The sequence below is a fragment of the Maylandia zebra genome, linkage group LG22 (assembly GCF_041146795.1).
Source record: "Maylandia zebra isolate NMK-2024a linkage group LG22, Mzebra_GT3a, whole genome shotgun sequence".
In the NCBI taxonomy this organism is placed as follows: domain Eukaryota; kingdom Metazoa; phylum Chordata; class Actinopteri; order Cichliformes; family Cichlidae; genus Maylandia; species Maylandia zebra.
Genome location: NC_135187.1, coordinates 27,715,339 through 27,859,517, shown reverse-complemented (window position 1 = coordinate 27,859,517; position 144,179 = coordinate 27,715,339). Strand labels below are relative to the sequence as shown.

The window sequence follows — 144,179 nt, the reverse complement described above, 5'->3', positions numbered from 1 at the left end:
TGATTAACGTGGAAAAATTGTACTTTCTATAAAAAGAAGAAAAATTTAGAGAAACGAATGAAACTTGCTAAAATGAAAGAGGAAATTCTGAGACTTTAGCTGTATTACGATCAAAGTCCTCCCGAAAACACTGTTAATTTTTTGAAGATTAGCTGCTTAGCTGTTTTTATTATAGTTTGAATAAACAGAACAAATGGGTGTCATTGCCATGTAAACTGACCCCATTCTGTGAGTGTGCCACAGTGTGTTAGCTTCAAGATGAACACAGAGTGTGAGGCTGTGGGACAGACTGAGATGGGCCCTCTGGTGGCTGCTGGCATAAGATCACAATTTGTCCTTCAAATTGCTTTAACTTCAATCTTGATCCAAAACAATGAATAGCAGCTGGAGCCTATCCTAACTTACATAAGATGAAATGTGAGGTTAGCCTTGGACAGGCAGCCAGGCCATTACAGTGCTATCACAGAGAAAGAGAGAACCACACATTCTTGCGGAAATCTACGCAGGTACAGGAAGAACGTGCAAACTGCAAACACAAAATATCATGAGGTTTTAAACCCAGGAACATTTTGCTGTGAGGCAATGGTACTGATTCAGGCTAGCTTATTAAAAGTTACTGGCCAAAGTTTGGCTTGGTTTTAACAACAATCTGAAGGTGTAACAATGACTTTATGAATTGAAAAACTGACATATTAATTTATGTTGCAAACCACAGGAAAAACTGATATTTCAAACACTCATGAATGATCAACTTGACTAGCAACAACTTAAGAAGCAGGAAAAAATGAAGGAGGAAAGCACATGACTGATGAGATACATGATGCTGCGATTGATGCGGTATGCACGCTATGCAACATTCAGTGTGTCTTCAAAAAAGTCACCTCTGTCCAAAAATACTATTTAAATCCTAAACGACAAAACATTTGCCAAAAAGAGACAAAAATCTTAACAAATACAATACATTATGGATTTGATTGTTAGCATTATTGTTCTTTTATTTCCACATTTTTGCACAATGCATAAACTTAAAAACATCCACCAGGTGACTGGTTATGCCTCAGCAACACAGGGGCAGAGTCTGAGTGCCCAACAACAACACGAGAGCCTTCAGCTTTCAGGTCCCTCTCCTGTGGAACCAGCTCCCACTTTGGATTCAAATCACAGACACTCTGCTTTTAAGATTAGACTGAAAACTTTCCTTTTTGGTAAAACTTATTGTTAGGACTGGATCATGTGATCCTAAACCCTCCAGTTATTCTGCAATAGGCCAAGGTTGTTGGGGCTTCCCATGATGGACTGGGCGTTTCTTCTTCACTCACCTCTTTTCACTCTCTATATGTTTAAACACCACTCTGTTCATCATTTAATTCAATCATTAGTTATTATTAATCTCTGGCTCTGTTCTACAGTGTGTCTTTTGAACATCCATCCATCCATTTTCTTCCGTTTATCCGGGGCCAGGTCGCGGGGGCAGCAGCCCAAGCAGACCTCCTCCATCCACCTCCTCCAGCTTATCCAGGGGAACACCAAGGTGTTCCCAGGCCAGCTGAGAGATATAATCTCTCCAGCGTGTCCTGGATCTGCCCCAGGGCCTCCTCCCAGTGGGACATGCCTGGAAAACATAGCCCAGGAGGCGCCCAGGGGGCATCTTTGTCAGATGCCCGAACCACCCAACTGGCTCCTTTCGATGTGGAGGAGCAGCAGCTCTACTCTGAGCCCCTCCCGAATCGCCGAACTTCTCACCCTATCTCTAAGGGAGAGGCCAGCCACCCTTCAGAGGAAGCCCATTTCCGCCGCTTGTATTCGCAATCTCGTTCTTTTGGTCACTACCCACAGCTCGTGACCATAGGTGAGGGTAGGGGCGTCGATCGACCGGTAAATTGAGAGCTTCGCTTTTACACTCAGCTCTCTCTTCACCACAACAGACCGGTACAGCGTCCGTAATCCGTCTGTCGATCTCCTGCTCCCTTCACTCCTGAACAAGACCCCGAGATACTTAAATTCCTAAACTTCTTTTGAACACTTTTTTTAAATGATATTTTTTGTTATTATCTTTTATTATTGCGAATGGAAGGCATATCTGAGAGGCATGATATTGGAAAATCAGTATGTCCTTCAACAAAAGGATCTTGAAAACAGCTGACTCAGAGCGCTGCAGACATCCAGTCTCAATAAACATGCTCATCAATGCCTCATCAGGCAAGATTTTCAGCAAACTTATCAATACCAAAAGTAATATTTCCTCTATATTTGTATTATATTTTAGTTAAATTCCTAAGTTAAAAAATAATTTTAGTTTATTTTAAGTCTATAGTTTTTAATGTAATTATTTTGTTTTTTCAAATTCAGTTTAGTTTTAGTTTACTATAATAACCTTGTTAGATTTTGATTAATATCCAATAGCATGAATAAGGAACAGCGCCACTTGTCAAACATGGTGGCAGGGGCACTTATGGCTGCCAGTGGAACTGGGTCACTGGTCCTTATTGATGATGGGAATGAAAGCCACCAAAGACCGCTGACCTCAGAACCTCAAAGACTGCCCTCAACCCTAATGAGTAAAAATTTAACAGATTTCCTGTTCAGATCCTTCCTTCATTCATCTGCTCTTGCAGTTTCGTAGAAATACCAATTCAACACAACAGGTTTACTGCCTTTTTTCCATTTTATCCTTAAAAACAAGCTTAGAAAAAGACTTGCACTGACTAGTTTGAAGTGAAAGCAAAAAAAATAAAATAAAAATGAAGTGAAGTGAAAGCAAAACTTGTGGAATGTACCTTATGTCACACCCTCTTCTCGTCATGTTATCTTTTTGGTTAAGTGCATTGATATGAAACTGTTCCCAGAAGTACCATCAAAAACACTGACCGTTTTACCTGGGGTAACATTCTCATACAAAAATGCAGCTGTTTAAAGTGTAGTAAAGTGTCACAACAGCTTCTCCTTGTGATCATGAACCACATATGCAAAAAGGAAATTGGTTTTACTTTGTAATTTTCTTCAGTTTTCTGTGATATCATAGTGGGCAGATGTGATAGCAAAGCTGCGGTGGACCTACTACACTAATGATGGCTGCATTCCATTCAGGTGAACCAGTAGACAGAAGTGCTGCTGTACATGCTGGCTTGGTATTGGTTTACTGGGACACTGGGGAAGGGAAATGAGTCTAAATTCTCATTCACAGCAAAATATGCGGTCAATAATACAATTCAATGGAACCAGGCAGGTGCAGAAAGGCCTTGAGCCCTTGTCCCTTTCCTTGTCCCTCAACAATAAAATTTTTGCTAAATTAAAGGATCTGGCTTGCATCAGTCACATGATGAGCATTAACCAATGCTCGCCAACTATATATAATCTATCTATCTATCTATCTATCTATCTATCTATCTATCTATCTATCTATCTATCTATCTATCTATCTATCTATCTATTAGGGGTGCAACGATACTCGTATCGATATTGAACCGTTCGATACAGTGCTTTCGGTTCGGTACGCATATGTATCGAACAATACAACATTTTTAATTTATTTTATCAACTTTCCTTCTGATGATGCTGTCCGTGTTGAGCGCTCAGTGGATCTGTGCTTGACAGTGCAGCCTAGGCGGAGTAGTCGAACCCAGATTCACTGAGCGCAGGGCAAGCTAGCGAGACAGAAGTTAAGCTCTCCTTGCAACATGGCAAATTGAACCTCCCCCACCCTCATTCAGATCTGGCCTTTGGAACTATTTTGGTTTTCATGTGACGCATGACTCTGAAGGTAAGCGCGTCATGGACTAAAGTAAAACAGTATGTTGGATGTACCATGCAATGCTCAATTACATGGGTGGGAACTAGTGTGTTAGCGCAGTTAGCTCGTTAACGTGTTGGCTGTCCAGCCCCATGCACGGGGCGATCGGCGGTAGCTCGTTAACGGAGATTTGCCGTGTTGTGGCGTTAAGGTCATTTCAACGAGATTAACCTGAAAGCACTAGTGGGAACACAACGAATATGACTGCACATTTACGCCGACATCATCCTAGTGCAAAGACAAAAACAGCAAACATGCTACTAACTTTAGCCGAGTCATTTAGACAGCTGTTAGCACATGATTCTCCTTATGCTGCTGAGAATATAGCCCAGAAGAAGCGGATAGTATAGCTTTTATTCTGGAAAGAGCCATTTCTCTGTAATAAACTCTCTTTTCCAAAGATGAGTGATTCCTCAGTCAGATACAGGTCTCGCAATATTGCTAGCCCGACGTCCCGGGGCTAGCGATTTTTCCAGTCGGGCTACCAAAATCTATCTCTGCCCTGCCTGTCGGCCTATCGTAGGAAGGAAAAATATATGTCAATGCTTTTGCATTCTTTCAGAAATGTAGCTGGGTAATTATGTCATTGGCATCGGTGAGCCACTGTCAATATGTGACATATTGAAATCGCATTTGAATTTGCACTTGTTTTTTTGCTTTCACTTTGCAATCGCACGAACTGTGTATAGAGAGCGACAGCACTGATTGGTGAGTGATGATAATTTGTGCACCAATTCCTCTGACATCGTCTTATCAATCGTTAGCTTACTATGCAAACATGACAAGTGAAATCTCCTGCAGCTTAAACATGTGAGAGGTTGATCGCGCAGCAGGATTTATATCTTAGTTCTGCTGAGCCAAATAAGACAGGTCAGGGTGAAGAAGTGACAGCCAAAGAAAAGCTTACCACAAAACGGAAAAGTTATGACAAATCAGACTATAAGGCAAAAAGAAAGTGCAGCTTTATGGTTTCATGGACAAAATAATTTCTGTGGCTGCAATAAGACAAGCTAAATAACCAGGGCTGCACATAAGTGGTCCGCAGGTGCGCATTCGCTGTCAAAATAAAAAACGCAAGATAAGAAGTTGCAACGCGTGTTTGCGTACATAAGATTTTCAGGAGGAGGACAGACATTTGTTTAGAACTCTTAAAGATGTCGAAGAAGCTCCTTTAAGCAATTACTGTGATGTTCCTCCACCTCCAAAGAAATGTCAGAAGGAGTCCGAACCACAAAAGAAGCGCGTATTCTCGGAAAAGTGGTTGCAGGAGGTGAGCTGGCTTCAAACAAATGATGAACGCACAGAGATGTGGTGCAGAATGTGCCGTGAAAATTTAATAAATGACAAATTAAAAAGGCATGAACATTTTTTTGTATCGAAAAAATATCAAACCGTGACACCAAAGTATCGAACCGAACCGAACTGTGAATTTTCCGTATCGTTGCACCCCTACTATCTATCTATCTATCTATCTATCTATCTATCTATCTATCTATCTATCTATCTATCTATCTATCTATCTATCTATCTATCTATCTATCTATCTATCTCATTTTATTGTTTTTACAAAAACCATTAGCCATTTTATTAATTTCCTGTAGCACTTCATTTGGTGCCTATTATTTCTTACTTAGCTAACCAATTAAAAGTATAAGAATAAGAAATGCTTTTTTAAATTCCTTTTATCCCCTTTTTTAAATCTATCTTCGATCCATCAGTAAAGCTGAATCACTCTGTTAAAGAACACTTATATCCTGTCCAGTAAGTGTTGGAGAAGGTGATGATTACCAATAATGGAGAACAGTTTGTTCAGTCACCTCCTCTCCATCACATGACCTTGGTGTCAGTGCTGCTTCCCAGCAGATGCTCACTACAACAGACTGATAGAAAACAATGTGCAACACATCTGAAAGCCTGCTTAACATTTTCCTGTCCACAGTCTCTGTGTTGATCTTCTAGTTCAGCCTACTGTCCCAGGATAGACACGGGTCACATAGCTATAATCAAATCACTTTTTTTTTTATTGTCACATCACATGTGCAGGCACACTGGCACAGCACATGCGAGTGAAATTCTTGTGTGCGAGCCCCACAAGCAACAGAGATGTGCAAACACAACAACACAAACGAGCAAAATACAAGAATGGCCAACCTGAAACTAATAAATATATGTACAATATATAATAGTGTATGCATTTCTGGATGTGTATACTAAATATTTTCCTACGTGTGTGTGTGTGTGTGTGTGTGTGTGTGTGTGTGTGTGTGTGTGTGTGTGTGTGTGTATACACATTTTTACAAATTAAATAGTAAAAAAATAAAATAAAAAAAATAAAAAAAATAAAAAAATAAAAATAATAATAATAATAAAATATATAAAATATATAATCTTCCTCCTGACAGTGCTACAAAATGATTCTCCTCCTCCCATCCATTCACTGAGTATTTTTGTAGGTGCAATGATCAAGAGTTGTACTGAAAGTCTGAAGTGTACCAGGTGAACAGGAATGAAGACAGCACAGTTCCCGTATGGCACATCATCAAAACAGACCCAGCACTGCCCAGTCTCACATTCTGCGGCCTGTCTGTCTGTGAAACATGAGACAGCGGACATATTTTTCAAAGTGCAGCTTTGAATGGGGAAGTGTTGATTCCAACCACCACCTATTTCCAAACTTAACCAGTTAGTTTTCCTGGGTAACTCACATCAAACATCAGTTGAAAAATAAAATAAAGATGATATTAATCCCTTAACGGCAGTGCCCTGATTGACAGCTCTGCAATTTACACAACTATCACACGTCTTGCCTCTTTTATTGTTACTCTTTTTTTTTAATTATTATTTTTTATTACTTTGTTTTTTTAAAGGAGGGTTTGTTGTTGGTTGGAAACGACAGCACTACCACCAAATATTTAAATCCACCAAATATGAACACATGAAAATAGTTCCCCTGTTAAAGTAACTTTTTCAAATGCTATAAACACCCTCTGCATTACAAAAAAAAATTTTTTTAAATTAATGACACTGCCATTTTCAAAGCTACTTATATCTTCACCAGGCAGCAGTGAGCAGCTGCTACCTGGAGTAACTCATCACCTTTCACGTGATTTCTCACAGATAGTTCTGTTGCCGTCAGTTAAAAACAGCTACGGCAAACACAGAAAAAGCATGACAGATAGTGCCAGTGAAGTGGCATGAATCAATATGCAAAACAATCTATCTTGGTCTAAAAGAATTCTTGTGAAACCATCAAAGACCAGCACCTTTTTTTTTGCCTGCCTGTCTGCTTTTTGACCTTCAAACAAAAAATGAGTTAGTGTACTTAAGACAAGCAGCACATTTATAGAAAACTACAAGGAAATAAAATGACGGGGCAGACACACACAAACACACACACAGACACACACAAACACACACAAACACACACACAGACACACACAAACACACACAAACACACACATATACACACAGACACACACACACACACACACACAAACACACACACACAGGGCGTTCTTAGAGGAGGTCTGAATCAACATCAAAGTCCTGCAGGTGTAGGCTTGGCTGCTGCTTATTTCATCTGGATTAATGGACAGACACACTACATTATATTGATTAAAGGTTTGCTCTGTCTCCTTCTAACAGAAGATTTATGACCAGCACAATGGCTGGAATAACTGAGGAAGGACTTTAACACAATTGCTCAAAATTCTTAACGTGTGACATTCACATCCACATCGGCAGGTCCTCCTTTCCTTTTTTGGAGATTATACGCGTGGATGATAGTAACAGTGACCAGCACATGAATCATGCAGTGTCCCATTGTTTTGAATGCCTGAAACAAATGCAAAATGTCACTTGTGGAATATTAAACATTAACTGAGCCTCTACACATTAATTCAGCCTAGCAGGCTTGCAGCTAGTCTTGTGTTGGCAGTAAAGTTTCATCACTGTTAGGAAGAAGAGAGTGTAAAAAATAAAGCCCTTAGAAATTGTGACCATTGTGATCTTGAAATGAATTTCTTTTTTTTTTTTTTTTTTTTTTTTTTTTTCTTTGAACAGTGATAGAGTGGAAAACCAATCATCTCTATTCAGTTTTGGGGACACAAACTGTTTTTACTGCCAGAAAACATCAATTTCATGAAATCAAATACATTGATCTATGTGCTTTGGATAACAGACCTTCGTCATGAGTAAAAGGGAAACATCCACGTTGTGAGCACTGCATAGAAAACAAGTTTTTGGTGGCGATCAGCTGCCAAAAAGAACCTCTGTGAATTTCGCAAAAGAAGGCCTTTTCAGAAACAGTAGACAGAAGATAGTGAATTTAATTTACACTAGATCAATACTCTCTTTGTTCGGTTTCAGCACATTAAGACTACAGCAGATTAAGAGAGCATCACTGCTTTCCAGTGTATTCACCGAGGAAGCTGAACCAGCAATATTCCAGCAGCTTCATATTTCAGCACAGTGTGCAGCATTTAGAAAGACCACAGTACCTCTATATAACCGCTTTTCAAATTAAAAACACTGAGAGCAGCTTGAGCTGGTAGCTCAGGGCTCAAATAAATTAAGCTGTCAGTGGTCACTTTGAGTGACTCCCAGGTTTACAGGCAGTTTTTCTGCAGTAACAGATGCTGCTTCTCTGTCAGAGCTCTCTGGAAGCACATGACAAGTGAAGAAAACCTTGGGGTAAACACAGCGTTCTCACAGCTAGCGCAGAGTATGATGAAAGGACATGATGGAGTCATGAATGCTCCCCGAGGTGGCTGCAGTTTTCCACTTAATGATGATATTATAGCAGTTGGCTGTAATGCCTTGGTACAGACTTCAGAATCCACAGCAGATCAAACCAAACTCACATTGTTTTTAGCTGCAACATAAGCAGCTATAATGAATATCTTAAAGAAAAACAAACAAATATATGATCCAATGACGGTGTAAAAATGCTTGCTTGGAGTTAAAAAGCTAGAGGGAAATATTCAAATCTGCTACTTTCACAATGATTTTCTTCCCATAACTTTCTTGCTCATATTCCATCATTTTTAGAAGTGGCAGATCATCACTAAGTACACGGATTTTAACATTTAAAAAGAATCTGTTATCCATCCATCTTTGAACATTTTTTTCAGTGTTGCCATGGGTCTGAAGCATGTCCTAGCTGTCACAGGGCCAGGCAGGGTACACCCTGGATAGGTCGCCAGCCTATCGCAGATAGACAAAGACAACTATTCATGTTTACAATCACACTTGTGGCCAATTTGAAATTACCAGTTAACCTTATATTCATGTGTTTAAACTACCCAGAGAGAACAGAACAAACACTGTAGCACGGAAATGTGCTAGTTGTCCAAATCGACAAATGTAAAATACAGTTAATCTCACTTTAACCAAATATACTCCAATCTCACGTATCCAGCGCCTTTGAGACCTTCAATTTACTTCAAAGAATGAATGCAGTGAAAATACCGGAAGCTCACACAGACAGAGGGTTTAAGAACAGAACTGTCAGCTTGTAGTGGCGAACATACATTGTTGATCCTAATGAGCACACCTCACTAATGAAGGCATCAGCCCTGTTGTGTCTCCAGTGGCACACTGGGCAATGTTGCTCCTACTGCTGCAGATGCTTTTGTTTTCATCGTTTCATTTGACTTCTTTTTTTTTCTTTTTTTTTTTTTTAATAAATAGGACAGGGGGAATGAATGAGAGAAAGAGGGGGAGAGAAAGAAAGAAAACCAAAGGGGAGGAGAGACGGTGAGAAGGGGGGGGAAGAGAGAGGAAAAAAAAAAAAGAACTCCTGGGTCACCTGTATGGAGAAAAAAAAAACAAACAAACAAAAAAAACAAACAGAGGAGACAGCAAACAACAAAGAGCAACATAATAATAGAGAAAACAAAGCACCATCACAATAAACTAGCTAGTCATAGATATCAATATTTACTAAGTAATAAACGATATTGTGCAGCACGCAAGATAGACAGCGCACAGTGTGCTTTGAGGCACCAGCCAATAAAGCTTTAGTCCGCGTCTGTGAATACCCATGTGTGCATACCTGTGTGGATCAGCATGCTTGCATTCCAAAGGTTTCTCCATGTAATGATCTGCTAGGGAGTGTGGGGGGGCCACAGCCCCGTCCTCCAGGGTGTGAAGCGGGTATGGAGGAGATCAAAACTCCAGACATCCAGAGGCCCCCAGAACACAAGAGACCATGGAAGACCAACAGAGGGGCAGCCGCGCCACTGTTCCAGTAAGAGCTGAGGAGAGTCCCAGATGAGGGCTCGCCCAGCAGCCGCGGAGCAGAAGTCAGGGGGAGTTGCAGTGACGCGCCCGTGAGCTCCGCCGGCCCCCAGCTGTGCCTGAGTGACCGAGCCCCAGGCCGAGAGGCCGGGGGCACCCCACCTCCAAAGGGGCCCGAAAGAAATGAATTTCAATAGTCCTTCAAAGAAAGTAATAGCGTTTGGACTTTTTTTTTTTATACCCTCACTGACTTTATCACAAAAGCTGGGGAAGCTTCAAATTAGTGGGAGCTGTGATGGCTTTCTAAAACTCGCACACATTCAGTCTTGCATGGAGTGGGTGTTCAGCTTAGGTCATTGATATTCATTTCATTCAGCCAGCCCTGTTCTTGGCCCACATGACAGAAAATCTTAACATTTTCAACACTGCTGCAAAACACAAAGAAGGAGAAGAAAAAGAAGAAAACCAGACAGAATTTTATTCATAAATTTTTAACATTCACCTTCAAAAACAAATTGTGGCTGAGAAGCATGCCCGACCCCAGGCATGTGTGGCATGCTTGGTTTAAATTCATATCTCATGTGCACATGTCATCCCCCTCCGTCTCTCCAGGCTTCCCAACACTGTCTTCTCTCAACTCTCCAACACAGCTCTGCTTCCATTTCTTTTTTCCCAGCTGTCACTGAAACCTACCTCTGCCTTTTATTGTGACACAACAATGTCCATCAACACCACACAATTCATTTACACAAATTTTATACATAGATCCTTCACGGGTATTTACTGTTTCATAGGATTTCAGTCTGTTTCAAGTGGTTTCAATAAAGTTAAGTCAGTTGAGGCTGATGATGACATCATTGAAAACAGACGGTAGAGAGGCTGCTGGGATACTCAGGGTATAGTTCAAATTCATATGATAAAAAATAAATAAAAGGAAACGTTTAAAGGAAACAAATAGGACCCAGCAAAGCTCGCTCTGAGCTTGATTGTCGACTTTGAATACTTTCATGTCATGTTATGAACATATTTTAACATATTTATTCAAATTATTCAAGAAACATATTTTTTTTAACAATTTCAAAACTTTTATTTGTTATTGGACTTACAAATGAAACCAGTACATCGCAGGTCTTTTTAAAAACCAATGACTTCCTTATATATGTAACAGTGAATTTTTATCTCAGAGCCATTGCTCTCTGTTTCATACAGCTTTGTTACACAATTAGTATTCTCAAAGGAGTGAGTGAGACTGAGGACCTTCACAGACATACTCGCAATAGTGGTTATCTAAATTAAGTACTCCTTTACTTAGTGAAAAGAAGTTGATTGTAAATCTGAATTTCTCATAATTAACAAAGTCATTATTACCTTTCCATTTTCATTTAAATGTGGCCAGGCTTTAGTTGATGTAAATCATTATGACACTTCATTTCTAACGTTTTTTTTTTTTGAGAAAATATCACTTGTTTCATTTTTTACTCAGAGAGAGACACAACGCACAATCTGTTGCTGACAGATCAACAATGTGATCCAAAGAACTTTCTTCTTCTGCAACTGAAAACCTTTTTTTACCAACTAAAAGAAAAAAAATGTCTGTGTTACATTAATAAGTTATCATTATGCATGTACTGCATAGTAAATACACATTTCCATATTATGACAGTGAATATGCTAAGCACTGCATATTCTACTTTTATGTCTTGATGCATGCTCAGTAATCCAGGTTCAATTCAATTCAATTTTATTTATATCACAACGACAGTCACCTCGAGCCGCTTTATATTGTAAGGTAGACCCTACAATAATACATACAGAGAAAACCCAACTGTCATATGACCCTATATGATAGGGTGACCATATTTTGATTAAAAAAAAAAGAGGACACTTGGCCCAGTCGTGAAGAACTTTAATAATACTGCTTGCTTAAAGAAAACTTTAACATATTTGTGTCATGGTCCTGGGTCGTTCGACCCAGCGTTTTGTGTTTCATTTTTTGGTATCACCTTGTGTTTTGTGTTAATTCTGATTTTGCATTAGTTCTTAGGGTTGGTTCTGGTGTTTAGTGTTTTATCATCCCTACCTGTGTCTTTCCTCTGTGTTCTGTTCGTGTTCCCGAGTTTGTGTTGTAAAACAGTCTGTGTGTTTCCTGTTTTACTTTGAAGGTTTGTGTCTCATTGTGTCTAATTAGGTTCAGCTGTGTTCCCCTCTGGTGTGTCATTCCCTCGTTACCTTGTGTGTATTTATAGTATAAATGTGTTCCTGTGTTCCTCGTCGGTTTGTCTGTGTTACTCAGTTTTAATCTGTGTTATCCTGCGTCTTTTGGTCATCTCTATGTCTCTCTGCTCCACACTCTGAACTCCATTCCCAGCTCTTCATCCCCTGCGTACCTCCGTATGTTTTCCCCGCGTGTGACTTTGTGAGTTATGGTTTCATGTTTTGTTATTATTAGTTTCCCCAGTTTAGGTTTATGTTTAGTTCTGCCCTCACCTTTTGTTATTGAGCACTGTAAATAAACCTCACTCGCCTCTCCACTGCTGTCTGCAACTTGGGTCCTCATTCACTCCACCACACGACTGCTGCCCCAGCCGTGACAATTTAAGCTATGCCTTCTCTGTGCAGTTAATGAATGGTGAAATAAAAAATGTCATATAGGCTTTTACAAGTCAACAAGTGCAAAAAAAGAGGACAGTTGGTCACCCTACATAGGGTGCTGATATCCAAATGTACATGAATAACAATCTACATTTAGCTGTGTGTAATATTTACAGAGAATTGGAATAGTGGTGTAAGTGGAAAGCCGAGGGACTCATTTAAATAAAAAGAAAATGATGATTTAAGAACTGAGGAGGGGGCTTGTACTGATCATGATGCACTGTGTTATTGTAAGGTTGGGGAACCTCAAGCCAACTTAGACTGAAAAAGACAATTTTGATGAAATGATGAAACACTGAGTTACAAAAATTTTTATAGCAGCTTTCTGGGATTTAGTAAACCAATGTAGTTTATGTTTTGACTGTTTTCTGTATGGCTACAGTTAAGCATCACAAAGCTTCTCGCCTAATTAAGCATGACACAGAGACCCATTCAGTAGAACACGCCTGTCTACATGCTGGTACACAGTCTTCCAAAACACAGCTGTGACTCTAGATAGCATACACACCTCCTCCTATCATCTTTCTATACTTTTTAAGCTTGCCCGCCCTTCCTATTGCACGTGCACGTTACCATATCTCATGTGCACTCGGTGGCACCGCTCTGCTCCTCTCCATCACGTATTCACCTGTAAATATGCCTGCTGAGATAGTATATGGACATTGTCAGGTGTCTCAATACCAAATTAAGATTTCATTCAGATGGCGTCTCACAGGGGACAGTGGCTGTTTACAGAACTGCACAGATTGTTTATACTGTTGCAATGTGACACACAGATCCCCCGTACACGTACACCAGATACGGCGTACGTGTATTCAGACACAGAAGAAGATACGATGACAATCTAGATCATTCTAAGAATGGCACCCGGTACAGACATGCCATGATGGTTGTAATAAGAAATAAAGATGCCTCCCGTCTGTGATGCAGCAGATGGAGGAATGTCTGGAGGTCTGGAGCCATTACTGGAAGAAAAATTACTGACAGCTCATTTCCCAAAGGAAACATTGGCCACTATACTGTATACGATTAAACACTTTTTGTCTTTGAGTAATTATACTGTTTCTGCTCAGTGAGGCTAACCTTAGAACCTCGCGAGGAAGTATCCAGGAATGCCTGCTATTCAAAACAGCCGTGTAACTGTTTATCCTCTTTACTGTGAGCTAATGGAAAGTTGCCTATGTATGCTGCGAAACTTCTTCTCCCCTCCTTGAGCAAACCTGCTTCCTTTCTGCTGGTCCCGGCTGTTTTCATGTTTTGGTACCAGCAGGCCGGTTTGGACCAGTGGTGCAGATAGGCCAGACTGTCCCCAGTCTGTCCCTCAGGCTGCTCGGGTCCCTGCAAACAAACCCAGGAAGAGGAGGAATGTACCAGCGCAGGCTTTTACTGTAATCAAAGGCCGTTTGGACTGAAACTGTGCAACATGTGAGAACACAAAAAAGAAGTCAATGTTGCAAAGAGTTTTAGTGTACAGGTAATGACATGATGCATTTTTAGAATGTATTATTATTATCATTTGCTTCACTGTTTGCTGCAACATTATTTCTAGTCAATGTGTTATTATCACATTTTTACAATTTCGCTAAAGAATTGCACAGTTTTTTGTTTGGCACATATTTTAGGGAACATTAATTATTAGCAAAGATCTTCAAGTTCATCCTTTTTGCACTTTTGCTACATTTGAACTTGGTTATATTGAACGACAATTAAAACAGTTATGCTGAGGTTTAAATAATATTTAACATTTTATTCATCATTGCCTTTGTTATCTAGTTACATAACAGCAGGGCTCCATAGATAATGAATGTCAGTTGGTCGATCTACCACTTATCTTTCATATAATATCTCAGCACCTTGTGGATAAACTGGTGTACAGATATTTATGATCCACAGAGGATGAAACTCTTGGGGTTCCACAGAACCATAAGGTTGTTTTCCAGTAAGTTTTTATCCAGAACCATTATCAGTTCAGATTCTTATCACTTACGTTGCAAAGCTGGCAAAGTTGGACTCCATCCATCTATCCTCCCTCCTTACCTCTCTCTTAACCAGTTATCCAGGAGACAAAAAGTTAAACACAGTAGACATGTTGACTGAACATCAGCATGTTAGCATTATCTGAAAGCTAAATTACAGTGCATCTTTATTCAGCCATTATTATCACTTTTGCCATCGGCGTAACTTTGTGCTGAACATTGTCAAGATCTGTGTCTAAATAAATAAATAAATCTGGGTAAATTCCCAGATGATTAAACACGCATTTTGCTGGTAATACCTGAAATGAGTAAAGAAAATCAACAGCCTACTTATGCAAGATAATTCATCATTTTATTGGGGGGGGGGGGGGGGGGGGGGGGGGGGTATATTGGCTGGGTCTGATTATTGGGGGGGGGGGGGGGGGGGGGTCATAGCCCCCTAACCTACCTGGAAATTACGCCCCTGACTTTTGCAATGCTAAAGTGCTGGAATGAGTTAATGTATAGATATGTTAGAATGAAGCATCATCTAGTGATTTCTGAAACTTGTTTACACTCCCCAAACGACTGTATTTAACTGCTAAGTGCTAATTTGATAAGTGTGTATGCAATAACAAGACCTGGGACCTGAGTCACACAATCATAATTTACCATCAGCCAGCATGTTGGATCAAGCAACAAAAAAACAATAACAAAAAAAAAAAACAGGCTGCATTGAATAAAACAAAGCAAAGCATTTAGTGTTATGGCAACAGAGTGATTAAGGTTACAATCTCAATCCCCACATCCAGCCCATATCAGTTCCCTAGACAAACAACAAGCGTGCTGCTGTTTTCCTTTGTTTCTTTTCCTCTCCTGGTTCGCTCTTGTGTTAAAGGAATTTGTGAAGAATGCAGAAAAAGCTTCCTGTTTTCATTCCGCACTCTTAGTCAGCTATTAACACTTTGTAGCACACCGGGGGGGTCTATGAGTTCTCGGTGACGTCAGAAAATAAGTAGAAATTGAGGCACAGGTTCATATTAATACTTAATGGCCTTGTTTGTTTTCCAGTCTTGAGATTCTTCCGCTCCTACACAACCACGGACGTGATGCCGTTTTGTTGCACGGTACGGAAACAAGAAAAACCACATCACGTTATTGTGTGATTGATTCTGAACAGAGCCAGTTCCTCACCTATTGTTACCGTGTCATTGCTTAAACACTTGACCTGTATCTCAGGACGTCCTGCAGATAATACAGAACATAAAGTCACGAGCATCCTCTTTAATAAACAATTTCTGAGCTCACGTCTCTCTCGGGGAGTAGTTTATCTTAACAAAACATCAGTTTATGGCGCAACGGGAGCACAGATTCCCTACCACAGCGAGATAACCACCACACATTGCGCTGTGGACAAAAGAAATCCTGTGTGCTGTAACCACATGCTTCTATTTATTTTGCTCTGGCCCTCATCAGGCTGACTGCGGGCCTGCTTTGTGGTTAATTGTTAAGCACAGTCGCAGCTAGACACATCAAGTGAAGTGAAGGCTGGGATAGGTTTAGGGTCTGCTGTCAGCTACTGAAGCTTTAAACATATGGGTGGGTTCTACAAAGAGCTTCACTCCCTACTTTCAGAAAGGCGCTTTTCTCAAATTCAAAATACTAAAGTCAGGTTTCTCTCCCAGTCATTTTTATGTTTTATACCGACCTTTTCAACACTCAGTCTTTTCCATCGTTAAGGAAACATTTAATTTATGAAAACTATAAGAACAAAATAAGGTTACCTGGACAAATAATAAAAATTTAGATCACTGGAAATGTGACTATATGACTTTCTGTGTCATCCACAAAATATTTGCACCTGCACATCATAGTGGTTGCTGCCAAACTAGAAGGAAGATGAAAATGTGGCTACACCCTTGAGTATTGTTGACACACTAGGTGAAATGTGGGTTTCACTTGTGTGGGCTAGTTGATCTGGTCTGTGGTTCTGCTTTGGTTAATGTTCACACTGACTTTTTATAGACCAATCAAGAGTTGCAACATGACTTTATACAGACCAGTGAGTAAGTAACTTGGTGCCAAAGCATAAAAAATAGGATGAAGGCCCCAGAATCTAACCATGGTTCCTAACTGATTAGTACATATGTCACTTCACTGAAATCTGTTGCTTCCTAAATAGCTATCAGGGGGATGTATTAGTTTATCTACTGAATTCACACAGACGCCGCATACCGTGAAGCTGTTGGTCCATGTCACAAATGACAAACATCAAACGTTTTCGTGTGAAAAAGCTATTCCCCATAAATAGCATTTTGGCCACCTGTCAGACAAAGCAGCCATACCCTGATAAAGAAAAAACAACCTATCAGTCACTGTACAGTTGCTATGATGGGGCAAACTGTGTATATCATTGTTGTAGCCCTCTGGAAGTTGTCCACTCCTGATTGTGGATTTGGGCTGAAATACCTTTGCTAAGTCGTCAGGGCGATATGTCCCCTCTGAGGGGTCTTCAGAACAGAAGTGGGACAAGCATGAAACAGTGGCCTACCTTAAAAGTTATGCTGACAGTATCAAAAACTGGATTTCTAACTATGTACACCTACAAATGCACTGACTTTTTAAAAAAACAATTTCATCAATGAAACCAGATTAGAACTAAACAAGCACACACAGTTTGGGAGGCTGTGGCTCCCGAAGTAAACAGGAGGAAGTCAGGGTTCAATGCTAAACTCCAACAGTCAGTATGTCCTTGAACTAAATAACTGAACCCCAATGCAACCATGCTGAGAAAAGAAAAAGAGCTGTACGAATGTGTGTGGCTGGGTGAATGAGGCTTGCAGTAAAAAGCACTTTGAGTGCTCAGTCAGAATAAAAAAGTTCTATCTAAGCAGTACAAGTCCATTTATAGTTTGTTATCTAATGGCTGGAAGTGGATCTGGTAAAATATAACCAGTATATAACCAGTATACAGGAAACACCATAACTAGAATGTCAAGTTGCAAACTGTGTGGTAAAAATATTCAGATTGACACCTGAAGTCAGGAGACTGAAAGCAGCTTGTCAAGCTTTTTTCAAGGGTGCTGCAACATAATCCACCTGCGAGCACCTCTGCACCTCACCAATTATCTTCTGCATCTTCTGTTTTTCAACCAAACCAGTTTTGCTATAATTTTCTCCTCTCCAGAGTTTTCTCTGTCCTTGGGAGTAGATGAAGTTGTGCTGGAAACTTCTCTTCTGTTCCTCGGGTGAAGCTGTGGGCATTTTCAAACGTTTTATTTGACAGAACAGTGAAAGGAGTGGACAGTAAAACAGGGAGAGAGTTGGGGGAAGGACATGCGTTTGGCATGTGGGTCACCCACTCGTCCAGGTGAGAAGGGGGAAGCTGTTAACCAGCTGAAAATCTATGAAATTTGTTTATATTTTCCATTAACACCGAAGATTATAGGACTCAATCATCAGCCTTATATTGTTATATCTGAATTTACTAGAATAGGTAGACAAATGTATTGGGGGAAAAACTCTTGTGGAAGTTCTACACCAGTGGCAATGGCTGTTTTCAGTCCCACTGCCACAGGTACAAAATCAGTCTGCTTTTAAAAACATTTATGAAAGAATTAGTCGTTGAAAATAACTTTCTGAATTCAGTTGTATCTGTTGTATCTGAATTTTGGTGATGTGTGTGTCTTTCTGCACAATGCTTTGTTAGTCTGTGTTCCACTCATTATATGTATAGGCAGGGTGTGGGTGTGTACATGTGTGGCTGGAGGATGGAGAACAGCCACATGCAGGCCTGATGGGTGTGGCCACACCTGAAGTTCCTGCCACACACCTGTTGGTGATCAGGGCTTGTCGGGGGAGCTACTTAGGAGAGTGTTGAAGCTCCCACCGGTGTGGGATCATTGAGTTGTCTACCCAAGTTAGTGTGTGTCAGCGTACGATGGTGCAGTTTGTGTATGCCCGCCGGGGTTGGTATTGATGGTTGTTTTTGTGGTTTTCCCCCCAGGTGGAAGAGTGGACCAGAACGGCAGCACGCACAGGGTGTGCGAGAACACAACAGCGGGGAGCACAAGCACACAGGATTCAGGGGGGCAACGGGGAGTTATTGTGTTTACAGCCTTCACTGTAAATAAAGTGCACTGTTTGCATCGCAGAACCATGCGTTTTGGGTCCTCATTCCCCCATATCCCCACGGTCTGCCAGCCTGACCGTGACAACAACACGACAGTTTAGGATATGTCTTCCCTCCTACATTTTCCACCATCAACTTTACATGGTACAGTCCAAATCTCTTCTTTCATTCACATCAGCACAAAAACTGTGCACTGGGAGCTTCATCAAATGGGTTTAAAGCAGCTCCTTTAGGTGCAATATGTAGGTGACTCAGTACTTTTGTCTATATGGTGTAACTGGTTAAGTTTGCAGGTCTTTAATCAGCACATTTACTCACTGCACTCTGTCTGCAGGAGCCCATGACAACATTAGGCCTTAAAAAAACATCCAATCTCTGAAAAGCTTAAACAACTATCTCATCCTTTTAAGTCTTCAGTCATCTGATTTAGAACAACCAAACCCTGCACATCACCTTTATGTGACTAAACTGACATAAACAACGGGATTATTTTAAGTAAACAGAACAGTGAGTACCTACTTAATGTTCATGGAACTGGTTCATGACCATTTTTCTTCCCAGAGCTGCTAAAAGCAAAACTGATCATGAACCAAACATGAACTTGTGAGGATATTTTCAACATCGCAATGTTTTCATGCTTGTGTAAGAGAGAGAGAGGCCAAACTCCACAGACAACTGGGTTTTAGTTTGAAACGGGTTATTTACAGTTGAAAGTTGATCAGGAAAGACATAAAAATGAAGCAAGATTCTTCATAAAAATACTTTGATGCAGTTTTATTTTCTCATACAAAATTCAGCACATCATAGAAATATAAATACATCCTTGAATAAATTAGAAAATAAATAAAGTTTTCTATTCAGAATTATTGCTATCATTTTCATATCAGCATGAAACCTAAAGCTGGTCAACTTTTCACCATAAACAGCAGTGAGATATTTGAGGATAAATGCTTTCTGAGGCTCCACGCGTCCGCCACTTCCTGTGGATTCAGACCGAGCAGATAGAGTGAATGGCTTTATTGCACAGAAAAGAATAGAGACCAGAGGTGTTAGCGCAATGTTTGCAAGTGCATTGACTTAAGAGTTGTAGTTTCTTGCTTGCTAATTGCAGATAAGTTGGGGGAACATTTGTCACAGGAGAAAAACAATGGCTGCATTTTTTTTTTTTTTTTTTTTTGGCAAGCTGCACATCATTGAAATCTCCTGGCTTATCTTCAATCAAAAGATTAAATAGGACCTATGCAGTAAATACTTGAGCCAAGACAATAGATCTGCTGTGCTGCTGCTGTTATGCAAACACAATGTGTACTGCATATGTGTGTGCGGAGGAGCTGACAATGGACCTCGTATAAAGCTAATTGTTTCTTAGATAAATCCCAAAGATATGACCTTCATTTCACAGCGGCAATGTGCGCTGAAAGTGAAGAAGCTGCCATTTTCAAGTACTCCCTAATCATTTAAAAAAAAGCTATGCCCTAAGCAGGACAGCAGATTCCAGCTCTGATACAGAGGAATATTGAACCAAATCAAAGAACTACACAAAAAAAAAATAATTTCAGTGCCATCTGAAAAACTAAACATGGAGCTGATATGACTGTGGAATAACTATCCCATGTTCTTCTGTAGGCGAGTTGTAGATTTCAAATTGTTCATACAGACATTCACAATCAAATTCCTGGTCGAAAGTTGGTAATCGTAAGCTTTCTTCACGTCACTGTCTTCTAGTCTATGAGCAATGACTTTCCTCCTCCACCCAGCAGCTCCGGTTCTTGCTGCAGGACTGTCTTGGGGAGCTGCCAGTCTTTGCTGCACTGTTGATCAAATGCTTGGTCCACTGTTCGTTCTGTCTTCCGTTCTTCCACCTTTCCATGACACATTTTGAAAGCTGTGTGCTTGAATTGAAGGCAGGAGTTTGTCGTCCTTGCAGGCTGACCAGCTCCTGCTTTTCCTTCAGCGCTCTACCTCCCTGTTCTACTCTTTAATTTGCTGACTCCAGAACAGATGAAACTTCTTTAGCCTTTGCTGTGTTAGTCTTGATAATATCTCTGTGGGAAAAACCAAAGAAACCAGGTTAGACATGTTTCATGTATCTCAGAAATGGAGAAACCCAACTTTACAACTTGATCCTTGAATTAAGTCTTCATTTACCTTAAAGACACCAGTAATTTGTTGCTTTTCATGCTTCCAGATTCAACAAGGGGCTCTGCGACATGAGTCCTGAGATCCTCTGAGCTGTGGAAAGATGGACAATCGACATTAAAACAAGGAAGGAAATTGGAACTTTACAAACTGGGAAGTTATATAGTATTTGAAGCACAGTTAGTTCAGGATTATCCTTGCTCTTCCCTGGGATTTAAAACCAATATATTTCAGATGCCTTAAGAATGCAGGGTGCGGCTTACAAAATACCTCTGCGGATAACATCTAGCAGAGGTGACAAATTCATACTGGCGCTTACATGGCCAAAACAACTCAAAGGACGTCAATCATTCCCTTGCACAAAAGCAGAAATGTAAACTTTCCAAAAATAGCAGCCCTGCTAATAAACCTTTGTGATTTCTTTCAAGGCCTTCAGCAGGTATGCGGGCCTTTCTTATTGCTACGACTGCTACCCTCATATTGCACTGCCACTATCATTTCTCTGTGACTCACCCTCCCCATCGACATATTTTCAGGCTCATCACAAAGATCTGATACAGACTGAAAGGAGACACATAAGCTACTTTGATACAATCTAGGAGGCAAATGAGGGTACGTGAGGGGAAATGCCAGCTTTGCTTCAGGTGTAGGTAGAAGGAGGAAGAAAAGCTAGAAAGGAAGGAGTTTTCACCTTTTATGGCAGAAACCGTGGCAGGTTTTATCGGCTGCACTGAGGCATTCACAACGGTCTGTTGACCGGCGACGGCGAGACAGGGAACTACCCAGGCCGTAAGGAAGGAGTTTACTGTAAATGAAAAATGATATCATTTAATGAAGGCATCTTGGATTAGGTTAAAAAGCACACCTGAGTTCTTCCCCTTGGGTTGGGGTAAGGGTTTGTGATGCTAACAAATGTAGCTCACTGAAGTATTCTGCAGCCTCACCTTGGTGTGTTTACCCAGATGATATCAAGGTGGCAGAAGTAGATGCATTCTTTATCGTCCCAGTTGTTACAGGAGCAGCGCTTGGTCCTGATATGGTGCAGATGTGGAGCCTGAGCAGGCTGCTCTGATAAGGGGAGTCCACAACCTAGCAAAACACAAATATGTTTTTTTTTTTAAATCCTCCAACCAAATCTTGCATTGTGGTTAGTGATTATCACATGTAAATATAGACAAAACACACTCCAACAAGGTAAAAAAAAATGCAGTGGTGATTGTTATTAGGGCATGTTTATCATTATTATACATCATGTCAAAGTCAAACAATCCCACATGTTCTCTAGAAGTGCAGTGGTTAGGAAGCGATTACACTTGAGTCAAAGGAGTGGTTGCTTATTAAAGGAAAGTCTGCTTTGATTAACAGCAAACACAGCACTGTATTTACACTTTCTCTGGTGACTAACTCAAAGAGGGTCAAAGACTCTTTTTCTTATTTTAGTCAACTTCAAAACTTAACTCCTAACATGTCATTTACATATCCCTCAATTCTAGAATAAACTGATAATATAGTGAGTGAAGAGCTGTTGTAATTCATTTATTGTACTTTGCCATCAGATCTACAAAAGTTGCCATAATATTTTAAAAGAAAATTGAAGAAACAGTTTCTCACCTTCTTGCAGAGCCACACAGATGATGAACAAAGTCAGTATCTTGCATGTGAAAGAAGCCATCATTCTCATTGAGTGTGAGTAAAGTTGCAGACCCAGATGTGTGCGCACAGGTCCTGTGTTTAGAGGCTGAAGAGCAGCAGCAGGTGCTTTATGCTCCAAACCCCAGCCAACATCTACTTATACCCCGTGGCCACTCCTCCACTCGTCTTTCTCACTTAGGCTCCACCTGCACTCCCGCCAACTCTGATCCTAGAAAACATGTTCACATTCCTGCATGGTCCTTCACAGTCGCAACAACAGCAGGAAAAACATGTAAGGAAGTTCTGAGTAATCCACGTTTCCCTTTGTCATTCCTGCTCGGCTGGAGACACAGAGACTGTTTTCCACAGTGTCTGCAGATGCACTGGAATTCAACCAAAAGTGAACATTTGAGTGTTTTACGCGTCAGACTCAGAATAATAAATAGCACCCAAACGACAGCAGGACAAAGCAGGAGTGAGCTGTACCCTGTACCGTGCACAGGGTGGATTTTTAGTAGCCTACGTGAGAATTCGGCTGAGATTAAGATAAACAGTTGTTCTGTCTTAATCTCAATTGAGAGTGAGATTAAGACGCGACGAGCAGGTGTGTGTTTCATTCAGACTTTTTGTGTCAACATATATAAGAACAAAGAGTATGAGGATGTGGGTTGTTGGGTGTAGATACAGATGTAGGCAGCGGTTGGTTTGCGTGTGCCGCGGCTGATGTGCGCCTGAAAGGATCACGGAGAGCTGTCAGGAAAGCGAGCACATGGCACACCGTACCGCCGCACAGCATCGATACCTCTGTGCGCAGCAAACGCTGACCCTCGATACACAGACGCCTGCCACATTAGCTGTCTGCAACCCACGCACACGCCACCGTGCGTACACTGCAGGTCCACTGTTACACACATCTCAAGCTTGACCGCATCCTGGCCGCCCACGCGGTGAACTGTAAAAGCACGTCATGCAGAGACCCTCGGGTATTTTTCCCTCTTATTACCTATAGAATGGATTCTGTCCTTCATGTTTAGAAAGATGTACCGGCAGTATGTGATCAGACTGGACTGCTCGGTGGGAGAGAGGGAATGCGATTAACTTGGAAGGAGACCCTTCAGATAGAGTCGTTCAGTCGAGTGCATGATGCTTTTGCCAGTCAGTACATTAAAAAACAAACAAACAAAACATGATTGTAACCGCACAGCATTTTGTTAGCTTCATTACCACAAAATCTTATCTTTGCCGTGCAGGAGCCATGTTTGGGAAGAAAGGAGGTTATCATTCAATCCATGTAATTTAATATTGCACCAGTTTGCTAAAACACTCACCTCTCTGAAGCTTTGCATTCCAAATTAAACTTCCATAATTCTAAATGTTCAGCCATTTCCAGCTGGTCTGGTTTGCTCTATAGTTCAAAAGTTTCCTGAATCTTTTTTTCAAGCTACAAATGCCCCTAAATAAGGAGTTAAAAATGATGAGACAAACTTTTTATGTTGTACAATAATAATAATATAATACCTGAGACAGACTGCCAGGTCTTCATCTATTGCAGAAACCCTGCAAACTCCTGTTTGTACCAGGATCTGGACTCAGACACAGGATGCTGAGATCAAAGTTGAGCAGTCTTATAACAAAGTTCAGATTGAAAATGTACCGATAGTGTTTGTGGGGCTTTTTCCCCAGAGAGCTAGTCCAAGTCCAGTTTCCTCCACAGATATCTCCACAGGTAGTTAGCACAACAGAAAAATCCACACAACGTGCTAACACAAAGAATAAACAACGCACTGGAACTGGAGCAACACTTCCACTGAATGGGTGGAAAAAATCTTTCAGCCCCTGCCATAAGTAACTGTGACACAGGTTTGCAGGCGAGTGACTACATGATATTTTCCAGGTTTGCTGACAGGAAGATGAAATCTGGAGGAAGCTCCACCTCTGTAAAGCAGAGACAGGTGTGTATGTGTCAGCACAGAGGTGTGGGGACCAGTGTTGGTCAAGTTACTTGAAAAAAGTAATCAGTAACTAATTACTGATTACTTCCCCAAAAAGTGATCCCGTTACTTTACTGATTACTTATTTTCAAAAGTAATTAGTTACTTAGTTACTTAGTTACTTTTTAAAAACACGATTTACAACCTGAAGAGGTGATAAAGTGATAGATCTTTCAGCCCAGTTCTACTTTTTCTGCATAATCCATCATACAAAATGTAATCAAATGGAAAAGTCTCTTTTTTTTAAACTTGTTTTATTAGTTTTAATCTTTTAACTTTATGCATCAAGCAAAATTTTAATTATATGCAACATTCTCTGACTGGAAGAAATTAGTTTAACATTTAAAGCTATTTTCTGCACATTCCAGCACATAAAATATTTTTTGTGTTTACACTCACTCTTTCAAATAGATGCAAGTAAAACACAGCAGAAAATAAATAAAATCAAAGACTAGCGGTCCTGTCGCTCTATTTTCACCTGTAAAGCAGGAGTAGGGCAGGCGGAGGTTTACCCTGGTGCAGGTGTGCCGCGGTCAGTTGAAGAATCCGCGACTTTCTCTGTGAGTTTCCCATTACGTCGTAGCGCACTCGGTGCTTGCTTGGAAGTTTAGGGGTTTTTTCGCTGTAAAAAGAAGTTTTCTTCCCATGCACGATGGACGCTAATGTTTTTGTCACTTTTTATGGAATCAAATTCAAAGTAAGGTCAGTACTTCCACGCTTTAAACGCTGCACGCTCATACTCTCTCCCACAATCGATATGTGATCCACTGTTGATCTGCACACAGCTGTTGTCACTAACGGCGCACTCGCTTACGTCACTGTTGTGAGACATTCTCACAAAAAATCACGGTTTTAGTAACGCAGTAACGCAGCGTTCCTACGGGAAAGTAACGGTAATCTAATTACCGTTTTTGCAATAGTAATCCCTTACTTTACTCGTTACTTGAAAAAAGTAATCAGATTACAGTAACGCGTTACAAGTAACGCGTTACTGCCCATCTCTGGTGGGGACAGATGGAGCAGATAGGGGAGGAAAATAAAGAAGGTAAGTCAGCAGTGGAGGAAAAGTGTGTCGAGGACAAATAAATGTTATGTTTCAGGATTATTTCATTTGGTGTGAGCTTATCATTTTTATCATTTTCTCAAAAGCCTAACACAATGGTTATAAAATCAAATAATATATTCACTGCAGTGAAGTCAGTACCATAATAAACCCGTGTCCTCACACGTGGAAAATGAGCACACTGAGCACAGGTGACCGTGAGGACAGACAGGATGATATCAGCACGGTTCATGTCAGAGAGGATCGTTTCTAAAAGGGACGAAACAAAAGCCGGCAGCATCAAGGCTGTGACACACGACATGTAGCTCTCCGTCTCTGTACTTAACTTTTCCCTGTTGTTTTTCCATCCTGAGCAAATAGACCAAATCAAATTATGTCATAAAAAACACACAAAAAATCCAACCACAAAAAAGAGCAAACAACACTGAAACCGCAGTGAAGTGATCTGTGCTGCTCCACTGAATGGGACAACAGAATCAAATCACAAGCTTCATGTTTTTAGGGGGAAAGTGTTTCATTACAGTATCTCACTTATATGTTGGGTGGTGATTGTGTTTCTTTTGGTACAGAAAACTACAGGGTGGGCCATTTATATGGATACACCGTAGAGCTGGGCGATAGAACGATAACGATATGTATCGCGATATAACTTTTACTCGATAGAGAAATTAAGCTATCGCGATAGACCTCGCCGCTCTTGTCCTCTTAAAAAAAAAAAAAAAAAAAGGTCAGCCAATCCAAATTAAGTAGCGCAGAGCCGAACCAATCACAGCCGCAGCGTCACGTCGCGTGACTTGTTACGTACCGCACAAGTGCCAAGCCGCACGTGTGTTTGTTTGGGAAGCAGCCAGCGGGTAATGGAGGAAATGAGTGTGCCGACTAGAAAAATCAACCGAGCGTGACCAAAGAGAAAACAGATGATGGTTCCAATGCCGGAGAGATTGTCGAACGGAAGAGCCATAGAAGTTCCGTAGTGTGAAGGTATTTCGGCTATTTCAAGTCTGACAAAAAACAGAGTAGCGTGCACTGTAAATTGTGCCGAAAGAAAGTCTGGAAATACAATAAACTGGTGCATGCGTCACACTGTGCGCCACGTTATTGTTTCGGTGAAATGAATTTCTGCAATACTGTTACTGTTAATTCTACTCTCTGCAGTGTTTAAATGCTTACATATACACACAGTTACTGTCCCTCCACACATACGACTCGGTTCTGCTTCTATACCCCAGCTTTGTTTACTTTTTCCTACCGAGGCTTCTAGACTTCTGATTGGCCAACATTTCTGCACGGTTAGGAATCTAGCGCCACCTGCTGCTTTGGCATGTTCATAGCAGCGTTTTCCTTCATTTCTGCCTTTATGTGTGGACGGGATTATTTTTTAAAACGAAAACGGAAAATCTCAGTTTTCAAAAATACCCGTGTACGTGTGGACGTAGCCTCAGTCTCTGACTGGAAGCGCTAATTCGTCATTCGGCTTTTGTCAGACTAAAGTAACTGTTAAAACTGTTTGAAAAGCTCAGCTATACAACAAGGAGAGATTGAGAATTTCCTTTTAGTTCTCAGTTTATTTGATATTGACAAAAGTTAGTCAGTTTTGTCTGTTCTTCTGTAAAACAAACTAAGATTTATTTTTAGAATTAATATTTTGTTTCTAAGTGGAATTGACAATTTAGTCTGTTTTGTTTGTTCGTTCTATTTTGAAACTTAAACGCTTTAGTGGCTGCCTTTTGTGTAGTTTGCAATATTTGCCTTTATTTATCTGAAAAAGTCTCATGTTCCTTAAGTACATCTACCCTGTTGAACTTATTATGGGAAATAAATATTTAAATAAAAACAAGCTGCTGATTATTTCACATTTTACTTGTGAGCAACGGCACATTTAAATCTTACAAATATAGTTATTTGGCTTATATCGTGATAGATATCGTTATCGCCTGAAATGAAAAAAACATATCGTGATATGAAAAAATCTCATATCGCCCAGCTCTAATACACCGTAATAACATGGAAATGTTTGGTAACTTGTAAATAACTCATGAAAGAATAAAGTTACGTTGAAACCAAGCACACCATTGTTTTTCTTGTGACATTACCAATAAGTTTGATGTGTCACATGGCCCTCTTCCTATTGAAAAAACAAAAGTTGTATCCAAGATGGCCGACTTCTAAATGGCCACCATGGTCACCACCCATCTTGAGGAGTTTGCCCCCTCACATATACTAATGTGCCACAAACAGGACTTTAATATCACCAACCATTCCCATTTTATTACGGTGTATCCATATTAATGGCCCACCCTGTATTTTGCGAAGGTTAATTATGACGCACCTCCATCCTCCACTGCAACTTACAGTTTGCGCCTCCTTTCCTATATGATGCAAACCAAGGATGCAGCGCCGGAGATGAAATTAGGTCAGCGTTTCACGGGTGTGGCTGTTCCACCGTCATTTGTACTTGGCTTCATTACAAAACTCGGACAACAGGAGAGATTTTGTAAAGGTTAGATATCATGTCTCGTGTTTTTAAAATACACATATGCTGGTTGGTATGTTGTCAGCTGGCATGTAGGCACAAATCCCATTTTTGGTTTGTCCTGAGGGGCATTCAGCGGAAAACCCAAATCAAACACGCAGAGCTACCAGCGAAGGAACAGTCAAAAGAGACATGATGATGGAAATCTGCATGCTTATCCTTGTTTCAATTTGTTTTCAAATGTATTCCTTTAAAAAAAAATTATACTCATATTTAACATTTGTTACATAAGATCTCCTTTTTTCATATGAAAAGCATCAAAAATGCTAATTTCTTCTTTAATGACAGTAAAAAACAGTCAAATTAAATTCTTGTTTTGAAAAAAAAATGCTCATTATTATGCCGAATGTTACATCTCTTGATTAAATTTTCTTTAGAAACCCTTGAATTATGTTATAAAACATACGTAAAAACTGTGAAAGGAGATGTTTTCCATTCTTCCACTTTAACTTGTTCTAATCAGCTGTGTTACAAAACATTGTTTTCTGAGAAGTATGCGGGCTATGATTGAATCATTTTGGTTATATTTGACACAAGCTAGTTTTCAAATTTATTTATAAGATTTTATTATTTGCTTTTAAGGTGTTGCACGGGTACGTGCCCTCATACCTTTTTGATCTTTTAATAAGCCGGTGCACTCCTGCAAGATGAGGTCTGCGGACCAAATGCTCCTGGCTGTACCGAGGTCCAGATTAAAGCACAGAAGAAATCGGGCCTTTGCTGTGACTGCCCCAAAATTGTGGAACAAACTGGTCCTTCACATCAGGACCTCTCCAACATTGGACACTTTTAAAACACGTCTGAAAACCTACTTTTACTCCTTGGCCTTTAATTCAGAATGAGTTTGTACTACTTTTATTTATCTAATTTCTTACTCAAATCTTCTAATTTTATGATTCCTTTTCTTGATTTTATCATGTTTTATTTCATTTGATTATCTTAATAGTATCAACACTTGTTGTTTTAAATGTGCTATATAAATAAATTTGACTTTGACTTTTGACTTTGAATATCAACAAAACTTTACAGAAAGGGCATTCTGAAACACATTTTAGTACACGAGCGAAGACATACCAACAAGAATTTGGGTTGTTGACCAGTATAACCCAGTATAATCTGTTTACATCTTCAACACCTCTGTAAGGATGTCAGGGACGTGATTGCTGATCTTCACAATGGTTACAAACACATGAGCAACCAGTTGAGCGAGAAAATGAGAAATGCTGGTGCAATTATTTGCCAATGGAAGAACAGTCTGAAGCCCCACGCAAGATCTGATCAATTTAGATGAAACTTAGGAGAATGCAATTGATAAGTTGAGTAAGTTGAGCACTGAGGGAGACAAGAATTCAGACTATGAACAATCCTGGCAGTGGGATCATTACACTTTGAGGATGTTTTCTTGATTAGGATCTCATTGACATAAAGATGTAAACATCTTGGATGAAAACCTCTTTTCCTCAACTATGGCATTGAAAATGTGTGATGTGTCTGTTTTCCAGAAAGGTAGTTACCTGAAGTATTGGCATTACCAATACTGAGGCGTATAAATATGCCTCAAAATATAAGAACCTCATGCAAAGATCTGAAGTTCTGTATATTCAGGCGACAGTTGAGAAACCTTAAGGACTTGGAGAAAATCCCTGCAGAGATGTTTGCTAACCTGAAGATCATGAAGTATTTGACCAGAGGATTAAATACTTCATTTTGTCACTAAAATCTTATATGGATATTGTATCCTTCATTAGTAAATCAAATAATAATAATTCAGCAGCAGTGTGTTCCATGTAGGAACAGTCGTTAATCAATCTCTACACTCTAAAAAGTAATTCATCAGGCCTTTTACCACCACTTGATTAAATCCATGGCTGCAACATAAAAATTCTAATTTATTGATTAAGATAGACCTTCTAAGTTGCAAACTTTATTTTTTTGGGTTGTGTTGAAATAATAATGTTGGTAATTACATTAAATTAATTTTATATGTAATTTGAAATTAAATCCCAATGTTAGTGGGTTCAAAATAAAATTCAAGTTGTAATTACTTAAAGAAATTTAATACATAACTTATTTTTTTCCACTGTAACTTCTGATTTCAAATTCCCTCCCCTACCGACTTAACTAGCTGGGCAAATTCACACATGTTGAGTTGCATGGTGCAAGCTTTTGTAAAAGACATTTCAAGGTAAGTAACATTTCATTTACAAATAACAGTTCTACCAAAGCAAAGCATTTGTGCTAGTCACCTGTAGTGGATTTGTGTATGATGTGATGCTCATACAGATAAGGAAATACTTTGCACTACCACATGTAGCTAATGCTAGCCATTCTAAACTTTAGCACAGCAGAGGATAAGACTTATAAAGTTTCATTTGACAAAAGTCTTCAGCTAGAGAGTGCAACTGTGGCTAGGAAAAGCGTGGTTAAAGTTTTGCTACACAGTGCAATCTAATTTCGATCTTAGGCTGATTTTGTTTTTCTTTTTACCAAAATTGGAAGCCTTAAACTGTGAATAGTTTTGTCAGAGGGATAACCTAGAGGCTTCTTTTTTCCATCTGGCTCACCTATTTTATGTCTTTATAAAACTTGCATGACCTATACGTAATATTACATTGTAAATGATTTTGGTTAGTATTGTGATACAGCTTAAAGTAAGTATTGTTCTTGATCTTAAGAGCTGTAGCTATCTTTGTTTTGTTTTTTTGGGGTTTTTTTTTTTTTTAAATCAGATTGTGTGAAATATTGTTAATGTCATTCAAATAGCATTATTCTGGCATTAACAATGTGAATCTACTTAATATTAAGACTTTATGTAAGCAGTTAGTATAGTGTGATAATGTAGGGTCATTAGTGCTTTGTTAAGTTGGGACACATTTTTTACAAAATGGGCTGGGAGTGAACAATGTGTAAATTCGAAACCTCTGCAAAAACAGGGTTGCTTAAACATTAGAGATTACACCACGGTTATGGTGGGGAAGTCTCCCTTGTCTTCACCAAGATTGTTTTTGTTCCCTCAAAACTTGGGGTAGCCTTAGATCACTTCTATCCTCTTTAAATAATGTATTACAGCATTCATTAATGCAGTATAGCTAATAGTCTGCAAGGTTTAATTCTTCTGTTTGTGTGGTCTACAGATAAAGGAGGAGTTCAAGAGAATAACCACTGTAAGCCTTGAATGGCTACACTTGACCATTGCACCCCAAAACTGATGGATGTCATTTTATCAAGGGGAGGAGCTAAGGGAGTGAGAATCAGGCAGATCAAGGACATGCTTCTTGAGGTAGGACAACTATTTAGACTTTGGGTAGCTTTGAAATGCACTTTGTTGTCAGTCACCCATGTATTTTATACTCACACTTTATTTTTTCTTAAATAGCACAATACAATTGAAACACGCAGAGAAGTAGCCATCTGCTGCCTTATCACTTTCCTTGGAGAGAAGGACGAGGACCTTTTCATGGAGTTTGGTGTAAGTAATTCAGCATTGTGTGTGTGTGTGTGTGTGTGTGTGTGTGTGTGTGTGTGTGTGTGTGTGTGTGTGTGTTCCATTGATCATCTGAATTCATTAAGATTCAGTAAGTATAAAAGTCTAATCTATAATTCACTAACCTATTTTTTAAAATTTGCTTTACAAGGACACCAAAGAACTTAAGGCAGGTGATGAAAACTGCCATCATCAGTGACCGGTACACCCCTGGATCTAACCATAAGACTGCAACCATTGTGGTGGAGGAAACAAAAATAATGGAGGGCCAGAATTTCCCAAGGTGCTGTGTTTTGCTCATGGGCATAATATATGCTCTCAATCTGAGCTAATGCAAATATACTTTTGAAGTTGTTCAGAAGCTGTTCCTTGACCTTGATGGAACCATCATTATGTTAAAGATGTTGACTCTGTTTCAAAAATTGTTAACTGTTTTGAATCCTGTATGTGTAAAATTGATCTTAAAGGTGTTTGCTACATTGTGTAATAGAAAGATGCAAGATCTTGTAAAGTTTGGTAGGCATTGAAAGTTAACATTTACTGAACACTTGCATGGAAGTATTACTGCAACAAAATGTTTTCTAAGTAGATTTTTTACCAATTGAACACATTTGTTTCTGTGGTGTTAAATACATAAAGGCATATTCTATAACTTGGCTGTGATGGTATAAATCTAAATTTCTGGTTTATTTTCACTTTTTAAATACAAAGTGTTGAAATGCCTACTGTTAAAAAAATAAAAAAGTTATTTGATAAAAAAAAATGTTGAATGAATTCCTTTCTTAAAAGCTATTACAATAAAAAAAAAATAAGAGAAAGCTAAAATGATGATAATAATGATGAAAATCAGCAACTTAATATTTTAAATAATGAACTTTAAAAAATTGTTTTTGTAATTGCTGTAATTAATTACATAACACTTAAAAATCATTTCAAATAATGTGGAAAAAGTAATTGGAGGAACATAATTTTTATGAGTAAACAACTTAAAAATATGTTTTTAAGCTACCAAATATTACGTAAATGGTAATTCAAATCACCTTTGATTATGGAGGATAATTTAATTCCCGTAACTCAATATAGTTTGTTGGTTCAATCTAATTTCAACATAAGTTATCATAACTCAAAAAGACTAATGGAAACTGTTGCGTTAATTTTTTTTGTTGAGCTTAAACAATAGTTTTTAGAGTGTAGAAGTTAAATAGTGTTAGTGGGCGCATCATTTTCATAGGCTGTTTACCATAAATGGAATTGAATGTGGCTGACGTAGAGCAAGCCGTATTGAAAAACAGGAAGAAGTACAGTTGTTTAGGTGATGAAGGCTGGAAAAATATTGCAGATGTTGTGGAATTTAACATCACAGCTCCAACGGAAATCTAGACGAAAGAAGAAGACGCTTACAGAAGCAAGAGGGGGGAAAAAACATAGCTGAAGGTTGCAGATTTGCGTGTTGTCACAGTTTAAAAGAAGGGGAAATGCCAAAAGGATGTCACAATGCAAAAATGCCTGGCATGTGACCAACTCTTTGTTACAGCGGAGAAAGAAAAAAAACTCCTTTAGAGCAAAATTGTCCCGTAATTCAGTGGAATGGGCTCAATGTGAAAGTGTCCACTTTCCCTAATTTCCCCTTCGCCACTGTGTCCTTCCTCTGTTGCTTTTCCCAGACGTGCCAGTCTCGGGTAAAAAAAAATGTGCCCTTATCTGTTCAGCACTTCCAACTGCTGCTGAGGAATGTATGTTGTTGTAATGGCAAACAAACAGCGGCGCCATAATTGCAGAATTTTCCTGGGGTTGAGGTCGATCATACGGATTGTGACACAATAGCATGCAAGTCATCACCTTCAGGACGCATTTGTAAAAATGCGTACACCGGGGCCATTACACAATTGGAAAATAAGACATCACGACATGAAATATCTGCCACAGCGTGCCGATTTATCTTCTGCATCGGAGAAAAACATCAGGATTTCCTGTAGAAAGCTACAGAACATCATGGTTCATTCATTTTGCCATACTGTATGACAAAATAAATAATGGCCAATTAATTTTCCCAAGAAACCTGGACTACTTTGGAAGCCTCAGTTGTGCCTAATATTGATTTTATTTGTTTACAGGCTTAGTGGGGCAGCTTTCTACAGCAGTCCCAGTTTGTCATGTGGCCCCTTTGGAAAATTCATTGTCCACTCCTGCTGTTTAGTGTAGCTGCATTTCCTTTCATGCTCACCCTAAAACAGAAGGTTTGGTTTGATGTGCTAGCTGCTGAGAACTTTTAGAGTCGAGACTTAGAAGAAGCAACTCTACTGAGAAAATGAAACTGGCAGACTGCGAGGCAGCAGCTCAGTCTTCGTAGACAAGCGACTGAAGAAAAGACTGGAGTCAGAACAGTGTCTCTGCTGTTTATTTTAGCTAAAAAGCTAAAAGCTTCCTTTGGGCTTTGAAGCTTTTCCTTGTACACACATTATGATATTAGACACTAAACAAAATGGAATAACCCAGAAGATAGTAATTCTCCTTCATCCACTTTGCTCCACTTATACAAATCACAGGGTCACAGTGGACACGTCACAAGTCCAAGAAAAGATTACAGTGAGACAGACACACTCAGTTCCACACCTGTGCATAGTTTAGGATCACCAACATGTCTTTGGACTGTGGAAGAAAGCTGGAGGACCAAAAGGACACAAAGACAGACATATGCTTTGACTATTGTTTCATGGATTTTACATTTGATTTATATTTTGTGAACATAGTTGACAAAAACAACCAGCTCATGGGATTTTCTAAACTTACTAAAAAAGGGTGCTCAGCCAAGGCACGTTGTACTGCGAAAGTCAGTTTGTTTTCCTTTGCCCAGAAGTTTCTATTTGTGTTGTTGGCGTTGCTGCAAACATCAGGGCAACACCTTAGTGAAAATATTCTGATAGGTCAAACACAGGTAAATATATCCATCCACTTCAGGGGCTGAATGACCTAACCCCACTGACTGCATGTCTTTGAACTGTGGAGAGGACCCACGCAGGCATGGAGAGATTGTTCAAACTACACAAAAAGGCTCAGCATTGTTGCCTTTTTGCTTTTCAGAAGTATTTTTCTGAGATCTTTATGTATTGGAACATTTTTCCTTTAAGTCACTTTTGAACAGCGGATTCAGTAAACTTATACTTTCATCCAGAATTTTCTATATTTAGTTTGACTTCTTCACAACATTATATAAAAAATAGCTAGTTTATCTAAATGTTTATCCTGAAAGGTATTGTCCTGCTAGCTAAGCTTTCATTCCATTACCAAGTTAAGTTTGTATAGTACTACATCTCTGATGTACATCAGGAATGCAATGCCTCATCAGAGAAAAATGCAGACACCTTATCCTTGTTCCTTATTGCTTAAAAAAACAGAAAAGAAGACAGGAAATGGACTTGGCACCTAACTGATTTTAAGTACAGAAATGCGCTGACTCACTCAGACAGGACCCTGATGCGAGTGAGGTGAAGAATGATAGCAGTATCATTACCAGTATGCCAAATACAGACCGAAAGTACACTAACTGTCGGCAGCCTACTTGTTATTAGGCCTCTCCTGTCGCCTCTATTCATCACATGTCGTGAGAGTGCCTGGCACACCTGTCTGCGTCATTAAGGTCAATCATTGAAAAAGAATGAGTCGCACATGGAACCAGGAAGGGAAAAAACGTTTAGACAATGAGCTACAGTAAATGTAACGGCAAATTAGTGAAATAGCAGATAAATGGGTGAAAATGATAAAAACAAAACAAAACAGAAGAGATAAAGACAGAGACAAATAAAAAGAAGTAAAACTTTGTTAAATAAACAGCTTAAATAACTGTAACATTTAAAATAATAATTTATGCTCCGTTATTACAAATAGTTGACATGTATATGTATGATGTATATATAGAAACACAATTTAATACAACATCAAATGGTTAAAATGATAGCGAAATTAAAACTTTAAGTCAGTTAGCTTAATGTAATGGCTACATCACAGTTTCTTCTTTATAGCATAACTGGCTAACTTTAACTTTGTTATTTAAAATGTTGTAACGTTTAGTTTTATATAATTAATAATATTGACTTACAGTTTACACAAAATAAAATAAGCTTTTTTTCATTTACTTATTCTGCAATAACATTTTCATTATTTTTTCTGTTTTTGGCTAGATGAACATGCAAAGTTGCTCTGAATGCAGCATGGTTATAGGTACCAGCTGGTCTGGTCTGGCTATTTCAGTAACTGCTGAGATTTCGAGACAACCTTTTCCAGGGTTTACATAGAACAGTTTGGAAATGATAAAACATCTACCAAGCGGCATTTCTTTGGGAAGAGTGACTCATGGGGTTTGCAATACATTGGGACAATAAACACAATTTTTTTTCTTAAAGTTACTTAATTAATTAATTAATTAACAATCATTCCAAAACATTATAGTGTAGCCTTCTGGAATTAAATCAAATTAAATTAAAAGGAACCTCCAGCAGAACCAGGGTCAGGGCAGTCATCTGTCACAACTGGTTGAGGAGGTGGGGGTAGCACAAGACATATTATGGGAGGGCGTTTATTAATTAATAAAGATTAAATCTAAGAGTGATGCATGAAAACAAGAAAAGAGAAAACAGGTGAATAGAAAAGAAACAGTGCATCATGGGAAGCCCCAGCACGCGGAGACGATAGCAGCATGGCTAATGGATGCTTCAGCGTCAGCCAATCTAACCTCAACGATAAGCTTTGTCAAAAAAGGTTTTACGTCCAGAACAGAACCACAAAACAGAATTGTGATACATAAATGAATTAAATGCGAGAAAGCCTTTCTCAGAATAAAAGGTTGAACTCTATTTACTCTGCCATAAACCTTTAACATGTGTATGAACTTCATCTGACTCATTACATTCATATTATTTGTAAACTCTGAGCTTTATATCATTAACACGAATGGATCACATGGGAGATATGAAAAAATTAAAAAATGATGCCATTAGAAATAACAACTTCCAGGATGTTCTCTGAAGTGAAACTATCTACACATGTTTTTATTGTTGACCTTTTCCTGTCTTTTGTGTGTTTGCTTTCATAAAATTGTCATATTCCATAATTCCATAATTATTACTACAGTAACAAGATGATATGCAAACAAACCCACCCTGCATTAACACCCGACCCGACCCGGCTTCCAGTTTTCAGGAATCTCCATTCAGTTCTGTTTGTTTTACTTTGCCCTCAGACAGGTTTCCTCGTTTTGGGTTATTGTTTGCAGCTCATTTTCTAACGAAACATATCACAACGTTCCTATTAGGAACTATCGTCATAAAATTGGGTAATTACGTTAACGTTTGTTTTATACTGTAAGTAAATAAATGCACGCCTCTTCACAGGTAGATGATTTAAAGCTTTGGGGATGTGTCTGGCTGCCCTTTCCCTGAAACTTCTTCCTTTACTGAGAAACTTATCTGTAGATTGCTGATAAAACACAAACGCAGACAATTATAGTGCTACATTAAAACTTTCCTTTTTTCCCAAATTTGTCATGTGGGGATTTTTTTTCACTTCATTATTTTTTTGTCACTGTCTCCATATTACCTGTGAAAATATACAATAAAATCCCCCCAACTGGTCTGACTTTGGTTTCTGTATGTGCTCCATTACCTTTAGTGGATGATGTCATTTCTTCTAGCGGAGAATAACAGTAGGCCTTAATTTGAGTTCTTCTGCCACCCAGTGGTGACAAGAGTAACATTCAGTACCTAAGAACAAAGAGCTGCCCGAGCCGAGCAGACAGCAAAGAGGGGGTGAAATGAATATTTTGATTCCATGAGATGGAATTTGCTATGCTATGAAATATCCACAGGATGGTGCCATAATCATCAGCATGGAGTGCGCTCAGTCCAGGAAAAATGCACTTGATTCTTACAGACTATTGTATCTCCTTTATCTTTTAGCTTACTATAGGAAATAAACGTATTTGAAACATTTAAACATGCTGACGTGTTTAAATGTGTTCCACTACAGCACAGTGGAAATCAAATGTAACTTTACATTCACAGCAACTCAAAAATGACATTTGGAAAATATCAACAGCAACATTATTAAAATCAATCCACAGACTATTTTGGCAAGATTATAGTTTAAAAAACAAACAAACAAAAACCTTCTAATTAGTTTTTATTTCTACTTTGATTTTTTTTTTTTTTAAACTAAGTTTAGTTTCTGTTAGTTACCAGAGTTTTGCTCATTTCAGTTTTTAATGTTTGGAAATGTTTTTCTTTGTTTTGGTTTTACTTTTAGCTTTTTTAATTTTTATACTAGGGGTGGTATTTGTCAGGGGAAATTTTTGTTTCAGTGTTACAGCGCAAAACAAAATACTTTGTGAAAGCAGTTCCATTTTACTATTTAGTTACTGTTTTTAGTACATAATATTGTTCAGTCTTTCATTTCTATGATCAAAAGCACTTTTTAACACCTACTTGTAGCTGGGTTTTTTTTAAACTTTAGTTTTATTGACCCCAAGATGTGGTTTTGTTTAAAGCACACAATTTTCTTAAAAATGAGTCTTTTAAGATCCATTTGTTGGATTGCAAGAATTACTTAGAACAATCATAGCAACTTCCATTGGTGAAAACAAGCTCTTCAGATGAGTTGCCTGCTACATTTTTTTTTTTTTTTAATTTTGACTGTATTTTCTTTTTACTAAGCTACAGTAGAAACCCATTGTCCTTATACAGAGCCCGCACTGACATCCACGGAGAAGTCATCATTTCGTCAGGCTCCCAGCAAGCAAACAGCGCTGTGGTAGTAAAATGATTAATCAGCCACTTTGTTAACAGATAGAAAATAGAAGGTGTTTGGTAAAGGTTTGGTGAAGGTTTATGGTAACTGCATGAATGTACTGGCGGTGGCCAGTGCTGCCCTTTAGCGCCTAATAGATGTGCCTATGGTATAAATTTGAAAATCCTAGGTAACATCACTCCATTTATTGCATTCACAAGATTTTCAGGGGGCTTGACCTCTGACCTTGATTTCCTGGTCATGGGATTCACACTCATCTGAGAATTTTAGTCGATGCACCGATGTATTGAGTTATCACATTCACAGTCTTGAATGCCTGCTTGCCCAGCTGTGGGGTAAAAACCCACAGCACACAGCATACCTACTTTTTTTATTTTCATTTTTTTATATACGATGAAACACCTCACAAACAAGTAAACTCGGTATAAACGAAAAAAAATTTAATGTTTTTAAAGAGATCAAGATGGGCAAGATGTCAGAGTTGATAATGTCCCATGAAATATTTGGGAAACAGAAGCTTGACTTACCTCATAGCAGCTAATTAATGTTACTGACATTATTTCAAGAAAGAACCAGTCTTGCTGAGCCTCTTACATGTCATAAACAAAAATGTATTCCCTATAAATTAAACTTAACTCCATTGTATTTTGTTTGGATCACTATTTTTTTTGTAATTTTGGCATCTTGCACCTCTTTCAGGATCCCATTGATTTTAATTAATTTCCATACATCAACAGGATTTATTAAACTTAAATAACTGAAATGAAAATAAATAGAAAACGAGACACACTTTCAAAAGTTTTAATAGAAATCTGTAAAAATGAGAAGTTTAATGGTAAACATGAAAATGACAGTGATTGTATTATGTAGAAAAAGCAACAACACAACAATACATGTATCTATTTATGAAAGAAAACTGCACCGTAGCTACCGTGTACGTGAAACAGGTCTCCACTGGATATCAAATCATTTGTCAGTGCACTCGAAAAGGATCTGAAACTTCTTTTCCTGGAGATTTCAGAAAAGGAGCTAATCGTGAGCTTGCTTCTTTAAAAACAAAATTAACAACAATAACAACAAAAATCAGACTAATAATAATAATTATTATAATAATGATAATAATAATAATAATAATCACAGCTTTTAAGAATGACATATTAAACCACAATCTTGACATAAAATTGCACTTCAAAATACTGGTTGGGTGAATAAATATTTGCGATACCTTTTTATATCCATTTTGGTAATACAGTACATAAACACAGCAATAGTATATTAGCTGTCAACAGGGTTAATAGGGAAACTGATTTAAACTTTGTCTATTTTCATTCCAGCTGCTTTTGCATATAGTACAGAATTTGCATATTAGCACAGAAATAAATAAACACCAATGACATCAAAGAAGGGTAAAAAAGATTTACAAAACATACTGCATATCTAACATAGTGTCCATATATATTAATAATATAATTACATAACAGCGTCATTCAGAAGCGGTGCTCAAGTGCTTTTGCGTTTTGTCGTCAGACTCAAAACAAGCGTGTGGTGATTTCTGGCCACAGGCTGGTCTTAGTCTTTTTGCACTGTCCCTTCGGACTCTGCCTCCGATCAGAGTTGTGTCTGGGAGGAAGGAGTCTTTTTTTGGCCTTGAGAGTTCTCAGGGTAAACACATCTTTCTCTAACAGGTGCATCTGCGCTCACCTCCAGGTGTCTCGTCTCTGTTCTGGGACTCGACGGCTGCTGGATGGTGAAGGATCCTTGATTATTTTTGTTGGGTAGGACACCTGCAGGCATTTGTCCTGTCGCCTCAGGATTCGGTAGGCTGGCTTGGCTGCTCAGCGGCATCTCTTTAAGAACGTCCTTGCGATGTGGCAGAGCGAGCCTTCCATTTGGAGCCTCGCTCAGTTTCATGGATGCCCCTGAGGTGTTAGCAGTCGTGCTGCTCAGGAAGCTGTACATTTGCAGGGGGGACCTGGGCGGAATCATGTGAATCCCCCCAATTGGAATCAGCATGCTTGGGGCTCTGCTTGGCTGCTGCGAGTGCAGAGGAAGGTGACTCAGAAGGTTGTGGGCTCCACGAGGACGCATGGAATGCGAGGGGATGTGGGTCAGTCCAACCTCATCTACACACTACAACAAAAACAAACTGAAATTTCAGTGGCTCTGCTGGTGGTAAATTCACCTACAATTTTTAGAAACTGTTTCTGTCTCAGTTCATTTTCTGTATTTTGACAAGATATCTTTTTTAAAAAGCTATAAAAATATCTGTTTCATTTTGATATGGCCATCTATAGGATATAGGGTTGAAATTACGATTAAATGATTTGCAAATCACTGCATAGAGGTCCCCCCCACCTTTTATTTTCCTCAAACTGATTTTTACAGTGTCCCAGCTTTTGGACACAAATAGTAGTTCTGCTCTAAAGTGGAATAATAAATAATGAAAAGAATCATGGCAGACTGAATATCGCCGCTGTCAAAGAGTGAAAGGGTTTGTGCATCCCGTGGCCTATGTTGTGGGGGGGCTTTTGCCCCCTGTTAGGGTCTCCCATGGCAAATTTGTCCTGAGGGACCAGACAGAGTGATTAAAAAAACCCTATGAGCTGAAGATCCAGGGAACAGTTGACCCTGCATGGGATAGGGTTAGCAGGTCCCTGTACTGAAGCAAGGCCTGGGAAGGTGCCCAAAGGCGAGCGCCTGGTGGTCAGGCCTTAGTCCATGGGACTCGGCCAGGCACGGCCTGAAAAAGGGACCTTGGCCCACCCTCTTGTAGGCCCAGAATGCAGGAGGCGCCGTAGGGGTTGGGTACAGTGCGTGCTGGGCAGCAGCCATGGGTGGTGACCCTGGTGGACCGATCCATGGCTGCCGAGACTAGAGATTGAGACATAGAACATAATTTCTCTGGTGGGGAAGGAGCCTGAACGTGAGACTCAACGTGAGGTTGAGTCTGTGCATTGAGTCGGACTCAGCTTAATGTACAGCTTGGGATCTTGAACCAGTCTCCTGGAGAGGGGTTGTACTATGTCTCAGTCTGGAGTTGCCCTTGGTGAGAGGCTGGGATGGGTATCTTAGTATCCTCTCGGCTTGTTGCCAGTATGTTGGAGTTCTTCCCTGGTGGATGAAAGGGTTTGTTCCCTGGGTCGGGGAACGGGTCCTCACTGTCGTCTATGTCTATTCACTGAACGACAGTTCAGAGTACCTGGCCTTCCTGGAGTCCCTGACTTCTTGAGGGTGCTCCACCTGGGGACTTTCTCGTCTTACTGGGAATGGTCATGTGGGCAACAACAGTGAGACCCGGAAGCGCGAGATTGGGAGGAACAGCCTGCCAGATCTGAACCCGAATGGTGCTCTGTTACTGGACTTCTGCGCAAACCATAGTTCATCCATAACAAACTCCATGTTCCAACATAAGGGTGTCCATGAGTGCAAGTGGCACCAGGACATCGCAGGCTGCAGGTCGATGATGATTGTGATCGTATCATCAGATCTGCGGCCATATGTTCTGGATACTCTGGACTGGAAAATCTATGCCAGGGTCCGTCCATTAGCTGATTCAGGAGGAACCTGCCGCTTTCATGCCAGTTGTGGAACACTAGACCAGCTCTTTAGCCTCCTGAGGATATTCAAGGGTTGGTCCAGTAAGGTTGACCGTTGGACTCCACCAGGGCTGCCCTTTGTCACTGATTCTGTTCATAATTTTTACGGACAGAATTTCTAGGCATAGTGATGGAAGGCTTCCACTTGCGTGGCCTCAGTATCTCGTCTCTGCTTTTTGCAGATAATGTGGTTCTCTTGGCTTCATCAGGTGGTGGCCTCCAACTCGCCCTGGAGTGGATCACAGCCAAATGTGAAGCGGCAGGAATGAGAATCAGCACCTCCAACTTTCAGGTTAAGGTCCTCAAGTGAAAAAGGATGGAGTTCCCACTCCGGGTCAGGGAATGCCTGAAGTGGAGGAATTTAAGTATCTTGGGGTCTTGTTTATGAGTTAGGGGAGAGGGGAGTGCGAGATCAACAGAAAGGTTGGTGCTGTGGCTGGAGTACGGGGAGAGGGAGGTCTGGACTTCTCTGCTTATGCTGCTGCCCCCGCAACCTGGCCACATATAAGTGGAAGAAAATAGACGAATGGATGGATGGATATTTTTTTCCTCCTTGTTTGAAATGTCCCATTTTCCAACATGGAAAGCTTAGGAAACATTACTGTTAGACTTTTTCGAGTCCAGTTGAAGTCTACTTGAAGCGTGCTTGCTCAAGTGCTGTACTGCTGTGTAGTGTCTCCTAGTCAGTGTGGTTATTAAAAAAAACATTTACAGGTACAGTAGGTACAATCGAACAGACGAGCTACTGTAGCTCAAACTGCTGAAAAAGTTGACGCTGGTTCTGATAGAAAAGTGTCAGAACCGAGCATCACAGTTTGTTGTGTATGGGGCTGCATAGACACAGACCAGTCAGGGGGACCATGCTGACCCCTGTCCACCAACAAAAGTGCCAACAATGGGCACATGAGCATCAGAATTGGACCATGGAACAATGGAATAAAGTGTCCTGGTCTGGTGAATCACAATTTCTTTTACATTGCTTTTACCCTGGGAAACACCTGGTAATCAGGATGTACAATGGGAAGAAGGCAAGCCAGTGGGAGTGTGATGCTTTGGGCAATGCTTTGCTGGGAAACCATGGGTCCCTGCCATCCATGAGGATGTTACTTTGTACATACCATCTGTTGAAAATCACGTACACGCTTTCATGGAAGCTGTGTTCCCTGATGGCTGTGACCTCTTTCAGCAGGATATTGTGCCCTGCCACAAAGCAACAGTGGTTCAGGAATGGTTTGAGGAGCACAACAATGACTTTAAGGTGTTGATTTGGCCTCCAAATTCCCCAGTTCTCAATCCAATTGAGCATCTCTGGGATGTGCTGGACAAATAAGACCGAATCATGAAGACCACACCTCACAACTTACAAGACTTAAAGGATCCATGCCTCAACAGGTCAGGGCTCTTTGGGCAGCCAAATGGGGACCAACACAATATTAGGCAGGTTTGTCATGAAGTTATATCTGATCCGTGTATATGCAAACACAAGAGGTCACTCTGTCGTGAATGTGAATCAGTACCTGCTCCTCTGGGACCCACATTAGTGTGAGGGGTATGTGGTGAAGTTTCACCATAACATGTTTGGTGTATACTTTTTGCTTATCAGTTTTTAATTAGGGTGAGCCGAGATACTCACCCACGCTATTTTTGTTGTTGACATGTGGTTCCAATCTTCAGAATTTAGTGATTGGCCTGCTTTTCCTTTTTCCCCTGGTTACCCAGGGAAAACATGTGTCTATTTGGGAGCTCTCCTGCATTATTTTAGGGCTAGGAGCTGCATGGTTGCTTTGTCTGATATAAAACAGAGCTGCCTTTCCTTACCTTTCCAATAAATGTGACTTTAAAATAACCTCATATGTACCAGCCTATCTATATTTATTCTAAATGTTGACTTGCTGGAATTTAGCTGAACCACACAAGATTGGCTTTGTGAGCTGGAACCTGATTTATTTAAAAACTTTAGGCTAAACTAATAGAGTTGGATCAAGTCACAGGTGAGTGACACGGTTTGAAGAAAAGCCACCTTTTGGCCAGTGGTAATTATACACGCAGCAAAATTCTGACTTAAGTATACAAAAACAAAAAAATTAAATCGTTATGAAGAACACTCAAAAAATGTTTTGAAGTCACTCACCAGCCTTGCCGTAGATGCTTGTTCCCTTGGATGAATATGGGCTTGACAGTGAGCAGAGGTGTCAGCCAGGGAGCCCAGAAACCCATAGGAATGCGACCCCTGAGACTGCACTATTATAGGAGAGAGGCCTCTAACAGGGGAGATTGGTCTCTGTGAGGCGGTGGAGACATGACAACTGGATGGGGAGAGGGATGAAGGAGGAGCAGGGGACTGGCAAGGCCTGGGTGATGGGTTACGAGATGGAGAAAGCTCAATTTGTGGAGTCAGGATTTGACTACTTGGAGAATGAGGACCTCCAGAGGATGCTAACGTTGAAGCGTCGAGGCGTCTGCGGGCAAACAACGCCCTTCTGGCACTGGCTGAGCTTTTCTGGGTGGAATCCCTGGAGGTAATCGGAAAGGATGAGCTGCCTTCAGACTCCCCCAGCTGATGTGCTGGATGAACCTTCTCTCTGTTAGTGTCAGAGCCTTCAGCCGCTGTGGACCGGCTGTCTTTGTTATGCCCGTCATACTTGTCCTTGGTGTTTGGATCTCCTTGATCTCCACTTTTCCCAGCACCAGAGCACTGATGACCTTTTTGCTGATTTGGCTGACATGATGAGATTTTGCAGACTTTAAGGACAGAAAAAAAGGTTTATTTTAAATTAATTTTATATTTAAATTTTTTTCAAATTTTTCTTACATTAGTAAGGCAAAACATCAAGAACTTTATTTAGATTATTTCAAATTTGACATGTAGATGTCAACATGTAGAGAGTTTATGAAAGCTTATATTTCAATTTCCTACAAAACTTTACATTCATTCAAGACTTCAAAGGCTGCAATGCATTTTCTGAGTAACATGTAAAACAGTTACTATTACTTAACTCTTACTATTAACAGTAACTTATTACTCACTCATCACACACACACGCTTAACTCTAAGTGAAAAATAGTCGATTGAACTTATTCTGATCAGCTTTTCTAGAACTGAAAACTCAGTCTTGCAGATCTTAATAAACTCAGTTTCATTTATCTAAATAACTCAATGCCACCTTTCCCTCATCTGCTACGATACCACGAAAAACCCATAGCCTGAGAAATTCTGAGAGAAACTAGCATGAACATAAATGACTCAAACGCAGTAGAAACTTTCATCTTAGGATTTTTCTATTCATTTTTATCGAATTCTGCATCTTGAAGGAATTTGTAGAGCGGGTCACTATGTTAAATTAAAGGCGAAATGCTGGCCTGGCCTCTTGTTCCATATTCCATTTATCTAAAGAGGTTTGACATTTGATAAAATGTGTACATAATAAGGAGTTAGAAGCAGACATTTAACACAGTAAGAATAGTGCTAATAATGCTAATGTGGTAAGCATAGGACAAAAAAGAAGAGAAAAAGGAGCACAGGGCATGTAATTTACAAAGCAATTACTGCATTTATTTTTAGCCAAAAACAAGTTGTACCTTCATGTGTGTTCCCTGGATAACAGCAGGTTTCCTTTCCATGTCCCTTAGATATCAGGTGTTCAGTAAGACTCCCTGGAAATAAAAAAGAGCCGCTCACTGTTGATGCACAGAGAACACATACAAGAAACTTAAAATGAAAAAACATTTTATTGCCTGTCATTACCTGTAGCTTTGAATGCGGTTTCACAGAAACTGTAGTTAAATGATGGTGATTCCTTGGTGATTACTGTAGTATCGTCACACTGGCACTTTTCTCCAACTCCACCATGTGCGTCATCATACCTCTTATTTGATCTGCAAATGTAAAGAGAGAGAAAGAGGTTTCAGTCTGGTACTCAGGGTGTTTCCTTGTCAGTCAGCTCAGGATGATAGCAGCAATCAATATGAATGTAACAGGAGCTGACAGCCAGGCTGGGGGCCCTTCAGCACCTGTTAGTGACTGCATTTATCCAATGTAAGTGTAATGTCTGGTGCTGGCCTTTACAACATGGGAATTTCAAACTGTGGCGGCTGGGCTTGGGGTCCACACCACTTCACTTAGACTTCCTTCAGTGAGGCACCTACTTCAGCTTCAACAGAGAAGCTTTCATAAGCCAAAAACCAGCCCCCTCCGCCTCCCACCCTTCACAGCTAACACAACCACCAAGCCCAAACAAGAGGGAGCTTTCGATGCGGCTTCAGGTCCAGAGGTTTGCTGAAAGCGCAGCCAATAAAAACAGGCACAAGAGGGAGGGAAACCCTCGCCCAAACCAGCAGCTGCTCCAAATAAACGTGAAAAAACACTGAAAATAAAAACACATTCCTATGACAAACAATGGTTCTGGTTATAATTGGCTGTTTTTCTCTTCTATTTTCACCACAGGCTGTGTGGCTGGATAAACTCAGCAGGTATCATAAATGGTTGCTTTTACAGTGTCGGAAAACTTCCAAGTTAATGAAAGAGAAACACTTTGCCTTCGTACCTCTATACTGTACTCGGCAGGTATAAATTTCATGTAACACCCGTTCCCACTCAAGATTTGAACCTAGAGCCCTTGGCTTTCCCCACTTCAAAAAAAAGAAAGGAAAAAATGGCAACATCCCACTAGCTTGCTGCCTCCGTTGTGTCTTTATGTTCCTCAGACAGACAGAGCAGACGGAGAAAGCAGAAAGCGGGCGGGCGTGAGGATGACTCACTCTTTTTAGGAAGGCTGCGATGAGCGTCAACATGAGTCACAACAGGGATTTGTTCGCAGACACACTCCTGAACCAAAAAAGAGACACACAGATGGCACCTCTCTGCACTCCCCTTATCACATCACAGCAGTGTTTATTTCTGATAGGTATCAAAATTACTGAGCATGTCTGGCTTAACCTCCCTGCAAATGAATCTGAGGAGATGAGTGTGTGCTACATAAGAATAGTAGAACGGACTGTGCCTACTTACATCTGTTCAAATGATATGTTAGTTTCAGAATGAGTGTTAGCCATTGCTCATCTTGTTTTCTTTTCTTTTTAACATGAACAGTGACTCTTGCCAAATTTGGGTAAATCGGAGGTAGTTCCTCCACTGATTTGCTGGGATTGGGGCACTTTGAGGTGTTTTACTGTCTTTGTGCCAATCCTGCCAAAGGATAACACTGTGTTCACATCACAGCTTATTATTCAGTTTTAAGTAATTCCTGTGTGTACTTCATATCTGTTACACATCATTAAGCACAGCTATTTTTACTATGGTTACTTGCATTTAAATGATCCTTTAATATACTGTGTTTCACGCTGATTTAGAACAGTATTTAAAATGAAGGTTGGAAGATTGATTAAATGCCCTGACAGCTAATCAAATGTGTCTTCCTGCCATGAGTAAGATGCAAGTCAGTCAAGTGGCAAACATTAGGTTACAGGTTAAGAAATAATAAGCTCATTCAACCAAATAGCCTGGCCAACCTCTGCTAGGTCTGACAGGCCAAGTCTGGGCTAGAAGGTTCTTCTGGGGTCTAAGTCAGCGGTCCCCAATCCCTGGGCCACGGACCGGCACCGGTCCGTGAGAGTTGAGGCTCAGGTGTGAAATTTATGGTTTTCAGGGTTTTTATTGTTATTTTTTTAATCGTTAACTCTGTTTCCCTGGGTCTTTCCCAGTGTGTTATGAATACATCTTCTTTTGGTACCGGTACTGGTTTTATTTTGTTGTATTTATCCACGACACCTTAAAGGTCAGTCCATGAAAATATTGTCGGACATAAACTGGTGCAAAAAAAGGTTGGGGGCTGTTGGTCTAAGTAATAATTGTCGATAAGCCTACCCCCTCATTTTGATAAGTCTCTTTTAGAGTAATCTTAAGAATTATTTCTTTGTTCCATTATTGCAAAGACTTGAAAGAACAATATAAATACAGGAGAAAAAAAAAATCATATTCCGATTTTCTAGAGTTAGGGTAAAGGTTAACTTTAAGGGTGAGGTCATCACCAATGAGTTAGACCTCACAGGGTTAATCTGCAAGCTGTTTTGAGAAATTATTTTTCAGAATGGCTAAAGGGTTGCTAAAGGGTTTTAACCAAAATACCCATTTTGCTCTCCTCCAAAATAGGGTTAGGATTATCACCAATGAGGACTTGAACCTCAGCGGGTTAATAAAACAAAATATAGTCAATATTTGACTCATCTTAATATTATTATGTTTTTGGGAATGCTTTTACAAAAAAGCATTATACCCATAAACCTACAGGAAACAGTTTCCAAACTATCAGCAAATGAAAACATTTTCAGAGCCTTTGTTTCATGTTTCCTCAGCATATTCCCAGGCCCAAGCTCTTTTTTTTTGTATAGCATTTGTCCATTTTCCATTCTGTCTGTACAGCAGATTTTCTTTAATGACTAATGCCATGTCTGTACACAATGTCCGTGTTACACCAATACACACAGCCAACAATGTACTGCTGCTCTATGTGAATGGCTCTGATGGCTGGTGTAAATGAATCTCTGCAGGAGCAGAGGAAGCTAGGTAGTTTCCTGGCTTCAGGCCTTCAACAGATGGACTCTGCTGGTGCAGACAGCCAACCCTTAGCCTGTCCAACGTAACGGACGACAACAGTTTCCAGAACACAGAACAGAATGTGACACATGCTTTCTGTGCTGTAAGTAATGCAGAGCATTACAATATAAATAAAAACAATGTATCATTATTACCTAACAATGCTGGATAATCTTACTTGTGTTACAAAAATCTTATGGTTATGTATATAACCCCGGTTCTCTGAGTAGCATGAGTGAGTGTCTCACTATGGGGGAACGCCTCCTGCGTGACCTCATCAGAAGCTCAAATACCATTATGCCAGCCCTTACAGACTGGCTAGGTGACGCCTATGTCAGGAGGGGCTAGTTCCTCCCTATATAATAGGCTGACATAGCATCAGATGTCATTCAAAACGAGCCCACCTCTTCCTTGCTTCCATAGCAAGGCAAACACATGAAAAAAATCAAATGTGATGATGCAGATGAGCCCGTCACCTCACTCGCCTGTGACAGAGGTGATGGTGAGACACTCACTCATGCTACTCAGAGAACCGGGGTTATATACATAACCTTAAGTTCTCTTTCATAGCATTCGTTTCGTGTCTCACTATGGGAGAAATACTGACTCCCGGATTGCCAGACATGCCTGTTAAGAAGACAACTGTCCCCAACAGCACTTCACAGGGGAGAAGCCCCCACCCGGGAAGAACCTGCACTGAGGACTGAATGCGCTAGGCTAGGTGCCGTCACATCTAACCTGTAAAACCTAGCAAATGTATGAGGTGAGGTCCAGCATGCAGCTGCACACACCTCTTGAATAGAAACTCCCCTAAAGAGAGCCCATGAGGTTGCCAGACCTCTAGTGCAATGCGCACGCAAGCCAGCAGGAGGCTGAAGGCCCCTGCTAGTATAGGCCAGGGCAATTGCTCCTACTATCCAATGGGAGAGGCGCTGTTTAGACACAGGCTTTCCCATATGTGGTTTAGCCCAGGACACGAACAGCTGGTCACTTTGTCTGACACTCTGGGTTCGGTCCATGTAAATGTGCAGAGCACGGACTGGACACAAGTTATGCAGCCGCTGTCGCTCCTCTGAGGAGAAAGGCGGTGGGCAAAAGGCCGGCAGTTCTACAGGGGAAAATGTGCCGATAACCTTCGGAACAAAGGCAGGGTTGAGCCGCATACTGACCCTCGTATTATCCGAAGAGAACTGAATGCATGACTGATGCACTGAGAGAGCGTGGATCTCTCCTACGCGTTTAGCAGAAGCTAAAGCAATTAATAGAGCCGTCTTCAAGGACAGAAATTTTAACTCAACCTGTTCCAGGGGTTAAAATGGGCAACAGGAGAGCGCAGCTAATACTGTGGGAAGGTCCCACGATGGAGCCAACGGCCTAGATGTAGGCAATTTACGCCGTGCACCCTTCATGAAACGGCATATTAAGGGATGCTGGCCAACAGTCTTCCCCTCAAAACCAATATGGCAGGCCGAAATTGCTGCCAAATACACCTTGATGGCGGAGATCGCAGCCAGATCTGCTTCACCACCTCTGGGTGAAGCTTCCAGTCCCCATACAGTGGGTTGCCCCTGGAGAGAAGATCTGCTCCAAAGTTCAAGATTCCCGGCACGTGAGTTGCTCTCAGCGACAGCAGGTGGACACTGCTCCAGACTATCAGTCTGTGTGCCAGTGTATGTAACTTGGGGGACCCCAGACCCCCCTGTCTGTTGATGTAGGCCACAACGGTGGAATTGTCCGACCTCACTAAAACATGATGACCTCTCAGCCAAGGGAGAAAGTGTTTTAGCAACAGGTGAACCGCCAGCAGTTCCAGACAGTTTATGTGGGTGGAGCGCATGTGAGGGCCCCATTCCCCATTCACTGTTCTGCCTTCATGGGTGGCCCCCCAGCCTGAAAGAGAGGCATCTGTGGAAATCACCTTCCTGGCTGAAACTGCCCCCATGGCAACACCCTGAGACAAGAAACCTGGCTTCTTCCACTCGCGGAGAGCGAGCGAACAGTCTGCAGAGACTCTCACGCGACGGTGGCAGTCTCGGTGAGGGTCCAGTCCCCGCGAGCCCACCCAGCACTGAAAGCCTCTCATGTGCAGGCCTCCCAGTGTTATCGCCACTAGAGAAGAAGCCATCAGACCGAGCAGCCTCTGGCACTGTTTGAGGGTCACTGTGTTGCCTCTGCGAAACAGTGCTAGGGATGACCGTATGGCCGCTGTTCTCTCTGGGGACAGAAAAGCCCTCACCCGGAGGGAGTCTAGGCTGAGCCCTATGAAAGTAATGCATTGAGTTGGCGTCAATGTGCTCTTTTCCACGTTTATCTGGAAACCCAAACTCTCCAGATGGTGTATGAGAGCATTTGTGTGACAAGTCGCTCCCTGGCGGGTTGGGGCTGCCACCAGCCAGTCATCGATGTATGTGGCCACCCGAATGCCCTTTTCCCTGAGCGGGGCCACTGCTGCCTCGGTGCATTTCACAAACACCCTTGGGCTCAGTGAGAGACCAAAAGGCAGGACTACAAACTCGTATGCTATCCCCTGGAAAGCAAATCTCAGATACTTTCGGTGTGGGGGATATATGGGGATGTGGAAATAAGCATCCCTCAGGTCAATTGATGTGAACCAGTCGCCCGCTCGTACAAACCGTAGCAGCGAGGCGTGCGTCAACATCCTGAACTTGTATGTCCTTAAATGCCGGTTCAGGGCATGGAGATCCAGAATGGCTCTCATCCTCCTCCCCCCTTTCTTTGGCACAAGGAAATACCTTGAATAAAATCCGCTGTGCATTTCCTCGGGAGGGACAACTCTTATAGCTCCTTTGTCTCTCAAGGTGGAAATTTCCTCCAGGAGAAAACTGGCAGACTCACCCAGAGCACGAGAGTAAACAATTTCTTTGAAATGTGGTGGAGCGACATTGAATTGCAGCCTGTAGCCCTTTTCCAATGTCCTCAGCACCCATGCTGACTGAATGCAGGTGCTCTTCATGTGGAGAGACACAGGGTTCACTGGCCACTCCACCGAAGATGGCGTTTTGGCGCCCCCTTGTGGTCGCAGCGCGAAACATACGCCATTTCGGTGTCCCATCACCTCTGTCACAGGCTCATCTGCATCATCACATTTGATTTTTTTCATGTGTTTGCCAACACTCGACAGCGCCCTCGGCAAACTGCCTGGATGCGCGTGTCGGGGCTTTTTTAATACAGAATGCTCTTTCCCTCTGGCGGGTCCGGTGACAGGAACACCGGCCCGAGTTAAGCACTCTGTTTGGAACATGTCCTGTTGAACTTGCTCTGGAACGGAGCTGAGAGGCAGCCCATGAAGGTGAGAAATTGGGTTTGCTCCCACCTAGAGGAGAGGCTGTCAGGCTGGCCACTTCTTCCTCCTCACGATCGCGGCAGCGGGGAGAGGAGGAGGGGCCGCTTGAGGTCTGGCCTGGGGAGACTGTTTCCGAGTCCATGGATTCTTATGGGCCCCGGCAGCCTGGGGGGCTGCCTGCGTCTTAGGCACTTTGGGAATCCTGAAAGCAGGGACCGGGCGAGACGCTGCCTGCGCGAATGACTGGCGCGGTGCCGCTGGGGTAGCGTGCTGGGCCCTCCTCAGCAGGCAGAGTTTCAGAGCCTCATCATCTCTCTTTTTCTCCTCACATCTCTTCTGCATGGATGTAACAGCCGCACCGAAGAGACCTTGAGGCACGACAGGGGTGTCGAGGAGTTCCTCTTTCTCCTTGGTCGTCAGGTTGGTGAGCCCGAGCCAGCGTGCTCGCTCCTGAAGAACCATGAGGCCCATGGCTCTCCCAGTAGCCTGTATGGCTACCTTGTGGAGGCGGAGGACGTGGTCAGTTATAACACAGATTTCTTTCCACACTGTGGTATCTGGTTTAGTTGTCATGTCGTCTTCTAGCTCGGCTTGGTAAGCCATTAGCATAGAGGAGGCGTTGTGGGCTCTTACTAACAGAGCCGCTGCCTTGTAGCACTTATCTGTAAGGCTAGACTGGAAGCGGTCTGCTTTGGAGGGGGGAGATTGGGCCGATGAGGACAGAGACGGGGTGAAGATGGCTCGCTACCAACGGCTCCACTTGCGGCATCTGGCGGAGGCCGATAGACTCCATCCCCTCACAATCCAGCAGGGAGCTCCCCACGATGGGGTGTTTCTCGCTGTAAGGTTTTGCTTTCCACGTCACCGCTATCTCATCGAGTAGCTCCGGGAAAACAGGCAACACATGCTTGCCCGTCTTTTTCGCCTTCGGCAATTTCTTTCCGTCAAAACGAGACTTTACAACCTCTGTTTGTACGGTGGGCCACGGGATGTTGAGCCTTGCAGCGGCGCGCTTGCACATGTCCTGCATGTCGAGATCCAGGGGAGACGGCGGTGTCAGTTTTTCAACCTCGCCGGTAGCCGAGGGCTTTGCAGCCCAGCTGATGCTAGCCAAGGAGGTGGAATCTTCCTCCTCGTTGTCAGACAGCAGGAGCTCCGAGTCAGCCGACTCATCTCCGTCCTCGTTGGCATCTCCTCCCCAGGTGACTCCAACATCGGGGAAAAACTCACGATCTCCGTGTGCCTCCAGCGACGGGAAAGCAGTCGCGATGGGCTGAAGGTCTGCCTCTACCCAGCTCGCCCCTGGCGTTGCGGCCAAATCATTGGGCACCTCAATTTCTCCTTGCGCCGCAGCAGCCTCACACAGCAAAGGGTCGCCACCCGACAGGTTAGCCTGGCGAGCTAGCCTGCGGCGGAGTAGTTTGCGGTGGATACAGTCTTGTGCGGGTGTCAAGGCAGCCTGAGCGTGAGATAAACCCAGGCATGCTGCACACACGGGGTGTGTATCCCAGGCAGAAATCTTCTTGCCGCAAGGACAGAGCTTTGCAACTTCGTTGGCCGTCGTAGCCATGGTTAGCTAGAGGGTTGTGCACGTTAGCGAGACTGACACTGAGTGCGGAGAATATTGCTATTCCTCGCTAACGTGGGGTGAAAAGTGTTGCTACTTTTCTACAAGTATTGCTACCTAATGTGTAAAACTGCTAGTGTCGAAGGGTATTGCTACCTGATGGTGAAGCTAGAGGTACCTTTGTTAGCAAAGTGTTGCTACTTTCGGAAAATATTGCTACTTCCCTGGGTGAAAGTATTGCTACTTGGCACCAGCACTAGCTACAGAACAGTATTGCTACTGCTTGTATGCTAGTGGACAACTGAAAAGCTGGGAACAAAGCGCCCGGCGACCGAGTTGTTCACTCGAATCTGTGGACAGTTTAGCTTTAGCACCCAATAGCACAGTTGTCTACAGGCTTCTGTGAGAAACAAGAAGAGGTTTTTAAATGACATCTGACGCTATGCCAGCCTATTATATAGGGAGGCACTAGCCCCTCCTGACATGGGCGTCACCTAGCCAGCCTGTAAGGGCTGGCGTAATGGTATTTGAGCTTCTGATGAGGTCACGCAGGAGGCGTTCCCCCATAGTGAGACACGAAACATGCCAACCTTAGACCAGCAGCCAGACCCTGAACTTTAACAGGTAACAAAGGCAGTAATGAGCAGTCAGGCTTGCAGCGTAGCAGCCTCCATTTCTATCTGTGCATGTTTGTAAAGTAGAATCACTGTGATAATTCAGCTTTGCGTTTTTAGCTTTGTGTTCATATTGTTAAAAAAATTAAAATAAAATAAATAAAATTGCAGGCGTGTGTTCTCACTAGGACAAGCCTTTGTGTCAGTATGTAAGACTGTAGCCTGAGGTTTATAGTATTAACTGGTAAATATGAGACAATACATTGGAGGTCATGATACAGAGTAATACAACGTGCACATTATGAGTTACAAGTTACTTTCTTTGATAATGCACTACATTACATATTTACTTACTTTTAAGAAAAGTACTGAGTAATGTATAACATCACATTCCAGAACCCAACACGGTTAGCTAACATACTGCTGCGATTATCAGGAGATCATACTCACCCTCTCTCCGAGACCCAAACTTCATTTCTGGAGCATGACTGGACCTTTTCCTCCTCTGCCTCGTCCTCCTTCTCTTCCTCCTTCTCCTCCTTTCTGTTTGACTTGTTGTCATCCACTGATGTATGTCCTTTCTTTGTTCCCTCGTAGTCTCTGTAGCATGACTGCTTTTTGCAGACCTACACTCGAAAGAGACACGGGCAAATTCACCAACTCTGCTCCAGCATGCCCAGGGAGACAAAAATTGGGAATTCTCATTGAACGATGTATTTTATTACATGTGTTAAGACACACGCTTCATTTCAACAGTTTAAATTTTGACCCCTTTAAATGACATTTCCCGTTTTGGATTCTATAACAAAAATGGTAAGGAAAGCTAACCCACTCTTTTCTATGCCTCCTATATGGAGTGTCTCAGTGTCTGCTCTACTTCTTATCACCTACCAGTCCTTACATTTTGATCAGTTTTATTTGATTCTTTTTGTTCAGTTCTGTTACAATAGTAACGATTAGGTCTACCGACAGGTGTAATCAGTGGTCAGTGTTGTAATTACCTCTGTGGAGGAGGGTCTTTTGTCGTCCTCTTGCTCCACTGACTCTGCTGCCTGCACTGACATGGGGGATAGTGTATATATGGATGGACTGAGCCTCTGCTTGCAGTGAAGCAGAGAGAGAACTGTCTTGCTGGAGAGGCCAGGTGGATTGGGGTCATAGCCACTAGTAGACCACGACGAATACACTGAGGGCTTCTGTTCATCCAGAGCAGAAGGGTTTGGTTTAATGTAGTTTAAATAGCACCAGCTGTTACAGGTGCTGGACAGCAGACTGGGGAATGAAGGCCCAACATGCGAGACGGGAGAGCAAATAGCAGGTAAACATGACTCCTGTTTGAGCTTGTGCTTGCAAGTCTCAACTGTTGCTTTGTCAGAACAACCCATCTCCCTCTCCTCTTCTTCTTTTACTCTTTTCTGCTGCTGCTGTGACTCTGGAGGCAGCTCCATGCTGTTTGAGGGGGAAAGCATCCGTTTATTGCCCCCTGAGCCTGATAACCTGAGGCTATCATCAGACCACAGTTGAAGATCTGGACTCATGTCCCTGTGGGGTCTTTGTTCAGCTGTTGAAACACCTGCACTTTGTGGGACAGCACTAACTGCCTCCTGGGGCCTAGGGGAGGTGGACTGAGACAATGTGGTGTATATGGCGCATGCAGGGGTGTGTGTGTCTGTTTGGAGGCGCACTGCAACTGCTGGATCCGTGACTGGCCTCAATATTTCTAGATTGGAACTGATGTTAGGGGCAGACTGGCGAACATGGGAGCGACTTACTGAGTAGTCATCGTCTTGTGGAGGAATCTCTAGTTTCAGCCCTGTAGACATGGGGAGATAGCGGGCTCTGGCAGCCCCTGATGGTCCATGCGTATGATATTGCTGTGGTGCAGGAGCAAGGGCCTGCTCTGTATAGGTCTCCTTTTTTACAGTTGTAGATGGGTCATGAGGAAGGGACAGTTCTGTGCTCCCAATCAACTGAATATTTTGAGTAAGTTTCCACTGAGAAAAGATATCTTTGCACTGCAATTCCACTGGATTATGTAAAACAGTGTCCCCTGATAGAGAAGAAGAAGAGGGCCTGCTGCAGTGTACAGAAGTTGGGCTTTTTGCTTGAGAAGATCTGCTTGGGTTGAGATATTCAGGACCACGGCTCAGGATCGTACACTCCTCCTCCTCCTCATCTGGATCACTGATAGCAGTGTGTCTCATTAATAGACATTTTCTTCTTTCTCTCCACCCAACTGCAGAGCGCTCAGGGGATAGAGAGCTGTAGTCAAAAGACTTACTGCGGGTTTCAGCCATGAGGACACTCTGTTGTGGGTCGTGAGGGGCCTGTTCAGATGCTGAGCGCCTCATCTCTCTGTGCTGATGCACCCCCGGCACCGTCAGCATATGAAGAGCTCTTGATCTCCTTAGTGGCGTTGATGTTGCAACGTCCATGTCCTGTCTGTTTGACTCTTCAAAGGACGTGGAGCGACTGGATGCATATGATGCACTACTGTCCTGACTAGGGCTGCGGGGCAGGGACAGAGAGTCAAAACTAGATTCTCCTGATGACTGGGCAGCTTCAGCTAATCGTAACCGCTTCTTCTTTGGAGGAAGCTTTTCAATAGGGAGCTGTGCCAGAGAGGGGCTTCTCTGCGGCCACTGAAATTCATCTAGTTTCTCTTGAGGTTTTGCTGTGGTGGTAGGTTCGGCTGAAGTGTCTGTACTCATGTTGGGATCCTTTGTCACCAGGATCTCTGGAACCTGCACATTGTGTTGGCGGACCAGCTTTCGGGCTGCTAGTTTTGGTACATGTTGTTGAGGTTGTTTTTGAGGCAACAGCTGATGATCTTCATGAGGTGGAGAGTGCTTTGTTGCCTCTGCACCTGGATTCTCATTACTCAAGGATTCTTGTTTTTCAAAGGAACTAGTATGCTGAATTACTGAACAAGTTTGCAATGCAGGCTTCCTCTGGCCCTCATAAGCTGCACTGCTTTCATCTTTGCACTGGCCTGAAGACAGGGAAGAACAAGGTAAAGAAGGAGAAGAGGGGTCATCAAATTCAAAACTCTCCTCTTTCCTTCTCTTGCGCATTACTGAAACGCCTGCCCTGACTGCACTGTTCTTTACTTGTGAACACTCCATTTGACTAATTACCACTTCATTGATGGGTTGATGTGATAGGCACAGGCTCTGCTTGTGTTTTTTATAACCTACCCAATCTTTGCATCCTGTGCCACAGGCCTCACACTCATATGGCTGTGGTTGACTTTGCTTACAGTCAGGCACAGTGGTTAAGCTGTCAGAGTAAAATGAAAGAGAATCCTCGTGTTCCTCTTTTGTAAGTTCTGTACCAAGTGGAATTTCAATTGCTGGCTGTCGTCTTAGCATCCCATAACGACGTGAAGGCTGTCGTTCATCAAAGGACTGACTTAGGCGACATTTGCTTTGGCCGCCACTGGTGGTCTCAAATAAACTGGCTTCAGGTGGCATTGAATGACTTCGCACCAGCGGGGTGGTGGACGTTTGGCTAGCTGGCTGCTCCATATTTGAAGGTGGGTGATGAAATTTTTCACATGGAACTCCCATAGTGATAGAGCCACTGCTTTTATAGCCCACATCGCCAACCTTGGGGCTATGAATGAGCGGTTCTTTCACAGTTGAACTCTTCTGAGACTCAGAACTGTTCTTTCTGGAGAGTGAGAATCTCCTTGGTTTTACACTGTCAATTTTACTGGTATCCACCACTGCCTCGTTGATGGTGATAAGTTTGGTTATATGGTCGATGACCTGTTTCTTGGGCACCGTGAATGAGATGCTTTTGTCCTCCTCACCAGAGGGATGCTGGTTTTGATGACGAGACATCCTCTGTAGGTGTCCAAAGCGTCCATATTTACCAAGTATGATCTCAGCATAGCTTTTGGCACTTGTGTTGGGGGGACTGTCCTGTGACTGCTCTGTACTTTCAGAGCGAGAAAAATAGCCAGATTCTGTACTACCTCTACTACCTAAAGCTAAAGATGACGCCTTTTCATCAGATGAGTCTTGAGGAGTGTGTTTTCCTCTGCTTAGGCGCAGGGCCAATCTTTTTTTCACCGCATAGGAGTAATTGTTTCCTCCAGGGCAATCTTTGGCCATGTCCGTTTCAACACTCTTGATTGAGGCTCCACTGTCTTGTCTTTCTGAAACAGAAGAAGCTGATGATAGCTGTCTCGTTTCCTCGTCCGACTCTGTGGCTTGCTCCGCTGTCGATTTCGACTCCCCAAGTGCCAGGCCTGCCTTCACCCGGTGGGTATGAGATTTACGGTGTTTGTATAGGTTACTCTTGGTCTTAAAAGAGAACCCGCATGGGGCACAGGGATAGGGCCTTTCACCCGTGTGGGAGCGAATGTGTTTCTGTAAAACACTAGGCTTGGCACATGCACGGCCACAGTAAGTGCAAACATATTTCCCTGGTCTCTGAGGCTTACGCTCACGTTTCTGCTTTGGGGTCCCTTCCTGGGTTTCTGGTTTAGACTGGGCAGGGTCGCCTGCTGAGGAAGGTGGGATTTCTGGAGTCAAACTCAAACCTGTGGTTGGTTTCGTTGCTGTCGATGCCTCCTGTTTATTCGCCGGCGCTGTATCTGAGTCAATGCTCTGCCGCTGGTGTCTGAGACGTTTGCGTTCTGGATTCTGCCTTCTGGATTGTTTGGGCTGCTGTAATGTGCCATGGGGCTTTGGGGAGCCGGTTTGCTGTTGTTGACAGGGCTGGGGGGGAGACTTGGACTGAGGGCCTCGCTGTGGAGACTCCTTCTGAGAATGTTCTTGACCTCCGGACTGCTCCCCAGTGGTCAGGCGACTATGCAAGGCCTCCATAAAATGGAAGGACAGCCTCAGGTAGACACGTAGGATGCGTCTGCCTGAGCCAGGCTACAGAGTTAAAGCCAAAGCATTAACTGGGTAAGAGGTTTAATGTGAGCAAATCTGATCAAAATATCCACCTTGACTTCACTTCATAATTTTTTGCTTGTTTTACTCAAATTGTTATTGCTTGACAAAGGAACGATGCCATCAAATGTAAAACAGTAGCATCAACGAATGCAGTTGTGATATGCCATGTGCTGTGGAGGAAGTCCTCTGCCATCCAAGCATTAAGCATTCCATCATGAATCACACAGACTCTGTTGCTCAGCTGGTTCAGTTCAATGCACAATTCCTTTGTCTTCTCAACATGTAGATCTGCAAAAACAAACAAGTCGTTATATAGGATAGTGCATACAGTTCAACACTGAGAAACAGATAACCCTCTGGCCTCTCTGTTTGCCAGATAGGAATATTTATGTTTTGTGTTGCATAATCACTCTATGTGTCATAACATTCATCTTTCGCTTTCCCGCGGCTGCTGCCTGTTTTAAATTAGAATGGTTTATGTAATGTTTTGTTGTAAAATATATCAGCATGCAGTAAAAGTGATGATTCTGTTAATATTCCCTGAGAGAAGCAGTATGCGCACCCAACTGTGACTTGAACATTCAAATAACATCATTTGATTTGGTCTTTAGTGATTGCCTATTTCTTAACGATTGCAGAATATCATTATGTCAGACAACACATTACACATACTGCCCACTCCCATAAAACTGGTCTGATCTTTCTGCTGCAAGACAGAAAATGACCAACAACAAAAAAACCAGAGAATCTGCCACTTGATCCATTTGATTGTGGAACTATAATATCCTAATGGTTTGATTATGAAATTGACTTAGTGATCACTTGTACTCTTTCACACTCTACTGCTGTCTTACAAGCACCTTTTTCATCTTTGGTGTTAATGAAATTGCAGCTTTTGAAGGTTATGTTGTGTCATCTACTATCAAATGCAAAATGATGATCATCAGACTGTGCTAACATACAGTGCTGCCACATTGCAGGACATGTGAAGGACTCTACCTGTTTCATCGGATTAACTGATGATTTTAGATATTTTAAAAAGGGCCAAGCCAAACGGAGGCGACGGATGGCTGCGAGCTGTGAGTGCATACAAAAGGTGACTCAGTGGAGATACTGAAGAAAATTCCCAGTGTTACTTTATGCCAGCATGCTGAAACAGTAAACAAGGCATCCCACGCACTGACCAGCTGGTTTCTACACCCACATTCTGGTGGAAGACGGCAAAGCTGCTGGATACTATCCAAATTACTGATAACAGGTTGACAACCATCTTTGATTTAACTTGTGAGAAGAGTATACGTGCCAATACTGGATGAATAAAAAACAATCACTTTATACTACCAGCAAAACAAGCATAGTATAGGAGAGTTATAGAATTTGTGCAGTTTGCAGAGGACCATTGAGATCATAGCTCTCTTGCCATAAGCCTAGTAAGTGTTAAATGTAGGCCAATCAGGTAGTCTCTACCAGGGCTTATAGCTTGTAGTGGGAAGGCAGACTCTTGTTTGTAAAACTCGAATTAACACGTCTGTCTGAGAGTTGTTTGGGGCATGTGCATTCTCTGCATGAAGGTGACAATGACTGCTACTAACAACTAGTCAAATAATAAAAAAGTAAAATAAAAAAAATTGGCTCATTTTCACTTGCTCCAAAGTTAACTATGAACTGTTCATTTACACCTCACATAACATGGATGCAGCCAATGCACAAACGAGCCAAACATTTCTCCTTGCACCCCTCACCTCACATATCTATTCTCTGCATGAACTTTCACAAGGCTCAGTGCAAGCAAAGCTGGATTTTTACTTGAAGGGCTGTTAGACCTAGAATTGCTTGGGGTTAAAGGAGCATTATCCTTTATTATCCTCCATTAGTGAAAATACAGAACAATGTTAAGCCCAAACATTTATCTGGTTGTTGTTAGTTTTTATTATTTTCAAATGTTCTTGAAATTTAGTAACTGTTTCAGGTCTTTTTAATGTCTGAAAAATTAATTACATGGGCTAGGTAACAGCCCAGTCACACTAAACTAAAAATAGAAGGCAACCTCCTTCCATTTCACAACAAATGGTGCTTGTCTGATGAATGCACTGAGATTTTTTTAGTTTTTGTATTTTTTTTTTTTTTATTTGGCAACTAATTGCAAGTAGTTACAGTTACTAACTGGTTCCTGAACTTGGGTGTGCAACACCCTCAGCTTCTGGGAGACCACTTTGAAACACAAGGCAATTGCTTGCAGCACCTGATGGGAGGCAATCTCTCTTTAAAGAACCATGGCCCCTTTCCGATTGGAAAGGTTTGCAAATAATTGTCATCTAATTTCTAAATGCAGATAGATTGTCAACAAGTTGCAATCAGTCATCTGTGACGTGTCTCTTTGTAACAGGAATCTTCACTTAACTGGTTGACAACTGGTCATATTCTGATTACATTCCTATATAGAAGTAGGACTGCTGAGCGCCTGTATGATTTTGCAGGTAAATCGCAGTCCTATTTGTAAAAGAATTTCCGAATTTCTGGCTGCACTCTGAATGCCAACTTGCCCCCACTCAGACTGAGAGCAGACAGGCTCCATCTTACTGCCATTTTATGGCACCAAACTTCCTTTGGAAAACAACAACTGACTGTAGGTGGGCGTGTATCTGGTCCTGGTCTTTCAAGTGCAACAAGACTGGAAATTAATTGCACACGGTCGTAATAATTTTAGTCATGCTGCTGTCTCCAACCACTGCATATATCATAATTGGCATTAAGGACTGTAGCTTGTGTCTAAATAATATTAAAAACAGAAAACTCCTCAATGCTTAGGCCTTTAAAGGGGGGTGGTAGGAGTTATGTGGTAACGGAATGAAATTTTTAAAACTTATAATCAAATATGATTTAACCACTGTTCTCTCAAATCAGGCTAACTAGCATGCAAGTCCATGAGCACATGGATAATTAGCATCTAGTTTAGATAATCATAAAACAGAAATACAGAACCAACACACAAGAATGTCAACATTTCTATCAAAAATTGGGTGTCAGTTAACCAAAGTGCATTCTTGAGTAAACTCTTCTTGGGGAAGTAAACTTACCAAACCTCTGATACTCAAAGTTCCAGTAGCTTCTGCTAACAGGAAACATGGGTAATGTGCAGGAGGTAATGTAGCTGCCAGGTTTTTGCCAAGCAAGAACATTTATGCTATATTTATTTTAATACTTTCTGTTATACTCTCCCTGTGAGGTCCAACGGTGTTATAAGAATGGGTAGTGTACCATTTAAAGTTACCCCTGATATGCTTTCTAAGAAGATGGTAGGCCTTTTCAAATCTTACACAATCCATGGCTTTGTTCCACTGTTATGCGTTCAAGCTGTTGAGTCCACGCTTAGTGACAAAAAAAAGAAAAACAAGAAAAAAGCTTTTCTCAGAAGGCAGTGATATCAGCGATATATAATACAAGCTATTTCATTGCACACCTGACAAACCTACACTGGCACAATATGAAATTTTCCTCAAGTTTATCAAATGGTTGCAGTGCTGAGTGTGCATACAGTAACAGTTACAGTCTGCAGAAACTGCTCGAAAATCACGAGATACTGAAACGTAACAAGCCAAATGAGAGAAAATAAAGGGGAAAAAACTAAACTATTTAAATGACATGTCCATTCACCCACACAAAGAAAGAGAATATTGTATAAATGGCTTTAAAAAAAAATATTGTCAATTTCCCGTTCTCGCACTAATGGGCACCCAGCGGTGGTTCCTATGGTAACGGCCCTAAACCATGTGGTAGCAGATGGAAGGAGAGCTGGAGGGCTAAATTTATCTTCCAGTATCCTCACTGACTACAGAGAGAGAGTGTGTGTGTGAGAGAGCGCGAGAAGGCGGCAGGCGAGGTGCCTCCCTCCCAGAAGCTACTGTTTTTTTGAGAGGAGCACACCAAGAGAGGAAAGAAAAAAATCAATAGTTTGGGAGTTTTCAATTGGTACTACACCGATATTCCATTCTTTCAGGAAGAATCAAAGCCAAATCCAGACACCGGGATGTGAAAGAACCACAGACCAGTTGACAATTTCACCACAAAAAATAAATAAATAAATAAATAAAAAAATATTGGTGCTTTTTCTCTAAACTAAAAAACCTACATTCTGACTACCAGTGCTGCATTACTGCAGACAATTCGTCTTTAAATATTATTGTCTTCAAAAATGCAAACAGGGACATTCAAAGCATCCTACTATAGAGAGGAGAACAATTTTTAAACACTTTCTTAATGAAAGTTAATAGAAATGTGAACCCCTTCGGACTTGTGTGACCCTAAAAGCATTCTTCTGTTGTTCTGTTATCCACTATGTTGTCAGCTGAGCACTAGCAACGCTGTCGTGCCCAACAGTGCAGCTTCATCAGCAGCCTGATAACGATGCTCTCTGGAGGGACAGGGGAGAGCCCTTAGTGGATACACAGTATTCCCTTTCTCTCTGTGCGTGTGTGTGTGTGTGTGTGTGTGTGTGTGTGTGTGTGTGTGTGTGTGTGTGTGTGTGTGCACTTCGGAAATGTTCCCACAGGTCCACATGGAGGACATGCCAAGCATAAGCGGCTGGATGCACAACACAGGCAGCTCATTCACTCCTAGCTTTAATACCTACACAGCCCACGGACCACTCGCTACATGCACTCTCTCCTTCATTCACACACACACACACACTCACTCTCTCTACAGAAGCTGTCTGCATGTGTTAAAATGGGCAAAAAATAATCCAAAAAACATTAGGCTGACTTCAAATGTATTCAAGCACACTGACGCAAATGATTCTCGTGCTTTTCCACCTCTCGCTGCCTCACTCATGTAGCAGCCTTTTGCAATAACAAAGACATGAATGAAGAATCCCCCCCCCCCCCCCCCCCCCTTCCTCCCTCCCTCCACAGTTCCCACATCACGTCACACGCCTCATACATCAAGATCACTGCAGATGACAAAAAGGATATCAATGGACCCCCCCTTTTTTCTTTCTTTCTTTTTTTTTTACCTGGTCGCAGGTGGTGTTGTCCTCCGATTCTGAATGACTGGAAACAGGGAGAGCAGAGAGACACGAAGACAAGGAGAGAGAGAGAAAGGATGAATGAGAGTTACGCTGAAGGCAGAGAGAAAGGTAATCGAGTCTCCGCTCTACGTGCACTGGGCTGACAAACAGGTAGCTGAGTATATTATGTCTATGAATGAGAAGGAGGGGACACGCTCTCTCTCTGTCCCTCTCCACCTCTTTGATACACCCCCCTCCCACGTCCTGGTGTCTCTGTTTTGGGTTCGTGTGAAGCAGTGGCTCCTTATATTGATGTTGACGTAAGCTTGTGTTTCTTTTGGCAGCGGTTTCTGCTGCACAGCTGGCAAAGCGGTGAGAGGTAAAAAAGACAGGGGGAGTGCTCTCTCCTGCCTAATTGAACTAAGAGGGGAGGTGAAGGGGGCTTACTTCAGAATTTTTAAAATACAAGTTCACCATTCAGATCTCATTTTTCCAACGCAGGTACAGAGATATACTGATGCTGCATTTTGAGAAAACATGGGAAAGATACAAGGGGAAAAGCGCACACAGATCCAGGTTTTAAGAGCGGCTCTGGAGAATGTCCACAGTGCTCCTGCCAGGGGTCAGGCTGAAATAGGTCCAGGCAACTGTGACATCACTCTTTTATGCCATGGGTCCCCCCGCCATTTCCCCTCTGCCCATGAACTGATTTTTTCCCCTCCCTCTTTTCTCTTTTTTTCCAGCAGCCTGAAAGCTCACAGATAGGAGGAGCATTGAGGGAGTACCAGCCGGTAGGATGCAGACAGGCAGTGAGCTGCTCATCTGGTCAGGCGTAAAAAGGAGAAGCCGAGAGGATTGGAAGAGAGCCCAGGGTGTCCATCCTGCTCCAGGCCACAGAGAAACCTTGTGACAACAGGGCTCCAGATTCGAAAATGATGTGATGATGTGTCTGCTCGCATACAGACATTTCTGGCAAAAATGCTACCAGCAGACAATCTTATTCTTACTAATCAACTATCTGAAACCTAATTATCTCACCCTAACATACAAGAGCACAGCAACTCAGAGCACAGAACCACAAACTACTTTTCTTTTCTTTTTACTGTTTTCAATTTGGATGGACCAAAAAATGTAAGAAAAAATTAATTAAAAGTAACCAATGGAAGGTTTTTTCTGAAAATAAATAAACAAAAATAAATAAATAATAATAATCTTAATTACACACGTTGTTTTGTCAGTGACTAAATCACTGCAAAGTTAAAAAATAAAATAAAGCTCACACACTGCTAAAATAACCCCAAAACAATCCCCCATGCAACGAACGATCAGTGGATCTGACAAACCGCATGCTCATTGGAAACTCAGCAGCCAGTGAACATAACCTGAATAATCATCTTTTATGAATGATCAAAATTTAAATTTATGAAATGAACTTCATGCTTTATTCAGTGGACTATTTTTCAAGAGTCTACTGTTCACCGTAAGGATTAAAAGGATAAAAGGACTTTAGCTGACCTTTTCCAAGCGCTGTCATCTGAGTAAGTGCTTATAAATTCTGGAAAAAGGTACAGGGTCCCCTTCTGTGAGCATAACTGTTATTTGTTTCTTTGTCAATGAAACTTATGAAAGAAATCATGTATGCCTGAGAGCAGCAAGTAGGCCTGCGTGCAGCGTGTGTGTTTCATTTATTTCATGTCTTTTAAAAAAAACTAATATATATATATATATATATATATATATATATATATATATATATATATATATATATATATATATATATATATATACATACATATACATATACATATACATATACATATATACATATATATATATACATACATATATATATACATATATATACACATATATATATATATATATATATATATATATATATATATATATATATATATATATATATATATATATATATATATATATATATATATATATATATATATATACACATATATATATATATATATATATACACATATATATATATATATATATATATATATATACACATATATATATATATATATATATATATATATATACATACACACACACACACACACACATTTTGTTTAGCGATTAATAGAATTACATTTATAAAAACCTATGTTAGCAGTAATGCAACAAATCTACATCTGTTACAGAGATATATATATGGTACAATCTTTCCTCGACTAAACATCCCAGCAAATTTACAGAGGACACATTGTGCAATGCTCAGAGAAACTGCACAAACAAAATCCAAGAGCTGCAACTGAAACTCTAAAGGCCTCAGTTAGTAAGCTAAATGTTAAAGTCCATGAGAGTACTATTAGATACAGACTGTAGGAGTAATGCTCATTTGGAAGGGTTGCCAGGAGAAAGGCTTTCTCTTTCTGAAGAAAGAAAAGAAAAGAAAAAAGAACAGCACAACTTAGATTTGGAAAGCTACAACTGAACAAACCACAAGACACCCTGTCCTTTGGGCAGAAGAGACCAAGGAGAGGCTTGCAGAGTGAAAACAAAACACAGCAAATCAGCACAAATTCATCACACCAACTGCCAAGCAAGTTGATGGAGGGGTAATGAATTTGGCTTTATTTTCCAGCAACAGAACATGAGTGCCTTGCATTGATTGAACTGACCATGAACTCCATGAAGAGTCCATGACCACGAAGAGTCAAATATGAGGCCGCCTGTCTGACAGCTAAAGCTTGGCCCAAATTGGGTCACGCAATATAACAATGACCCCAAGCACTCCAGCAAATCTACAACAGAATAGCTGTGACTGGACCTTAAGAGGGCTGTGCAACCAATGTCTGCAAACCTAAAAAAAATAAAATAAAAATTGAGAAACGTGATGAAAAGTGGGATCAAATTCATACACAATGATGTGAGAGACTCATAAAGCCATAAGAAAAACTAATTCAAGATACTGCTGCGAAAGGTCACAAGCTATTAGATCATTAAAATTTACTCTAGATTTGGATGGAAACTTGGTACCAGTCCAAGAAAAAATGTATTTTCAAAAAGCATTTTCTATGAGTTTAACAATTCCTAATATCTTCAGTGGTTAATAGTAGTGATCAGGAAGAAAGCCCCATTACATCAGAGGTAAAGTTGAGGATTACGTGCTGGTTCTAGATTTGAAGTTGGGTTACATAAAGCACATTTTTTTATATTGCATACCTAATATGGGATTTAATACATGTTTATGCATATTGTCAAAGTAACCCAGAGCAAAGATTCTGTATTGAGAATAACTTACTGCAAGCTGCAGAGTGAACACTTTGGATGTTCCCAGTTGTTCAGAGCAAATGGCAGCGTATGCAAAATGCTGAACATTAATCTTTCACACAGTACGACTGAGGACATTTTGGCTACTTCAGCTTTGCTGTTTACGAAAAATGTTTGCAGAGGCCCAAATCTGGTGAAAATCCAAGTGATTATTGCTTTCAGCGTTTGTTATCATATTATCAGAGGACGAATATTGACCCTTGCTCTACTGTCTGGAGGTGACAGAGCTGCCTGTGTCAAGCTCTTTCACAGGGTTGTCTCCGTCTGTGCAGCTGGGGCTCATCTGCATGGCCTTGTCACAGTTTGAACATCATGCTTCCAAACACGTTTCCTCAACAGGATTTTTTTTGTCTGTTAGGAATGTAGGATGAGAAAAGGATGGAAACAAAAAGATAAGGTTTCACAATGCTGCCCTCCTTTCCATAAACTGAACACTGGATTCATTTTAGTTCCTCGAGCTAAACAATACATTAACATTTAGCAGTGGTTGAATAGGAAAAAAAGGGCTATTTTTGAAGATGCAAATGTTTTGAATACGTCTGGCTAATTCCAGTTTTGACACCATTTTGTCTGCAAAATGGTCATATGTAATTTTAGGAAGAATAAAAAGTTTTGTTTGTACTGTTATTTTTTTGATTTTCTGTATTATAACCACAAACTCGAGCCATTTTTCCCCATTTACAGCTAAACGGGTGTATTGTAAAAGTCCCAGGTTATGGAAGATTACATTTAAAACAGGTCAAGCATTTCCCCTATCAAAGCTTTACAGAAAAGGCTTATGTATTCATTTTATCTTCAAAGGATGGAGCCAGTGCTGTGCTCTTTAAATGTGGCGGCCCCAGGTGGGTGTCTAGGGAAATTATTCAAGAATCTTGGGTCAGACACCACAAGTTCATCATATTTACTACATGATCAGAATCAACACAACACACTTCTTTTTCCATTAAAGGAGTAAATACATAGTTCACTACTTTATTGTTATTGTCATTATATTGTCAAGCTATGAGTACAAAATATTTAGAAAAGATGCATTTTTTTCCTTAGAGCCCTCTTATGTGACAACCAGAGATGGGCAGTATCGCGTTACTTGTAACGCGTTACTGTAATCTGATTACTTTTTCGGGTAACGAGTAAAGTAAGGGATTACTATTGCAAAAACGGTAATTAGATTACCATTACTTTCCCGTAGGAACGCTGCATTACTGCGTTACTAAAACCGTGATTTTTTTGCGAGAATGTCTCATGACAGTGACGTAAGCGAGTGCGCCGTTAGTGACAACAGCTGTGTGCAGATCAACAGTGGATCATATATCGAGTGCGGGAGAGAGTATGAGCGTGCAGCGTTTAAAGCGTGGAAGTACTGACCTTACTTTGAGTTTGATTCCATAAAAAGTGACAAACACATTAGTGTCCGTTGTGCGTGGGAAGAAAACGTCTTTTTACAGCGAAAAAAACCCCTAAACTTCCAAGCAAGCACCGAGTGCGCAACGACGTAATGGGAAACTCACAGAGAAACTCGCGGATTCTTCAACTGACCGCGGCACACCTGCACCAGGGTAAACCTCCGCCTACCCTACTCCTGCTTTATAGGTGAAAATAGAGCAACAGGACCGCTGAGTCTTTGACTTTATTTATTTTCTGCTGTGTTTTACTTGCATCTATTTGAAAGAGTGAGTGTAAACACACACAAAAAATATTTTATGTGCTGGAATGTGCAGAAAATAAGTTTTAATGTTAAACTAATTTATTCAAGTCAGAGAATGTTGCATATAATTAAATTTTTGCATGATGCATAAAGTTAAAAGATTAAAACTAATAAAACAAGTTTTAAAAAGAGACTTTTCCATTTGATTACATTTTGTATGATGGATTATGCAGAAAAAGTAGAATTGGGCTGAAAGATCTATCACTTTATCACCTATTCAGGTTGTAAATCGTGTTTTTAAAAAGTAACTAAGTAACTAAGTAATTAATTACTATTGAAAATAAGTAATCAGTAAAGTAACGGGATTACTTTTTTGGGGAAGTAATCGGTAATTAGTTACTGATTACTTTTTTCAAGTAACTTGACCAACACTGGTGACAAGCCTTTAAAAGATTTCAGTTTTGTTTTGTTTTTTGGGGAGGGCTTATTTGCATATTGTGCTGGAGTTTTAGCTTTTCCCCAAAATAAGACATAAGGGAGTATATCAATTATGGCTGGTTTTGGACTTGTCAAGTAAATCTTCAAATTGGATGAGTGTGATGACCATTGATCAATATTCGATTTTACCTAAAAGGCCAGTATTGACAAAAACATATATTGGTCTAACTTTCGTTGCGTTGCGGTAGACTGTCAGTAGCAGCATCCAAGCTTGGGTCAGTTCTGGCTCCATCCTGCCGAGCCATAGAGGAATTTTGAGGCACTGTGCCACCTGTCACCAGAGAGAAAACACAGGCAGGGTGCTCCTTAGAATCCCAGCAGTCGAAGGTTTCCCATATGGCCTTAAAACACCACAGGAAGCAGAATCTGTCACTGCTACGCCTGCCACACTATGGAGTAGTCTTTACAGAGTCAGTTTGTGGTACATAATGATCGCTTAAAAGCATCATCACAGCCAATTTAAAATTGTGCTTCATATTTGATGTAAAGCACAGCTGTATGATCTTAGAGTACAGACAGTACAGTCTACCAGCCATTACAAGACAGTGAGCCACAGACAGACCAGAGATCCCCCACCCAACCCCCACCATACACCCGCCAAGCAGGAGGACACAGATGCCCCTCTCAACCTCAACCTGCCCTAATGGCCAATGAAAATAGCCATGTGACCAACATGGGTTAAGTTGGACTGCCACAGTGTAAAGAGTCCATGGAGATAAATGGTCACCTGAGCTCCAAAAAGAGCTCCAGTTACTGTATGACCTGACTCGTCAACAGCAGTCCATGTTGACAGATGTTGTGCAGAGCTCAGCTGTGGTGGGTGGTGCTGATTTTGACTCTAGTTCCAAATGTTCCAATAACATACTAATTCCATGTGTGTACAAATGTGGCTTTATGTAGCAAGGAGGAACATTTCTGTATTTAACCTCCTAGGACCTGGCGTCCACATATATGGACATCATATTTTGGGTTGTCTAGACCAAAATACTAAATTTTGCTTTACAAGAGCCTGATATCCACTTACGCGGACATTATACTGCCACTGTTTTATCGAAATTTAAAACAAATTTCCTCTTATACAAAAATCAAGTTAAACAAAACAACACACACAAAAAAAAAATCATCAGGTCCCAATCAGGGCAAATAGCAAAGAGAAATTGAAAATGCATGCCATGAAAGCGTTCGGGTCTTAGGAGGTTAAGGAGCAATAATTTAGATTTTCACTTTTCACCAAAGCAACGTGACTGTAATACACAATCCAAATTTCACACGTATGATACATTTTGATATGCCAAGCATTTTATTTTTATTTGAGCATTCAGCATGACACGTTTTATTAAATTTAACGCCTTTCATAGATTTATACTTCTTGCTAATGTTCAAGTTCAAGTTCAACTTTATTGTCACTTCAACCATATACAGTTTAAAAATACACAGTGAGGCGAAACAACGTTCCTCCAGGAACCAAGGTGCTACAAGACAAGTTAGTGCAAAAAAAATAATAATATATAATATATCTAGTAATAATATTGTGCAAAAGAGCATTTACAGGTTGGTGTGTGCGATGGTTTGGTGGTGTAGGTCAGTGTGTTTGCGCTTGTGTTGGTTAGTCAGTCCAGTCTCAATGTTTTGAGGTATTTGAGTTAAGCTGAGTGATAATGTTAGTGTATGTGTGTGTGTGCGTGTTTATCAGTCAGTCCCTTTTTGCTGAGGAGACGGATTGCTTGTGGAAAAAAGCTGTTGCACAGTCTGGATGTGCGTGCCCGAATGCTTCGGTACCTTTTTCCAGATGGCAGGAGTGTAAAGAGTGTGTGAGAGGGGTGTGTCCGATCAGCCACAATGCTGGTGGCTTTGCGAATGCAGAGTGTGGTGTAGATGTCCTCAATAGAGGGTAGAGAGACCCCGATGATCTTCTCTGCTGTTCCCACTATCCGCTGTAGGGTCTTGCGGTCTAGTATAACTCTAACATTAAAAGAAAACCCAGCCATATGAAAGGCTATAAAACAGTGTATGTCTTGTGCAAGCCCCAAGTCTAAATAAACAGGGAAGGCTCTGTCGAGAAGGGCACACACCGTAAAGTTTTTGCCAAATCAATGTGTGGATCAGAATAACTCCATGTCAGATTGGTGAAGGCCCAGATGGAGGCAGAAGATCTACTGTACTAACCCTTCACAGGAACAGCCAAAAGAAGAAGACCACAACAACTAAGATAGAGGGTTTTTGTGACATGTCCTATGGCAGTGTTTCCTAACTTTTTGGAGCCACGGCACATATTTCACATTAGAAAAATCACACGGCACACCGCCAAACAAAAGTGTCCCAAAAAGCATATTGATCATTTCCCCCGCGCACCAGGTTTAGCGGAATTGGCTCAGTTTGTCCCCAGTATAGCTTTTTTGCTTTCTTCTGACCACTACTCAAGCTAGGGCTTTCATCTGAGTCAGATTTTCTCCAGGACCCAGGTCCGATTGACTACTTTTTCTTTTTAGATATTTATCCATTGCTATCACGCCCTGCATCGTTTCACTCACAGCATGACCATTATGTAATTTCTTCTTCGTCTTCTTCCGTTTTATTGGCAGTTGGCAACCCATTTCATTAGAGCAAGTAGTTGTACTGCCCTCTAGTGGAAGAATGAAATTGTTCTGCCCGTTACTCATGCGGTCGCTCAGGCTATGTTCACACTGCAGGCAAAAGTGCATCAAATCCGACTTTTTTGACCCTATGCGACCCATATCCGATCATGGTATGACAGTGTGAACGGCACAAATCTGATATTTTCAAATCTGATCTGGGTCACTTTCGTATGTGGTACTGAATCAGATACGTATCTGATGTTTTAGTAAACGACTGCTGTTTGAATAGTCATGTCGCATTATATCTGTCTTTTACGTCACTGACACAAGACAGATGCCAATTATCAGCGCCGGAGAAGACATTGTGAACGCTTCCTGGTCATCCAGTGAAACTGTTGGGAAGACAATGCAAAACGTGAACATTTTATTTGTACTGTATAATCTGCAGATTCTGATAGAAATCTGCAACTATCCTTTGAAGCACCGCTCCTCTCAAAACAGCAATAAGGATAATTATTAGGCCATATGTAAATAACAAAATAACTTTATAACTTAAAGCAAAATTGTGAAACGTAAAGTCCAAAACAAGTCTTTATATTAACAGCCATCAGTCAAGCAATATTGTTTGGTCTGGATCTAAACAGAGCGCGTTGTGTGTGACATCTTCTTTTGCGCATGCGGGCCGCTTTGAGGGTTCACACTAGAGCGCGTTTGCTGTCACATTTTATTTGTAGTGTCAACAAGCAGACAAAAAAAATCGGATTTGATCAAAAGAATCTGAATTGAGCATTAAGACCTGCAGTGTGAACGTAGCCTTAGACTACTAATCAGGAACCAGATAATATTCCACGGCACACCTGATCATTTCTCACAGCACACCTATGTGCCGCAGCACAGTGGTTGGGAAACACTGTACTATGGTAACCATGACATTCCAATTTCCTATTTTCAGATCCACAATATACTTTATTAATCCCAGAGACAATTATGTGGTCACAGTTGCTCAAGACAGTTACGAACAAGTTAAAGTACCAATATAAAATATTACAATATACTACAAAATATTACAAAATAGCTCTAATAATACAAAGAGCTCTAATATACAAATATCTCAATATATTACACAAAATTGGAAGTTGAAATTCAGATGCGCACCTTATCATACCGACTTTGTTATTAGTGTGAATGCTGATTAAGCATTCACAGTATTGTTATCCAATTATTTATTGTCATTTTCTCCAATTTCCCATGGAAAATTCAGAGGAAACAAGGGGAGTTAGACAGAAGCATGGCAAGCAACAGAGGTCATGAGCTGGAATCGAAATGGGGGCTTTACAGTTATGCAACTCTCAGCTAGAAAGCAAAGCCAAATTTCCCCCAAATGTCAAACTAGTGGAAAGCCTGGATTGGTTTCTGCTGTTCCAAAGTACCAACACAGACAACAGAAAGCACGCACATACAGTAAGACAATTATAATTGGAAACACTCTTTAGTGACCTTCTGAACTTGCCAGCCTGTGAATCAAAAACTATATATTCCAATGTAATTGTCTGACAGAGACCTGCAGTGTGTCACAATTCTTGGGATATTTTCATGAAGTAATTGTTGTAGTATCTTTTAATCATTTTTTACTGACGCTTATATGGACAATATTGTTAAGTTATATTTGTTTTACTTTTTACTTTTACTTGATTATCCATGTCAAAGTCTATAGGAAGCTGATTTGCATTGACAGATGTGCGGCACAGACAACCACAGTGTGAACAATTCTCTTAACAGTTCTGTTCAATCCTGCTATGTTTGTTGATCTATATGGGTGGGCCACCACCAAAGCCCTATTTAGAGCAAGGGGAAAAAAAACTGCTTACAGGCTGCTGGAAGTTGTGTCAGACTCTGATGCTGCAGCACCTTCCTGGCCATCAGTGCTGGTTGATAAAAGTCAGTACTTTGTGGCCTTAGATTTTAAAAACAGCAGAGGAAAGGACTCAAATAACTTTTTTTTTGCTCTGTTAACTTCATTAACCTCAATGTATATCATATAGCTAAAAGGTACACTCTCTATTAAAAATGTGTTAATATTTGCAGAAGCCCAGGAACAAAAGGCTCATTTACAGAAAAGTTAGTAAATCATATTTAGAGCAGCAGCAAGCCAAATCAGGAACAAGGAGTTTGACACAAAAAAATGGGAGGCATTGTGCAAGTGATGAGAAAACAAGCTGAAAATGGAGAGAGGAAATGCTAATTATAGGCAGAATGACCAGCTGCCTGCTATATTTGTCCCCACATCTAAGTTAGGTTGTTTCTGCGAGAGTTTTTGGCTTCAGGGTGTGAATGTGGCTTTTGGTTTGGTCGCTGACTGAAACTGTGACACTATTTGCATACCCTCATTGATTCTGATAACACAGGCATACTCCTAATGGCTACACCTGCAGTCAAATAAGGTAGCTTACATCTCATGAGACTGTGTGAATCATTTTTATGTGGACATAAATAGGTGGGATTCATTCTATCTGCTGAGCCACTTATGAGCATTTTCCGAATGAAAGGAATTGTTTCGTTTTTGCTCCTACGTGTGAGAAATTCCTCTAGCAGGAAATCCACACAGACCCCCAGCAGGGCACACTTTATATATAAATGATGACATCAGGAAAAGATTTGAATTTGTGGTTTCCAGCTCTGCTCTTTTAAAAACTCCCTACCAATATAATGGCAAACACTGTAGGTGACTATACAGCATGACCACATGAAGAAAGGGAGGTGCAAAAAGGCATGGAAAGTCATGACACCAGCTAAAAAAGATCAGTAATTAGAAAGTAATCCTGCCACTTAGTGCAAATTAATATCGGCTGGTTCAGTTCCAACTGGTCACTATAAAAAGGTGTCTCATTACCAAGGTGTCACACAAGACAGATTTCATGATGGTTAAAACCAATGCGCTCTCTCAAGACCTTATTGGTGCAAAACATATTAATGGCATTGGTTACAGAAGAACTTCTAAACTACCGAAGGTTCCAGTGACTACTGCTGGGGCCATAATCCAGAAGTAAAGAACATTATTTCAGCATAAACGAGCCACAACCAGGTTCTCCAAGATTTCAGAATGAGAAGTGAAAAGAATTATCACAAGAGTTGTCCAAGAGCCAAGGATCACTTGTGTGGAGCTACAGAAAGACCTGGAATCAGCAGGTAAAATTTTTCAGAGAAAACGATAATGAATTTAACTGCCATGTCCTATATGCACACTCACCACGTAGGACTTCACTGTTGAAGAAAAAAAAAAAAAAGCATGAAAAAGATTGCTGGAAAACATTTAGACAAGAAAAGCCTGTGAAATACTGCGAGAACATAGTCTGATGAGATAAGGCTAAAACTGAACTTTTTGGAGTTCAATAAAAGGCACTGTATATCACCCCAAAAACACCATACCAACAATGAAGTTTGGAGGTGGGAACACATCATCGTGTGGCAAGGGCGTAGATTTGGCATGGACGGAAGGGATATGTCCCCACCAATATCCAGCGATTACTGAATTGTCCCCACCAATAATTTGATCTCTTCGAGTAAAGAAAAACAAAACCGATAGAAAGAAAAAAACGATCTGTCAACGTCTCATTCACCCAGCGGTGCAGAAAGAGTTAAATTACTTCTCTACTGGAGTCCTCGTGTGACAAATATGACCAATGTGATTGGCTGTGCCTTTCAGGGAGCTCTGTTTAGTTTTAGCAGCGGCAATCCTGCGCTGCGAGGACCTGCAGGCAGTGTTGCCAACTTAGCGACTTTGTCGCTATATTTAGCGAGTTTTCAGACCCCCTTAGCGACTTTTTTTTTTTCCTAAAAAGCGACTAAAGACAAATCTGGCGACTTTTTCTGGTATTATTGGAGACTTATTTATGACGACTTTTTGACGTGAAACCGCGTATCGCTCTTACTCTCAACAAGCAGCGGTGCTGCCGTGGGCACCTCACCCGTGCCAAAGCACTCACAAGCGGAGGCTTTCTGGCATCGTTGTATTTTTACTCAGTTGTATATAGCATTTGTATTCTATTTTTATCTTATTGTATATTTTATTCTATTTTATTCTACTGTATATAGTATTTTATTTTATTCTATTCTGTACAGTTGTGTACTGTATTTATTCTTATTGTATTCTAATTTTTGCTTAACTTTTGCACTGTCCACTTCCTGCTGTGACAAAACAAATTTCCCACGTGTGGGACTAATAAAGGTTATCTTATCTTATAGTCCTCCCCCAGCTGCTATCGGGGCAGGAGACGTTCACACCTGTGCGTCCAAACGCTGCTCCCGCACTGACTGTAACGCAGTCAGTTCTTCCTTTACTGTTATGCTGTTTTGTGGATCACAAGGTTTAAAACTACTTATAAACACACACACAAAGTAACTCAACCAGAGTGCCTATTTCGGGTCACTTTTGCCGGTCCAGGCCCGGATAAAGGAGCAGGGTTGGAATTGTGACATTAAAAAACAATAATTGCTAAAAGAAATTTAATTTGTAGTTCTAAATAAACTCTAACTGCATTTAGGAAGTTTTTTACTCCGTCTCTTCCACAATGTTATTTCTCTCTCCAACAACGTAGGTTACAATTACATTAGCATGACGAATTATGCAAATTAGGTGATGACGTCATTTGGCGACTTCTAGCGACTTTTAGGACAGCCAATAGCGATTTTCCTTACTGAGGAGTTGGCAACACTGCCTGCAGGGAGGAGAGGAGGATGGCAGCAAGAAAGGAAGAACCTGGATACAAGAAAGTATTTTTCAAAGAAACCTGTAAGTCACTTAAAGTCAAGTTCACTCATGAAATGTGTCCGTCATAATAACGTTACAGGCTATGCTAGGCCATAAATGCCAACCCTCCCGAGTTTTTCAGGAGAATCCCAAATTTCAGTGCCCCTCCCGATAATCTCCCGGTGTCACCATTCTCCCGAATTTCTCCCGTTTTTCCACCCGGGCAACAAAATTGAAAAACCATATCCCAGATTGGCTCAGCCAATTCCAGTTTCCAACAATGGCTACTACTACTGCAGCTACTTAGTTTTAGTATTACTCTTATTACGCTTTCTGGGTCGCAAAATAAACGTTTAACATATTTTCAGGCGAGAATGTAGCTGAGTAAACTTCAAATATCTGAGCCGACGAGAACAGCAAACTCCGGACACATCGTTTTAGGCGTTGGCCCACATCAGTCTAAAATTGTATTTCACTATGAATAACGTGTTGCCATGTCCACCAGGAGAGACTGGACAGTATAGATGTAAAACAAATATGTCAGCAGTTTATCTCAGTTAACGAGAGGAGCAGGCATGTGTTTGGCTCCTTCACATAGTGGACATTGGTTGTAGTGTGGGGCACCAGTAGTCCATGTCTGTTGCTGTAATAGTTCATGTTTAGAATAAGAAATCCCAGCTCACTGATTTGATCGGGGCAATAGTGCCTAAAATGTTGCATAATTTTGCTGAGAGATCTTTTACTTTGTGGTAATCTTAGATGAGTAGTTTATGGACAAAACCCAACAGGTCATTCAGTGTTCCCCTAGTGCTAATGTGTAAGAGATGTTGGTGTAGTATAACTGAAGTAATGTTGTTAAGTCCTTAAAGTCATATTCTTTTATTGTAATGACTTATTCGAAGCTATTTTTTATTTTTGTATGATACCTGATATATATGGAATATGACTGAAGTAAACTAAAGTCTAAAATACTTAGTCATTTGTTTAATAGTAATAACATTATATAATTCACATATAAAACTATGAATTGTAATTTTAAATGGTTTAAAAGCATGTAGAATAGCATATGTAAGTAAGTATGTTTCTCTTTTTTTTTCTTTTTTCTTTTTTTTTTTTTTTAAATCAAGAAGCAAAGACAAAAAGGGAAAAAGAAAAAAAAAAAGAAACTGGGCAGGGTTCGGTGGCTGAATCATCCGTCCCCCACCAATGCCAAAACCAAATCTACGCCCTTGTCGTGTGGGGATCCTTTTTTTCAGCATACGGCATTGGCACATTTCATATAAGTAAAAAAAAGGATGAATGTAAAAATGTACAAAGACATTTGTGATTAAGTCATGCCATCTACCAGGATGGTGAAGGTGAAATGAGGGTGGACGTTTCAGCAAGACGATGATCCCAAACACACAGCCAAGAAAACTCAACTGCTTTTAGAGAAATAATAAAGCTGACAATGTCCCATCTAAATTAAGGGATTTAAAAAAAGAAAAAAGAAAAAAAAAAAACCCGTAACATTATTCTGTCTTCTTGGAAGGCTTTGAGGTTTTGTACATGTGTTCCTCTGTGTTAAAGTGTGGAAGTGAATGAGTTTGAGTCTGTAGCGTTTCAGGGAGAATGTGGTGGCTGCAATAAAGAGAAGCAAACATATCAGCACTCTGAGGTTTGCCCTGTGCTTTGATGTGAAGTTTTTGTGCTGCTGAAAACAAGATGTTATGATCATGTAGACATTAATTAACAATAACTCAATGTCCAAACCTGAGGTCAGTGTAGAGCTGGGCGATATGAGATTTTTTCATATCACGATATGTTTTTTTCATTTCAGGCGATAACGATATCTATCACGATATAAGCCAAATAACTATATTTGTAAGATTTAAATGTGCCGTTGCTCACAAGTAAAATGTGAAATAATCAGCAGCTTGTTTTGATTTAAATATTTATTTCCCATAATAAGTTCAACAGGGTAGATGTACTTAAGGAACATGAGACTTTTTCAGATAAATAAAGGCAAATATTGCAAACTACACAAAAGGCAGCCGCTAAAGCGTTTAAGTTTCAAAATAGAACAAACAAAACAGACTAAATTGTCAATTCCACTTAGAAACAAAATATTAATTCTAAAAATAAATCTTAGTTTGTTTTACAGAATAACAGACAAAACTGACTAACTTTTGTCAATATCAAATAAACTGAGAACTAAAAGGAAATTCTCAATCTCTCCTTGTTGTATAGCTTAGCTTTTCAAACAGTTTTAACAGTTACTTTAGTCTGACAAAAGCCGAATGACGAATTAGCGCTTCCAGTCAGAGACTGAGGCTACGTCCACACGTACACGGGTATTTTTGAAAACGGAGATTTTCCGTTTTCGTTTTAAAAAATAATCCCGTCCACACATAAGGCAGAAATGAAGGAAAACGCTGCTATGAACATGCCAAAGCAGCAGGTGGCGCTAGATTCCTAACCGTGCAGAAATGTTGGCCAATCAGAAGTCTAGAAGCCTCGGTGGGAAAAAGTAAACAAAGCTGGGGCATAGAAGCAGAACCGAGTCGTATGTGTGGAGGGACAGTAACTGTGTGTGTATGTAAGCATTTAAACACTGCAGAGAGTAGAATTAACAGTAATAATAATAATAATAATAATAATAATAATAATGGATACTTTATTGATCCCCATGGGGAAATTACTTGTTTTTCTCTGCATTTGACCCATTCACTCAGTGAAGCAGTGGGCAGCCCACTAAGCAGGCGCCCGGGGAGCAGTGTGTAGGGACGGTACCTTGCTCAGGGGTACCTCAGGGTAGCCGTTAAGTGGATTCGAACCGCCGACCTTCCGATCATGGGGCGACCACTTTACCTACTGAGCTATCCCTGCCCCAGTAACAGTATTGTAGAAATTCATTTCACCGAAACAATAACGTGGCGCACAGTGTGACGCATGCACCAGTTTATTGTATTTCCAGACTTGCTTTCGGCACAATTTACAGTGCACGCTACTCTGTTTTTTGTCAGACTTGAAATAGCCGAAATACCTTCACACTACGGAACTTCTTTGGCTCTTCCGTTCGACAATCTCTCCGGCATTGGAACCATCATCTGTTTTCTCTTCGGTCACGCTCAGTTGATTTTTCTAGTTGGCACACTCATTTCCTCCATTACGCGCTGGCTCCATTACCCGCTGGCTGCTTCCCAAACAAACACACTTGCGGCTTGGCACTTGTGCTGTACGTAACAAGTCACGCGACGTGACGCTGCGGCTGTGATTGGTTCGGCTCTGCGCTACTTAATTTGGATTGGCTGACCTTTTTTTTTTTTTTTTTTTTTTTTTTAAGAGGACAAGAGCGGCGAGGTCTATCGCGATAGCTTAATTTCTCTATCGAGTAAAAGTTATATCGCGATACATATCGTTATATCGCCCAGCTCTAGGTCAGTGGCTCAAAGTTTTACTGACCCATGTACATTTTTACTGCCTTGTGAAAAATGCTTTTCTGTCTGAGACAGATATCTCTATGTATGTATATTTAATTGAGACACTGTTTTATATCATTTCACTTTTAATCCCCTGACCTCCAAATTTAGACTCACCGCTGTTCACTTCCATGTAAAATAGGACGGCTGCCGTCAGCAAGCTGTATCATTTAAACATGATGTCAGACTATAGTAACAGTCAATCTGCATGTTTTAATGTAGCCTTACTGTAGAATTTTTGCTGTGTAAAACAAACGGCGGTGGATGGAGCAGCTACAAAGTTTTCTTTTCTTCACATTGGAGTTTGTTGATCAGGTGCTTTGATGAAGGATGCACTAGCTTTTCCCCCCCCAGTAAAGTTTTGATGGAGGTTACAGGAACAGTGCTGCTGTTTTGGATGCCACGTTAAACCAGCATCATCATCACTTCTGTTGTTTTATCAGTTTTTTTTTCTATAAAATTGGGCTTAATGTGGTCAAATGTTTTATCCACACGCTGCTCCTAAAAACATTTGTATTGCAGGTCTGTTTTTAGTCACAAATGTGGGTGAAACACTCACCACTGATCATGGTTCCATGGTGCACTACAGAGCCGTGCATTAATCGAACCATCAAAGCAAAGACTTTGTGTCGATAATTTTTTTTAATAATAAAATTATTCAAAATACTTGAATTGTTGCAGCCCTGTTGTTGCAACTACAATAAATGGAAATACAGAGAATTAATACTGATTGTTAAAAGAAACTACTTCTGCTATAGACTGCATATAAAGGATTGATGGAGTAATGTCATTCAAGAAGTCTTGAAACTAATGATTAACATCATAAACTCATCTAACAATTTAATGAGGTTATAAGAAAGGGAAAATCTTCCATACACGTTTGTAGAATTTGACCGGAGAAGTCACCCACTGTCGGTTTAAGGTACATTCATATTGGCTTCCCTTTTTTTTTTTTTTTTTTTAAATATGTATGATTTGAATATATCTATTGGGCAATGCAAAATTATATCCAACTTTCTTTCTTTTTTTACCCCAAACGATTTATAGAAGAAAAAGTATTTTAATAAAAATAAATGTAAGATTACTTACAGCTGTAAATGTGGAAATCTCACAAAAGACTTTCTACTGTGATAAATGATTAATTTTGTGCTTAGCCGAGTCCAACATGTTCATCAGTGGACAGAATTTGTTCTGCTGCCTTAAAGACAGAAAGGTTGCCATACATTCATAGTAGTGATTAGTCTACAGTACTTTTAGAATTTGGTGTTGGGGCTGTTGACTATTTTAAGGTTCACAATAATAGATTTAAGAGTTTTTATTCTGTTTCACAGTCATAGCAGCTAAAATATTAATGTATAATAGATAAGAGAGAAAAGCAGGAGGGATTAGTTTGTTACAGTTCTGATGGTGCTGAAAAACTCCACACATGGCACAATCCCCCATTAAAATGAACATTATACAGTTTTCTGACTGCCTTCAGTCACGTGGAAAACCATTTTAGAATGAGAAAGATGATGGACACAGATCCATCTCTTCACCTTACCAATTAAGCAAAACCAATTAAAAGATATTGACACATATGTATGAAGCAAGGTCATATTTGGATCGTTGAATTCTTGAAGAGAAAAAAAAAACCCTATTCACCATACAGGGATGATATTTCTTCATGTATTTCTTCAATGTCACATTTTGTCAGAGAAGAACTTTACACATTTTCAGTACTGTAAGATTATCAAAACTGATTTACGAAAAAAAAAAGATTGTTGAATGTTAAAGTAGATCTTGTTATAGATTTCTACATTAAATTCTATTAAGGGCAGCTTGGCTTTTAAAGAAGTGAATGTGGCCGAGGCATAGGTGCCATAAAGATGTTTCAAACCAAATCATTCTGAGTACCAAAGCCGTGACAGCGCACGGAGCCTCAGTGCATGAAAAGAGCTAAATCAGGAAACTAATGGAAACCAGTGAATAGCTGATAACAACCGCGTGCAAAGTCTTCACAGGGGAGTGAATGCGTGCAGCAGGCAGCAACTCTGTGCGATGTGATATAACTCAGATGGATCAATACTAACACAGTAGAGCCTGGTGCATCTGGCTAGGTTGTCTGCTGGGTTAAGCAGGATATGGAACACAAAAGTACATCCTAGCCTGTTTTTATTTCAAGTCTAAATAAATAAGTGAATAAATAATTTGCTGACCTTTTGTGCATCCAGCTCATTAAGGCGCAGTTCATTTCAAAAACAGCGTGCCAATTTTTGGAGAAAGCACAGCTCAGATCAAACCAATCCCAATACAATGAGGGTTTTTTTCCCCTCAAGCTGGGCAGTAAATGCAAACCAATCTGCCTGGATCTCAATGTGACGTAATGCAGAGAGAGAGCAGCCATATGTGCTCTTATTTCACCAACAGTGAATCAACAGACAGGGCTGAGGCAACCTGCCAAAGAGCCTGCTTGTTCAGGAATCTATACTGTCAACACACAGAGTGGCGCGAGAAACTGCTGTTACTGTAGGCAGCAGTAACAACTGACAAACACTTCTGAATTAAAGCAATAACTGGGACGTGGCCACGAACGATCTCGAGGTCTACCTGTGGGTACCAGCTGAGTCAGCAGTAGCTGTGTGAAACCATGCTATCTACCAGTGCTGCACGATCAGATATAAGAGTAGTACCGAGGAACAAAGCCACCGACACAACTAAAGCAACATAACACAGAAGCTACTACCATGGGGATCACAGAAAATCACAGCCTTTAACAACAATGACATGTCAACAGGAGCATGCAGAGCAGAGGGAGACAGTGTGATGCAACCCTAAATACCATACACACACAATGCAGCATGTATCCACTTTAAGGCTGCTAGAATCAATCATTTTAAACGACTAATGAATCAGGTGGCAGTGTAATGCATTACACGTCACAAACCCACAGAAAGTTACTCTCCACCCTCAGCTTCATAAAGCAGTTCAGCATCTTTCACATCACTGTTTTGGTGTTGTGGTGAATTTTGACACTTTACAGTTTTGGTCCTCTCTAAATGAAAAGGCTCTGATAGCTGTGACTTACCTGCAGGCCCATGAACAAGACTGATACACAAATAAGAGAATGACTATTGGACTTAAAAGTTATTACATCTCACACCAGTGACGTCATTTTGAAACCATTTGATTTTGTAGCCAGATGAAACTAGGAAAGAAAAAACAAGATGAATGATGCGCAAGCTCCAGAGCTGAAAAATTAAGCCAAAGTGGAAGTGCTAAAAACTTCAGTTCCTAAAATGGCCACTTGAGGCTGCATCCAAAAGGAAATCAATACCCAAAATGGGTATTGATTTGGATAATGGGTATTACAGGCTGGCACAAACATGGTTTTGGTCTCTTTGGTCCCCCCTCATAACAACTAGATAAAGGTGGGGGGTTTGTTTTGTTTTTTTAAATATAACACAGTGGGCTTGATGCTGAAGGCCAGTGGCATGACCACCCTCGCACTTAACTAAAAAAAAAAAAAAAAAAAGTAAAAACAGACCATCCTGCAGTCTTTAAAAACACCAATAAGACAAATTGAATTAGATTAAAAAAAATACTGCTGACTAGGGCTGTGCAATATGACCAAAATCTCATATATAACAATTCTATCATCCCGATAACGATATAAATCACAAAAATGTAACATTTTCTGTAAATTCTGTGAATCTCGGGCAGCTCGACTTGCGTGAAGTGTTTGCAGCTGTGCGTCATGTAGCTGGAGTCGAGTGTTTTAACCGATGCATGAAACTATACATTTCTAGACATAAGCTGTAACGCCCGCCGTTTTCTTTGTGAGTATTTATTACACGGCGTGCTGCGGGGAAAAGCCTGTTCTAAAGTTTGAGTCTAAGGTTTATTTTTTAGCACCTGGCGGCTCTTTTTTGCTTCTCATCCGTAAATACTCTGCTCTTTCACGTGATTCAGTTTATTTTGAAAAGTCTCAACAGGATCTTGAGCTTTATTGTGAAAGGTTTATGTGGAACATAAACAAGCGGACACGCGATGCTGTTACCGTCGTTGTTGCTAACCACAACGCATAAAAACAGGCGCTTGTCCGTCCGTAGTGTATATTACGTATATTAAATATAAGAGAAAGAGAGAACTTTAAGAAATGAATATAGCCACTACAGTGTCCATCAAAATGATGAAAACAATATTGCCGTAAACAGTTTATTTTGTGAAATCACGAAACAAACGACAGCGTAAAATGAAACGATAGACGTTTTTATATCGTCATCCGATATATATCGCTATATCGAACAGCCCTACTGCTGACAACTCTTGTATCTTGCTGTGGTGTTCCTGGACGTCTTTACCTTTCTGCACTCGTTCCAAAAAAAAAAAAAAATCTATAGTTATCATCAGAATATCTACTATCAACTGATGCTTGACTGGCATTCTGCTACTAATTAAGGCATAAGTTTAGAGGCACTGCCATTTTAAATAATAATAAATATACATACACAGTCAGCTGTATCCAATCCCTGTCTGCTTGGCCTCACCATCACTAATTTAAGTAATTGAACTGGACCTTTCCTCAATGTTTGTGCTGTTGTTGCCTTTTAGATCATTTAATCGAATTATTTAACAAATACTTGCTGTGAAATGCAGGCCATCCAAATAGTTTGTCATCCAGTTCTGGCAAGTGAAACTCTTTTTACTTATTTTTTTGCAATAACTACCATGAATACATGTCTATGCATTGCATAGGTCATTGATACAATTAACACTCTTTGCACTTCACACTCTGGTCACCTTAGCAACAAAACACCACCCCACCATGAGGGCAGACAAAATGTTAAGGTTTAGGTTTCAAAACATGGAGCCCGAAAGCCAGTTTAGGAGGCCATGGTAAATATATCCATTTAAAAGAAATAAATAAAAAATACAGTCTCTATTGCAGCAGGGAAAGGTGCTCCTTCTGTTCTGCTATTCCGCTGTGAGTGGGAGGGCAACTCTAACCAACCTGCAACAGGTGGAATCTGTTCCACCTCTCTGCACTGAGCTCACCGAGGCTGTGGAGCAGAACTGCAGCCGTCTACACCTGTACTCCAAGATGGTAGCAATGGGACCAACTTTAGAAAGACTCGCAAGCCCCAATTACACTAATCTGTTTATTTCTTGTAAAGCAGGCTGCTTGAAGGAAAAAAAAACAAAAAAAAAAAACTTACACACAATAGTGTGTATGGTTCCTTGCAGCACACAGGAACACATAACCTTGATGGATGAATTAAAAACTGCCAGAAAGGTGAATGTGGGTACATTTTGTGCTCTCCCTCTGTGTAGGTGATTTGTGAATGAGAACTGCAGCTGACAGGCCTTCTGCCTCACAGGCTGCTCTCTCCTCAGGGGTCACAGAAACCAGAGGTTTCTCTCCACCTCACAGAAACCCAAGCTGGGCCCATACGCTTGCCTCCGGGGTCACTGATGGCATCCAACCCCCTCCAGAAGAGGGCTGCAGCTCGGCCGATGGCCTAACAGCTCGCAGAGAGAGCACACATGCTCCAATTCCCATACACACACACACACACACGCACACACGCACTGCATGCATAACACCCGAGCATACGGCATTCACAAAGCACACTTGCACGCTTTTCTGCCAACATGTTTTCCCTGCGTATACACGCAGAGACACCCACACACACCCACACCCATACCCGCACACCCACACAGGGTGAGTGTATCCTTTCATTAACAAGGATGAAAGTCAATTTCCACTCCTGTCGTGTTAGGCTGGCCGCTGGTGGGGAGGAAATCTGTTTGCTGATGGCAGTTTTGACATTCAAGCTAGCGTCTCTGTGGCTGGGGGAAGCCCTGTTTGTCCTGATTGATGATCAGGGCCAACAGAGGGTCTTCTACTGCATGACTACCTAGAATACTGTCACCCTCATCAACACATACGTGTGTGTGTGTGTGTGTGTGTGTGTGTGTATACACATCCTTGCACACGTCAGTGCTTGGACCTAAAGTAGGATGTACATAATACATACGTGAGCTTTATAAGTGAAGAATCTTATTTATTACTGCTGTAGTTGCTTAGAGTTAAGAAAAAGAAGAAAAAAAAAAAAAAAGGGATTTGTCAGGCGCGAGGAGTTTGATGATATATTACATTGGGAAGCGATCTGTTCCAGTGCAATTTCAGTATTATATACTGTAGCCAGTGTAGAGGATAGGAAATGACTGTTTCCTATTTCAAACTTGAACTGCAGTGGCTCGCCAGAAGCAAGTAGTTATAGTCTTGTTACTTAAAAATACACACTAAAACCAAGTCATTGGTGATCATTTAAGTCGACAAAACAGTGTAAAACCACCAACAAAAAGCTTGAAACGTAATAGTATGATGCAATGTATAAATATAAAATATATATACATTTCTTTATAAGTGGTGTGTTTGGTGTTGGTTGAGACTTCTACAATTACAGCGTAAGGGTGGGAGAAAAAAAAAATCGATACAGCATAGTACTGCAGTGTTTGAATGGCAATATTGTATTGATGGTGAGACACCAAACATCGATATTTTATTAAATAAATTAAAATGGTCTTGGAGTACTGTGAAAAGAGAGCTCATCTCATGTAGCACTGAGATAACTTACATGAAATCAACACGACCGAAAAACCACCCAATGATGGACACAGCTGACAATGGGAATTCAGAGCAACCAAATGGCGCTATCACGCAAGTGAAATTCTGTCTATGTAGACACAACATATACACACACACACACACACACACACACACACACACACACGTGTGTGTGTGTGTGTGTGTGTGTGTGTGTGTGTGTGTGTGTGTGTGTGTGTGTGTGTGTGTGTGTGTGTGTGTGGATGTATATATAACAGAGAGAGAGTTCATTAAACAGACTGCCAATAACTATCAACTTCACCACATGCAATCACAGACTGACTTGGTCTTATATCAATATTTACAGCAGGTTTTAGTAACAGTTTTGATACAGTTGAAAAGCTCATTTTGCAGTAAATTTGACATAAACCTATTGCACAGGATAACACAGGTCTTGGTAAAAGTTAAGTTTCAAACTTCATAATTTGCAGTTACAAAAAAAGATAGTAAATTGCAATATATTTTACTGCAATAGTCAGCAAGAAGCAAAATGTTTAAAAATAATAAATAAATATAACAATATCATATTATTGTGGGGTGTCTGGGGACTCCCAGCTCTAGTGGTATGTCAGATGTCATCTTTATTTAGAGTGCTACTGCCCAGTTTGAAATTGCGCAAATCACAACTCTGATTACCAAAAAACTCTACCAGAAAATATCTTCTTGGTTTACATCTCAAGTAACAAATGTCCTTTTGCTATCTGCATGGTATTTGTTTATTAGTTGTGACTGCATTTTTTAAGTGAGCCTTAATATGTAATCCTTCTTTTCCATGGTAGTTTAAAAGTTAGTTTAAAAAAATAATAATAAAATAAAATGCACAGCCCACTTGCAGCAAACTGGAATAAACAAAAATCACTCATCCAGTTAAGATCACTGGCAAAACCAGTAGATATGAATGGGTTTACAGGCTGTTCAGAGCTCTGCAAAATTCTGTGGACATGTAAGGAGCACTGGTTATTTCTCGCCAGTCAGTTTGATACCAACCAACCATTTTGCTACTTTTTCAATTCAACAAGGGTTTTTGTATGGCTGATCTTGTCAAGTGACCATGTGTGGGCTTTTGCTCCTAAACAGTTACACTCTAAGATGAATTCAAACACCTATCATCAGTGACAGAGTGTTTTACCAAAGTACACCAAAGCAAATTCATGATAATAATTAAAAAATAATAATTTAAACAAATTAATTCAATGATTTAGTTATTTTGCACCAAGCAAAACAGCGCTTAAATATTGTAAGGTAAGGATCGTACAATAATACAGAGAAAACCCCAACGAGCAAGCTTTTGGCAACAGTAGGAAGGAAAAACTCGCTTTTAACAGGAAGAAACCTCCAGCAGAAAAAGCCTCAGCAGGTGCCACCATTTGCCTTGACTGGTTGGGGGTGAGTGTCTCTCATCCCCAACCAATCGAGGAAACACTGGAAGAGAGTCAGAGTTTCAGTCGTGTAACTTACTGACAAATAGATGTAATGCTTACATGATTAACATACTATTTATAAAAAGATTTCCATTTAAACTCAAAAAGGTCCAGCCTGATGAAGAATTCTACACTTGTTTAAATACATTTTGACTTCTTAACCTGGAACACTTCACCTGCTACCAAGGACACTAGTGACTGGCACCTGAGTGACAAGGTGCCCACTGGGGACTCCCTTAAGAACAGGAAGCATGAATATCAATGTTGTCCTCGCTGGCTTCACTGCCCTTGCTGAACAGAGGAACCTGTGAAAAGGACGTAGCAAAAACTATGCCATTTTATAACATAGCAGCACAACGTGGGACTTCATAACACCCACTGAGACTCTGCATGCTGCATAAATGTTTACTGTACGTGTTAAGAACCAGGTGCCTTGCCTTTTGAGCTCCACTCAACATGTTCTCTCCCTCTCCCGTGGCAAAGCCAGTGAAAGCTATTTGGGCTTAGTGCCTATCAATGCCACAGTGAGGCCATTATGCTCCTGCTTGAACATCAGGCCCGATAGGAGTGATGCTAATCTACAGGGATCCATTACAAACTAACAGGAATTACAGCATAATGGTGATAATGATGGTTTTGTTTATGCTTGATACACTGGCAGACATCAGGAGCTTGGTAAGTTGTTCTGGATAAAACTGCATTACAGCTGTAGTCAACAATAATGTTCCTGAACATGTGTTTCGACTTCATTGCTTGTCATCACTTAATAATATGACAATAAGTGAACCTACAGCTACTTCCCACAATGCTTCTCTAATGGCTGTTTTAGACACGCTGGCCCTTCTGTCTTCTGTGAGGTCCAGAATATATATCTATCTATCTATCTATCTATCTATCTATCTATCTATCTATCTATATATATATATATATATATATATATATATATATATATCTCTATCTATCTATCTATATCTATCTATATATATCTTGTCCGGAGGAACACCAGGCCAGCTGCGAGATATAATCTCTCCAGGGTGTCCTCGGTCTGCCCCGAGGCCTCCTCCTGGTGAGACATGCCCGGAACACTTCACCCAGGAGGCATCCTTATCAGATGCCCGAACCACCTAAACTGGCTCCTTTCGATGTGGAAGAGCAGCAACTCTACTCTGAGGACCCCGCGGATGGCTGAACTTATCACCCCATCAGTAAGGGAGAGGCCAGGCACCCTTCGGAGGAAGTCAATTTCTGCGATCTCCGTCACTACCCACAGCTCGTGACCATAGGTGAGGGTAGGGACGTAGATCGACCGGTACAGTGCTTTTACACTCAACTCTCTCTTCACCACGACAAACCAGTACAGCGTCCGCATCACTACAGCTGCAGCACCAATCCGACTGTCGATCTCCCACTCCCTTCTCCCGTCACTCGTGAAAAAGACTCTGAGATACTTAAACTCCACTTGGGGCAGGAACTCGTCCCTGACCCGTAGTGGGCACTCCACCCTTTTCTTTTGTTTGTTTGTTGCCACTGCAAGAGAATTACACATTAAGGTAATGAATTATTCATAATCAAAGGTTTATTCAAGACCAAGAGTAAAATCTACTTTGTACAAGTGGGAGAGGTGAACTGACACACACACACACACACACACACACACACACACACACACACACACACACACACACTCACTGAGGCTGAGTTTCACCACTGAATCATGGGCTCAACAGGTGCTGCTCTCAGCTAGTTATCGGGTGTCCTGAGCACCGTCAGGGCTCTCTGGAAATTGTAGTTAATCTGAAGTGTTCCTATTGATTTTTGTCAAAGCTGTTCAAAATTCAAAATTAGGATTTGCAGTATTGATTACCGTATCCTTACTGAGCATGTGGGTGTTACCAAGAGCATGGCCTCCTAAACCATTAGAATTTAAAACAGAGTTTACTGACATGAAAATTTGAATTTTTAAAAATGTGACATTACGATTTCAAAGCATATTCATATCTATTATACACTGTATTTACAGGAGTTGATCACATATGATTTTGTGTTATTAGGTTAAAAAAAAAAAAAAAAAAGGAAGAAAGCATACAGACTAGTATTAGCTACATTTAAATTGTATTTAATTTGTGGTATGCTGACACAGACTCTTAAAATGATCTCCTCCACATTTATGAAAGCATTATAGACTACTTTTCTATTTTTTAAATTCAATCTACTGAGAAACTTTTTTTCACATTTCATTTTATTCTAATTAATACAAAGATAGCAGAAAATAATTAGCGAACAGAAATTTTCTCTTACTAGAAAGTCAAATAACATCTAGGCAACACTGAACTCAAGTTTCATTTTGGAACTGTTTTCCAACCATGAATAAACATAGAAATACTAACAGTTATTCAACGGGTAATGTTTGCTAGGACACTGCTTCAGTAACGTTGAGGTCTGGGCTCTGAGGAGGCCAGTCCATGACTGAATGTTCCACAATGTGCCTTGTAGACCATTTCTGATAAGCTTTGGTGAACAGAGGGGTCAACTGAAGGCACAAATGCATTTCTCAGGGCGTGTCTCAGGTCGTTGCTGGACTTTCTCTGATTTCTTAATCGCAATTTTTAGATACTGCTGTACTTTCTGCTACTTCTTTTGTCCTGCACTTGTCCAGATTCCTCAATTTTTTTTTAAGAAGACACTGGACACCATGCGAAGATATGCCAAACTGTTATCTTTGTCATTTTCATGTGTTTTTCCAAAATGCTGCTAGTAACAAAGTGCGTAAATTGTTCATTATGTGTATACACTAAACAGGTTCAACCCTTTATAAATTAACAAACAAGAAGGCAAAAAAAACAAACCAAAAAACCCCCAAAACAAAACAACAACACGCTGCTCAGAAAATAGTTAGATTGAGATACTGGGAGTATACTAATTCTGTAAAGCCAGGAGAACAATTGCTTAAAGCCACCTTTAAAAAAAAAAAAAAAAAAAATTACAAAAAGAATTTGCTCATTGGAAGGAGATATGGACTGACTCAAGATTGCACTTGAACAGAATTGACTAAATTAACTAAAACTAAATAATTATGTGAACAACAAAGCAACAGATATGAAACAATTATTATTTTTCCATCATTTGTGCGATACCTTTATGAATTATCTGCTGGTCGCTTGAGAAGTAAACGTCAGAGGTGCAGCTATTAAATGGACAATCGACAAATGAAACAAGAACACCAGAACTCAGTCATTTTCCTCTGCTCCAGCACAACATGGATCTTAGGTTCCAAAGTCTACTTTAAGCCCTGATCATGACACACGTTAAACTACATGAGATTAATGGGAATCCTTTCAAAAGGAGGCTTTAGTTAATATTTACAGCAACACAAACAGCTTTCTGCTTCAAAAATATTAAGCTGTGCTTTCATGCATTTCATATTCTGTACAGTTGTGTACTGTATTTATTCTTATTGTATTCTAATTTTTGCCTCATAACTTTTGCACTGTCCACTTCCTGCTGTGACAAAACAAATTTCCCACGTGTGGGACTAATAAAGGTTATCTTATCTTATCTTATTTATTTATCCTATAACTGACAGGAGCTGCCTCTGCTCCTCTTGGGAGTGAGTGAGTGATTGATGCAGGCACGGAGAACACCACTGACTGCTGGAAGACCCAGTGCTGCACTGTTGTGTCCCCTGCGCACCCTTCACAAGGTGAAGCACAGGGGGAAGAGAAGATTATAATAAACAACCACAGTCACAGCCCCAAGGCTTTAACATGAAGCCTTTCCAGGGAATGCCAAAAATCTGACCCTTTCACTACAAAGCGAGACATGACCATATGAGACGTGTAAAATCGAAACTATGAAGCAAACTGCTTTACCCAGCTTGACTCATGATGAGCAATAATTTATGACTGTGATCCATTAGTATTTCCTAGAAACATGTTTCACTTCAGCAGGAGCAGAAACACATGTTTACAATGAAAAACTGAACCCCAATTCAGTCATTTAGTAAAAGGAAATAACATGAAACGTTTGAAGGAACAAGTGGATTTAGATAATCAGTGACTATCCCCCCCAACAAAAAAAAAAAAAAAAAAAAAAATACTGAACCAGTGCACTGTCCCAAGCTCCAGTTTGCTTCCAGAAATGCTGTCTTGGAAGGATTAACTAACAACACTGTTGTTTTTGTAGCAAAGTCAGCAGCCACAGCTGTCCCCAGATGCCCTGGAATCCAGCATCATTTTTAGCTCAGAGCAGTACAATAAATCTTGCCCTTTTGTAGGTACACACCATTTTCATCTCAACTAGTAATTAGCAACTGGTGCTACAGAAATCCAAACATACAACACAGGGACAGTAAAGTTTATCCATTTGGCAACCACACTGACATACAAATCAAGCCCACCAATTTAAGCTCAGTTGTGATTATGTAACATTATCAGTGCTTTTCTTCTCACGCATGATGTCATATTGGATTCTTTGCCAAGCAGGTTATGCAGAAATGTCCGAGCAAGGGGAAGGCGTAATGCAGACAGCGTAGCTGCCTTTTTCCGTTGCGTGTAGCATGAGTCCGTTCAGAAAATCTCGCATTTTACTCCATGTTGCTCACAACGGTATGACGAAAATCTTTTTTTTTTTTTTAATAAATGGGGGGAGAGGGGTGGTGGTGGTCCTGAACATACAGGGTTGTCTTTCTACACAAAAATGGGAATAAAAGTGCTCGTAGGTGGATGCTACACTGACCACAAAAAAGTGAGAAAGAAACAGTGTTCTTGAGCATGCGCACTTTCAGAAGAATTAATAAATATTGAAGTGCCAGATTTTTTTGAATGGAGGCTAGTTTGCTACAAAGAGCTGCTGAAGCCCCGAGCAACATCACGCGCTGCCGACTCAAACACTGACTAATCAATAACAAACCACGAGCAGTGATTCACACCTGTGTAAAACAGCAAGTTTGGGGGCTTTTAAACGGAGTGACTGGGTGAAAGGAGATAGCTGTTGCGATTTAAGGCACTGAATACTCGCACAGCAGCGTTTTCAAGCCGCAGCCCTGTCACAAGAAGGAAATACAGATTTAGCAAAACACCCAGGACACGCAGAGGCAGACCACTCCAATTTTTCCACATAATGCCACACACAGAGCCAAGGTGAGCTACTACGTTCGGCGTCAAGTTTACTGAAAAAAACCCACCATCCACGTGATTTCAAAATAAAACGGCGTCGTAAAAAAAAAATCCCAAACACTTCTCCTCCTGTGTTTTTTTTCTCAACCACACCTCCGCGCTGTTCACTTCACACACAATTTTAACACCACCCAGCTGCTTTTATCCCCAGTTACCCACGTATTCTACGTCACAAGGCGTTAATTTAGGCTGAAATCAATGCACTTCCTGTCCCTTTATGTTCACTTCTGACCGACTTGCCGCAGCTCACCACCATCACCTCCTCCCTCTCGCAGACAATGAATGAAGCCAGTTTTGGGAATGGGCAAGCCCACCAGCAGCTCAGGTAGCCGCGTACATTTCTATCGTGCAAGCAGGAAATATTACAAACGCATAAAAGCGTCCTCCGACTGCTCTGCCCGTGCTAGTCACCATATGTTGACTATATTTTAATTTTACCATTCATAACAAATAGCGACTAGAAAAAACACGCTGGATTACAACTATTTAGCAAAGGCGTGTACAATGCTACAAATACACTAAAATAGCACAACAAATGGTAATATTTCAAACAACGCCCCCTTGACACCATATATGAGCTTACATTACCTGCAGGATGCTCAACTTCACTTCCCTGCGGTGCGTCCACTGCTTCACCAGCTGCGTTAAGTCAACCGAGGTTGTCCGAGAGGAGACAGGAAATGACCAGATTTGCGTTCAAACTAAAAGCGAAAAAAAACCATGCCATTAGTCTTGTGGCGTTGACGGGACGAAAATAAATCGTCGCTTATTTTATTTACAAACTATAGCTTTAACGTTTGTTTGAAAACAAATAAATAAACCAAAGTCAATGGGCTTAGGTTAAAGCTTCACTCATGACAGCCAAATGTCACATTTAAAACCGGAATCGCCACATGCCATTCTAGCTAGCTTGTTACTAGCATAATTCAGTAACACCTCATACAGCACATCAGATAATAGTATTTATGCTAATTTATCGTAACACCTCCAGCTGCCGAATTCCGGCTCCCTATCCTGTGGACTCGGACAGAAGCTTTCTGTGTCACACCAGGCGGAGAAGAAGCGTAGTTGTTACCAGCTAACGTAATTAGTCCAGTCCAGATGCGGTAGTTGTAGCGGGACGAAGCGAATTCCCCCAAAAGTGTACGCTGTAATTTGCCATCGCGCTAGCATCATTGCTGTCAATGTCCGGTAAATTAAAAATGAAGTATTTCCGGCCATTGCTTTTCAAACAAACAAGCACAAGAAAGCAGGAACAGCTTCAATAGCCTTCAGTAATAATATTTCTGAAGTGAAGCAAAAATTAAGGCAACACCAGTCACCTCAACACAAAATCATTTGTAACTTATTAAGAAGTATACGTGAACCAGTAAAACAGGTTTTGCTAATAAACAGCAATAAAATCCGAACGTGGTGACGTTTCTGTGCAGTTATTCTGGTGGTCTAGTCGCTTAATTTCCGCTTTGCGTGTTTATTATTAAGACGAGCTTAACTGAGGGCTACGTCATGCCACCGCTGGAGCGCAAGACACAAAACTAGGCGCGCTACCAGGAGACCCGTCACCTTACAGTAATGTTACAGCCCAACAACATTAGACAAACAAACTACGTTCATGTTAAACTACATAATTTCTTTCCTGACGCGTGAGAGTTTATATATATATATATATATATATATATATATATATATATATATATATATATATATATATATATATATATATATATATATATATATATTTGTATTTGTGGCATGAATATTATATTCGTCATTGTGTTTTCTTAAATCAAAGAATGTGGACTTTTTCCGTTTTGAGTGGCTCGCACTGCATTTACAGCGCAAAATAAAACAAAATAGTGAAATGACAAAATAAGATTTAGAGAATGAATCGCTGAAACGGGTTGACAGCAGAATGATCTCATTCTTAATGCAGTCTCATTAGCAGGAGAGATGCAGTCATTAATTATGCAAAAACATATTTGTCTTTATTGATTTGAATGCGCGGCACGGTGGTTAGCACTGTTCCCGCACAGCAAGAAGGTCCTGAGTTCAATTCCACCATCAGGCCGGGGTCTTTCTGTGTGGAGTTTGCATGTTCTCCCCGTGTTTGCGTGGGTCCCCTCCGGGTACTCCGGCTTCCTCCCACCGTCCAAAGACATGCAGCTTGTGGGGATAGGTTAATTGGATAATCCAAATTGCCACTAGGTGTGAATGTGAGTGCGAATGGTTGTTTGTCCCTGCGTGTTGGCCCTGCGACAGACTGGCGACCTGTCCAGGGTGTACCCCTGCCTCTCGCCCTATGACAGCTGGGATAGGCTCCCGCGACCCTGAAAAGGATAAGCGGAAGCGATGGATGATTTGAATACTGAAATTTAATATGTGAAACTTTTAAATATATTTTTACTCCAGGATTTTGCCTTCCTTTATCTTGATGTTTAGTCCTCATATGCTTGGATCTGTGATGAAAGTCCTACATGAGTGTAATGAAGACTACTGGGGCTGCCTATTAAAATATGTCGCAGGGCTCCAGGGCGGTACTTTTTGTTTATTTCCACATGGGTTGCCAGGTTCTTCAAACCCTCCAAAGACTAGAGGTGCAGTCACTGTTGACAATGGTGATGACGATGATGAGAAGGGTCTCCTAGGGAAATGCTGAGAATACCAAAGGACTACCGGGAGAGGAGAGCAGCGAGTCCCCAATGACAGCATGATCCTATAACTGGCTTATGCAACTGATCAGCGCCTCATTCTGCATTATATAACAGCATTAGGTTGGCCTGCTGCTCATAGCTGAGCTGTGGATGCAGGGGCAGTCACCCACATCAATATGGGTCAATTCACAAAACCACAACTTTGACCAGAAATTCTGCATTTTGTGGTTTTTAATGTGTGCAACTGTACTAGCGCCAGATTACTCCCATAACCAGTCATTGCAGCAAATGAACCTGTTTAGTGACCTATGTCCACAAAGCTGTTACCTGTCAGCCTTATGGGAACACTGGCTTAATGTTATTGTGTCATGTTGTGATTTTTTTTTTTTTGGTTTGTTTTTTTAACAAATTATGCTAAGAGTTTAAAATATCAATTTGTTTTGCCCTAAATAAATGTTGTTTACATATGTGTTTTGGTATTATGTAACTATTAAAAACTTAACCTGCTATAGAATGGTGCAGTTTGCACAAATTAGTTTTCATAAGAACTGGATTGATAATCAGTGGCAACAGATCTTATGGCGTGATGAATCCATATTTGAAATTTTTGGTTCCAAACCTTGTCAGTATGTGGGGAAGAGGTCAGGAGAGAGGTAGGACAGGGAGTGTATGTAGCGGAGGGGGGGGGAGGTTGTGAGTAACCCAGAGTGCAAGAAAATCTTATTTTTGTGTGGTTGGAAAAATATTCAAAAATGTCATGAGAACATTGAAGAGAAAATATGCTGTTCAGTCTCCAGGCAAGACTTTATAGGCCAGTCACTTGCTGCTCATCCCCAAAAGATAGCTTGAATAAACAGTTGTGTGTAAGCAGCTTGTTCAGGCTGATCTTGTGATGGGAAAAAGCACATTCCCCCACCACTACTTGCCAAATGGTTGTGTTTGTGCTGGACAAGAGAATAGAAGGAACACAGTGAATAACATCGTCACAGCACCATGTGATCAATGGAGGGCGAACAGTGAAGCATTTGGAAATGTCTGCCAGTCAAGAGTTCAGCAGGCAGCATAAAGTGCTTGAAGCCTAATAAATAAATTTGAAAAAGTCTATATATAAAAGTACAACACATCTTTATAGACTTTGCAATAATTAAAATCAAACAATGTTGCTAATCATGCTGGAGTTAAAGGGAGAACAGTACCATCTGCAGGACAGTAATATTACTGCATACAGGTTTAAAAGAATGTCAGCTTTATTACTTATATTGAGTGAAAGCTACATGTCAAAATTTTTTACAGATATCAAATGTGTGCAAAACATTTAAAGGGCACAATATGTGAAGTGGACAAAAGTGTGAAAAACAAAAACAAAGGGTAGCTCAAATACATCTTAGAAACCTAAACATGTTCCCATCAAACTGAAACAGAGTCAATGATTAAAAAAAGTATGATGTAAATGTAGTGAAACACCATTCCCCATAGAAGTCAGCATTCATTTGGTAATGACCTATAAAAGGCATATAGTGCTTTCAATTATATTTGCAACAGTGGAGAATGAGGAAAAATTACCTGAGGTGACAAACTGGAATGTGATTAAAGCTCTTAAGCTCTGTTTCTGTACAACATCCAAGCAGAACAAGTTTAAGCAAAAGCTTTCTTTACTTAAGGTACAAATGGCAAAAGTGCAGATGGCGGCTTTTAACTGAAATCCCTGTCAGGGAGCACCAGCGGAGCCACCAGAGTCCAGAGATAGAGGCCCAAGCCGATCCAGCCGGAGCTGATCTTCACCCAGACAGCTGGCATGCTGGACTGCATGGCGTGGTAGTCAGTGTGAGGCCTAGAGAATCACAAGAGACAGTCAGCACTGGGAGAGAAGCGAACCTCTTTAAGGTGTAGTGGCAGCAAACAGGACATACTTACTTGTACCAGTTTGTGAGCGTCATCATGATGTAGAGCGAGGCCAGAAAGAGACTGAAGTGGAAGAAGGAGTAGCTGTAGGTCACTCCATCTTCCTCATTGTCCACAGCCCGTCGGACTCCATCCTCCCCCGCGGGGGCCTCTTCGCTGGCGGTCAGACCCTGACCTTCCTCAGTCTGCATCAGTCTGTTCACTTGAGCATTGTTGGATGAGCGGATGCTGTGATGGGGAACAGCATGAAAAACTCACTTTTCACAGACAGCAGCAAATTTCAGCAGCTTCTTATTGTGGATGCAGACAAACTGGTTTTGAACTGGTTTCCATTTTGAACTAAGTGAATATTTAGATTTCTTATGCATTTTTTTTCTACGTTTCTCTGTGTGGAGTTTGTGGCGTGTTTATTACAAAGTAGGTTTTTTACAGCAACAATTCAATGCCACATGCAAACAAATAATTATATTTTTGGCCACTCCATTATTCACCAGCATGTTTGATGGGTCTTTTTGTATCTACCGAAGAAGAAATGTATCCTGCAGTTGTCTCTCTCTCAGTTGTCACATGAACTTTTAACCCCGTAAAAGTTTTCTGTTCATGGAGGTGATACTTTCTGAAATTTGGTGGTTGGGGCTTACAACACTGAACCTGTCTGATAAGTAAATATGAACACTCTGCGAGTACTTGACTAATCAGTTTTAGTACAGATTGCAGGTAAAATCTGCTGGCTTACTTAAAGTTTTACATTCTGAGAGTCTGAATCCTCTTTACTGCTACTGCTCATCTCTCTTCCTGCACTGACTCAATGACCTCGCTTGAAAATCTCTATCAACAGCAGCACAACTTAAACATCCTCTATGCTTCCATATATGTTTTATTGTCTTTTTTTAAAAGCTAGTAGCATTTATGTACTACAACAATCTAGTATAGTCATTTGGATGAACAGCAGGGTTCCTTTTTTACACTTCCGCTGCTTAATCAACACAATCGTGTGTTTAACCATGTTGATTTGCTTCAATCTGAAGCATTTTTGATATTTTATGACCCCACTGACAGACAGAGCTTGATAATACATCAAACACTTCTTTTCTTTCAGCAGCAGCAGTAAAATACCTGGCGTAAAGAGTGCAGAACAGGAAAATGATCAATCCCACGATGCCTTGCGCATCCCACCACTGGGTGGTGCCGGGGGCTGAGGTGGGTCCTGGTGCTGGAGTTGGGCTGCTGGATTGGACCAAGCTCAACAGGCTGGGGTTACACTTCCGGTCTGAGGTGGGAAAGCAGGAAGTCGGGTGAGCACTAACAGTTAGCGATGAGAATTGTCTCCATTAAGACCACAACAGCATGTAGCTCTAAAAACATGTGTACTTGTTTTCTTTAGCTTTGAATACACTGCAGCCATACAGTGGCTCAATTATTGGACTTACTGGGGTTGTTGGTCATGGCTGACCAGGTGACATACATGGTGTAAAGGGAGATGAGGGAGGCCTGAAGCAGACCTGAGGTGGGCTGTGCCTCCTGTGGAGACGTGGAGAAAGCCAAACGTTAGAAAAGAAGGCAGCGTCTGTTAATCAAAGGTGTGGCCCTGCTCTTGCAGTCTGCATGTCTGTGTCTTTGGACATGATACTGAGCTTGCCCCTGCTACATCCATCTGAGTGAGTGTGTACAAAGCAGTTAGTGAATATTTTTTTGTAAAAATGCAGTTTGAGTGAAGCACCATCATAGTACCAGCCCACAAAGTCCTTTTATCATTAACACAAACCTCATTATCAAATTAAATCACATCAAGTGCAAGTAACTGAAGTTAGAAGTGAACTCAAACAAATTTAATTTAACATTACACTGGACAGCTGTAATAGCCTGAATTAGTCACCTGATTACTGATCTTTTCTCATGAGAAAAGTCTTTTCAGTGATTTTTTTCTCACTTTCTTTGCTACGGCACAGTGAGCGGCAGACAATGCTCCAGTGAAGTTGTCGGGGCTTTAACATACGGTGGCCCTGAGAGGTCAAATGCACCGCAAACAGAAAAGCGCTCCAAAAGCACACAAAACACAATGGAATTGAATAAAACACACTGCAAAGAGAGAAAAAAAAAAATGATGCAAAAGCTACAAAAAAATAATTACAAAACACAACAGCGTTTCTGTGTTCAACGTTTCTGGGGAGACAGTACCATGACAGAACAGCTGTGGAAGTGACAAGCTAACAGTGAACAGCTAATAGCAAATGTATCTACGGTGTTATATGAATCATGTGTTTAAAACTTGCATCTTTTTCTCCCTACAACACTGATGAACCCTCAGTTGCTTCTAAGTGTATCTCAGTGCAATCCTTTCTGTGATTTCTGCAGCTGGTCCGTGGTGTTATTGCGACCCCAGAATCACTGCCGTCGTGTTTTGCAAGTTTTTTTCTTAAGTTCCAATCCGTCTGACCTCTCAGGGCCACCACATTAACGTGGCAGCAGCTTTTTCTGTAAATTATAGAAGTCTATCTCCTCAAGTTTCTACATCACCTGGACTTTGGGCAGAATGGACACAATGGACACAATGATGCAGAATATGAGGTTGAGGCTGATGAAGACTTTGTGCTCTGTGCAGTCGTCAAGTTGGGTGTAAAAGATATAGAAGAGCACAATGGCTGTAAACGCCAAAGCGTAGTTGATGAAGGTGACGGAGAGGAGAGCTGTGGGGACAACACAAGAACAGAATCAGAGACAATCGTTTTAAAGTGCTGGGTCGTATAGTAACACTGACTCACTGAAGTATCAGCTTCTTGATCAAAATCCTAGACTTTTACAGCACAACCTCAAAGTTAGTTCAGTGGCTTTTATGCAGATAAATTATCTGTATAATGATTAAGGAAAAAAAAAAGTAGTACATGTAGTATTATACATAGCCTAATCTTACATAATATCCCGTACTATCCCTTATCTGGGAAACTCCAGCTTCTCCACAGAACTATCACTTGAAGATCTGGTAGTATTATACCTGCAAACCAGCACTTGGTGTTTCCTTCCTCCGCCTTCTCGAGCCAGGACTGGTTCCAGGAATGGGCAAAGTCAATCAGTAGGATGAGCTGGATGATGATGAAGATGAAGGAGCCCACCATGCCGAAGTAATACCACACTTGTAGCAGACAGAATGAGATCGGTTAACTTTCCACAAGTTTGCTCTCTGTGTGGTGTTACAGACATTTGTTTACAACAACATGAATCTGGATCAGGAGCATCGTCATTAAAATCTGATCAGGCCTAACAGATAAGACACGTTTCCATGGTAATGCAAATTCATGTGAGATAAGCCCTGTACTGATAAACAACTCTGAAAGATCTATCACAACAAAGCTAAAACTTTTATACTGAAAGACTTAATTTTATGAGTTACTGACGTTAGAGCTCAGCTCTCTTCTCTGTCGCTGTCCAGGAATCTGTCAATGCTGCATAGCATTGTGGGAAATTTATGCCAAGACTACTGGGTTCATACCAAGTTTTAGACATATCAAAAAAAACATGTAGATACTACTGAATGTCATACTCTACATCAGTTATGGACTAATACACTAAACAATACAATGGTATGTAACTGAATACTAATATAAGTCCCCACTTTAAGTTTCCATTTTCACAGAATTTCAAAAAGTTTAACTACGGGCATTAAGATTCAAGCTCGAATTTTATCAGAACTGTCCTCACTGTGGCTAAAACCATACCTGTATTAAAGTCTCCATCTGGAATGAAGAACGCTCCCACAGTTATACCAACCAGCACCAGAAACTTGAAGAACCAGAAACTGAGGGAAAAAAAATCAATGTTATTCCATCTATGTACACACAGCAAACCGGTTTATCAGTGTTTGTGTAAATGCATTCTTAAAAGGTGCAGTGTCCACGTTTGGCCACCAGAGGGCAGCATGCTGTGGCAACGTGGAGCAGAGAAAACAAAGCTGCAGCACTAACCCGTTCTGGATGGCTGCTCGGGGATCCTTGCTGCTGCGCACTCGGATCATGATGATGGAGAAGAGGAAGAAGAAGCAGGCCATGGCAAAGCACATGCGGTACACAGACTTGTAGCCCACGATGATGTCACAGTTCACCTTGTTCTCTATGCCAATTATGTGCGAACCGCCGACGCAGAACCCTGGAATCTGACGTGAACGCAAACAGGAAATTAAAGGGTGAAAGGGCAACGGTGGGGTACAACTGATTCATCTAGATTTATCAGGAAGCTCTGGGATAAAATAACCCAATTCAAACATCCAGTTAGGTCACTTTGAAATATCTGTGTTGATGGATTACAGCGGTTAATAAACTGTTTTCATAGCCATTAAATCTCATTCAACCTTTTTAAGATTTTCCTCCATGCCTGGCAGAATCATGATGATGGACACCAGCGTGCCCAGCAGCAGCAGGAAGGAGAAGGCCAGCCGGCTGATGGTGGAGTTGTATGTGGAAGGGCAACATGATGACAGCAGGCAGGAGGCCGAGCCGCACAAACAGGATGCCTGGAGAAGGACGAAAGAGAGAAATATCAGGACAGCTTCATATTTTATGCAACTCAGGGATTGGACTCGGGGGGTGTAGGATAATCAGGATAATGCATGCATGGCTTGCAAACACTGTGGTTAGGAGGGGGGGGGGGAAACAAAAACAACAAAAAAAGATACTGCTGCTGCTGTCAGGGGCAACCATCTTTCTCTTTCTTCTGCATGTTTTCAGGAGAGCAATGACAAGCCATTTTTTCCTTCCTGTGGTACTAATCAAGTCTGTGATTAGAGATGCCACCATAACAAATCTCTCCTCCTGTCTGTTTCTGATCCGGCGCTGCAAACCGGATCACGCAGGACTTCTGCATGATTCACGCGCTTGCTGCTGAGAGGTGCATGAAGCACCGAGGCGGAGACTGTAGCTGAGAGCAGCCATCCTTCACTAAATATAAGCATGCTCCAGAGGACACGAGCCCAGGGTGTAAACACTGCAGCTGCGCTGAAAAGCATTCGGTTTCTACGGCTGAGCCGGGCCTGTGCCACAGAGTGCTGGCAACAAACAGCATGAACTGAACAGCTGACCAATCGTGAAGTTTCTCCAAGACTGCCAGAAGAAACCGGCTGTGATTGCCATGCATGTCAGCTAATTAAATATTTTGGTTTTACTGTACAACATGAGAAAAGGTGAATGGCAAACTTCAGCACACCTAGAATCTCTTCCAGAAGGTGGATTTAGTGCCACATTTAGAGAAAAACCGCTTGAACGGCAGTATTTGGTATGACCACCTTCATTCTTTAACACAGCCTCATCACTCTTAGGCAGGCTTTCTTGTCATTTCCTTCATCTGCAGGAATAGTTCTCCAGGCTTGCTGAAGGTCATTGAAAGCTCTTCTTTGGATGTTACCAGCCTTTTACTTTGTTTCCTGTCAGGATGATCCCACTGCTGCTGCTTCACTAATGTTGAGGTCTGAGCTCTGCGGAGGCCAATCCATGACTGGTAGTGTGTTCTGTTTTTATCCAGGAACACCAGGAATCGGCAGTTGTTTTCTTTGCTAATGTATCTGTTATGTGTAGACACAAAAATGGTTCAACTCTCTGACTAAGGTGCCTTTTTATGCTTGAATAATTTTTAGGTCAGCATTACTGTGTCAACAAACAAAAAGATAAGCAAAACAAAAAAAACACTCCCCATTAAATAAACAGGTACAACGATTGGACTAACAAAGAGAGTGAAAAAGCAATGTCTGGCTTCTTGAAATCAGAATACTGCACTATTTTTCAAACTGTAGTCATTTCCACATTTCCAGCTCTTAGAAACTGCAATAAATCTCAGACTCTGTCCTTAACAGCATGAATGATTTCCTCTTCTTGGCAAATGTGGTCATCAGAATGAGAAAAAAAAGTTTCGGTTTTGGTTGACGTGATCTATCACAACGCCCAAAACACACCACTGTTACTTTAGATGACACCGCGATGAGGAAGTGACGACATCTGAGTGTGTTAAAAAGTCAAAAGTTCAAAAGCTGCGACCTTGGATTTTGTTTTAGGACATTCGTTCGCTACATTTTCCTTGCAGAACCATCTCTCATACTTTAAATGTTCTAACATGTGACAGGATTTAATGTTAGCTACCGACCCTGGATCCGATATTTGAATATGGCAGTTAAAATAAACAAATAAAATGTTAAAGTAGTGCTTGAAAAACTCAAAATGACGTTGTCTTGGAGGTTTTGTATATGCTTTGAAACACGGATCACAATCTTCAAATTGCCGAGAGGTAATCTAATCAGTTCCCACTGAATGACGTCTTCACTTACGTTTGATTTCAGTTTGAACAAGTCATTAAAAACGTTGGTTTTCATCACAATATGTTGTGTCAGAAGTCTCAAAAACTAGATCATCATTTGCACATGAACAGCACAAACAGTGATGCTGTTTTTTTAATGTGGCACGTGACTTTATATCTGGGGAAACTCCGGAAACTCCACCTTGGACAGCTAGCTGCGTCGTCTACTGATGTACTGACTGAAATGATGTGGGTCGTAGCCGCAAACCTCTCTCCACGTGTCTAAACTCACCATTCATCGTCACTCTAAAACACTAAACCAAGTTACTCACGTTATCTGCTAAAACGCTTCAGAAAGTTGATAATTCCGACGTCCCTCGAATCCAACTATCCAGCACAGATTTCTTTAGAACATTAAAAAAAGTATAAGATCAAAGTAAATGTCACAGGACATGTGTAGTGTTGAGTTTGTCAGTAGGCTAAAGGAAACGAATCTAATTTTAGCGGTTTCACTTGAAGTTGTGTCATTTCCCTTGCCTAATGTCGGCCTGCCTAGTAAAGCAAGGCAAAAGAATTAGATAAAAACAAAGAAATAAAGACGTTTAAAAACTACTACGTATTTCATTTGCCAACACGACAACTGGCAAATGTATACTTACACAACTTCCGAGTGAACCCAGAGCCAAACAAGCACCCATGATGTTTTAATTCCGTAAAAGTCCTCAAAGCTCGAAAAGTTCAGGAAGAAACTGACGCAAAACAATGGAGTCAGGTTAATTATGCGGAACACAGTGACAGACGTCCGCACGAGATTTTCAAATTAAAAAAATTCTTTGTCTGCACGTACACAATTCAGGGATAATCCATAACTGAAAACACAAATATTTCAGTTAATCATACATTTTTGCATTAGTTTACACCCTCATATGAAATACAAATAATCCGCGGAACGTTCTGTTGCTGTTAAAACTGTGGCTGCTCTGTTTTACTTTGACGCCTAATCGACTGTACTTCCGGCACTGTTTGGCTAAATTGGGTAAAACTGCGCGCAGGACAGTTTTCTCTGGGGCGTTACTGTTAATAACCAGATATTTGGCTTTTGGCCATCCAAAACCTATTGTGATTGGATCCGTGAGTTGTCCCTCCAGAAATGTGGCCAATTATGTGCTAATGCGCAATAGCGAAAATGCCCTTCTTTTACAGGCCTTCAAACACCTAAACCCAAACGTATATCACGTTTTCTTAGAATTCCCTACTAAATTTCTCAGTGAACTATGGTCAAGTAAAAAGAATAGTCATTAAAAAAGCAGAAAGACAATATTAAATAGTATTATTATTATTAACAATGATTTTATTATATGAAAAACATGTTTCCTATTATGTTGTATAGCGTATCTGTTTTAATGAGTGTTCTCTAAAACCATAGGGTGTTGTGTCGTCATCCATTTTATTGACATTTTAATTCTAGTGATCATTTTATAGTGTTCCTTTAAATGCCTTAACATTTAATGTCATAGTGGTAAAGAAATGTTAAATACATGTTTATTTGATTTATTACAGCTTACAGCACAAATAAAAAAAGAAAAGAAAAAGTAAAAGTAAATTTAAAAAAAACTGAAGGTGAGTTTAAAGCAGTAGGGTGCAAACCTCCATCTGTTTGTGTGCCTGACCTTCAGGGACGCGGTGAAGGTGTTCAGCTGTGAGTAATTTGTTACGGTGCAAGGATCTATTTTCCGCCTCTTCACACTTGCTTTCTCTACCAGATAAAAAGATGTTCAAATCAAACCCTTTGATACATAAAATCATGACTATAATCAATCCGATGTTTTTCCAAACATTCCGTGTCCTGTCATTAGACTTGTTCTAGATGCCGTTTGATAATAAGAGGTCCACTGAACAACGTATTTAGAGTGTAAAATTGCCTGTTGACTAAAACAACCTCAGAAAGCGCTTTGCCATTACAGCATCGCTCTTCTTCTCTTAATGTTTTAAGGTGGAAGCCTTAAACAGCCTTGGCATGCATATTGCAGTCTCACTGCAATCTCTGCAGTAGGAAGGATTGAAATATTTGTGGTATTTAGGACTAAAGACATATGGTGGACTTATCTGATTTAGTCAAAGGGCATGTAAACAAGTGATACTGCTTCTGATCATCTGAACGTATAAAAAAGTCGCACCCCTCACTCATAAAACAATGGTACAAACCTTTGAGCCACAAGACTAAGCCCAGAAAAGAAAAGTAACAACGGAAATTGTAGCAAATTACCTTCAAAATAAAATAAAGCTATTCAGATCAATGACTGTAGAAAACAGATTACAGAAGGCAAAATCAATAATATTAAGAGGTGGAATCTGTTTTGATCACGATAATTGGTTTGTGTTGATTTCATGATTGTTAAACATCTGCGATAATTTTGTCATGAAGGGTTTTCAAAAATTAAGGAAGAGAAGAGGGTCAATATCTATTTGGTAAGTAGAAAATGATACAGTAGCCAAAGGCTTACAAAGGTTATTATGTAAGGTTGCCATTCTTGTACACTTGTGTTTTGGTTTGCACTTTGCACCTCCTTACACTCAGCTGCACAAGTCTGCCCTTTAACTTATGTTATTATTGTTGTTGTTGTTGTTGTTGTTATCAATAATAATAATAATAAATCATCTATATGCTATTTGCATATTTTTAATTGGTTGTTTTCACATTTTCTATTTTATTTAGTCAAACTCTTCAAGCTTTCCAAATCCCTCCTGCTTGTTTTTAACTTTTTATGGCTGTCACTGTCGTCCACTAAATACAAAGCGGATTTGCTGTCATTGTAAAATTACTTGACATTACAACTAAGTACTGCTTTATTTTTTTTAATCCATATATTCAATGAATCTTTCTGTTTCTGTCATCTTGCCTACTTTTTCTAACGCTTGCTGTTGCTCTTATTTTGAAGGCCGAGTTACCCTCTCTTCCTGTATCTCCCGGCCTAAGCACGTGCGTCTTGACCCGCCTCCTTGTTGCCGCTGCTGAGCGCGCAGTGAAGCGTTCCTCTGTCCGTGTGCTGTCACCGCTCATCATTTAGTCCACCGTGCCGCGGGTCCGGCGCTGTCATCTGGAATGAGGCGGTGTGGTGTGTCGTATCGGACGGACTCCTTGACACTGCGCACATTCTCTTCTTCGTCCCTGCGGAAGATGGTGGCTGGCGGCTAATTCCAACTTCTTACTCCTTGGAGGTCCCTTATGCCCCCCCTCGCCTGAAGCGCACTGAAATCAGTTGGTGAGTGTTCGTCGTTGCGCACATATACCTACACTTGTTCTGCTCTACAGGTAGGACAGCAGACTGTTGCCTGCTCATGTGCCTCCGAGGCAGACTGCAGGAGAGCTGCTGGTTCCATAGATTAAAGGCAGGGTGGAATTATTGTGGCATGCTGGAGCCATTATGTGCGCCGAAAGTGATTAAAAAAGAGAGAGAGAAAGCATTAGGAGCATCGACTTATCTGCCAGCAGCACTCACATCTGGCACCAGCTGAAGGCTCGTTCAAACCGAACAGCACCTTATTGTAAACGTTGACAGGTGTCAACTCCAGCAGCCTACCTGTCAACTCCGTATGAGCTGGTAGCACTGAGCGCATCAGCTGTTCACATAAAAATGCCACAGGCTCCCAGCAGCGAGGTTGATGGTAGCTGGATTATCTGCTTTGGTTTATTAAAAGGTGGGTAAACTGTGACCTTCAGGCATGAAGTGTTGAGATAATTCTCAGGCTGCGTTTAAAATGATTGAAAACAATGATGGATGTTCGCAGGAGAACAGGCTTTTGGTTTCATTTTAAAGGAGACCTTTTTTTCATAAGGATACAGATACATAATCTACCACAAACATCACTACAAGAGGCTGGAAACTCTAAACCTTCACTAAAATTAATCTTTTATAATGCTTCATACCTGCCTGTTATATATTAACAGGTGACACTGTTAAACCCTTTAATCTACTAAACTCTTAATAGCCTTGCTATGTTTGTCCTTATCCATGAGTTTCAGACCCCCTAGTGAGCAAAGGGCCTTGAACAAGCCTCAGTCTTTATGCTTTGGTGAAGCTAAACATGTTCCCAAAAACAGCTCAGGATTTAAAACCCTGTCTGCCTGCCTCTCTGTGTTGCATCGTCTTGCACGAGCTCTGTAGTGAATCATAGTTGTACAATGTCAGGTAAAGAAATTGCAGTCCGGGGTCGGCCTGGGTGTTAGCAGAGCCTTCCTATTTTTCATAGTCATTTTAGCTCCGAGGCACTTGGTTTCAATTTATGATTTCACCCTGTGTTAATTACATCACCATGAGGTCATGTTTGAGAATCAGCCTCAGTTCTGATCAGTAGCTGGCACCAGTGGGGCTTTTTTTTTGGCCTCTGTGATGCAGTGATACCTGTCAATCACGCTGTGTGGGCAATGCGGTCTCAAACCAGTGGCTCCCTTTGTTTTTCACAAAACCACTAAAGGAATGTGAAAATTAAACTCTTGATTTTGCTGAACCTCAATAGCAGTGGATGTAGACACATATATAGTTTGTCTTCATTAAATTAAAATTGACTATATTCAAAGATGTTGGGCTGCTATTTGTTATGAAATGGAATACTTTTAATTTTATTTGTTCTTGGATAGGTAAGGCTCAAAGTGGCCCGCAGAGCTTTCTAGTTACTCTATTTCAATGTGGGCCTACACATTTTTTCTTTTTCACTGTTGTTCTGTTTTTCTAGTATTTAAAATAATCAAATATTGCAGTGATTATAGTTAAATAATCCTCCTAACCAGCCAACTGCAGAATAGTCACATGTGGTAGAATATTAATATATATCGATAGGTTAATTTATACTTAATAGGCGGTGGCGACTTCATTAAGATAAGATTAGACCTTAGAGTATAAAGCTCCTTGAGGCAACTGTTGTTGTCATTTTGACACTGTATAAATAAAACTGAATTGAATTAGACAGCATGTACTTTATTTATTCAAACATCGGAAAATTTGTGACAACAGTTAAAAATGTTTTTGAGACAATAGACATGGCTTAATAAGCAGGTATTATAACGCTCCATTATGTCTCAAGGCTCCGTACCTTTTTGTTTTTTATGTAGGAAATTGTTGTAAAATAGCGCTTTTGTAAAGATTACCAAACCCTGCCCGTGTTGTTATTAATTTTTATTCATTTATTTTTGAGTTTTGGTCGTGTTTATTGTAACTTATTCGTTCTTCTACAAAAGGAATCCTTTTGATGTTAAAAAAAAAGACCTATTGTAACCTTTTATACTGTATAGTCACAGCAGTGTTGGCAAACAACTGCCTCAGCAAGATTAGCATTTATCTAAAGTTGTGTTTCTAGCTATTTGAAGAATATTGTCATTACTTAGTGGGGCTGTTTAGGTTTCATTCAACTCCCAGTATGATACCAGGAATTTGGAAGTGGGTAACAGTTGCGTAATTCTCGGTTTAAAACAAAAAATAGAGCCGATCTGATTTTTATTGGTAGGCCAGTATTATTGACCGATGTTAACTATTTGCTGATCTATTTGCTAATAAGGGAAAATTTAACATTGTACATTATTTTACGTTGTACAGTTTTCCACCAGAGGGCACTCAGCAGTATTAGGAAAACATACGTTTGCAACCCCATACATAAACGCAACAACCAGCTAAATGGAGAGCGTCAAAGAGTATAGTACACATAACAAAAGTTAGGGAAATCTGTTTATGTTTCGTGTGTCTAAAAGAGCAAAAAAAACAAAACCTGGCTGATATATTAGAATATTTTGGATTTTTAAAATCACCAAATATTGTTACTGACATTGATCTTAAAAATCCTATATACATATAATCCTATATACATATAATCCTATAATATAGGATTATATGTATATAGGATTATATGTATATAGGTCCTATATACATATAATCCTATAATATAGGATTATATGTATATAGGATTATATGTATATAGGTCCTATATACATATAATCCTATAATATAGGATTATATGTATATAGGACCTATATACATATAATCCTATATTATAGGATTATATGTATATAGGACCTATATACATATAATCTTATATACATTGGGCTTTAACCAAAATGGCAAATGAGTTCCATTTTATGACAGAAGCCTGGGTAATGAACAGCATCTATCTTAGCTTATGAGCTACTAGTAACTTGGCCTAAACAAGAAACTTTTATTCTTGTTCATGCTCTGCCAACTCTGGTCAGAGCAGATAGTTATTGTGCTTGTGATATTCCAAACGTGTTGCCACCTAGGAAGTTGCAGAATACCCTCTGGTAATTTGTTGAATGCTGGTGCCAATAGATCACCAAATAGCTAAGATCACCCAATAATATCGGACTGCCAATAAATCAGTCAGGCTCCACTTTTTGCTAAACAGTCTCAATGAGAGCAGTGCGAATAAACCAAAACAAATGAACAGCGAAACCAAAACAAGTAGCTAAAATAGGCTCAAAAGCTTTGTAAAGCTGCTTACATAAGAGGTGTCACTTTTAACGTATGTTGTTGGCTTACATTTAGCTTTAAATGAATTGACCATTTTGTTACATTAAAACAAATCTTTCTTAAATAGTGATCATACCAGCTCTGATGTTGGTAAAATACAAAAACATAAAAGTTTCGAAGCTTTTCAAATGTACTTGTGTAAGCATTATACGATGCAGGAGTGGAAGGATTGTACTGCATCCTGGTCTTTCTTGAGAATCAGTCTTCACGTCACTTTGTTTTAACATTGATGATGGCCGACAGATGATGGCATCACACCATGCTCTCCTCCCACCCGTTGTGATTTCGCAGTCCCAGAAGTGCCAGATGTGGTTCGTTGCTCAGTCCTTTATCAGTAACCTCCTGAAAACAGTTCCAGTCAGCATAATTTTATCTTTTACAAGAACCAAGCATGCCAATGTTATCAGTAATCAGGTGACTGCTCTACCTATAAAACTGTTTAATCTTCAGTGGCCTCCACATTGCTGAGCAGCTTATCTTCAGCTCTTATCTAACAGTTCCTCTCATTAAAAGCCAAGACTGAGTAAGAACTAGCGTGTATCGAAGTTTAAGCAACACTGATGATCTTTAGACCAGATATTAAAAGCTGATGTGTTGTGTTGAGCAAAATTCTGTAATAATTCTCAAAACTTGAACATTTTGTTGGCAAAAAGATTGGAGGGATTAGTTTACAATATATGATAAGTGGACTGGTTTTTATATAGCGATTTTCTACTTGAGCACTAAAAACACACTTTAGATTGATTCTCAACAGCAACTTTAATGACTAATTTATTACAGATTACGCATTAACAAATTTACAGTATGGAGGTTAGCTATAAGCCATTTATCCAGCTAAAATGCACCATTGTCGGTAGTTCTAGTGTTTAGTTTTTTTTTAATGTAATTAGGTAGTCTAACGAGGTAGTCCTGCTGCTAATACCACAGATTGTTTTAGAGGTGGGAGAAAATGTCATACTTAGCCATACTGCTAAACTATTGCAATACTTTTATGATATTAAAAGTTAGATTAAAAATTGCTGTTATTCTAAAAGGTTCATCCACCAATTTAACCCACTAGAGCAGGGGTGGGCAATTCCAGGCCCCGAGGGCCGGTGTCCTGCAGGTTTTAGATCTCACCTTGGGTCAACACACCTGAATCACATGATTAGTTCGTTACCAGGCCTCTGGAGAACTTCAGGACATGTTGAGGACCTAATTTAGCCATTTAAATCAGCTGTGTTGGTTCAAGGACACATCTAAAACCTGCAGGGACACCGGCCCTCGAGGCCTGGAGTTGCCCACCCCTGCACTAGAGTCACTATTTAATAACTTATAGTGGTGGCATTTATCATCTTGCAGTAAAGAAGATGAAACTCAGAGGTTGTAAATGGCAAACAGCAGGAGAAAGCTAACAACGGAGCCACTAAACTAATCCGATGCATTATTAAAACTGAATGATAACGATAGACACACACACCAATACCATAATGGAGTAATGACATCATGGCACTTTGACTTTTTGGAGATATTGTTTTCTTATTGGGTTATACAGATATTTTAATATGTAAGTAACAATACTGTAATCGAAAGGACCCGACGCGACTCAGAAGGTCACGTTTTGCTTTTTATTATATTCACAGTGTTTCTGTGGCTTTTCACTGTGCGCTTCAACACTTTGCAGTGCTCACTGTTCCGACTTTGCACCGGCTCTTTGCTCCAGCAGCTCTCTCCTCCTCTGCGGCCTGGCTGCTACTGAAATAGGGAAGGCATGATTAGATGATGCTTGCCGGCTGCGAAAACCAACCTTCCCTGACACCACATTCTGAACCCGCTGCTCCACTCCTTCCCTGCAACTGAGCCACAAACCACACCAGCCACAGATACATTTAAATAATAATTGTTATAAAAATCTTTATGATAAAAAACACATATACACACTCACAAATGACATGTTCATCAGAATATTAAGTACGCTAATGATCAATCAGACTTTATTTATGCAGCACTTTGCAAAGAAATCAACTCGGCTCAGAGTGTTATAAGTAACTGACAAAATCTTGACAAAAAAATCAATGCATTTAGAAATGACCGTATCCACAAAGCTGATGAATCTAATTTTGAAAATGATCAGCTTGTTTCAATTTCAGTTTATTTTTATTTATATAGTTGCTTTAAAGCATTTTATATGGGAAGATAAAGAACCTACAACCTTAAAGAGAAAACACCAACAATCAGACATTCCTTTATGACAAACCTTTTGGCAATGGCGGGAAGAAAGAACTCCCTTTTAACAGGAAGAAACCTCTAGCAGAACTTGACTCAGAGAAGGGCAGCCATGACAAGTGATAGTTATCCTGCTGGAGGCACTTTGTTAACTTCTTTTAGTCCTTTGAGATTCAATAACCCCAACCCTATGTTTTGGAGATGGAAAAAACTAAATTTGGAAAAAAAAATTAAATAGCACCCCCCCCCCCCCCCCCTCAGTTTGGAAAGGATTACAAATCTATTAGGGTTTACATTTGCCAAAATAAATCCGCCTTGATGATCCCCAAGAATTTTGGGAAAATATTCTGCGGACTGTTGAGGTCTGTTTCATTTTTTGGAAGCTTTCTGTTACATCTGACATGAAACTAACAAAGAATGTTATAAAAAATAACATCACACCAACAGTTAAACATGGTGGTGGTAGTGTGATCTAGGGATACTTTGCTGCTTCATGACCTGGACAACTTGCCATAATTGATGGAACCACGAGTTCTGCTCTCTATCAGAAATTCGTAAAGGGGAATGCTCAGAATGTTTCAGTGAGACTTATGCTCTGGCCCTTCTTTCATAGCTCAAGACTGAAAGTAAAGGACCACGTGTTGTTTTGAAGCTGCGATGTGTGAACACATCTGCTGTCTGCCTTAAATTTGTGCTCGAAGATGGATGAAGTTTTGATGAAGATGGGCCCACTTTTAAAGTTGGAATTTCGACTCTCTGCTGCAAGAGAGAGACGGCAACAGCTAACTGTCGCCTGTCGCTAACAGTTTTACCACCAGGTGCTGAATGCAATTCCCATTGATTATGGGGTTTGCCTATTTGAGGTTGGAAGCAGTAATTTTCTGTGCAAAATGCAAGTCATTCATTATTCCTATGTATTGACCAGTGACCTATAAGAGTGTAGTCCAAGCCGCTACTTCTGTAAAGCCTGTTGCCCTTTACTGTGACCTATGGCTTGCTGCCATTTAGCTGCTGCTACTTTTATCTTTCTGCCATTAAAACATGTCAGTCAGTTCTTTTCCCACCTGGCTGTGGAGGGCATATGAAATGGCAGGGATGTTTTGCTGAGATGCAGAGGACAGCAGATGATAATAGGAACAGAGGGTTGTGTTAGACTGTTCTGACCTCAACCTCTTCATGCCTGTTTTCACATTAGCCCTGCCTGATGCAAGGCAGTGGGGTGGCAACAAAACTTCATAGCATGCCACTGCCTGACTCTATGGGAAAGGACGGGGGTTCATCAGTGTCATCTCTCCTGCTGCCAGCTTATCCATACTGATTAGATGGGAAGGGAACAGTCGATGATGGGATGGATGGTTTGCTATGGAGACAAAGGCTTTTTTGTAATTCCCAAGGCATCCATCAAATCCACAGGTCAATGACCCTATCAGTGTATCAGACCATACAATAGAATCCACTGCTTCGTTTTTCTCTGTAATTATAGCGTGAGATGCTTACTGCCCCAGAAACGGGCACAGCATCTCAAAACAGTTTGTCAGACATCAACCATGTGACGAATTCATTCTGCTGATTGGTAAATGAAGAGGCTGTCAAAGAGTGAAAGGTTCAGATGTTTCAGTTTCAGTGTTTCAGTGGGCACCATTGAGAAGTGTTTGGTTGAAAACATTCTGATTTTTAACAGTTAAACCCACTGTAGATTTGTGATCTGTCCCGATTCTCAAAGGGAAAGAGAAGAGCTTTGACATCCATTATACAACTAATGTTCTTGAACAAATATTCATTGAACCTTCAAGAACTCAAAAGGTTTTTAGACTACTACTATTACAATGTGAGAGTCTTTATTGAATACTTCCATTGTTATTGGTAGTTGGCAACTGCCAACTGCTGGAGGTTGCTTGTTGTCACTATGTGAAAGTGGTTACAAAGCTATATAGTACTGTATGGAAGTCCTGCTTGGGATTGCTTTGGTAACTAGGAAATTTGCTCAGGTGCTAGGCAAAATAGATCACAAAGAGGTTTGTGGTGCAGCACAAAACATTGTTCCTGGGTTTCATTGCAGATTTTCAGCTTTCATGACCACTTGGAGGTTATTTGCCATCTCCTAGCAACCAAGATGATTATAAGGAGGTTTTTGGTGCAGTACTCTTTGCGATCATGTGACCAAGTTCCAGCAACCACATGCCAACCATTCTAGGAATACACATTTATCCCTTGCAAATGGGGGGTGCCAAGGGGTTAGCAACAAATGTTGCTCTGCTGCAGACACAGAATTGAACTGAATAAATTCAGCTGCTTAGATTGCCCTTTTTTGTTGTAGTCAGAACTGTTGATCAGTGTATCCTTACTAATGATGAAAATACTTTATTCTCTTAATCTGCTGCTCTCCTTGCCTTTGTGGGGCTTTATAGTACACTGTTTGGTATTGTGGTTCACCCTCACCTCCCTCATATTGTTATTTGTAGCTAATAGCTGTTTTCAAAAAGAGAAAAATCCACACACTCACATCCTTCTGGTGTCAGATTAGGCTCTAATCTGTTCATTTCTGGCACTTTGAAAACTGGAGATGTGCAGCTGTGCCATGGATGTTATTTTTCTCTTTTGCTGTGAGTAGGGCTGGGCCATATCATACCATTCACGGTAACACCGGTATAATGTTGGGCAACGATAAGAAAATGAAATATCGCGATAAAATATGGGTAAAACGCCCATGCGCAGTGCCTTTGTTTTTCAATCCTTTGATTTTTCTGAAAATCGACAGTGCCCCTTATAATCCCGTGTGCCTTATGTATGAATTCTGGTTGTGTTTACTGACCTCGAAACAATTTTATGTCGTACACGGCACTCGAAAATCTGTCAACTGTTTTAGTACGACTAAGCTACGAACCCGCACCGCTTGATGGATTGTCGGAGCATTACGGCTATCGTAGGCAGGAGCCTCGCGGAGTGATACGTACTGCGCTTCCACATAATATTACCGTATTGTGTGTGTATAACCTCTTTTTAAGTTTTGTGGATATTATACGTGGTTATGCTGAGGATATGTCGGCCAATTTCCACTTGAAATGCCTTTTGGTTAAACTGTCAGCAAGGAATTTGTATTTGCACTGTTAAATTTTTATATAACTTTAATGCACATAAAAACAGCTGCTTGTTTAAGTGTAAATACATTGATGGGGTTTTTCTTTTTGCACTAATAAAGTTGTGGAGTTGTAAAGTATTTTGTCTAGTGTCAATTATATCGTCAGTTATATCGTTATCGCAAATTTTCAAATGTATATCGTGATAAATATTTTTGGTCATATCGCCCTGCTCTAGCTGTGGGGGCTTTTTTCTGGAGAGACGGTTTGAAAATGCTGACCATTGTTCCTCTATTTAAACTATAGAACACATATACAGCCAATGACATCCGTCCCTGCACTTTTCAATGTTGTGGATTCCTGATGTAGGTAAACAGGTTATATTTTAGCCCTATTTCATGTCTGGTCACTGAGATATAGTTGCTGTTGTTTTTTTCAGGAGAAGCTAAAGGAAATGCTGGGAAAATGCTCTTTGCTGATAAGTTTAAACTTCAGTATAGAATTGGCTCTAACATCCTCCTCTATCACTGTTAGGTTAGAATTAGGAGGTCAGTGCAGCTTTAGTCACAAACAAACCCAACACAAAAGTGAGATGCCTCTGCTGACATAGGGTGACAGCTCTGTGTGCGCATGTGTGTTTGTGTGGACCAATGCCCCAATTGCCCGGGCAGCACATGTAGCTGCATCCGCCTGTGCCACATCGCTGCTGACACAACACTCTCTTCAGAGGATGCCTCAGGGTGGATGATGGCCTTGGTTGCACTTTGCAAAGCAACAGGTCTTATGCCAATATATTGATATGACAGCAGTATGCACTGTCCTTCTTGCATCATGCATGTGCTGTGTAGCAATGGATATTACTAATTTAAGACTGTATACATACTATAATAATTATCATGCCAAAATTTGGATAAAAATCAATTTATTAATGCAAAATGTTCTTTATTGTCAAGATTTCTCAGATTTATTGTGTATCAACATTGGTTTTGGACTCTTGTTTAGAAAATAGTTAGCAAATAGCTTTTTGGACTCTTAATATCACCAGTGGGATTATAAATGATAAACAAAAACCTATCATGTATCATGAGTATGCTAGTTATTCGGATGAATCGTTAATATATAGGGCAAAGGTCATGAAATAGAACTCACAGATTCCTAATCTGAGTCCAAAGGTTTAAAATGTTTTCTAATTCTTTCTGATCCATGTGCACCTTAGTTTGCTGTGGGGAAAAAAAGCATGTGCTCTGTTTCTGATTTAAAAAAAATATTATTATTTTTTTTTAACAAGGATAACTTGAATAAATACAAAATGCAGTTTTTATATGTTTTCATTAGATTCCAAACCTACCTGGCCCTATGTAAAAAGTAATTGGCCTCTAAAACTAATAACTGATCGTGCCACTGTGGGCAGAAAAAACTGTAGTCAAACATTTGTGATAACTTGCAACTTACTTAGTTGCAGAATTTTAGCTACATTGGATAGTTCTTGAGTTTTTGAGCCTGGACTTTTAATGGCTCTAAAATAAAGGTGGTTGAACGGCCAAATCAGAGGTAGACTTGTAAGTGTGTTTCAGATCATTGTCATCTGAAGTGTAAAACTCATGAAACTCATGGCCAGACATTCTCCTTTAGGAAGAGAGCAAAACTCATGGTTCCATCAGTTATAGCAAGTTGTCCGGGTCCTGAAGCAACAAAGCAACTCCTGACCATCACACTACCACCACCATATTTGTCTCATCTCTCTATATACTGTACTGTATATAGCAGAGATGACAATAAAGTTTACTTTGACTTTGACTGTTGGTGTGATGTTCATTTGTGAAATGTCGTGTCAATGCAGAGAATATTTTGTCCGAATTCCTGGGGATCATCAAAAAGGTTTTTTGGCAAATGTGTTTGTATTCTTTTTCTTAATCAATAGTTTTAGTCTTGGAACTAAATTGTAGATGCCATTTTTTGCCCAGTCTCTTCCTTATTGTCGAGTCATGAACACTCTCCTTAACCAATAGAAAGCTAGGCTTGTAGTTTTTTAGATGTTGTTCTGGGTTCTTTTGTGACCTCCTAGGTGAGTGCTTGATGCACTCTTAGAGTAGTTTTTGCTAGGCTGGCCATCCTTAGGAGGGGTAACACTGCTAAGTTTTCTCCAGTTTTGGATAATGGTTCTCAGTGTTGTTTGCTGAAGTCCCGAAGCCTTGGAAGTAGTTTTCTTTTGTTTTGAATCCAGATAGATGGATGACAGTAACGTTGTCTCTCATCTGTTAAGTTTCTTTAGATTGTGAAATAAGTGAGAAATTAGGAAAGGGCGAATATTTTTCACAGTACTGTATGTTTCCTTTGTTAATCTGTTTGCAAGGGTTTTTACATGTTTATTTTTTTTACCATGTTATTCCTGGAGGACTCCTCTCGAAGTTGGATCAAACTCTTAAAATTAATGTTTTTTTAATGACGTAACTCAAATAAGATAAGTATTATAAGTTGCAACATTAAGTTCAAAGACATCTATATTAGTGTAGTTGTAAGTTTAGTTTTCTTTTTTCTTGATTTCTTTTTTTTATAGCTGTCTGTCATTTAATTAATCGATTATCCTTTTCGATGTTGAAGCCTTTCATTGAACTACCAAATAAACAAATTGACGCTCGCTTTCTGGCCAGATTTGTGGCAGCACTTCTGCTATCATTTAGTTTGTATTTAAAAAATAAAATGCAGACAAAATGGTAAACATTAGTTTTTGACTCCCAGTGAAAATAGTTTTCTTTACAAATAACTCTCTCACTGAACTAACACAGCCAATCCCTCAACATGTTTGTACTCTCTGCTCATATTGCCTTCATGTTAAATATTTTTTTCTTTTTAAAGAACTTATTTTAACATTGAACTCAACAACAAATAAATCCTCCCTAACAGAGAAAGTAACGTCAAGGGCCAAATTACTTTATATGTCTTTACATCAATATATGGGCCACAAGTAGCGCTGAAGTGGGCTGCTAGTGGTCCTGGGCTGCGAGTTTGAGACCTCAGGTCTAAGTGGTTGATAACTTAAGAAAATTTGGTGGTTCATTAAAGGAAGCATTGTGATTTTGTAAGCCATGTATACAGAAAAATGCAGTAAAGATGGGGACATCCTTACTTTTAGTTGATGGTATGGGTCAAGCTCCAGTGTTGAACCTTACATTTGTCACTAAATACAAAATGCGGATACCCTTAAATTAATATTTACAATGAAGGCTTTTAATTAAAAGTTGCACAGTAACCCTGACATCATCAGAATTATTTAATGGCCTGTATTTGTATAGCGCTTTACTAGTCCCTAAGGACCCCAAAGCGCTTTACACATCCAGTCATCCACACATTCACACACTGGTGATGGCAAGCTACATTGTAGCCACAGCCACCCTGGGGCGCACTGACAGAGGCGAGGCTGCCGGACACTGGCGCCACTGAGCCCTCTGACCACCACCAGTAGGCAACGGGTGAAGTGTCTTGCCCAAGGACACAACGACCGAGACTGTCCAAGCCGGGGCTCGAACCAGCAACCTTCCGATTACAAGGCGATCTCCCTCTTCTGTTACAAGAAATCAAGAAGATGAAACACTTTTCACAACCTGAGTAGAATTCCTACTTAGAAGTTAGATAATGTGTGTGCTGACCTGTAAAGGGCAAGTAAAGATCATGCACCGAAGCCACCAATCCATTCTCACCTTCACTTAGTCTAATTAGAAACACCACAGAGATCAATAGCAACAGTTGGGTAATGAATGGTGAAATACAAAAAATAGGTCATTGTGTAGGGTTTGACAATGTGATTTTCTAATATTTGACCTTTCCAATGCGGAGCTTATTTACGCACAGTCGAGATCAGTTCTTAATTAGAACGTGACGTTCAAAAGTCGTACTTCCCCCAAAACAGTCTGTTCTTCAGATCATCCCCAAAGCTTTTGCCAGCACTGCCTGCCAGCCATTCTCTACAGCTTTCTGTCAAGTGCGCTAATTGCTGTAAATAGCTGGGTGTTCTGTTGTTGTGATTGACCCTTCTGAAAAGCTGCTCAATCTGTCTCATATTTGGCAAAGTGGAGCCCATTTTATGGGCCTCGTTTTATAGAAAGGCTTGTTTTTGTTGCCACTGCACATTAAACATGGTTAATAACAGAGAAGGCGGTTTGCTTAAAAGGGCTTTGATGTGAAGTACTACTTGGACTTTACCAGTAACAGTATAGCTGAATGATATAAAAATCCTTGTTATGTTGTGGATTCTTTCTGAAACTCTGTTAGGACTGAATGATTGTGATACTGAAATCCTTGTTTTTCCTCGTGAAGGATATACACCTTTCTCATCCTGCCATCTCAACTTTCCAGTCTTTGATGTCACACATGAAGTTTCTTATGACCGATCCAACATTTGGATGATATATTGGTCCGTGCTGAGTTTATCGGCTTGAGACTCATCATAATCCTGCTTAGGTGATTACAAAGAACGAACAAACACATGTGTGCTTTGTATAATTCTAAATGATGAGTTTCATTTAACACTGAGGATGCACCAGTAAACCAACTGTCGTTAGAGTGGTGGGCCTCTCATGTTAGCTTAAACATATCCCCACTGGCTCCCAGTGGGAAAGGGGCCTTTTCTCGTGTCACCTGAAACACGTGATACTGGAATTATTTTCCAAGTACCAGAAAATATGGAATTCCTAAATTATGATGTTAGGGCAAAGAGTCTAAGTAAGCCTTGATGACCCAGTGGACCCCCTACTTCTGTAGCCTTATAAAATATACAGTGAAGAGCCAGCAGCAGATTTATTTTGTTGTATTTCTAACAGTACTATGTAGAAACAAAGAGCTCTTCCAACTGAAAATTTGACTCTAGGGCTTTAAGACGGCATTCATAATCATCTGCCAGATCTGTTACACAATACTCCTTGGCCTTGAATGTAACACTAGGTTACTACTTAACAAAGTAATCTACTTATTTCACTTTTGGAAAGGTTAAAAATAGAGAAGCACACTGCAAAATCTGTACCATGACTAGAGTACAATGCACAGATCTGTGGCATGTGTAAAAATTCAAAGCTGAAATCCCTGCCAAGCCTGTTTAAGATAAGATAACCTTTATTAGTCCCACACGTGGGAAATTTGTTTTGTCACAGCAGGAAGTGGACAGTGCAAAGTTATGAAGCAAAAATTAGAATACAATAAGAATAAATACAGTACACAACTGTACAGAATAGAATAGAATAAAATACTTAAGTTAGTCGCTTAGCTACAATTGGACAGTTCACTTGCCTGTGAAGTGAACTGTTTCACTTCACCTTCAGAAAGATTACCCTCTGAAATAACAATTACCATTAATATAGGGCCTTAAATGTGATTTATGTTTAGTAAATCATTCGTACATTTTCTTTTTTTGAAAAAAGGGATAAGATGTAACATTTTTAAGAGATTTTGTGCACCATCCAAGTCATCCTGGTTTTTATGTACATGCTCACCCCCCCCCAAAAGCAAATTATCTACAAAGTAAAAGCCTACGCTGGTGAATTTTCTGTCTGGTTTGTGAAACATAAAAGCAGGAACCCTTGGTGAGAAGACGGGGCGCTCGGATCAGCGGGAAAGACGGAAGATTTGCCTGGATGTTTGTGAGATCTGAAAGGAGGCTGTGATCACAGTGTCTCGTTAGATCAGTCTCACCTCTCCCTTTTTCCTCCATTTCTGTCTCTGTCTCTCTCTTCACTGCTGCTGCTTAGGAAGAAAAAGAAATATTGTAGCTTTTTGAAAACCAACTGCTGATATCAGTGTCATGCTTCACCTCGTCTACGCTCATAAATGCATGACCTTCTGTGCACCTGGTTTAATGTGACTGAGATGATGAGGGCTATTTCCATCATTGCTTTGCTTAGTTGTGATTAAACGTATACCTTGATAGTTTTGCACTGCGTAATACTGCACGTCTTTATATTTCATCACTTTTGATTGTCTCAATCTTAAGACTACATGTCATGTAATCACATTTTTATTTTTATTAGAAAAAAACAAACATACAACTGCAGTTGAATGTTTCCTCCTCGGTTCCCCTCCTCCACTATATACTGTAGCTGCCTTCATAACAATGGTGCCGTTTCCATGGCAGCTACAGCATGTTAAGCTTTAGGATAACAGTTCAAAAAAAAGTCAGGAGAAGAACGGGGTCTAATCACAGGGTATGAGGAACTAAAAATAGCGAGGGACTTAATCCCAGGCATTATTTATTCATCTAAAACTTCTCGTGTCTGTGCCGGCTGTGTAAACATCACTTCTTTTGTAGCTCCTCTTCAGGCGGGCTGTTTTCCAGCCTAAACCCCCACAGTCTTACTGACTAATACGCTGACTATAGGAGAAGAGGGATGGACATATAGGGGTTGGATTTAGTGTGGTGACACAGTCTGTTGAGGGAAACTGCTTAAAAACTGCTCAGGATTAATATTTTACTGTTCCTCCTTCCTGAGCGAGCATGAGAGTCAGCATAGCGGTGCACGTAACTATGAAAAACATCCGTACTGACAGCTGGCTGATGTGTAATTAAATATTTTTCTTGATGTTGCTGCAAATGGCGATAAAACGGCCTTATAATGTTACATTTAATCATTGCCAGCTCATATGCTATACTTGGTAAGAAGCTATAGAGTGTGCAGTAGGTCTGCCTGTCACACTGCGAGAATGAGAGTGTGTTGTAGCTGAGCAGAGGTCAGCCTCAGGCAGCAGGCACAGCCAGATTGCTGTGCACGGGGAAGAGAAATCTATTATTGTCTCTTGTTTAGCGAGATGAATGCTTTGATGGATGTGACTTTGCAAAGTTACTACACTGAATTTGCTGGTTGATTAAATGGATTTTGCAGTGAAGAATATCATCAAGTGAGTTTAGGGAGTCCATCTACTTGAACTCAAATTTGAAGCACTTCATGTGAATATCTGTCTTTATCTGACTGCGTAAGTTATTAGTAAGGACAATTCCATTGTTTTCCAGCTCCGACGTCTTTTCTTGATAACGAGTAATTAGATTGGCACCCGCAATGTTGTGAAAAAGTATTTCCCTTAGGCAAAAAAAGTAAGAAATCAGGATAGGGGCAAATACTTTTACACAGCACTATATGGATGCACATCGATCAGTAATGTGAAAAACATTTTAACAACCTTTGCACTCAGATTATCAATGTGTAAGTCCAATTTCATGATCTTAGCCCTTTATGTTAACAGCACATGTCATTGGTTATCGCTGATGTTCCAACTGGTATAATCAAAAGTCCAAAGTGTGTCGTTTTGTTTTTTTTAACTTCTCTGAACAACATTGCAGAACCAAAATACTTTAATATACAATAAAACTATGAAAATCTTGACTATAATGATAATTTTGTCTCAAAAAATGACTTTTATCCAATTTGTAGCCTGACATTTGTTTGTGTCAGTATGCAAACATTTATAGTGGCAAACAAAATAAAGAGAAAGAATTCAGGAAGGGGGCATAGTGCTTCTTTACTGTAATTAAACACTTAAGAGCTTTTTAATACAACCCACTTTCAAGCCTTCATACGTTGTTTTTATAAGTGCTTTTCTAACTGCCAAGGACACTTGGTCTTATGGTCTGAAGAAGCCATGGATCAAATAATCAACCTTGTGAATAACTGGCAACCCATTCTACCTCCTGAGTCAATGCCACCCTTGCTCCAGGTATCTGCAGATATTCAGTACCATCTGTTACCAGTGTTAAATTAATCAGCTGTATTCAGGATATTCATTCGTTATGTTACCGTAAGTGCAATAAAATCTCTTCAGCAGTTGTTATCCTGCATGTAATAAGAGGGAGTGAGAGAAACTGTCATAGAAAGCATTGCTCTCACAGCTTATTAGTCACATAAACTTACTTAACCATCCAGCATTTAGATTGGAACCAGACCTATATGTGTGCTAGATATGAGCTTGGAGAATAATTTTCACATCACAATCGTTAACCATTTTACAGCTCTGGCTATAATTTCCATCCATGGACAAAATAAGAAAGAATGAAGGTATCATCTGGTTAAATATGGTCAATTCAATTTTGGGTGGCTTTGAATTGCTTTGAGTTAAGTAACGTTTAATGGAGTGTTTTTACAGTTGCTGTATGTATGTATGTAATTTGGGGACACAGTGTCCTTATTTAGAATCAATTTCTAGTTCCCCTCGAGTGTCTTCAGTCATTGCACAGAGGAATGATTATGTGGTTATGAGGTTATGTTGTCCTCGGTGGTTTATATGGTTCCATTTAGAGAAATGGTGTCTGTTCTATTTAATGAAAAAAAAGAGAGATTTGTGCCAACTGTTTTCTTTTAAAGTTAATATGCATTATTAGTCTTTTAGCGGATATGAATTGAACACTAAACACTCTGAAGTTGTGAAACATTACAAAATTAAACATACAGTAATTAAAAAGATTAATTATATACCTATATGTTTAGAGCCAGACTTTAGTTCTGCTCCCTAAATTTTACAACATAGTTATTTAAATTAAATCTTTTTGGATATTCCAGATGAATGCAAAGGGAATTCTGGAACCAAACTAAAGTATATTGAGTTGGTGTCACAATTTGCAGAGGCAAATTGTGCGGCGCGCGCGCGAGAGAGACGTGGACCCAAATGTAGGCAACCAAATGTAGGCAGCAGAGGTAACACAGGGGATGACAGGCAGACGGACCGATGAAGAACAAAGGATAACACACACTAAATATATACAGAGGGAAACAAGGAAATGGCACACAGGAGGGAGACACAGCTGAACCGAATCAACATGATGAGACATGGAGGACATAAGACACGAACCTTCAGTAAAACAGGAAACACGACACAGATTCAGAGACACGGGCTTTACACAGAGACATGACTGACTTGGAAACAGAGAGAACCTGAGAACCAAAACCTAAAAACTAGAAATCTTAGTCAAAGACATAACCAGATTAAACCAAAACGTAATATAATATTAACTAATGAAAAAATACTGAGTCATCAGAGTCAGGACCATGTCTGTTCGTTGCATTTTATATTGTAAATGTTAGCAGAGACGCTACCAAAAGCTTCAGTAAATGACATGCATCATATTGTGATTTGTTGGTAAAGGTTTGTTGGATCGACTTTCAAGTTTGGCATTTTCTCCACACGACAGAAGGGAAATTATGTTGACATCAGTTGTGTGGATGCACAGTCTAAGATATCGAGCTCTCAGCGTTGCTTTCTTTTTGCTACTCGTGGTTTCTTTCTGTTAGGACTGAGAGCTTTCTTGCTTAGCCTCCTTCCTCTTGCATTTCCATTGAGAATAGCAGGTGCGCCATTGTAAAAGCCAACAAGGCTTCTTCTGAAAAGACCCTTTCTCCTTGGCACCGAGAGCCTGTGAGGTTGGTTGGAGACAATGCCCTGTGCTGTTGTTGTCGAAACTAACCTCCAACATCAAATGTGTTTAGTGCTGTTTAAAGCCTTCCCTTTTAAAGCTCGAGAAGCAGACACGTGAAAGTGCTTTTACTCCATTTGCACATACCCACATGGCAAATGTAAGTGGATAATTTTAGCTGCATGATTATTTACACAGTAGCCCCATGACAGGATGTCTTTAGTACGTGGTGTATAATATGGTACAAAATAATAGCGGTGGCTGTGTTTAGGAATAGCCTGGATAGCAATTTGCAACATTAATGAGTTTTTATGTAATTGCAGAGCTGTGACGAGTTTGAAAGAAGAAGAGGAGAAAATAGACTTTACCTTTCCTCAGTTTTTTTTATTGTAAGCCAGCTTCAACCTCTGTTTTTTTTTTATGAAAAGACTTGTATAACATAAACCTTTTGCATAATTCACCTGCAGCTTGTTCCTGTGTCTGCCTGAGCTGGCACAGATACCTTATGTAGGTCAGTTTACTTGACAAGATAATCCCATCTAAACTGTTGTTGGATTATCAGCTAAAATTAAACTGTTCACATGATGGGTCACTGCCTGTTCAGTGCTTAATCCAGTAGCTCAATGAAAGTTACCATGTGTTCTAATTAGGACCGGAATAACAATAGCTATTACTTATTCTGATATTTCAGCAGTGAAGCCACTGAAAGCCAGTGATTTTATCTGGCTAAACAACTTCTTAACCTCTCAGCTTCCTCTTCAGTCTGACAGTGTAAAAACCCCAGAGCTGAATCATCCTGGAAAGCTGTCAGATCAGCAGTGACTGACTGTGGCCACCACCTGGTATTAAATGAAAAGTTGTTATAGCAAGTCAGTGTAAGAGCCAAAGTTTGGTTTTAATTAGCAGGATTAACAGTCAAAGCTGAGCTTTTCAGTGATAATCAGTTTCTCAGCTTGAGAAGCCTCTGAGCCAGACTGAAACTTCACAGAGAGACAAGCTATCCGTCCTACTGCGTGACCCAAACGCCTATTGTTAGACTCCAAGCTGAACAAAGAGAAGCTTTGACACGTGGCCCTGGAGGTGAAATTTGGAACAATATTCTGGATTTGCCTACAGTATAAACTTACTGAATGGCTAAATTTAGTACTGCAGCCACAAAGTAATTCACTTGAAATCACTTAAAGTTGCAGGTGTGACGTGTTCATGTGAACACAGATGGCTCATTCTTTGTATTTATATTTGAATTTAATGGTAGTGATTTGAGAAACATGAGGACAGCTGATGTTATTCAGTTGACCCCTTTGACTTGCACGTTGAGTCAGTTAATATTGCAACAAAACACTGTAATTAAGAGTGCCAAATAATCATCTAATATTTAAACCAACTGGTAAATATGACGGCTTTACACTTAGGTCTGTAATTTGTTGGACAAAGACAGAATTTTTGTAGTTTTGCTTCTATAAACCACCACAACAGACTTGAAATCAGTCAATATGTGATTCAAATTCAGACTTTCTGCTCTAGCGGATGAAATTTTGCATCAACTGTTTGGAAATTACATATAGAAAGTTTTCTGTTTTAAATGCACACTCCTCCATTTGTAGCCTCGAAAATAATTGGACAATTGACTAACAAGCAGTTTCATGGCTTGCTGATGGTTTCTGTGTTATTTTATGAAATGAAGCAAACATCCGAAGTTGATTCAAGAAATGTTGAATATGTGTTTTGTTGTTTTTATAGTTTTAGTGTTGAATCCCAAAGTGTTGTCAGTTTAAGTGAAGAAGGCCACAGTTATGTTGAAAAAAAAACCAAAACCAAAGATAAAGCTTTCAGAGAGAGCAAAGCCTTGAAGTGACCAAATCCACAATCTGGTATATTCTTTACAAAAAGCAATGTACGGGCCAGCTCACCATCAATAGGGCCTGGAAAAACAACAAAAGACAAAGTGCATGATGACATTTCCATGGTTAAGAAAAACAGCCTCACAACATCTAAAGAAGTCAAGAACATTATTAGGGAGGGAGGCGTATCAGTGTCGAGGTCCCTTCATAAATGGAAATGAAGAGGGTTTACAACAAGGCGCAAACCACTGGTTACACTCAAGAGCAAGAGGGCTGGATTAGACTAAACATCTAAGATTAATTTGTACCAGAACGATGGGAAAGGAAAAGGTTCCAGAAGGAAAGGAACAGCTCGTGATATGAAGCATGCGATATCATCAAAGAGGTGGAGGCAGTGTTATCACATGGCTGCCAGTGGAACCAGGTCACTAGTGTTTATTGATGATGTGACTGATAGAAGTAGCAGGATGAATCCTGAAGTGAACAGACCTGTACTCTGCTGAGACTCGCCAAATGATGCAAATGGATAATTTCCCAAAGCACACTACAAACGCAAGAGTTTCTCAAGAGCAAAGAAATTGGATACGCTTCAATTGTCAAGTCAGGCACTTTAAACTAAAGCCAATAGAGGACCTTTTTAAGTTATTAAATAGAAAACTGAAGACAGACAGACCCATAAGGAAGCAGCAAGTGAAGGCAGCTACCGTAAAAGCTCAGCACGGGACCTCAAGGGGGAAAACACAAAAAACCTTTACTCTCTTTGGACGAATAGTCTGACATCTGACACCTCAACTAGAAGTAGTGTGCGTCCGATTATTATGTAATCGTCAACAGGCTTCTGCTTCTTTTCCTTCAGATGCAAAATTTCTGAACATACCACCTGCTTCATCTTCTGTCTGAAGCCAGTTTCTGCATTTTTTTTTTTAACATTTTCTAAGAAAAATACACTTTTCCGGTTTAATCAAGTACTATTATTATGAAAAGTCGAAGATGTGCACGTGGATCACAGACTCCCAGTATTCAGTACTCCGAAAGAGCTGTCATTATATTTCATTCTATATATTTACGTTTGTTTTATATATACACTGAGTCTAATCAGCTAATGACATGGAGGCATGTAGACTGCCGTTTAAATTAAGAATCAGAATTGGGGAAACAAGGTGACTTAAGTAACTTTGAATGTGGCATTGTTGTTTGTGCCACATGGGCTGCTCTGAGTATTTCAGAAACTGGTGAAATCTTTAGGGTTTACAAAGAGTGCTCCAAAAAAGAGAAGCTACCCAGTCAGCTGAGCTTCTGCAGGTGAAAATATCTTGTTTGACATCACAGGTCAGAGGAGAATAGTCAGTCTTCTTCAAGCTGATAGGAAGCCAACAGTAACTCAGATAACTACTTTTGATATCTTAGGTGTGGAGAAAAGTGTTTTCGTACACACAGCTAGGGCAAGACACTAAAGCAATAAAGATATGTGGTGCACAATAACCTTTCCTCACTAGAGATACATGGGATAGGGTCAATATAAAGTCAGTAAATCCCATTACTTCCTTGTTTTGACAGACCACATGAAAGGGAGTGAGCATCATCAAAGACAAAATGAAAACAGAAAACTCGGGTGGTCGAGTTTCTGAATATGACAGGTTAAAGTGCAAAAGACGAGGATATTGTTAAAAGGAAGAGTCAGAGGAATTCAGTGTAGCATACACTACACACTACATACAAAGGCCAGCTACACCACAAATTGTTTTCACCCTCTGCAGCGGTGGCATCCTCATTGTGTACAGTTGCCTGTTTATCAGTACAGTGCGATGCATTGAACAATGCAAGATTTTTCTTAGAAACAAAGAGACAGTAATATTGTAGCCTAGTTTTTAAAAGATGTGTTGCCAGGAAGCTGATGCTGATTAAAGTAATTGGCCCTCGCTACCAACTCCCTGGCCACAAAAAGTTCTCTCAGGCAGCTATACACAGAGTGCAGAGAGATAGTAGTCAGGCCTCACTGTCCACTGCTCTCTCTATTTTAAATCTTATTTATTTATTGTCTAGGAGCAAAAGTGAACAACAATTGAGTATGATTTTTTCATTGTGCATTTCTTTCATTATTTGTTTGAAGTTCCATAATGTTCTGTCTGTCGTGGTCACCTTCTGACAGAATATAAATAATGTTTCAATGAAAAGGAACCTTTAAGCTTGACAGAAATAGTGATTTGGTTTATATCATGATATCCAATCATATACACAGGTGACCAGTGGCAGAAAACTAGATCCAGTGCCATCTGAGTGCTGCATCAATTGGCGGATACAACTGATGGAAGCTGACATGGCCAGTAAGCTGTTTTATTTCGACTGCTGACCTAGAAGAAGTGCAGTGAAGAATTTTAAATATATATATAGTATTTTTGTCATGTCAGAGCTTATTTTCTTTTATATCTCTAAGTCCTTAAATTCTGGTAGTATTTTCAGGTTAATCTCAAAATACAACATTTTGTTTTCCTGTGCATTTGTTTGAATCCTACCCAGCCTTGATGTAATTGTCTACCCACTGATCAGCTATATTTTTATTGACTTTGTATATTTAGATTTGACTATTAAGAATGAGAAAAATAATGGATTTTTTTGGGCATATTAAATAAAAGGAAAAAAAAATCAAACATACAGTTGAATTGGAAATAAATGCAGTCAACTAAATAAATAAAGTATGAAAATGAATTGTTTGAATGGGCCCCGGACAGAGTATTGGTAATGGTAACTGTGCAACAGCATTTTGACATCAATTAATCAAAGCTGCATGAATTATTAGCAACTTGCTATGTGTACATCCTGTGTGGTATGGAGGAGGGTGGACACAGGCTTTGTGGAAAGTGTGATTATACATTTGTACTGATTAAATATATAAAACATTTATGTTAATCGTAGGTAGATTTTTCAGAATTATGTATTGAGCTTGATAAATGCTACATATTTTAAAACCAAAGGTACGTACATGTTTTAAAGTATCTCAGTCATAGCCATGATTCCTACCTGCAGCCACAGTTTTAGCTGCCAGCATGCAATAATGTAAACATGTTGGAAGCAAAGTGCCTTTCTCCATGGAGACATTTAAAGCTTAGATGAGCTCAGTAGCAAGGCTTCAACTGTGCTCGAGGCTAACAGATGGTCAACTTATGGCCCTCTTTTTGAGGATGGTGTGTGTGCGAGTTTATAGCTGCACATATGCATTAACTCACACGTCAGCCCTTTGTTGAGAGAGAGCAATGGGAACTGAGATTTCGCTCCACAGAATGGTATGGCTATTTAAAGGGAGGCAACACAACAAAAGGGGGAGACTGGGAAGAGAGAGTGAGATAGTGAGCGAATGGATTCCAGTCATATGTTTACCTGCCAGTGGTGCTTTTTCTGTACTGTTGCCATGGCAGCAATGGCTCGCTGTATGTGTGTGTGCTGCGAGTCTGTGAGACAAGGGATGTAATTCTGCCTGTCACCAGTGTAGCCTGGAGCTGACTCCCCAGCTGCTGGTTGCCATGAGACCAGACAGACACATCCTCCTTTTCAGTGATGAATCTTTTCTCTGGATGTTCAAATCACATTAAGTACATTTTGTTTTCTGAGAAATGTCAAAATTAATATCCACTGTTAGACTATGTATAACATAAAACGTAGTGTCAACTTTTTAAAAGTGTTGGGATTAAAACTACTAGGGTAGATATAGGGATGATTAGCAGGCTAGCTATATCATTAAAGATGTACCCCACACAGCTTTTCCCCGTGCAGTACACACCAAACAGAAACAGCACACTGTGAGTTGATTGAGTGAATTGTTACAAAATAAGACCTGGAACGTCCTCTCTTCAAAAATGGCATGCCATTTTATATCTGCATCCATGCTTTTAAACATTTGATATGTTGTACTAAGACTTTTTTCTTTGAAAAATATATTCCAATTTAAATTTGGTGCCAGCAACACCGCAAAAAAATGTAACAGGGAACAGAGTTGAAACATGTTACAACTAATTGCTTGCATCAAAGAAAGGTCGAGTGTTCCAGAAGTAAAGATTGAGAGGCGAGCAGCCCAATATTTTAATAATGTTTTTCAGCGTGAAACTGCTAAAAATGTCACAATATTCAAACAAACAGAGAATCTGCAGATGTCTCTGTGTGCAAGGGACAAGGCAGTGATGGAAACACAACTTGAATGACTGTGATATTCAGGCCTTCCTATGACACTGCATTGAAAACAGTTGCAGCCTGCTCAGCATGTAAAGCCCTTCATTTGTTCAACAAACTTCTTGGTCGTTGCTAGCTAACTAACGAACTAAGCAAATGGTTGACCATTTACCGTAATATCAAACTCTGAAAAACAAGATGAGAAAAGGAACTAGAAGTTACAAGTAAAAAAATTAGAACCACAAACCAAATATAAGCTGTGTTTTTAGATGTTAAACATGTCACATTGACATTCTCAATATTTTTTAATGATTATATTTATAGGTTTCAGAGGCCAATTTGACATTCACAGTTTTTTGTCCTTTTATACCTTATAGATGTATTTTACAGAGAGCTATGCCCCTCTGCCTCCACCGGTTGAAGCAGATGACGGAGTCTGGTTGTCCCTGAGCTTGCTTCCTGTTAAAAAGGAGTTTTTCCTTCCCACTCTCGCCAAATGCTTGCTCATAATAGGTTGATCTGATTGTTAGGGTTTTCTCATAGGCTCTCTTGTAGGGTATTTACCTCACAATGTAAAGCGCTTTGAGGCAACTGTTGTTGTGACTTAGCAGAAATACTGCTCAGGTGAGTTAAAATCATGTATCATACCTTATCATATAAGGTATGATACATGATACATGGGTAAAATCGTAACATTGTACCTTCTTTTTTTCCTGAAGAGTTCCTGAAATGACCGAAGTGGAGCCAGTGCTGGACTTTGCCTCCTCGGGGCGCTCAGGGAGGAGAAATGCCCTGCCTGATATCCTGGGCTCTCCAGCGGGTGTAAACCCTGGTGACTTACCTCTAAAACTGGCTGAGCTATCCCTAAAAGGTGATATTTCCCTTTAAATGTGTTTTTTTTTTAACTTAGTACTTTAGCATGTGAAGCAATATATTTGATTATTTAGAAACAGTATAATGTAAATTAAGGACACTTTGAGAGATGTTTTTGTGAACTTGACTGAGATATTTGATCCCCGGAAGCCTTTATGTGGCTCATCTATGGCTTGAAGCTATGGCAAAGTTTTTGAGATTTAGGAAAGGTTGTCCTTGTCTAAATACATCTCCATTTAGTAGCAGATGGGTGAGCTTTAGGCTAGGAATGTCACTAGGGAAATGCTGCCCATTTCCCTGTCATGCATCACAATTGCTAAAAGTGTGTAGCTACCAGGAGTGCCAAATTTGAGCCATTGAGCATCTTTGGCTGCATGTGTAGAAAACAAATTAGCATCTAACATAACACAACATGGTCGTGCAATTCATCTTACAGACCCCAAAAATGAAAATACAGGTTTGCTCACATGAACTCGGATCTTTTGGAATTCCTCCAGCAGTGGCAGAGAGACACTTTGTTTGCCTGCATTGGGGTTTCTGAAAAAAATAGCAGCCTTAAAATGAAAGCAAAAACAAAAAATGCCAGGCACGCACTGTCACAGTCATTTATGAACAATAGCTTTGGAAAGAAGTTCCACATTTGTGCCTTTAGAAGTCATTTTTGAGTTTTGTGTGCAGATGGTCCGGGAGGGGCTCAGTCACCCACGGCGGAGGAGCCACCAGCACCGCCAGAAAGCTCAGATGGGAAAGAGGGATCATAGGGACTCGTTTATTTACCTCCCCGGAGGCCTACAGAGATAACCTGAGAGAGGATGAGGAACGAGGCAGAGGGCGACCTATGGGAGAATGAGTGATGATCTGTGGAGAGTCACACCGTTTGCGAGGAAGCTGAGCCACGGAGGGAGGGTGATGGATCCACTCCCAAAGGACTGGAGCCAAGAGCTTAGGACTGTTTTGGTACTTTCTAAAAAGAGTCAGACGTCACCTAGTTCTGAACCACATAGTGTGTGCACGTGTGCATATATGCATAAACGCGGATACGCTACATTGGGAATAAAAAGGACAATGACTGATTGTGTCCTGTACACTCTTTATTACAATTTTTCTATGATTTATTTAAAACGAAAGAAAAAAGGAACTTGTGAGTCAAAATGTAACGCACCATTTTCCTTGCATTTCCTGCAGATCTCTGTTTTGTAGCTCTGTGTGTTCTTTGACAGTAGTTTAACTGCAGCCTGTAGTGGCTCGATCCTTTTTAACTCATTACACGACTTAAGAAAACTGGGAACTGTGTTATCCGGCTCATTTATGCTTTTTACACTAAATATGTATGATCTAGTGTGCATTTTCAAATGAGTCTATAACTACACTGCAGTTGTACAGTTTGTATCCTTCATCACCAGACTGTTTTAACCATAACAGCAACCAGGGACTCTTTGCACTTTTTAGGGATGATTTGGTGCAACGTGATGATATGGCAACCAAATAAAGTGTAGTCCATATCTTGAAACATTCCTTTAGAGAATAGTTTCCCACTGCCAACACTACTTCATTGTAATACTGAGAGAAAAATTAAGATTTCATTTTGTTTTTGTTTCATTGTTTTGCTTTTCAAAGTCTCTTCATTTTCCAAATATCTGAAAATGTGCCTAGTGGCAGTTTACAACTAAAAGTGGGTGTTGTGTTCTTTCTCTGTGAGGTACTGTTATTGCAAATTCCGGGGCTCTTGATATTTCCTCAGTTTTAATAGGAGGTATCGTTAAAAAAACCCATCTGAACTACTTGGACTGTGGATGAAAGAAGAAAACACTGGCCGTAAAATCCATTTTGTCTGCGGTGACAGCAGCATACGCTTGGGCGCGGGAGCAAGCGTTAACAAATGCTGCAATCTCCACAATGTGTTTCTAGTGCTGAAAATGGCAGCAGTTCCCCTTCTGTCTCACTCGCACGGAGAAAAGTCTGTTCGCGCTCATCAACACATGAGCAGAACTGTGAATAGGACGCGAGCTGGAGAGTGAGAAACAACAGCAAGAGTTCACACTTTGCCAGCTATCCCCTCTCTGCTACTGTACATATACTATATTGTAGTAAAATCCATGTGTGTCATACATGCTGCCTGTATGATTACTGGACTGTACCCACAAACAAAAGGTGTTTTGTAATTGTCTCTATTTGAAGATGTGTTGACTGGTGGCCTGTCTTTATGTGGATGTGTTTCACAAATGCAACAAGGAAAACCTGACGTGCTGCTGCCCAGTCTGTCTTTATTCCTTTTTTTGTTTTGTTTTTTATGCTGTACTGATAAAGTGTCTGTGGTCTGTCTGACGCTGATCAACACATTTTAAGAGACCGATGAATCAGAGGTGTATGTTGTAGTGTCCTGGTGCATATATTTTACTTAACTGGATTGAATCCTTTATGTTGATTCTATCTGGTGGTGAAAATTGCCATATTAAATCTCCAAGCTTTACCTATACTGCAGTGTGTTGAATACTTCTTACTAATTTGCTTATTCTAATATTTGCTAGAATTTTTGATTCAAGACTGGCTATACGAGTCTGACATGTGGCCCGTATTGACGTATTTTCAAAATATTTAATCACTAATAGCTATTAAAGGAGTTGTTTACCTTTCATAGTTAGCATGTAAATACTGTAGCTACTTTCAGCTTCTCTCTTGTCACAAAGTAGCACTACAACAGGTAGCAACACACGCTGTGATGCCCTTCCTGACGCAACCCCAACAGGGATTTGTTTATCCTGCTAGAAGGTGAGCAGTAGCCTTTACTTGCCAGCTGAGCATGTGAACCACTACACTATGGAGCCACCACTAATCGTATACACTAACATGAATAACTGAACCCCTGACTGAAAACCCTAAATGCTGACCATTTTTGTCAAATTAATTATATCTCTATTATAAACTTAATTTGCTGTATTTGTAAAAAGTCTAAACAACAGATGCCTGGCATGAAGGGGAACCACCAGGTTAAATGTGTTTACAGATTTCACAATGCTGCATATGTGAGTAAAGTTGCATAAAGCTTTTTTGCCTCCAGGGTGGGTTGTGACAAGTCTGATAAGTAGCTCTCCAATAGCATGTAAAGTCGAATTGATGGATTTGCAATATTCAGATCATGCTGTTTTAGAACAGAAGAAAAACGGTGTTGTGTTTGACGCCTAAAAGCTCAGTCTGTTTTTTGTAAATTTCCTCCAGAAGTGCTTTTGCCAGTTGTAAGGCAAAAAGGGAAGGTATGGATCTATGGACACAATTCGGTATAGTAATTTGAAAAAGACAGTAAACCCTCTTTCAGCACCAAGGTTTTGAGGACATGATAAAAAAAATAATCTGGTCCTTATCAGGTTCAGCCGGATTCAAATTATTTAATTATTTAAAATAACTCTGACCTCAGATTAAGAGTAACACATAGCCATTCCCCTTTTTATTTATTTAACACAAACAAGAGCTCTGTGGTGAGAGGAGAACCTTCCTGAAGGACAACCATTTCTGCAGCACTCAGGCCTGTATGGTAGAGTGGCAAGGTGGAAGCCTAAAAGCAAGCCTGCCTGGAATTTGGCAAAAGGCACCTGAAGGACCAGATCATGAGAAACACAATTGTCTGGTCTGATGAAACAAAGATTGAACTCTTCCACCTGAATCATCATGTTTGGAAAAAAAACAGGCACTGCTCGTCACCTGGCGAATACCTTTTCTTACAGTGGGGCATGGTGGTGGAAGTGTCATGCAATAGGGATGGTTTTTGGCAGCAGGAACTGAGAGAGTAGTCAGGGTAGATGGAAAGATAAATGCAGCAGTGCACAAGGACATCCTTGTTGATGACCTGCTTCAGCCTCTTCTCCCTGTGCTGGACCTCTGTAACAGAAACGAAGCATGTGAAATGCTGCATCCATTTCAATCCTACTATTACTTGACAACACCTTCAAAGAAAATGCCAATTTAGCAAGCTCAACTGACAGGCCAAAAGTGTCACCATGTAACCAAGCAGGAAGTTTGATGGCTAAAACCAAAAACACTTACAGTTGCTCAAATAGCCTTGTGAGGTCCAGCTGGTACAAAAATACTTTAGTATCTGTTTTAGTAAGTAATGTCTCAGTGGATAAACAAATAGCAGATTACATTTGAGTTGAAGCTTAATGTTAGGCCAGTTTGAAAGTGTGCTGACACAGGAGCTTTAGCCCATCACCGTGTGCTCGGCCTCACCTCAGTTAAGTTATTGTATTGAATCTCTGAACTGTATTCACAATTTGTTGCATTTTAAAACAGTTTTTAATGAATTTATCTGACACATATATTTATCTGACAGATAATATTCAAGGGTGTGGCTTGCTACCTATTTGCTAATGTTGGCTGACAACTTCAATCTCCAGTCTCTAAATATGCTAACTTATGTCTCCAGAAAGTAACAGTGACATTCAGTTCAATTCAATTCATTTTGATTTAATTCAAGTTTATTCCTTTAGCGCCAAATTACAACAACAGTTGCCTGGAGACACTTTATACTACAAGTTTAAGTGTTAAATTCAATTCTAGCTTTAACAGGGAGCCAGTGAAGAGAATCCAATACAGAGGAAACATGATCTCTCTTTCTCATCCTTGTCATTGCACCCGCTGATAATGTATTACAGTCGTCCAGCTTAGAAGTATTGAATGCATGAACTAGCCTTTACTCATCACTCTGAGACAGCATATTTCTGAGTCAAGTACTATAACCTCAGTTTCTACTTTCTTTTAGTCTGAATGTAGAAAAACAGCAAATTAGTTCATCCATTAGAGTTCATCCAGTCCTTTATCTTTTTAACACATGCCTATGATTTGACTAGTTAATTTGTGCCGTCTGGCTTTATAGATGAATATAGCTGGGTATCATCTGCATAACACTGAAAATATACGCAGTGTAAAAAGTATAATAATAATTATTGCTAACTTGCAGATGTAAACGGGTGGGTTTTAAGTTGGTATTTGAATTGTGTCAAAGAGTCTAGCTGATGATGCTGAAGTGCTAATAGCCCCTGAGATGAGGCGAGTAGAGCTAAAGGCTCTGGCACCCATGGTGTTAAATTTGAATTAAGGAACACTTAGAAGACCAGCTGAAACTGAGCGCAGGGCTGAGGTCTGAAAAATATTGGGGTAACAAGTCACTGTGAGCTTTAAAAGTGAAATTCAAAATCTTATACTGGATCCATTGAGGAATGGGGAAACAATGAAGCTGGATGAGAATAGGGGTAATAGTGTCATTAGACTCGGTGCGAGTGATGACTCTGTAGTATTTGGAGCTGATTAAGGATCAATGGTTCCAGCACAGAAGCCTCTGGAACTGTAACCAACCTTTGAGAAGACATGCACAACCTGAAATCTGCATTCTAGAGTTAAAATATTGTGATCAGCTGTATCGAATGCATGAGTCAAACAAGACAAACACGGAGCTGACTCTTGGGATTCTCACTAGTTCAGTTTCTGTGTTATGATGATCTCTGAATCCTGACTGAAACTCTTCAAACAGGAAATTCCTCTGCAAATCTTTAAAAAAAAAGAATTAAAAAAGAGAAAGGTTAAAAAAATCAGTCTATAATGACCTAAGACAGCTGGATTAAGTCTGGATTTTTTAAACAGTGGTTTAATTACAGCCACCTTGAAAGCCTGTGCTAACAGAGATAAAGAGGTCATGTTTAAAATGGAAGCATTAATTACTGGCAGGACGTCTTTGAAATGTGTCTGTTAGGAATGGAGTCTAACAGACACATTTCATCGTTTGGAGTAACTAATTATTGAAGGTAGTTTAGTGAGCCCCACAGCTCCCTTTTTTCACTTGTCACTTGGTTAGTCATTACATGCAACAGTCCCACAGCATGGGATTGAAAGTTCTAATGTAAAAGATGTGGGGTCAACTGCAAACTGATAAAGACAAGTAAACCTCTGATTAGACAGCTAGTTGATGTTCAAAGGCAAAAGAAGACTAGATTAGACAGAATCCTAAATAGCCATAATAAATAAAGACAGCTGAAGTTGTGAAAATCGCTCTCTACATCTGTAAAACAGGATGACCGTGGCTCAGGGGGTTGGGAAGCGCATCTGTAACCAGAAGGTCGCCAGCTTGATCCCTGGGCTCGCTGTTCTGGTCGTTGTGTCCTTGGGCAAGACACTCTGCCCTACTGGTGTTGGCCAGAGGGGCCGATGGCGCGATATGGCAGCCTCACTTCTGTCAGTCTGCCCCAGGGCAGCTGTGGCTACAACGGTAGCTGCCTCCACCAGTGTGTGAATGTGAGAGTGAATGAATAGTGGTATTGTAAAGCGCTTTGGGTGCCTTGAAAAGCGCTGTATAAATCCAATCCATTATTATTAAAATAAGGGCATGTGTGGATCAATTAAAGTGTGCACAAGCACTTATTTTTTCCTTCAAGTATGAGCATATTGGCACCTGCCTGTTACATAATGCAGCAGTTCCTCTTGGTGTGCAGCAGATGGAGACATTCACTAAATTATCATTCACCTCACATCATCTTTGTACACCTTGGGGAGGATTTCTTTGTTATGTCTGGGAGAACGAAAATGGCTGAAATACAGTTGTTTTACACTAGTTTTGGCAGAGGTACCAAGCATCACATTAATATCATGGTTTAAAAAACATCACAGTTTCAAGGTTTTGGATTTAACATTCCTGCACACATCTTTTCATTTAAAAACCCAGTGATGACTTGCATTTGGACACACCCATCTCTGTCTCCCTCTCTCTGCAGAGAGAACCATGTAAAGCACATGTCTCTCCTATGTTATGTTAACTGATGCTGTGGTCCACAGATTATGTAAGGGAGGCACTGTTGGTTAAATACATAATAATCGCTACCATGCTAATGGGATATCCATGTATGTTTTTGATCAAGTAAAACAGAAGTGTTTAATAAATTTGAGATTTATTATCTCTGCTAAAAGTCTCCCCCTGCATTCTCAGACATCCCCCACTCCTCTGATGTGGCTCCCTCACCCAGACTGCTGGTACATAACATGTTGCTAGGGTAACCTAGCCTTGAGAGATGCATGGACCTTATTTGATTTAAATGCAATTATGGAGGTTTTTCCCCTTTTTTTTAGAACACGAGAAAACGTGAAGAATTAATTTGAAAATGCATTTGTTTATGGAGCTGTGCTTGACCCTGTTATTTTCTTTATTATTATTATTTTAACCAAGTCATGAAATGTGGAAGCAATATCTAAAAATAGCTTTGGCTGCAGTGAACTGCCAACTCTGAATTCCATGATTAGCATTCATCTCTCTTAACACATCAGACTGTGCACACTTTTACAAATCATAAATTACTACAGAGTTTGTTTCTAAATCCACAGAACAGAAGAGCAGCACGCAGAAAAGCTCTCTGTTTTCTTACATAATTGAACAGCATGGTAGAGGCGGTTAGCTATTGGTTTTCCTCAAGGAAAATGTCGTGTAATTGCTCTACAGAAATGCATCGTGGTTCCTTTGACAAACAGATTAGAGCCAAACGCTGTGCTATCAGTCGAAGCTAAGTGAATGAACAGCAGTAGCAGCATCCTTTACGATACTCCACTTACTCTCCATTGCAATCTCCATAGCTCTTTGTGCTGTTTGCACCACCAGTGGACAGGCCAAAGAGAGAATGACAAAGCTGCTGTGGAGGACAGAGTAAGTGTTAAAGAGACATATAGAAAGAGATACTGTGAATTAAAGAAAGGGAGGGGATGAATAAGACTGACACTGAGGCCATGCAGACGTGGGTCACAGAGAGGATGCCAGACAGGCAGGGAAAAGAAAAGCCTTCACGTGGAAGTCAACGTGCTATTTCCAACGCCCAAGAGCCTCAAAAGGAAAGAGAGGAGAAGACATGAGAGAGGGTCAAAGACAAAAGGGATCCTAAAAACAAAAGGGACAAGAGGAGGAGTTACAAGTTAAGGAGTTACAGGAGCGTCGATTCAGTGTTTTCTTATTGCTTGGTAATTATTCCTTGCTTTTACTATCATTTATCATGCAATCTAAAATAACTAAAAAATAAATAAATTCAAAAAATAAATGCTTCCACATTTTTATTGCTGCAAATCCCATAAAAAGATCAAAACCAACATCTTAGGATCAACATATACATATAAGGGTTGTTTTGCCATTACCCTCTGTTACAGCGAGCAACCAAAAAATAAATAAAGAATATTATAAAAACAGATCAATATCATGTGTATGCCCTCCTAGTTTTAGGCACAAAAACAACTTTGTTAGATTGAGGGAAAGATAAGGATAGTTTGGGGACATTAAGGAAATTTTGTTGTAGTGTTACAAAACACAGTGCACATTTCAGTCAGATCCACTGTTGTCAAAAAGAATAGCTACTTCCATCCATCCATCCATTCTCCTTCACCAATCCCTGTGTAACTGCATATCTTTGGACTTTGGGAGGAAGCCGGAGCACTCGGAGAGAACCCATGTAGACACACGGGGAGAACATGCCAACTATGTGGTGGCAAGGCTCTGTTCTGCAACCTCTCTGCCCTACCATACATATGTACCTCATACCACACATATGAGATCACGCACCGCTGCCTTCAATGAAGGGCTCGTCTCCGGTAATATGGACCTATACAAGGCTGCGTCTTACAACGTGCGCAGCGCGGTCAGAAAGGCAAAGTGGAGCTACGGGGAAAAGCTAGAGTCACAGCTACGACAGTGTGACTCTAGGAGCCTGTGGACAGGACTGCGGACTATAACGGACTATAAACGACCAGCTTCTTCAATGATAAATGCCGACGCTTCACTGGCTGATGAGCTGAACACGTTTTACGCTCGCTTCAACGCCGCAGCAATTAAAACAACAAACGGCTGCGCGCGCTCGGAGTGCACCAGTGAAGACAATGCATTCATCATCACAGAGCATGCCGTGAGGAACACCTTCAGGAGGGTGAACATCCGGAAGGCAGCAGGACCAGATGCAATCCCTGGCCGGGTCCTGAGAGCCTGCCCTGACCACGGAGATCTTCAACCTCTCCCTGGCCCAAGCAGTGGTTCCCACGTGCTTCAAACAGTCCATCATTGTCCCTGTTCCAAAGAAACAACAGCCCGCTTGCCACAATGACTACCGTCCAGTAGCACTGACTTCAATTGTGATGAAGTGTTTTGAAAGACTGATGAGAGATCACATCACTTCTTCACTTCCTCCCACCATCGACTCACTTCAGTTTGCTTACCGGACTAATCGTTCCACAGACGATGCCATATCTCACCTGCTCCACACATCCCTGAGTCACCTGGACACTGGCAGAGGGAATTATGTTAGGATGCTGTTCGTGGACTACAGTTCAGCATTCAACACAATAATTCCCTCTAAGCTTTTCACCAAGTTGACGGATCTAGGACTCAGCTCATCACTGTGTCAGTGGATCCTCACCTTCCTCACAGACAGACCCCAATCAGTGAGGGTGGGAAAACAAGTCTCCCCCTCCATCTCACTCAGCACTGGAGCGTCTCAGGGCTGTGTTTTAAGCCCCCTGCTGTACTCACTGTACACTTATGACTGTGTAGACACATCAGACACCACCTCCATCGTCAAGTTTGCTGACGACACTGTTGTTGTGGGCCTGATCTCCGACAACATCGAGACGGCCTATCTGGAGGAGATTAGGAACCTGGAGACCTGGTGCCAGGAGAATAACCTCCTCCTAAACATCAGCAAGACTAAGGAGCTGATCGTGGACTTCACTACAAAGCAGGCGAGGAATTACAAACCCCTCATCATCAGTGGCACGCCAGTGGAGAGAGTGGACAGTTTCCGATACCTGGGTGTCCGCATCACTCAGGACCTGTCATGGTCCTGTCACATCAACATGCTGGCTATGAAAGTCCATCAGCGTCTCTTCTTCCTCAGAAGACTTAGAGACTTCCATCTGCCACTGAAGGTGCTCAAGAACTTCTACTCCTGCACCATCGAGAGCGTCCTGACGGGAAACATCTGCACCTGGTTTGGGGACAGCACCAAGCAGGACAGACGAGATCTGCAAAGAGTGGTGGGCTCAGCCGAACGCATCATTCAATCAGAGCTCCCTGACCTGCTGTCCATCTACACCAAGCGGTGCAAGACCAAAGCTAGGAAGATTATGATGGACCTCTCCCATCCCAACAATGGACTCTTCTCACTGTTAAGGTCTGGGAAGCGCTTCCGCTCCCTCAAGGCCAAAACAGAGAGAATGAGGAGGAGCTTCTTCCCCCAGGCTATTCGGGCCCTGAACCAGGTGTAGGACTGGACTCTCCCACACACATTACATCACTATAAGACTGGACTCTCACACACATCACCACACGCACTCTGGTTTTTCTTCATGCACACTTCCTATAATTTATAATCTCTTTCTGCTATTTGCACATTTTTTTACTGTAAATTTCTAAGTTAAATCTGTCAATTTTGTATAACCTGTAAATTGTAAATACTGTAAAGCCACTGTCATTTAATGGTCGGGCATTGCACAGCTACAAGCTACAAGCATTTCACCTCATGTCATACTCTGTATGGTTGTGTGTGTGACAAATAAAATTTGAATTTGAATTTGATATGTGGACAGCATGAGGTCAGGAGAGTATCCCTCACTATCCTCCCATGTGTAGACTCCAGTGGACAACAGAGCAGGCAACAATAAAAACAAATCAACTTAACAGAAATGATAGGAGGAGCTGGGGTTGTAGCGGTGGGTTGCCATGTGGCTGACAGGTGTACAGCAACTCTGGACTGGCTAGCCTATCTTAAAGAGCTCACCATATATGAATATATAATGCATACACTATTATATATTGTACATATATTTATTAGTTTCAGGTTGGCCATTCTTGTATTTTGCTCGTTTGTGTTGTTGTGTTTGCACATCTCTGTTGCTTGTGGGGCTCGCACACAAGAATTTCACTCGCATGTGCTGTGCCAGTGTGCCTGCACATGTGATGTGACAATAAAAAGTGATTTGATTTGATTTGATTTGATTTGATTATATAGTTTGCCAGTCAGCTGAACCCTCAGGGTGGTGTGGGCTGTCATTAGCTAACCAATGTGATGCTCAATGTAAATGATGGAACAGCATCTATCCACAGTTACTTTGGTAATCCAATCAGTTAAATGCAGTTAACTGATTAAGTGCATTTAACTGCATTTCAATGCTCATGATCAAACATTAATGTTTTTGTGCACTTATAGACGCATGTAAAGAGAAGATTAAGGACGTCCTAGAATACGTCCTTGAGGAATGTCACAGATCAGTGGATACAAAGAGAATGTAAGAGCAGAAAAAACAAATATTTCTGTATCTTTTTTGGTAGAGGGCTTCAGCAAGAGGGCAAAATAAAACAGGCAAAATAATCTACTAAACATATTTAGTTGGAAACCATTAGGCAAACTGATAGATTACGCAGTGTGTAATCTATGAACATGCTGCTGATCCCTGCATCAGTTGAGTTAAGTAAGTGCAACCAAAACATCCATTTTAATCCCCCGTCCTCGGTGCATAGATGCTGCTATTAACAACTGTTTTTGCCATTTGCATCCAGTCTTCCTTAAAGTGTGTGTGAGCTTGCAAGTGACTTCATTCTTTGTCCAGGGACAGATCACAAGGCTGCAAACACACACATGCTCACACACACAAACATGACATCACCCAAACAGTGGTGGGGCGGAGACTGGCAGAGTAAGCCTGGCATCACTCACACACACACGCAGGACAGCACAACTCCTCGCCCTCCATAAGCTCTCTGTCAGACAGCTCAGCTTGGCATCACTCTCTCCCAATAAGATGAA

At 40.5% G+C, this 144,179-nt stretch overlaps 4 protein-coding genes and 1 long non-coding RNA gene across 8 annotated transcripts; 2 read left to right on the top strand and 3 right to left on the bottom strand.

The window, feature by feature from the left end:
- Nucleotides 1-19,528: 19,528 nt before the first annotated feature.
- On the bottom strand, nt 19,529-22,689 carry edn2 (endothelin 2). Its single transcript, XM_004564389.3, has 5 exons — nt 22,520-22,689; nt 21,853-21,997; nt 21,600-21,713; nt 20,918-21,001; nt 19,529-20,814 (listed from the first exon to the last, which is right to left on the bottom strand). Exons 1-5 carry the CDS (start codon nt 22,587-22,589, stop codon nt 20,748-20,750), a joined length of 480 nt encoding a protein of 159 aa, XP_004564446.1. The 5' UTR covers nt 22,590-22,689; the 3' UTR covers nt 19,529-20,747.
- Nucleotides 22,690-31,098: 8,409 nt separating this feature from the next.
- On the top strand, nt 31,099-32,487 carry LOC143414734 (uncharacterized). The gene is made up of 3 exons (XR_013095430.1): nt 31,099-31,407; nt 31,504-31,596; nt 31,763-32,487. It is a non-coding gene; the product is annotated as an uncharacterized LOC143414734 (long non-coding RNA).
- A 6,715-nt stretch (nt 32,488-39,202) lies between these two features.
- hivep3a (HIVEP zinc finger 3a) lies at nt 39,203-94,653 on the bottom strand. 4 transcript variants are annotated; one of them, XM_004564390.3, is made up of 9 exons: nt 94,454-94,653; nt 94,057-94,169; nt 64,004-64,040; nt 55,084-59,280; nt 54,533-54,708; nt 45,751-45,881; nt 45,585-45,659; nt 44,137-44,747; nt 39,203-40,539 (listed from the first exon to the last, which is right to left on the bottom strand). In XM_004564390.3, the coding sequence occupies exons 4-9, from the start codon at nt 58,915-58,917 to the stop codon at nt 40,018-40,020; spliced, it is 5,349 nt and encodes a 1,782-aa protein (XP_004564447.1). In that variant the 5' UTR covers nt 58,918-59,280; nt 64,004-64,040; nt 94,057-94,169; nt 94,454-94,653; the 3' UTR covers nt 39,203-40,017. The 4 variants fall into 4 exon arrangements, with proteins under 4 accessions (XP_004564447.1, XP_004564449.1, XP_004564448.1 ...); XM_004564392.3 differs by having other exon boundaries at nt 94,544-94,653; XM_004564391.3 differs by lacking the exon at nt 64,004-64,040.
- Nucleotides 94,654-97,348: 2,695 nt separating this feature from the next.
- Nucleotides 97,349-105,102, bottom strand: serinc2 (serine incorporator 2). Its single transcript, XM_004564393.3, has 10 exons — nt 104,954-105,102; nt 102,364-102,525; nt 101,981-102,168; nt 101,735-101,814; nt 101,014-101,151; nt 100,539-100,708; nt 99,452-99,542; nt 99,138-99,291; nt 98,034-98,249; nt 97,349-97,950 (listed from the first exon to the last, which is right to left on the bottom strand). Exons 1-10 carry the CDS (start codon nt 104,990-104,992, stop codon nt 97,812-97,814), a joined length of 1,377 nt encoding a protein of 458 aa, XP_004564450.1. The 5' UTR covers nt 104,993-105,102; the 3' UTR covers nt 97,349-97,811.
- A 2,180-nt stretch (nt 105,103-107,282) lies between these two features.
- pkib (protein kinase (cAMP-dependent, catalytic) inhibitor beta) lies at nt 107,283-134,848 on the top strand. Its single transcript, XM_004564394.5, has 3 exons — nt 107,283-107,557; nt 132,219-132,370; nt 133,051-134,848. The coding sequence occupies exons 2-3, from the start codon at nt 132,229-132,231 to the stop codon at nt 133,131-133,133; spliced, it is 225 nt and encodes a 74-aa protein (XP_004564451.1). The 5' UTR covers nt 107,283-107,557; nt 132,219-132,228; the 3' UTR covers nt 133,134-134,848.
- Nucleotides 134,849-144,179: the final 9,331 nt, after the last annotated feature.

Excerpts from the sequence above, each read along its gene's own strand:
- pkib (XM_004564394.5), top strand. The coding sequence starts at position 132,229 with ATGACCGAAGTGGAGCCAGTGCTGGACTTTGCCTCCTCGGGGCGCTCA. Across the intron at positions 132,371-133,050 it reads GGCTGAGCTATCCCTAAAAG|ATGGTCCGGGAGGGGCTCAG; the intron begins GTGATATTTCCC and ends TTTTGTGTGCAG.
- hivep3a (XM_004564390.3), bottom strand. The coding sequence starts at position 58,917 with ATGGAGGCCTTGCATAGTCGCCTGACCACTGGGGAGCAGTCCGGAGGT. Across the intron at positions 54,709-55,083 it reads AAAGACCCTCCTCCACAGAG|GTCTGCAAAAAGCAGTCATG; the intron begins GTAATTACAACA and ends TTTCGAGTGTAG. Across the intron at positions 44,748-45,584 it reads TCCAGGGAACACACATGAAG|TCTGCAAAATCTCATCATGT; the intron begins GTACAACTTGTT and ends CTGTCCTTAAAG.
- edn2 (XM_004564389.3), bottom strand. The coding sequence starts at position 22,589 with ATGAGAATGATGGCTTCTTTCACATGCAAGATACTGACTTTGTTCATC. Across the intron at positions 21,998-22,519 it reads CTGTGTGGCTCTGCAAGAAG|GTTGTGGACTCCCCTTATCA; the intron begins GTGAGAAACTGT and ends GTGTTTTGCTAG. Across the intron at positions 21,002-21,599 it reads CACGGTTTCTGCCATAAAAG|CTCAGAGGATCTCAGGACTC; the intron begins GTGAAAACTCCT and ends ATCTTTCCACAG.
- serinc2 (XM_004564393.3), bottom strand. The coding sequence starts at position 104,992 with ATGGGTGCTTGTTTGGCTCTGGGTTCACTCGGAAGTTGT. Across the intron at positions 99,543-100,538 it reads CCATTCTGCCCAAAGTCCAG|GAGGCACAGCCCACCTCAGG; the intron begins GTGATGTAGAAA and ends ACGTCTCCACAG. Across the intron at positions 97,951-98,033 it reads ACGCTCACAAACTGGTACAA|GCCTCACACTGACTACCACG; the intron begins GTAAGTATGTCC and ends GTGATTCTCTAG.